This window comes from Pagrus pagrus, assembly GCF_965226575.1.
Source record: "Pagrus pagrus genome assembly, chromosome: 7".
In the NCBI taxonomy this organism is placed as follows: domain Eukaryota; kingdom Metazoa; phylum Chordata; class Actinopteri; order Spariformes; family Sparidae; genus Pagrus; species Pagrus pagrus.
Window position 1 is genome coordinate 1202370 of NC_140191.1, and position 142754 is coordinate 1345123.

At 41.4% G+C, this 142754-nt stretch overlaps 6 protein-coding genes across 13 annotated transcripts; 1 reads left to right on the forward strand and 5 right to left on the reverse strand.

Moving 5' to 3' along the window:
* Positions 1 to 1093: 1093 nt before the first annotated feature.
* aste1a (asteroid homolog 1a) lies at positions 1094 to 9270 on the reverse strand. Its single transcript, XM_084356199.1, has 6 exons — positions 8015 to 9270; positions 4557 to 5389; positions 3979 to 4278; positions 3568 to 3772; positions 3327 to 3462; positions 1094 to 2946 (listed from the first exon to the last, which is right to left on the reverse strand). The coding sequence occupies exons 1-6, from the start codon at positions 8139 to 8141 to the stop codon at positions 2571 to 2573; spliced, it is 1977 nt and encodes a 658-aa protein (XP_084212325.1). The 5' UTR covers positions 8142 to 9270; the 3' UTR covers positions 1094 to 2570.
* aldh5a1 (aldehyde dehydrogenase 5 family, member A1 (succinate-semialdehyde dehydrogenase)) lies at positions 6769 to 18330 on the forward strand. 3 transcript variants are annotated; one of them, XM_084356201.1, is made up of 12 exons: positions 6769 to 7052; positions 10652 to 10801; positions 10879 to 11121; positions 13204 to 13287; positions 13992 to 14162; positions 14487 to 14603; positions 14688 to 14831; positions 15035 to 15178; positions 15262 to 15420; positions 15880 to 16043; positions 16489 to 16547; positions 18061 to 18330. In XM_084356201.1, the coding sequence occupies exons 3-12, from the start codon at positions 10903 to 10905 to the stop codon at positions 18270 to 18272; spliced, it is 1473 nt and encodes a 490-aa protein (XP_084212327.1). In that variant the 5' UTR covers positions 6769 to 7052; positions 10652 to 10801; positions 10879 to 10902; the 3' UTR covers positions 18273 to 18330. The 3 variants fall into 3 exon arrangements, with proteins under 3 accessions (XP_084212327.1, XP_084212326.1, XP_084212328.1); XM_084356200.1 differs by having other exon boundaries at positions 10652 to 11121; XM_084356202.1 differs by lacking the exon at positions 10652 to 10801.
* Positions 18331 to 18688: 358 nt separating this feature from the next.
* On the reverse strand, positions 18689 to 39275 carry kiaa0319 (KIAA0319). 2 transcript variants are annotated; one of them, XM_084356198.1, is made up of 16 exons: positions 39124 to 39275; positions 37926 to 37994; positions 36420 to 37084; positions 35608 to 35758; positions 35277 to 35363; positions 34531 to 34686; positions 33996 to 34143; positions 33753 to 33901; positions 33369 to 33520; positions 28101 to 28239; positions 27825 to 27984; positions 27301 to 27437; positions 26308 to 26430; positions 25896 to 25986; positions 25698 to 25789; positions 18689 to 21733 (listed from the first exon to the last, which is right to left on the reverse strand). In XM_084356198.1, exons 2-16 carry the CDS (start codon positions 37966 to 37968, stop codon positions 21576 to 21578), a joined length of 2451 nt encoding a protein of 816 aa, XP_084212324.1. In that variant the 5' UTR covers positions 37969 to 37994; positions 39124 to 39275; the 3' UTR covers positions 18689 to 21575. The 2 variants fall into 2 exon arrangements, with proteins under 2 accessions (XP_084212324.1, XP_084212323.1); XM_084356197.1 differs by having other exon boundaries at positions 35277 to 35390.
* A 1254-nt stretch (positions 39276 to 40529) lies between these two features.
* Positions 40530 to 83921, reverse strand: dennd4b (DENN/MADD domain containing 4B). 2 transcript variants are annotated; one of them, XM_084356887.1, is made up of 30 exons: positions 83792 to 83921; positions 83227 to 83435; positions 65323 to 65685; positions 62411 to 62666; positions 61736 to 61805; positions 61276 to 61445; positions 60944 to 61185; positions 60587 to 60653; positions 58942 to 59000; positions 58004 to 58148; positions 57733 to 57908; positions 56764 to 56864; positions 56317 to 56532; positions 55833 to 55978; positions 55277 to 55410; positions 55080 to 55194; positions 53212 to 53418; positions 52827 to 52955; positions 52190 to 52334; positions 51594 to 51749; positions 49223 to 49454; positions 48373 to 48655; positions 47482 to 47586; positions 47185 to 47360; positions 46657 to 46813; positions 46326 to 46565; positions 46093 to 46189; positions 45824 to 45989; positions 44759 to 44817; positions 40530 to 44399 (listed from the first exon to the last, which is right to left on the reverse strand). In XM_084356887.1, the coding sequence occupies exons 3-30, from the start codon at positions 65664 to 65666 to the stop codon at positions 44254 to 44256; spliced, it is 4539 nt and encodes a 1512-aa protein (XP_084213013.1). In that variant the 5' UTR covers positions 65667 to 65685; positions 83227 to 83435; positions 83792 to 83921; the 3' UTR covers positions 40530 to 44253. The 2 variants fall into 2 exon arrangements, with proteins under 2 accessions (XP_084213013.1, XP_084213012.1); XM_084356886.1 differs by lacking the exon at positions 83227 to 83435.
* Positions 83922 to 86408: 2487 nt separating this feature from the next.
* LOC311260322 (CREB-regulated transcription coactivator 2) lies at positions 86409 to 130908 on the reverse strand. 4 transcript variants are annotated; one of them, XM_084358017.1, is made up of 16 exons: positions 130706 to 130908; positions 119819 to 119920; positions 117814 to 117930; positions 114899 to 114960; positions 110275 to 110343; positions 109210 to 109316; positions 107652 to 107678; positions 106553 to 106632; positions 105815 to 105864; positions 105072 to 105337; positions 101868 to 102337; positions 101233 to 101610; positions 100908 to 101087; positions 98312 to 98383; positions 95498 to 95702; positions 86409 to 94407 (listed from the first exon to the last, which is right to left on the reverse strand). In XM_084358017.1, exons 1-16 carry the CDS (start codon positions 130877 to 130879, stop codon positions 94217 to 94219), a joined length of 2550 nt encoding a protein of 849 aa, XP_084214143.1. In that variant the 5' UTR covers positions 130880 to 130908; the 3' UTR covers positions 86409 to 94216. The 4 variants fall into 4 exon arrangements, with proteins under 4 accessions (XP_084214143.1, XP_084214142.1, XP_084214141.1 ...); XM_084358016.1 differs by having other exon boundaries at positions 100908 to 101090; XM_084358015.1 differs by having other exon boundaries at positions 100908 to 101093.
* Positions 130909 to 134139: 3231 nt separating this feature from the next.
* LOC311259667 (zinc transporter ZIP1-like) lies at positions 134140 to 142025 on the reverse strand. Its single transcript, XM_084356947.1, has 4 exons — positions 141905 to 142025; positions 140664 to 140956; positions 140104 to 140234; positions 134140 to 137244 (listed from the first exon to the last, which is right to left on the reverse strand). Exons 2-4 carry the CDS (start codon positions 140863 to 140865, stop codon positions 136555 to 136557), a joined length of 1023 nt encoding a protein of 340 aa, XP_084213073.1. The 5' UTR covers positions 140866 to 140956; positions 141905 to 142025; the 3' UTR covers positions 134140 to 136554.
* Positions 142026 to 142754: the final 729 nt, after the last annotated feature.

Genomic DNA, 142754 nt, shown 5'->3' on the forward strand with positions numbered 1-142754 from the left:
TCTGTCCATCTGTCTGTCCATCTGTCTGTCTGTCTCTCTGTCTGTCTGTCCATCTGTCTGTCTGTCTGTCCGTCTGTCCGTCTGTCTGTGTGGATTTGTACATTTTACACTGTAAAAAACAGTAAGTGACAGTTTGTCTCTGGTCTTAACAACATTCATTCGCGCTTGTTGTATAAATTGTGCTTTCAGTGTCTCTGCTGTGTGTCGGTGGTCGTCAGCTGTTCGTCTCCGTCCGACTCCTTAAAACTCTGGTTCAGACGTCTGATTCCCAGAAGTTGAGCTGAACCATCAGTGGATCAACAGGAAGTTAATGAGAAACGTTTTCACAAACTTTCAGTGAAATTTCTCAGCAGAAAAACAAAAACATAAATGTGAAGAAAATGTTCTCAGTTTTGGGAGTAAAGTTAAATTTCTGGACTTTTTATTGGAACAAACAAATTATTTATTAAGAAAATATCGTCAGATTAACGAGTAATGAAGCTCCGCTCTAAACTAAAGCTGTTGAATTAAAACAACTAAATAAAGTTTTATTTTCTTTTAATTGGATCAACAGACAATTGATCAGTTATTTTCCCCGGAGGATCCAGAAATTAAAAGAAGAGAAGAAGAATTCAAAACTAAAACCAGTCCCACGTTAAGAAAGTTTTATTACAGGAAACTTTTTCATACATCTTGAAAATAAAGTGAACTTAATGTCTGTGGGAGAAAAAACCTGAACTGGAATATTAAATAAATAAAGATTTTCCATCAGAGACTTCAGCTCTTTGTCAAATCCTGATTTTAAAGCTTCTGTCTCGACGTCTGAAAACTAAAATCATGTGAGCGAACGAGCTGCTGCACCGTCACACCGACTCTGTCCTCTGTTTATTTATGGTGTGTGTGCGTGTGTGTGTGCGTGTGTGTGGATGATGATAAAATGTATATTAAAATTTTCTAAATCTTTTAAAGAGTTTCACTTTGTTTTCATTCCTACTGGAGTTTATTCACACGTCCTTAAAACAGATTTAAAGAGATTTCCTCGTCTGTGTTCTTTGTTTTTATCTTCCTGAGATCAAATGCATTAAAGAATCAAACTGGTAAATATTTTTTATTAAATATGAGACAATAATAACAGAGGAAATATACACTTAAAGCCATCAGTTAGTGACTAAACGGTTCATCCGTTAATAAATCATCAGACCAGCAGACCACGAACATTAAATCAAACACTTTTACACTGAATTTCGCTGATTTTCATCCAGAGTGAAGCAGAAACAGTTTCTGTTGATTCACAGCTGCTAAACTTTGAATCTTCATGAGATAAAAAAATGGAAAAGAAAACGTGTGTCGCTTCAGTTTCAGCGGCCGACGAAGAAATATTCAGAAAAACTTTCACACATTAAAAGTAGAAAAACAAAAATGTCAGATTATGAAATATTTAACAAAAACTGAATGTGACAGTTTATTATCAATGAATTAAACATTAGGAAGAAGGCGGCTCACTGTGATTATTCATCATAACTTTATATTATTATTATTATTATTTAACTGTTTGGTAGTTTAAACTATAAAGAGTTATTATCTTTTATAAACTCAATCTGTTGCGTGTAAACAGCGTTTCCCGCTTCATGTCCATGTCGGGGACATTTCATGTAAAAACGTCTTCAACTAAAGACACATTATGTAGTAATACGTGTTATCTGTGAGATGTGGCGCCCCCCACTGTTTGAGTGCAACACCACTCTTTGAAAATACAAATCTAACGCCTTTCTTCCGTCATGTCGGCCGGGCCGGGCCGGGACCCGACTCTGCAGGGATTTACATTTCCATCAGAACTGGACTTCCTGCTTGAAGGTCTTAAACTGTCTGAGGAGAAGTTAATACAAGAAGGTGCTGTGAATAAGAACATTTCTACAGATGTGAAATATTTCCATTTTTGTTCGATTATTAATCATTACATGAACTGGTTCCTGTTTGAGGACGATAATAATAAATAAGACTAAGTAAGAATAAAATATCTGAAGTACTTAAATGTAAAAAGAATAAAGAATATTTGCATTAAAACAATATGTGACAACAGTGTACGCAGATATAAACATCTTCTTTAATATCATTGATGCACAGATGGTTCTGACTTCACTTCAGTAAAACAAGCTCCTCGATCCGGTTCTGATGAGGAACCAGCCCCACAGTTGTTACAGAGTCTGCGCTGAAGTTTAACCTTCCTGCATCATCAGCAATCATTTTTATCCACGCAGGTTTTATCAGCACAACAAACTCACACACCCTTCATATAATACAGCCGATAAATAAGATTTGTTTCACAATAAAACAAATTCACAGAGATTTAAAATGTCCTCACTTGTATTCCTCGATTCTTACATTCGTTGTGCAAAACACATTTAAGAATTAAACTGAAAGAAATTTATAAATATGACAGAAATTTAACACGAGTAGTGAAGAAATTCATTGCAAGAGTTTTTTGTTTTTTTTTACAAAGATAAATACAAAGTTGGTAAAAAGTTCTGCTAAAGAGAGATTTATAAAAACATGAAAACCAGCCGAGTGTTGGTTCAGATGTTTAAACATCATCAGACCAACAGGAAGTCGTGGTGGATTCTCTCTCTGGCTCTGTAACGAGTTCTCACCGACAGCAGATCATCCAGATTTTGGTCCTGCAGCGCTCTGACCACGCTGTAGGCTTCGGTCGCGGCCTCCTCGTCGCCTTCGTACCAGGGGAACAGCTGACGCAGGCTGGCGGTCAGGTCGTCCAGATGCTGCCGGGGTGGAGACGTCGGTGTCGTCTGGGTGACCGGCGGTTTTGTTGCCTCCCGACTGAGAGACTGGTGGACGACAGACAGCATGACTCTGTACTGTTTCACACTCGAGGGATTGTACTTCAGGCGCTTCATTTTTCTTGTCCTCATCTGGTGGACAAGATGGTGGACCAACGTCCCCTCATACAACCTGGACAACAACAGAAGGACAAGATCAGGGACGAGGACATCACCTGGATGAGTCAATATTTCATTGTTTTGTGAGGAATGAAGCATAAAGCCCTGAGGAGAAAAGCGATATGAGCACCACCATCTCCAGTCATAAAGATCTTGATCTGGCCAGCAGCTGTATTTTTCTGAAAGCGGCTGAAGGAAAGATTCTCTCATTTTCTTAAAAACACAGCGATAAGGTGATTTATCTGTTTGTGGCCATGCCAGATTAAAAGTCCTGCAGTTTTATCAGCAAAATGTGCTTTTAGTATGAAAAGGACTCATCGTCCAGTAAACTGTTTCCTGTCTGTGTTTTCACATCATATCTGATGTTTCTGGATTAATATTGCTGTCTCTCACCTGGCGATCTGTGGTTCAGGTAAGGGGAAGCCCAGCAGCTGGTTCAGGTGGATGCTGTCCTTCATGCACGCCTGCCATTGGCTGAAAGCGTGAGCCACGCCCACATCTGGCTTATGCTGATTCTGAATCTGCAGATCTGCCACACACACACACACACACACACACACACATCACAGTGATTTATCAGATAAGGTGATGACAGAAAACAACCCAGATATCAGAGTCTGCTGTTTGTGTTTACCTGCTCTGCGTCTCAGGGCGTCTCCATTAGTGACTCCCAGCAGCAGCGCCTTCAGCAGCCTCTCATCCGGAGGAGGCTGAGCTCTCTGCATCCAGTAGCAGGTGACGGCCACCAGGAGGCGCAGCTGAGGCGGCAGGCGGCTCAGAAAGGCCTCCGTCACCCCCAGAGCCTCCAGCAACACCTGCAGACGCTGAGAGGGCTCCGCCTGGGGCCGACACACAGGAGGAGTCAGGGTCAAAGTGGAGTTCAATGTAACTTTATTTAAACCTTAATATGACAGACAGCACAGTGTCGTCATAACAATAAGTATTCAGCTCATAAAAATTAAAAATGAAAGTGTTGTGTTTCACAGCGCCTGTCACCTCTGTCTAAAACAGATTTCATGATGCACTTCCTGTGAGAAAGCTTCACCTTATCCAGGGAGTTGAGCTGCAGCTGCCTGGCGACCCCTCTGAAGGCTGGCTGGACTTGGATGAACTTCAGCTGGAGTCCGTCTCTGTCTCTCTCCTGAACCAGCCTCCCTCTGCCCAGCAGCAGCCCGTACATCACCTGGCGGACCGGCCTGGACGTCAGGTAAGCGCTGTGCATGTTGGCGTGGGCCACGGGGCAGCCGAGGTTCATCCTCTGCAGCTGCAGCACGTCCAGGATGTCTGAAGGCAGCCGGGCCTGCGTAAATGGCAGCCGGATCCAGTCTGGGACGAGACCCGCCGCCTGCAGGAGGACAGAGCAGAACAAGTGAACTTCAGTGCTACACTGAACACGTCTTCACATCTTCACCAGAGGCTCACGTCAGTTCACCGATTCTTCATTTGTTGATTAAATGTCTTTGACTTCACTACAGACCAAAACCCAGTCCTGCTAACTGCCTGTGGCCTTTCTGCAGATGGTTAGTTTGTTTCAACTATGTCCTTGATGAAGATGCACAGATGAACTGAGCCTCAACTCAATAAAATGTTCCCCTAAAACTTTAAAGTAAAGGATTTTATTACCTCCTCCTCTGCTGGGAATGGAGGTGCCGTCCCGTGGATGAAGAACCTCTGCAGGGAGCAGGGAGGGAGCCGGTACTCCTCCATGCCCAGATACAAGCCCTGCAGCAGCTCCGCCTTTCTCTTCTCGCTCAGCGTTCCTATCAGCCCCAGCGCCGCCTCGAAGGCCTCCTGAGGCTGGTGGAAGCTCCTCAGCCAGCAGAGCAGCCCCTCCAGGCGGCTCGTTTTCCCGGCACCTGCTGGGCAGAACTGAGACCAGCGGATGGACGATTCCGTCCTCTGCAGCTTCACGTAGTCGTTCCCGGCCAAGGCGGCGAAGGCGGGCAGGAGCTGCCGCTGGATGTCGAACAGGATGCAGATGTTGGAGGTCTTGTAGTTCTTACAGGGGATGCAGCTCCGCGAGCCGCTCTGCTCCAGCGCCTCCCACCGGAAATGAGAGAGAGGCAGCAGCCCTGCTGAGAGGTCGAAGATGTAGAAGTCGCTGTCGCTGGAGAGCACCGGACAGTTCCACTCATTGGCGAGAGCAGCGATCTCCTGGTCGGCCTCCCCGTAGCACTTAGCCACCGGGACCTCCAGCCGGGCCAGCGTCTGTTTGAACACCATCTTGACCAGCTGCGGCAGGATGTTCTCCTGGCTGCCGCCCGACGCCGCTCGGTGGGCTTTCTGGATCCGATCCTCAGCTCTTTGCGTCACCGTGTCAAGCTTCTTGTCGGTGGGATCTGTTCCTCCATCCAGCACCACGTACGGTTTGATCTCACAGGCTCTGAGGGCTGCGATGAACTTCTCAACCAGCACCTCAAACGCAGCATACTCCCCACCATGATTCTGGTCCAGACCTGACGGTTCAAGCAAAGGAAACAGAACAAACAGTTACTGACAAACAACCATTTTCAGCTTGTTACCCAACCATGAATTCATTACTGAGTAGAGGCGCTGCAGGAGGAGCGGACCTGAACCTGAGTCAGGATTTATTATGTTGGATTTGCTTCACCACCGAATGTGGATGTTTTTTTTAAAGAATTTTGTTCAAATGAGTCGAGGGTCCAAAGAAGATATTACAATAAACAGAATAATAATTATTATAATCGTAACAATTACTTCAGTGAAGCTAGCTTTAAGTTGGAATTTGACAGACATTCGCAAGTGCACCCGTATTACATTTTTATATGTAAATATTAGCATTTTAGCTCAAAAGCTTCCAGGTCATGTGATCAATTGACACAAAATCATGTTGGGATCATGTAACTACACTGGCTGCATGAGATACACCTCTTGTTTTTACATTTTACATCTTTTCATAATTTTTATGAATTTTTATATGTAAATATTAGCATGTTAGCTGAATAGCTTCCAGGTCATGTGATCAATTGACTCAAAATCAGTGTGGGATCATGTAACTACACTGGCTGCATGAGATACACCTCTTGTTTTTACAGTTTACATCTTTTCATAGTTTTTTATTATTTCAAGTATAAATATTAGCATTTTAGCTCTATAGCTTTTCAATAGTTTTAAACACATAGAAAACCTGGACAGTAATTGTGCAGTAAGACGCTCAGTGGTGGGAACGTTTGAATCCTGTGACCGTGATGTCGTCTGTTTGTAGCCTAGCATTAGCTTTTTACTGCTACACATTTAATTAACCTTCAAACGTCACAGAGTGGAGTTCATCTGTGGAGTTTATCTGATGAACAGAACCTGGACGGATCAGAAACTTGTGTTTGACACGCAGATTATTTTCTGTAATAATCCAGAATCCAGTTCAATAATCCCACAGATTTTTTGCAGACACGGAAGGCGCCGCTCAGTTTTGCTTCCGGTCCGGCCTGGTGGCCACTCGCGGTGTTGCAACTAAATAGTCCCCTGCAGCCCAAACATCATTTCCCCACAGGCCGCCATAATAAATGAGATGTCTGTGAAACTCTTCTTACTATGAATGTTTGATCCTTGGAGGTTTTGTATTTGTAAAACTTTAAATAAACTGTGAAAAACTATTTTAAAATCCGTGACGTCATCACAAAGCGTCTACGAGCATATTCAATGGGCCGCATAACCAGGAAGTAAACGCAGGAGCTGGAAAACATTTTTGGCGCATGCGCTGGCAGGTAATTCTCGTCGGTTTGAATGGCCGCCATGTTTCCATCTGGTATGTAGTCCTCCTGTAGAGATCCACGGCTTTTTGTTGAGGGAACCAGAGCGATGCTAATTTCTGGGTTAGCCTACAGCGGTCACACGTCACTTCCCTGTTGCCGAAACGACCACGCCCCCTTTGAAAACAAACGCTGGTGTTGGCGCCGGATATAGAACAGCTCGTAGTGACATGTTTTAGAGCCGCTGTGTTGCATTTGCACGTCAAAGAATAATAAATCCAGAAGCTTATGATTGTATTTACTTCTTCAAAGACCGAAGGACAGTAAGAGAACAGATCTGTGGCTTCAGGTCGTCCCGTGAGACCCGACAGGTCATACGTGTCCGTCTGTATCAAACACCTCGTCACAGGTCAGTTAATGATATGACTGAGTGAATGACATGTGTGCCGATTGTGTCTGTAGATCGTAGTGAATCAAAAAAGAGCCTTTGTAAAGTTGTAACTACAGTTTTTACCGTGAAAAAATAAGGCCCGACCTTAAAACTCCTGCTTTTACAATGGAGTTTGGTTGCGTAGCCTCTCCACTCGACAGACCGCAGTCAGGAGCAGAGGCTGTTTTAATGTTAACAACACACAAACTGAGCTGACCTACTTCCTAATAATGAACAGCGTAACGTAACAAGTGAAGCTAAACCGACCGGTTTTATTAAAACAGACAGCTTCACTACAGCGACGTAAAGACAGGAAAATGACCTGGACCTAATGAAGTACGGACCGAACCTCATCCACTGTTTCTTTATTTTTTATATATATAATGACGCCGAACGCAGATCAACTACAATACAACATGATTGTGTGCCTCTGGCCGTCAGATCTGAGCTCTCAAAAGCTAAAAATTCATACGAGAATCTTATTTTATGCCATAAAATTGGCAGAGACCCAAAATCTGCATTTAGCGCGTCAGACTGTTGACACTTAAAGGGGGCGGGGCATGACACAAGGACAAAGTACCCGGATGGGCTGCTGTCACTAGTGCGTTGATGTGTTGCACTGATCAACACACTGCTGTTTACAGCTGTTTATCACATTTAATATTCAGCTTATTATATCATTCACTTCTGTGTTCAAGGCACTAATGATCAGCTTATTAAATATGATGCTTCCCAACACTTTTATAAAGTAGATCAAATGAAACTACAACAGCTCACAAAAATACCTGATAAGCAAATTAGAGTTTAAATTAAACTACTTAAACAATGAATCTGCAGACTAGCTGTCAGATAAGAGTAATCAAAGTAAAGTAAAAGTTAGTATACCTGACCTTGAGTACCTGTGGTGTACAGCACCACAGTCGGAATACTTTCTGTCCTACCTGAGTCAAAGTACAGCCAGTGGAGCAGGTTGCAGCCGTCGATCACCAGCCAGCTCATCCGGAACCGGACGTCCCGGTAGATCCGCTGGTGGGTCTCTAAGAATGTGGTCAGGCCCTGAACACCCATCCTTGGTCTGATTCTGTCCTGGAAGTCTCATCTCTGCTGCTCTTATACCTGAGTCTGAGACGCTTCCTTAAGTTTCACTTTCCTGACATCATCACTGATCATTCCATCAGATTATAAAACATAACACAGTCAACGTCTGTTGACGTGTATGTGCACAGAGGGGAGGAGGACACAGTCTTTATATAGTCTTTATTGGGATACTTCATAAACAGTTTTACAGTAAAGAACAGAAAGAATACACCCAGGTTTACTTTTGCTTACATAATATTTAATGGATCAAAAGTAAAAGTACTCATGCAAACTGGGCCCATTTTATTATTCAGATATTATTGGACTATTATCAGTGATGCAATAAGATGCAAGAAGCATTTCAGTCGTCAAGTCTGTGTTTATTTTACATCCTTACACACTGTCAGGGACCTCTCTGTGACAGTGCATCATGTTTTATAATGTAATTATATGATATTAAGTATAAACTAATGTTTTTATAAATAAAATATTAACCTGAAAAGTAACTAGTAACTGAAAATGTTAAAGAAGTACAAAATGTGTCCCTCAGAAATGTAGCCGAGTAAAACAGTACTTGAGTAAATGCACTTCCACCACAGCAGGTCGATAACAAGCACAGCACCAGAGCACATTATATAAACCCAGTAACAGGAGATCAGAAGCAGCTGAAGTCGTTTGAGTTTGGAAAGGGAAAATAAAACCTTCAGGAGCCCCAGAGGAGGACGGAGCAACTACAGCTCTGAACACAGCTGACAACATTTGCAACACAGTCAGCTGAGAAACAGAAACCAGCTGCGTGTTTACTGCACGGACCAGCTCTGTTTCACTTCAGGAGAAACATAACTCAACATGACGAACCCATTATACAAATAATCAGTCATAACCTTTCATAATCATGATTACAGCCAAAGTAAACAATGCAAATGTTCAAATGTTTTACAAGCTAACCCTCACAAAGATATCAGCTTGACTGTATTATGTTACAATGTGAGCTATGAGGAACTCGTGCTGAGTAAAGGAAAGGTGTGGTGATGAATTTTACTTTGGCAAAAAAGAAAGTCACACATGCACAATACTAGAGTAAAAGTTTTAAAGTAAATGATATTAAATGTACTTAAGTATCAAAAGTGCTATTTAAAAAGTACATTTTACATAAATTGATATCATGTTACTGTAAATTGGCTCCAATATTCAGCACTTTTCTGATTATTGTTACTGTTTTTATCAATAAAATTAATTAATTTAAATTAAAATGTGATACTTCGGCTCTGATGCAGCATGTGATCTGAAAAGTAACTAGTAACTAAAGTTATCAGATAAATGTAGTGGAGTGGAAGAATACAGTAGCAGAAAATGGAAATACTCAAGTAAAGTACAAGTACTTAACCTCAAAATTGTACTTAAGTACAGTACATGAGGAATAATGAGTGCATCCTATTTCAATCATACAAGCACAGCACCAGAGGACTTTATATAAACCCAGTAACAGGCGGTCAGAAGCAGCTGGACTGGTTTGAGTTTGGAAAGGGAAAATAAAACCTGCAGGAGCCCCAGAGGAGGACGAGCAACTACAGCTCTGAACACAGCTGACAGTTAACGTCCTTCCTCATTCAGCATTTTTATGATTTTTGGGATTACTTTTTTTTTCCGCCAATAAAATAAATTAATTTAAAAATGTTGTACTTTGGCTCTGATACAGCGTGTAATCTATGTAACTAGTAACTATATATAGTAAATAAGACAATATTTTCCTCTAAAGTGTAGTGGAGTGGAAGTGTGAAGTAACAGGAAATGGAAATACTCAAGTAAAGTACAAGTACTCTACTTAAGTACAGTACTTGAGTAGATGTACTGAGTTATATTCCATCACTGCTTTCTTAACTCCAACATGTGATTTTTAATATGCTAATTCAAATCTATGAGATGAAAACATCAATGTTTAACTAACTAAATCAAAATTAAGAAATTACGCAAGTACAATCTTGAGGTACTTGTTTCTACACTTTGGAACCAAATATTGTACTTTGTACTCCATTACATTTATTGATGAGTTTAGTTACTTTACAGATTACATGCTGCATCAGAGCCAAAGTAGCACATTTTTAAATTAATGTATTTTATTGGCAAAACCAGTAATCCCAATATTCAGAAACATGCTGACCGGGTTCATTATCAGTCAACACATACAGTGAATAAATACATGTAAATATATGTAAAATGTACTTTTTACTCGTACTTTTGATACTTAAGTACATTTTATATCAGATGGTGAAAGTATTGTTCATAAGGGTGACTTTCAAAGTGACATTTTAACACGGTATCTTGACTTTTACTCAAGTATAACTGTTGGGTACAACACTGATATTATGTCATCATTTTTAATCTAGTATAATCATAATTTAGACTTCTTATTTCTTTATTTTTGTACACTTGTGATGACTTAATTTGGCTCTTGTCGTGGTGGAAACTGGCTGTTATCTGTTGGACATTGAACGCATCAGTGCTGTGGAGCAGAAGAGGACCCTGAAGGGCTCTCCGGTTGTGTTTGTGCGCGGTCACGTGACTCGCGCGGTCTCCTCAGGACCGGTTGAAACCGACAGAAAGCTGCTGGAGGTCTGACCGTCTGACACACACCGCTCAGCCAGCACACAGTGAGCGTCTCACACACACACTCAGCCCCGGTATGTCCGCTCTCTGTGTGCTGAGGACCCGCTGCTTCCTCCGGCAGGTCTTCCCCGGCCTGCCCGCCGCCATGCAGAGACACTACAGCCTGGATGTCTCCGCTCCGCTGCTGCGGACGCAGGGCTACATAGACGGCCGCTGGGTCTCCGCAGCCTCGGTGTTCCCCGTGCTGGACCCGGCCACAGGGAAGGAGATAACCCGGGTGTCAGACTTTGGCCCGGCTGAGGCCAAGCAGGCTGTGGACGCTGCGTACAAGGCGTTTCATTCCTGGAAGCAGTGCACTGCTAAGGTACGTCTTCCGCTCTTAACCAAACTCCATTTAAAAATGTCAATTTGAGACAAATGTTGCACATTTGCCTTAAAAACACGAGAAAACACTGCAACACTTTGTATTTTCTCAACTGCAAGGATCCAGACTTCAATTCGGCTTGCTCACAATTCACCAGAAAACACAGTATTTTGATAAAATCTCATGTTTTATTTTAGAGTCTCATTGCCTGCTGCCGCCCTCGTTTTGGCAGGAAGATACACGAACCAAAAAGTCCTACCAAAAAATAATGAACGACCTGCAGAGGTTCACATGTCAGAGAGAAGAGAGGCTCTCAATGGTTATGAATGCATATATAAAAACATAAACCTTCGCCAATAAACATGACATTAAATTGCGAAATTTCTGAATGGAGTTCTGCATGAGGACACTGTGGCAGGTGTAATTGTGCAGCTCATAAACGGACTGTGTGATGCGCCGCGAGTGACCTGAGGCTTATTGTGTCAGTGAAGAGGTTTATGGGAGTTTAAACAAACATTGACTGATTATCTGTAATTTATCAAACATTTATTAGTCCACAGCTCCTCATCATAAACCAGGCTGGTTTCTAATAGTTGTAAAACAATGCAAAGTCTAATAACAGCAGCCGGGCAGCAAGAAGTACTCAGATCTTTTAAGTCAGTAAAAGTATTAGCATTAAAAAGTAAAAGTACTCATTATGCAGAGTGGTCCATGTCAGAATATCTTACATGGATTATAAATACTGATGCATAATGTAAAATGTTCATGTTGCAGCTGGTAAAGACTCGGCTGCTTTCAACTGATCACTGGGCAGTTTAGAGTACAAGTTAAGTATAATTACATCCAAATTATGCCACAGTACTTGAGTACATGTACTTAGTTACATTCCAGCATTGAACAGCAGTAAGACCAAACAATGCTGCAGAGTTAACGGCTTGTTTCTGTGTCTGGGAGACGTAAGAACATTAACTTCACATGCAGAGATGAAGTCTGTGCTGGTGTCTGGCCATTTTAACCTTGACCTGATCACAGTGTCACAGGAGAAGGAGGACAAAGTCCAACGTGTGTGTTGTTGCTAACACAACATACCTTCTTATTAAAAACCACAAACTCAATTCAAACATTTTAATGTCCACGTCTTTCATACATCGTGAGATTTATTCAATGTTCAGTCTCATTCGTACCAATAATTCTTTCTCATTTCTCGTATACAGCTACACTATATTATATTTTATCTACTCATTCATACTTTTTGTGAAACTCAATTCAAACATTATGGCACACATTAAAAAAACAAATCTTTGCTTGGCTTTATTGAAAGAACAGGTGAAGAGTGACAGGAAACAGGGAGATAGACAGAAGGAGAGGCGTGCAGCAACGGGCCACAGGTCGGACCAGAACCCGGGCCGGTGCAGCGAGGACACAGCCTCTGCACATGGGACACGCTGCACCAACCGAGCCACCAGAATGTTACTCATTTTTTTATTCAACTTATAAATCATATTCATACAACTAGACCAACTTTTATATTCTTGCAGCTGCTTTTTCATGCAAACGCCAGCAGTGCTGTGTAGCTCCCAGCCATTCATCCAGCGAAGCAGTTCAGCTTCCAGTTTATAGTTTTCCACTTTTCAACTATTCATATTTCCTTCAGCTGCGTCTTTATACAAATTAAAGACAGCAATTCAACGATACTTTTGGAAAACAGGTTTAAAAACCTGTTCAGTCATTGTGGGCTATTGAGTGTAAAACTTCAGCAGAGTCGAATGTGAAAAAGCTGAATGGGTCTGAACACTTGGAGCTGTTTCAAGATGCACTAGAAGAAACGTGAAGCTATTCTTTAATAGCAGCTGCTCATAAAGACCCGAAAGAACAGTGTGTTCAGGTGTTGTTACACTTTGCACTCTGTTTAATATTAATCCAACTCATTCACACTTCACTATCAGTTATCTTTGCCAAGTTTTTTAAAATATTAACTGAAATAAAAACATGATTGTGAAACAACAAGTATCCGCGGAGACGACGGCGGCAGTGAGTCCGAACATTTCCACTCCTGATGCGATCTGATTGGTTGTCCCGCAGGAGAGGAGCCTCCTGTTGAGGAAGTGGTTCGACCTGCTGACGCTGCACAAAGAAGACTTGGCCAAACTGGTCACATTCGAGAGCGTGAGTATCACGGAGATAATTACACATCGCAGCCGTGTAATGTGCTTCAGTATCATCATGTCGAGACAAACAGTCGTAAAGCAACGTGAATATGAGTGGATGGAAAAGAACAAAACATTGATTTGATGCAAACATTTATATTAATTTCTTCCAGGATTTTCCTTGATTTTAATTTTTTCATTGAATACTGAACAGTTTGACCTCCTCAAGCTTCTAATGAGGAGAAAATCTAATGTTTCAGCTGGAGACTAGTTTGATTTATAACAACATCATAATTTATAACTCTTCATATGTTCGTGTGTTTTGTAAAGTAACTAGTAACTAAAGCTGTCCAATAAATGTAGTGAAGTAAAAGGTACAATATTTCCCTCCGAGATGTCGTCGAGCAGAAGTTAAAAAGTGTCATGAATGGAAAATACTGAAGCAACATTATCAAGTAAACCTCTGACACGCTCGTCTCTCTCACTGTAAATAATCCACAGAGAAACTGTCACAACAGATTTCACCGGAACTACTTTCTGATGAAGAAATAGTCCCAGTGTAACATTGAGGTCTGTGGATTATTTACACTTACAGGGACACCGGGCTGAAAACATGTGTAACATTAGTGTGTGTGTGTGTGTGTGTGTGTGTGTGTGTGTGTGTGTGTGTGTGTGTGTGTGTGTGTGTGTGTGTGTGTGTGTGTGTGTGTGTGCGCGTTGCAGGGGAAGCCCATGCGGGAGGCTCTCGGGGAGATCACGTACGCCGCCTCCTTCCTGGAGTGGTTTTCGGAGGAGGCCCGGCGAGTGTACGGCGACATCGTCCCGTCACCCGCCAAAGACCGAAAGATCCTCCTCCTCAAGCAGCCTGTGGGCGTCGCCTCCATCATCACACCGGTGAGCAGCCAATGAGAAAGGTTTTCAGTAGAGCCCGACTGATACTGGCCAATCACAAACACGTATATCAGCATCGGCGTTTATGTCGTCGATATTTTTAGGCATCACGATGCAGAAGAAGATGCCCGGGGTGAGTTAGAAATATTAAATTCACAGTGAAGTTGTTGTTTCAGTGCACTGATGTCATTTTGGATGTAAAGATCCCAAAACTGATCTGAAAAGATGTTATTTCCACCCTCGACGTGCACTCACTCCAGACGGAGTGCACGTTAATGCTCTTAGCTTAGCGCTTGAACAGTTTTGTTGTGTTGTGTTGCTCCACAGTGGAACTTCCCGAGCGCTATGATCACCAGGAAGGTCGGAGCCGCTCTGGCAGCCGGCTGCACCGTGGTGGTCAAACCAGCCGAGGACACGCCGCTGTCGGCGCTCGCTCTGGCTGAGGTCGGTACACTGAACATTTAATGCTCTACGTTAATTAGTTTTCTGTTTCTCCTCTAAATGACATGATTCTGTGTTGTGTTGCAGCTGGCAGAGCAGGCCGGGATCCCTGCGGGGGTGTTTAACGTGGTTCCTTGCTCCAGAGAGAAGACTCCTTCCGTCGGGGAGGTTCTCTGCACCGACCCTCTGGTGGCCAAAATCTCCTTCACTGGCTCCACCGCCACCGGCAAGGTCAGACCGCCAGACTGCTGCCTGCAGTTATTACAGTTACTGTTTGTCACCATGTTGGATAAGTCATAAAATTAAAGTTATTTTAATGACTGAGTGCTGAGAATGAAGTGAGCTACAGGAGACTGTCATTCTCCATTGATTCTGGCGGACACCATGAGTCGGCCAGAATCAGCAAAGTAAAACATTTGAAATCATTGTTTCAGGTGCTGCTGAAAATGGCTGCCGACACAGTGAAGAAGGCGTCCATGGAGCTGGGAGGCCACGCCCCCTTCATCGTGTTCGACAGCGCTGATGTCGACAAGGCGGTGGCCGGAGCCATGGGCTCCAAGTTCAGGAACTCTGGACAAGTATGAAGTGGCCGTGCTGTGTGTCAGCGCGACGTCAGCCGCTGTGGTTTAATGTTAATGTTAATGTCTTCCTCTTCCCGTAGACGTGCGTGTGCTCCAACCGCTTTCTGGTGCAGAGCGGCATCCACGACCGCTTCATGGAGAAGCTGGGCCAAGCGATGGACGCCGAGCTCCGCGTGGGTCACGGCTCGGATCCCGAAACTACCCAGGGGCCACTCATCAACGCCAGAGCTGCAGAGAAGGTAAACGTGAAGCTACAGCGAGGAGATATTATATATTTTTGTGTGTGAGTGTATATATATATATATATATATATATATATATATATATATACATATATATATATATGTGTGTGTGTCTATATATATATATATATGTGTGTGTGTATACAAACGGTCACAGAGGAGGAAAGACAACGAGCTGATACACTGACTGAAGTTTGGCATCAAAAATAAAAGAATCTTTGGCGCAGAAACATCTGTATTAAAAAAAATAAAACACATAAAAAATTATTCGTATAAAATTTTATTAAACTGATTTTATTTTGGAGCCACAGTTCACCGCCACTGTTCTGACTCCACAGAGAGAAACCAGAATTATTCACATCTAAGAAGCTGGAGCTGTATAAAGGGATCTCTGTCACAACTGTTCATCTGAAGACTTTTACTGTTTCAGCAGCTGAGCTTCCCGTCTGTCTGCAGGTGGCCCACCAGGTGTCAGACGCAGTGTCCAGAGGAGCGAAGGTGTTGAAGGGCGGGAAGCGTCTGGACGGGTCCTTCATGGAGCCCACGCTGCTCGCCAACGTCTCCACAGAGATGCTCTGCATGAAGGAGGAGACGTTCGGCCCGCTGCTGCCCGTCATCAGGTCCGTACACCGCGCACGCCGAGCGGTTTGTACTGAGTGAACGAGTGTGTTCACATCTGGAGTTCGTGTGTGTTTTTGATTCACGGTCTGCTGATCACACACATTTAAAGTAACTTCAGAATATAAACTTTACACCAGTTTGAACGTGAATGTGTAAAATATTGAAACTGTTTTCGTTTTAAAAATAATGTCGGTCAAACTGATGTTTCAGAAACATGACATCAGCTTCGTTGGAATAAAACTGGAGACATTTGATTTCTTTGTTTATTAAAAAAGTCATCAGTAATGTTCGTCTTTCTGTGCACGTCCACGCTGACTGTGGAGGAAAAAACTATGTTGAACTGGAAGAACAGGCGGTTCTGCATGAGAAGCTGCTGTCAGCTCGGTGCGTTCAGGTGCTGCAGATGTTGGTTGACCAATCACAAGATTTGTTTCTGATTTGCAGGTTCGACACGGAGGAGGAGGCTCTGGCTATCGCTAACGCATCTAATGTCGGGCTGGCAAGTGAGTTCATCCCTCTGCGTGTTAACAACTGTGTGTTAAATCACAAGTTTGAGTGTTTGTGTGAAGTCTGAGGTGTTTAGATCCATCGAGTGTTCAGAGCTGCTGCTGTTTACTTTGAGTAAGTACTGCAGCCGCCCTTATAAAGACAAACTGATGCATTCAGTATGTTTATAACTGCTTCGTCATGAAGTACAAAGAACGTAGAACTCACCACAAAGACTGACAGCACATTTAATTTTAATCGATTTAAATTTTGGGGGGATTTTGGATACATTTGGATTTTTTTTTTCATGCATGAAACAAAGTGGAAAATAAAAGTTCCAAATTTCTTTTTCAGGAGGAAAAAATATAATATAAATAATAAAAATATGTTTTTTTTTTCCTGTGAAACAGAAAAGAAAATGTTTTCAGAAGGAAGAAAAAAACTTCATGTGTCAAACAGTGGGAAAAGATTTAGGAGATACAGTTTGGTGTGGTGTGAAAAAAATAATTCAGGGGATACGTTTGTTTTTTCATGTGAAAACAAGTAAAGAAAAATAATTCAGGAGAAATGTTTGTTTTCATGTTCCTTACAGTTTTTCTTTTGTAAGGCTCAAACTTTATTTTTCAGTCGGCTCACAAATGAAAAAAGTCCTGAAGTCCTTTTTTTTCCTCCTGGGGGAAAAATGATCCTGAATTTTTTTTCATATGGTTTTTGCACAAAATCAATGTTTTTCACACAGTTTTCACTGATGGAAAAAATTAAGGAATTCAGTTCTCAAGTCAAAAACAGAAAAACACTGATCGCTAGAAGAAAAAAAATCAGGGCTCTGTGTCTCCACACTGATGAAAGTCAGGCTCAGTCATCGTCTCCTCCTGATGATATAAAGTCAGGCTCAGCCATCGTCTCCTCCTGATGATATAAAGTCAGGCTCAGTCATCGTCTCCTCCTGATGATATAAAGTCAGGCTCAGCCATCGTCTCCTCCTGATGATATAAAGTCAGGCTCAGTCATCGTCTCCTCCTGATGATATAAAGTCAGGCTCAGTCATCGTCTCCTCCTGATGATATAAAGTCAGGCTCAGTCATCGTCTCCTCCTGATGATATAAAGTCAGGCTCAGCCATCGTCTCCTCCTGATGATATAAAGTCAGGCTCAGCCATCGTCTCCTCCTGATGATATAAAGTCAGGCTCAGTCATCGTCTCCTCCTGATGATATAAAGTCAGGTGAAGTCTCGTAGTCCACAGAACATTTCTGGAGCTTCACAGTAAATCAGAGTTGCAGCGTTCTGCTGAACAACTGAAGCAGCTGGAGATGATTTAAAACAGAAAAACAACCAAAAAACTGAAAACCCAAAGTGATCTGAAGACTTCATTTACACCTTCGACATGCGGTCGAGTTTGTGCACCCACTCCAGACGTGGTGCACGCTAACACTTAGCTCAGCAGCTACAGTGAAGAGTTCAGCTTCACAGAGGGCTGTTGATCTCTCTGCTGGTCTTAAACTCTGACCTGCTCTCACGTTCGTCCTCAGGTTACTGCTACTCGCAGGATGTGAGTCAGATCTGGCGGGTGGCGGAGGCGTTGGAGGCGGGGATCGTCGGAATCAACGAGGGTCTCCTGTCCACCCCGGAGGCGTCGTTCGGCGGCGTCAAACAGTCCGGTCTGGGCTGCGAAGGCTCCAAGCACGGCATCAAAGAGTATCTGGAGGTCAAGTACGTGTGCTTCGGAGGGCTGAAACCCTGAAACAGGGCGGAGCGACGCTCGTATACATGCAGTAATCATTAAAGTGGTCATAACTGAACAGATCGGAGGTTTTAATTGATTTAATTTAACTGGAACAACACAGAAATCCATTATAGTCGGGGCTGACCAACCTTAAACTAAAGACACAGTTTGGAGTCAGAGGTCTTGTAGGAAAGTAGTTGAGTAACTTTTCACAAAATATGAAATATTTTTTATTGACCCACTGGACGTCCTCAGTAAACTGACAGTCATCTTATTTCTCCTCTGTTGCCTTTTGTCAGACAAAAACTGTTGGTGTTTAGAAAAAGACAAAAATCTTTCAGCAATAAATAATAATTATCTTTTATGTTTGACGACATCAGTTCTGACTTTAATCTTTGTGTTTATTAACATCCGAGTGAAATACTCGCTTCTGATTGGCCAGTTACAGCATCGCCACCAATCAAATTAAAGAGTCGCTGTTGCTGCAATAACATCAAAATATTTTGTATTTTTAAAAACGATATAGTTCCTGATAGAAGACGGACGTGGACGACGGCAGCTTTTTATTTTTAACCAGAAAATGACAATTTTTCAGATTTAACAGCTGTCGCTGTAGGAGTTGATCGGAAACTGATCAGAAAAGCCAATTATTTAATTGATCCGTCTTAAAGGAACAGTTCACCCAGAAATGATAATTCAGTCAGTGCTTGATCAGCGTCTGGTCTGATCAATCCAAGTTTATTAATTACAATAACCCAGATTTCATTCTCCAGCAGCACAAAGAGGCTGGTTTCAAAGTAAGAAGGGAGATTTACTGTGATTAAACATATTAAAAGCACAAAGATAATCTTTTTTTGTAAAATCATGTTTGTATTAAACCTCCTGTAGAACGTGGTCAGTGTGAAAACTGTATTTTTTTATTATTAAAATACTTCTATATGCCGACGTTTGAACCAATAAGGACACGTGTACACGTTTCAAGCATCACAATTTAATTTTTAATAATTTAAGGCAGGTGCCATTTATACAAAACCTAACAGGGAATCTGTCGTCGAGTCTTTACACACATTTCAATAATATCTGTTCGAGCTCAGCGTCGCTAAAACGTGTTCATAAATACATAAATCGATGTTGGCCCGATGCATGCAGCGGAGTCTAAATGTTATCAACAGATTTCTGAATGGAGATAAAAGAATAAACCCTTAAAAGATTCATTAATTATTGTTGTGAAGTCGTTTTTTTATTGTGTAGATTTTAATCCGACAGAAGCTGAAACACACAAAGATTTTTTTTTTTTACCTGAAAGTAAAGTGCCATACAATCTTACAGTGTTGAACAACAGTGTTATTACTTATGATTACAGAGTAACTAAAACACCCCTGAAGATCTTGGTTGGTTTAACTTCTCACCTGTGTGCAGTGACATCACTGAGGGGGCGTGGTTACAGGTGCAGCAGAGTCTTTTCTGACTGGTCATTAGTGCTTCATTCGTCCGTTAGCTTGATTTGACTCATGAGACATGAGCCGGGTTTAAGGTTTTAAAGCTGGTTTAAAATGAGCGGTGGTGATCCTGAATCATTATAACGATGACGTAATTAACAGTACAACGATAAAAATCTTGTACTTAACGTTCCCATGAAGCAGCTCGTGGAGCGCTGCCCGGGGTTTGTCTCCAGGCACCTCATTACTTAGTCAGCGAATAGGGCTGCTAACTTAGCAGCACAGCTAACTTTCTAACAGCAGCTACATTTAGCATCAGTTAGCTGTTACCTTAGCGTCAAAGCTCTGAGTGTCTGTGAGAAAACTACAGAAATCTCCTCGGTGCTGCATCTGGGGTCCATCGTTCTCAAAAGCAGCAGTTAGCGGTTACTTTAGCAACAAGTGAAGCTAACTGTCCAGAGCTGAGGCGTAAAATATGATCCAGTTTCACCACATCAGCGAATAAAGTTGTGTTTTTGTACAGTTACCTGTGAGGCCCCGTCCCCAGAAACATGACAAAGAAAGTGTTTAATGGATGCAGAGTCAGTTTACACGCCTCGAGTGCAGGACGACTCATCAACGTGATACAAAACCACTTTTTGCCATTGTTGGGCCCGAAACTTGAGTACAGACGTGTGATAATGAAACACTTTCACATCAGTTCTGACTTCATGGGGACTTTAAGAGGAAATGGATCCTGTTCAGATATTTTAAACCAGCTTCATAAAACTGAAAAATACTTCGTGCTTTTATCCAGTTAACTCCAAATCAAGCTGACTCTGTTGTGTACGTATGAAGACCACGAGTCGTATCTCCTCCTGCAGCAGCCTGATGAAACAGAAGTTTCTATATTTGAGCCAATACAAATAAACAGTGAAGTAATCTATTACTACCGTCCACTGTTGTTCTGAGAGTTTCTGTTGAGTTTGTACAGCAGATTGTTTCTGATGTAAAGTGAAATTCGTCTTAATTGTAATATAATGTTGTCGTCATAGTTAATGTAAAGAAATATACATTTTGTATTCCTGACTGTAGATGCTAATAAAATTAAAGGGGAAGTTGTAATATTAAATCTTGTGACGAGTTTTTTTTTGTTCACACAAGAAAATAACTTTGGTGTTCAGGATGTTAAAAATATCTTTTGGGTATTGAGGAGTTTTACTGAACCATCACAGAAGATGATGATGAACCTTTTTAAACTATTAAAAAGATAAAGACAGCCGGCTGATCTCTGATCAGATTTACATGTTGTAGCTTCACTGCTAACTGCTGCTAAAACCAGAATGTCGCCTTTTAAAATTTCTATCGTTAAAATAAGCACGATATAACACGTAATCCGACTGCTAACAAGATACAACATGTGAATCGGACAGACTTGGAGTTTTTGTAAGGTGGATTTTTGTTTTCTTTTGTTGGGCCGAGGCTAGCAGTTTCCCTTTGCTTCAAGTCTTTGTGCTAAGCTAAGCTAATCCCATCCTGGATCGTTCTCTGTACTAGACGCACAGTGAGGCTTTGTCCATCTTCTCATCCGGCTGTGGGGACGATGATTTCCCAAAATGTCTGATTCTTTAAATCCTTTCTTAGACGTCTATTCAGTCCTGAATCTGCCATCTCAGGTCCTCCAGGTTGTCCTGATGTCCCAACATTATCCTGTGTAAGGAGTCGCAGATTTTAAATCCTTCGAAGGAGTTGGACCCTGAAATGGGTCACTAGTTCATTTAATGACCTCACATCACAGGATTTCTGGGTAATGAAGTCTTTTTAAAGAAGTTAATCTCTCGCTGCCATAGAGCAAACGTCCCGGATGAGTCCCGTCTTTGTCGGCAGGAGGCGAGGTGTCCAATCATCCGAAGGCGTTTCCGTTTCGGATGGCCTGGGCACTGAGCTGGTTCCTGCTGGAGACGGGTCGGTCCCGACTGAAGATGGTGTCCTGATCGCTGTCCAGCTCGGACTCTGACATCATCAGGCTGGAGTTGTGCTCCGTGCTGCGGTGTTTGATACCTGCAGAGAGGAAAGTGTTGAGTGTGAGCTTCCTTTATATCTGCTGCCATTTCCTGAAAACAGGCGAGTTTCTTTTTCATGTGTGAAACTGATTTTTACCTTATTTTAAATCAAGTGTAAAACCCAATGAAAACAAAAGAATCAGGAGAATTTCTTCAGTCATGTGTGACACTGAGTTTTGACAGGAGACGCTAAATAATGTAACTAACCTGCTAACACACAACAGATGTATCTTGTGTTCAGTGAAGAGAGAAATCATGAATGCTGTTAGTTCTGTTACAACATGAGGTGGTGGAGCGCTTCAGCCTCTGGTGGTCAAAATGAGTATTACAGAAACAAACGCTTAAAATTGAGCTTTACAAAAAATGTGTAGACATTTTTTTCCCCCTCTTGATTTCACACATGACAAAAAACTCTCACGTATGGAAAGGGAAAGAGGAGAGGTTTTTTTTTCGTAATACTCATTTTGACCACCGGAGGCTGAAGTGCGCCACCTCATGTTGTAAATAGACTAAAACTTGGCTCACATGAAAAAACAAACACCTTTTTTGTTTTCCTGTGATAATCTTTTTTCGTTTCTTCCGTGAAATGTGAAAAAAAGGAGAGAAAAAACAATCTTTGTAACATCATTTAGCACTTAGAAAGATGAGCCGTACAGAAACAAATTCTGCTGGGAAAAAAAAAAAAAAGTAAACACTGGGATCCATACTTGGAAAAATGGGAGAAATCACACAGGATTTTTTATTTTTACAAATGGAAAAAAAAAAAGTCTTGTCCTGTTTTTCACAGATTGGAAAAGATAAATAAAGAAACTCAAAGATTATCCGGGCTTAACTTTTTTTGTGTCAAAAAGAAAGGGAAAAAAAGTTGGTCATGTTTGAAACAGTGACAGGAAAACAGCAAAAAAATTAAAATAGTCTTTTTTATATAGATTTTCTTTTCATGCGTGAAACTAATACTGAGTGGGAAAAAAATCTGATAGGAGGAAAAACATCTGGAAGAAAAATTATTCAGATTTCTTTTTCTAGGTGGAAAAAAACATCTAGAAAAAAAAAACATTTTTACTTAAAATTCCGGTTTGTCTTTGTTCTAGCCTGAGTAGCTCAGTGTGTAGAGACGCTGCCTCCAGGATCTGAGGTCACAGGATTGATCCCTGAGTCAAGCCTGTTCAGAAAACTGATCTGGGTTGAATTTTTAAGGCTGAAGTCCAGAAGAAAGAGTGAAAAGCTCTGAGAGACAGAGTTCATCAGACAGCTCAGGCTGATAGAGGACTGCTCTGAACTTCTGAGGTCGACGGATTGATTCTTATGAGACTCAGTGAATTTAAAAGTCTAACACCCAACGTGAGAGTGAAAAGCGCCTAGAGAAGAGCTCCCAGTGTGAAGAGGACCTGGTGGCGCAGTGGGTTTGTTCTCTGCTGGTAGTAACCAGAGGAACTCGCGCAGGTTCGAGTCCAGCGATATGCTGATACGAGTCTCCTCAGTTGTGGGAGATGGTGATTTCTCAGAGATGGAAACAGGGAGGTTTGGGATGTAGAACCAGCTGTTTGAACCACAACATTAAAGAAATGTATTTATATTTCCAGCAGCAGTGAAACATTAACGTGTGAAGACCTGGTCAAATGTCTGAGCTGAAAGTAAAAGTAGCACAACTTCATATTGGAAACTCGGGACAACATCTTCATCTCACTGCTTCCATCTTTTGGAAACACCCGGCACCTGAGGCTCCAGGTACTGGCTGGCAGCAGGATTCAAACCTGCACGAGTTCCTCTGGTTACTACCAGCCGAGAACTAACCCACCGCGCCACCAGGTCCTCTTCACACTGGGAGCTCCTCTCTGGGCGCTTTTCACTCTCACTTTGAGTGTTGGAATTTAAAATTCACTGACTCTCCTAAGAATTGAACTGTCGACCTCAGAAGTTCAGAGCAGCCGTCTATCAGCCTGAGCTGTCTGATCAGCCTGATGACCTCTGTCTCTCAGAGCTTTTCACTCTTTCTTCTGGACATCAGCCTTCAAAATTCAGCCCAGATCAGTTTCCTGAACTGAAGCGACGAGGGATCAAACCCACAACCTCAAATCTTGGAGGCAGCGTCTCTACACAATGAGCTACTCAATCACAGACAGCTACAGGTTGTTTCTTGGAGGTTTTGACTCTGAAAAATCTGGGAAAAAAATGGAGGAAAGAGAGGAGAAATTGTTAAAAAAAATTTAATTTCAGGGGGGATTTTTTCTCTAAAATGTAAGAACCTCTTACATTTTGGTGAAAAAATCCTTCTTTTGAAAAATTTCAGGGTTTTGTCAGGGGATTTTTTTTCTTTTTATTTTGGGAGATGTTTTTATTTCACAACATTTTTTCGAAAAAATTTTCCGTTTTTTTTTCTTCCCTTTTTTCCAAAATTTCAGGTTTTCTTTGGTTATTTTTTTTAACGAAAAGTTTAGTTTTTGTTTGTTTTTGTCAGAAATGTCTGTTCTTTTTTTTGAGAGAGACATTCGGTTTTTTGTTTTTTGTTTTACAAAAAAAGGAGGCATCCCCCCCCCCCCCCCCCCCCCCCCCAAAAAAAAAAAAAAAATTCAGGTGGGGATTTTCTCCTTTTTTTCCCCCAAACTTTCAGGGTTTTTTAACTTTTATTTTGGGAGACATTTATTTTGCTGGTTTTATCCAAAAATGTTGTTTGTTTTTACAAAAATTTCAGCTTTTGTTTTTTGTTTTTTTTCCCCTAATTTTGGGAGACCCCCCAAAAAAATGTCTGATTTTCAGTTTGTTTTTTTCCAAAATTTCTATGGGGACTTTTTTTTTTCCACATGTGACAAAAAAGAAAATCAGGAAATATCAGGAGAAATTGAATTTTTCCAGAATTTCAGGGGGATTTTATTTATTTATTTATTTTATTCTTTTTTCCAAAAATTTCAGTTTTTTGTTTGTTCTAGTCAAAAAAATGTTTTAATTTTATTTTGGGAGACATTTTATTTTGCCCAACTTTTTTTCCAAAAATGTCATGTTTTTTGTTTTTCCCCAAAAAATTTCAGAGGGGATTTATTTTATTTTTTTCAAGCATTTCGGTTTTTAAAAATGTCAGTTTTTCCCAAAAATTTCCGTGGGGACTTTTTTCCCCACATGAATGTGTGAAAACAAGTGAAAAAATGGTGGAAAAGGGAAAAAAATCAGGAAATATCTATTAATAAATAATAAGAATTTTATTTTTTCAGAATTTCAGGAGGATTTTTTGTTCCAAATTTGAGGAGACTTTTTTTTTTCAAAAATTTCAGTTTGTTTTCTTTGTCTTCTTCTTCTTCTTTTTTTTTTTGTCAGGGGGGATTTTTCCCCAAAAAATGTCAGGAGAAAAAAAAGTCATGTTTTCTAAAATTTAAGGGGAAAAAAATAATGTGTCCTGAAATATCAGGAGAAATTTTGAAATTGTATTTGTCCTGATATATATTAGGAGAAACTTTTTTCAGGATTTCAGGGGGATTTTTTTTTTCAAAATCTTAGTAGAATTTAGTAGAATCAAATTTCTTTAAAAATGTCAGGGGGGACTCTTTTCCCCAAAATATAAGGGGGAAAAAAAGGAAGAAATTTTTTTTTTTTTTTTTAAAGATTTTTCAGGAGAAATGTGATTTTCAGACTTTCAAGGGGAATCTTTTATACACGCGTTTTCACAGATGAAAAAGACGAAGGAACTTTGAAAGATTATCATGGCAAAAATATTTTTTTCCACCAGTTCTGAAGTCATAAACACAGGGAAGAAAACAATTTAGATCAGAATTAGAAAATGGATCACCAGAAAAAAAATGTCTTTACTAGCCCCTCAGGGCTTCCGTATATTGACCTTTGAACTTTTGGATATAAAATGTCATCAATAATAAATAATAATTTTTCACTGTTTCAACAACATTCTCCTGCCAAAGCCCAGAAAAAAGTTTTGTCCTCAGTTTCACACATGAACATGATTTAAAGTGACTCACTGAATTTGGGCCTGAGCTCCACCCTCTCCTGTTCATCCATGTTGTCCAGGATGGTGTACTTGGTTTTCCTCCTCACCTTCGTCTGTCTCCTCCTGAACACAGTCAAACGAACAGATTCATATATATGTTCAGGTTCACAGTAACATTGTCGGCGTTGGGATGTTGGGATCGGCGTATCGCCTGGAGACTTGTGTTCACCTCTTGCAGCAGCAGATGACAGTCCAGCTGACGGACAGGATGAAGACCATGAGCATGAAGCTGGTCAGGATGACGTACAGCACCCTCCACTCTGAAACATCAAACCAGCTGCGTTTAATAAAACTATATATGAACAAAAACAATGAGTCGCCTGTTGGGACTGTGTGTTGTTGAAAACTTTTACAGACAGAACAGATTTATTTAGTGAAATATCGAATGACATTACAAAGTTTGTATTTTTAGTAGTGAAGTCCATTTATTGATGACATATTTTGTGTTTTCATCAGACAGTTTTTAGCGTTGAAGTAATTCTGACACTGATTTCAAGATTTCTTCAGAAAACAAATTGAAGTTATCAGTTTTATTATTGTAACTGTGTCCAGTAGGACCAATAATTAGAGCTCCTAATTACCACAGTTGCTCTCTCCGTCGCCAAGGTAACGACGAATCAGGTTCTCCGTCCAGAAGGGGTCGCAGGTGCACTCCTTGCTGATTGGATCACACTGGCCGCGCCCCGAACAGCGGAGCAGGCACACTGAAAGAAGACATGGAAGCAAAATATGATGACGAGAGTTGATTGTTATGAAATGAGAAGAATCAAGTCATTGATTCATTTTAAATGTTTTCTACACACCAAGACCGACTGTTAGCATTCCTGTTAGCTTAGCATACATCTGCTTCTCATGTGTTCACATTCAGAATTAAGATGCCTAATATCTTTAAATAAATGTGGAAATAAACTTTGTTTTTGATTGGTGTTTTGCTCTTCAGTGTCTAAATGACTTCATATATTGTGAGAAAGAAAATAAAACCATTATTTTTTGTGTGTTGTTTTTTCTCACGGGGTTTGAAACATCCATAACTTCTTCTTTTCTATTAAAACCATTTTAGGCCAAAGTGATAAAATTATAACTTGCTGTAAACCATAAATGTCACGTGGGTCTTGAGGCTCTGAGAATGATAAATTAAAGACAGCAGACATCAACACAACCCATTTGATTAACAGTGTGACGATTTTCAATTCATACACATTTTATCACTTTCCTCATTCATTTTTAAGCAATTTCATCACTTCTGTCAGCTATTTTTTTGTTTCTCACCCTTGAGGCAACTTTTCTTCAATGATAATTTAAGGATTAAGGATTTAATAATGTATTTTTGTAATGATCAGACATCAAACAGTTTACTGTGAAATCTCCAGGTGAAATGATGAGGAGACTTAAATAATATTAAAAATGAAACCTACAGTAAACTATTGTTTGTTTGGGTTGTTTCAAGCTATCTGAGCCCCGTGCCACCAGTTCAAGGTTCAACAATGATTAAAACGTATAAAACAGAACCAGACGAACTCACAGCTTCATGAATCTGATGAAAACAAAGCATCTGATTGGCTGTTTGAACTCACAGACGGTGTCGACTCTCAGGACTCTGAACAGCAGGTAGTCGCTCTTCTCTCTGAGCAGCTGGTTTCTCAGCAGACTCACCAGCCTGGAGCCGAAAACCGGCCCCGAGGGGCCTCGCACCGAGAACCGCAACACTGTGCTACACACACACACACACACACACACAAATAACACAAGCAGAGAAAACTAACTAACAATGTTAAAACACAGATTTCCTGTGTTCAAATCAAATTTATCTCACTGTTTTTGTGCTTGAGGAACCATGCGGCTGCTTTAGTTAAAGGGACAATGTAGTTTTGGAGAAAAAATTCAAACTTGGAATTTTAATATTATAATATTAATGAAGTATTTTTTCCATCAGGGAATAAAGAAGCTGTTCCCAGAGAAAGAAAACAAAGAGTTTGTTTATTTAGTTTGTTTAGGCAGAAAAAAAATCAGCTCATTTCTCTGCTCATTAACATTTCATCAATAAAACTACAGACTGCTCCTTTAAAGTGTAGTTTATGATAATAACTACACCTGGTACCTGAGGTGTGAGTGGCCCTGCAGTGCTCGGACCTGGATGTCGCTGTCGAGGACGTGGAGCAGAGCGGCGAGCTGTCGGACCACTGTGTCCCTCTGAGCCACACTGACCTGAGACACCGACACCAACATCTCCAGCTCCACCTCCTCTCCACCACCAGGCTCTACGGAGACACAACAGGGACAAACTTCACTGCTCTCACAACAAGTAACACAGACGGAAAGAAGTCACATTTTGATAAGAAGGATCCCTCGGCGCACAGCATCGTTGCTGTCCTACCTGGTCGGACCTCCACGGTGGCCATGGCGCTGCTAGAGCGGCCCTGAGCGTCGGTCACCCGCAGCTGGAACAGGTAGGTGCCCTCAACCAGGTTGGCCAGGTACAGAGAGGCCTGAGTGTCTGAGCCGTACAGCACGTCCTGCAAACAGGAAGTAATCACATGATCAATGAAAATTTCTAGCTATTATGACAGACATGTTACATTAATATTTTTTAAAAATTACAATTTGTTTTTATTAATCATGAAAAGTTTAATATTTTTCTCAAAAATTTCAGGGGGGGCAGGGGGTTAAATGTATTTTTAATGAATTTTCAATTTTGTTTGTTTTCGTCAAGAATTTCAGGGGAATTGTTGTTTTAATTTTAGGAGACAGTTTTTCTCTCAATTCAGGGAGGATTTATTTATTTATTTTTTTAAATGTAGGGGGGGGGGGGGATGGTTAAAAAATGTCTGTTGTTTTTTTTTCTCCCAATTTTTTTTTTTTTGTTCAGGGTTTTTTACTTTCCAGGGCTTTTTTAAAATGTTTTTAATGAAATTTCAGTTTTTGTTTGCTTTCGTTAAGAATTTCAGGGGAATTGTTGTTTTAATTTTAGGAGACAGTTTTTCCCCAAAAACTTCAGGGAGGATTCTTTTTTCCTCAAAAAAAAGTTGTTTTTTTTTTGTTTGTTTTTTTCAAAAAAAATGTCAGGGGAAAGTTGATACCTTTTTTCCTTAAAAAGAATACATTTTTTCCTCCTAAGAAAAAAATTTTTTCCTCAAAAAAAGTGTGCACTTTTTTTCCTCAATAAAGTTTGTACTTTTTTTAATTTCTGAGAACGTTTGTACATTTTCCTTAAAAAAAAGTTAATTAAAAAAAAACAAAAATAAAAATCAATTTTTTTTTTCAGAAGAATTTCAGGGGAATTGTTGTTTTAATTTTAGGAGACAGTTTTCCCCCAAAAAACTTCAGGGAGGATTTTTTTTTTCCTCAAAAGAAGTTTATTTATTTATTTTTTTTAAAATGTCAGGGGGGTCAAAAAATGTCATTTTTTGTTTGTTTTCATTAGAACATTCAAGTGCATTTTTTTTATTTTGTTTTTTTTATTAGGAGACAGTTTTTCCCCAAAAACATGCAGGGATAAAAAGTCAAGAAAGTCAAGAAAGTTTGCACTTTTTTCCTCCCCCCCAAAAATCACCTTTTTTCCTCTAAAAAATGCACTTTTTCTCTCAAACAAGTGCGTACTTTTTTCTCAAACAAGTATGTACTTTTTTCTCAAACAAGTATGTACTTTTTTCTCAAACAAGTGTGTACTTTTTTGAGAAAAGTGTGTACTTTTTCCTCTCAAAAAAGTTTGCACTTTTTTCCCACCTACTCCTTTCTGACAAAGAACATTTTGATTAGTTATTAGTACATTATTGGTAAATAATAACTATATTTACCATACTTTTTTCCTCAAAGATTCTAGAGAAAGTGTGCACTTTTTTCCTAAAAAAAAATCTATTTTTTCCTCAAGAAGAATCAATTTTTTTCCTCCTAAGAAAAATATTTTTTCCTCAAAATAGTGTGCACTTTTTTCTCAATAAAGTTTTCACCTTTTTTCTCAAGAAAAATATCATTTTTTCCACCTAAAAAAATTTTCACTTTTTTTCTCGAGAAAGTTTGTACTTTTTTTCCCCCCAGAAAGTTTGCACATTTTCCTAAAAAAAAAAAAAAAATTTATTTCCCTCCTAAAAACAAAATCTCTATTTTCCTCAAGAAATTTTGCTCTTTTTTTCTCAAGAAAGTTTGCACTTTTTTCTCAAGAGAAATATCTTTTTTTCCCCCCTAAATTTTTTTTTGGCACATTTTCAAAAAGAAAATTAATAATAAATAAGTAAATATAAACAAAATAATAATAATAAATAAAAAAAATTTCCTCCTAAAAAAAATTATAATATATCAATTTTCTCTCAATTTTCTCTCTCTCTCTCTTGCACTTTTTCTCTCGAGAAAGTTTGCCCTTTTTTTTTTTAAACAAAATAAATAAATAAAAAATGTCCTTCAAAAAAAAAATTCCCCCTCAAAAAAGTCAGCACTTTTTTTTGTCGAGAAAGTTTGCGCATTTTCCTAATAAAAATTTTTCCCCCTCAAAAAAATTAGCACTTCCCCCCGAGAAAGTTTGCACTTTTTTACTAAAAAGAAATCCTTAAAAAAACCCACTTTTTTTTCCAAAAAAGTTTGCACGTTTTTCCCCAAAAACTTTGGGATTTGGTTTTCTCTAAAAAAGGTTGCTTTTAAAAAAAAAAAAAAAATGTCAGGGGGGTCAAAAAATGTCTTTTTTTGGTTTGTTTTCATTAACAAAATTCAGGTGAGTTTTTTAAATTTTAGATGACAGTTTTTGCCCAAAAACATGCAGGGATAAAAAGTCAAGAAAGTTTGCACTTTTTTCTCAAACAAGTGTGTACTTTTTTTCTCAAACAAGTGTGTACTTTTTTGAGAAAAGGTGTGTACTTTTCCTCTCAAAAAAGTTTGCACCTTTTTTCTCAAGAAAAATATCATTTTTTCCACCTAAAAAAAGTTTTCACTTTTTTTCTCGAGAAAGTTTGTACTTTTTTTCCCCCCGAGAAAGTTTGCACATTTTCCTTAAAAAAAATATATATATATTTTATTTCCCTCCTAAAAACAAAATGTTTTTTCCTCAAGAAAGTTTGCACTTTTTTCTCAAACAAGTGTGTACTTTTTTCTCAAACAAGTGTGTACTTTTTTGAGAAAAGGTGTGTACTTTTCCTCTCAAAAAAGTTTGCACCTTTTTTCTCAAGAAAAATATCATTTTTTCCACCTAAAAAAAGTTTTCACTTTTTTTCTCGAGAAAGTTTGTACTTTTTTTCCCAAGAGAAAGTTTGCACATTTTCCTTAAAAAAAAAAAAATATTTTATTTCCCTCCTAAAAACAAAATCTGTTTTTTCCTCAAGAAAGTTTGCACTTTTTTCTCAAACAAGTGTGTACTTTTTTGAGAAAAGGTGTGTACTTTTTCCTCTCAAAAAAAGTAAAGTTTTTTTTCCCACCTACTCCTTTCTGACAGAGAACATTTTGACTAGTTATTAGTAAATTATTGGTAAATAATAACTATATTTACCATACTTTTTTCCTCAAAGATTCTAGAGAAAGTGTGCACTTTTTTCCTAAAAAAAAAATCTATTTTTTCCTCAAAAAAGATTGCATGTTCTTTCTCGAGAAAGTTGGCACTTTTTTTCCTTAAGAAGAATCTATTTTTTCCTCCTAAGAAAAATATTTTTTCCTCAAAATAGTGTGCACTTTTTTTTCTCAATAAAGTTTTCACCTTTTTTCTCAAGAAAAATTTCATTTTTTCCACCTAAAAAAAGTTTTCACTTTTTTCCCCCAAGAAAGTTTGCACATTTTCCTAAAAAAAAATATATTTTATTTCCCTCCTAAAAACAAAATCTCTATTTTCCTCAAGAAATTTTGCTCTTTTTTTCTCAAGAAAGTTTGCACTTTTTTCTCAAGAGAAATATCTTTTTTTCCCCCCTAAATTTTTTTTTTGGCACATTTTCCAAAAATAAATAAATAAATAAATAAATAAATAAATTTAAAAAAAAAATAATAATAAATAAAAAGAAAATTCCTCCTAAAAAAAAAATATAATATATCAATTTTCTCTCTCTCTCTCTTGCACTTTTTCTCTCGAGAAAGTTTGCCTTTTTTTTAAACAAAATAAATAAATAAAAATTTCCTTCTAAAAAAATTTCCCCCCTCAAAAAAGTCAGCACTTTTTTTGGTCGAGAAAGTTTGCGCATTTTCCTAATAAAATTTTTTCCCCCTCAAAAAAGTTAGCACTTTCCCCCCCGAGAAAGTTTGCACTTTTTTACTAAAAAGAAATCCTTAAAAAAAAAACACTTTTTTTTTCAAAAAAAGTTTGCACGTTTTTCCCCAAAAACTTTTGGATTTGGTTTTCTCTAAAAAAGTTGCTTTAAAAAAATAAAAATAAATAAAAATGTCAGGGGGGTCAAAAAATGTCTTTTTTTGGGTTTGTTTTCATTAACAAAATTCAGGTGAGTTTTTTTAATTTTAGAACATGCAGGGATAAAAAGTCAAGAAAGTTTGCACTTTTTTCTCAAACAAGTGTGTACATTTTTTCTCAAACAAGTGTGTACTTTTTTGAGAAAAGGTGTGTACTTTTTCCTCTAAAAAAGTAAAGTTTTTTTTCCCACCTACTCCTTTCTGACAGAGAACATTTTGACTAGTTATTAGTAAATTATTGGTAAATAACTATATTTATCATACTTTTTTCCTCAAAGTTTCTAGAGAAAGTTTGCACTTTTTTCCTAAAAAAAAGAAAAAATATATATATTTTTTCCTCATAAAAGAAATCAATTCTTTCCTCAAAAAAGATTCCATGTTTTTTCTCGAGAAAGTTTGCCCCTTTTTTCCTTAAAAAGAATCAATTTTTTCCTCCTAAGAAAAATATTTTTTTCTCAAAAAAGTAAAACTTTTTTTTTCAAGGAAAAAATATTTTTTTCCCCCCCACCTAAAATTTTTTTACGCTTTTTTTCCTAAGAAAGTTTGCACTATTTTTCTCAAGAGAAATATCATCATCAAAAAAACAACAAAATTTTCCTCCTAAAAAAAAACAAACATCTTTTCCTCCTTAAGAAAATAAATAAATAAAAAAAAAATCTATTTTCTTTCGAGAAAGTTTGCACTTTTTTTTCGAGAAAGTTTGCACTTTTTTACTAAAAAGAAATCCATTTTTTCCTCCTTAAAAAAAACAAACACCTTTTTCCCCCAAAAAAGTTTGCACTTTTTTTTAGAAAGTTTGTCCTAAAAACAAAAAAAATCACCTTTTTCCTCAAAAGAGTTTGCACATTTTTTCGAGAAAGTTTGTACATTTTCCTTAAAAAAAAAATACATTTTTTTCCTCCTAAAAATAATTTGTACTTTTTTTCTCAAACAAGTTTGCACTGCAAAATTTCAAGAGGGTTAAAAAAAAAAAATAATCTGTTTTGGGTTTTTTTCCCCCCTCAAAAAAGTCTGTTTTCTGTCTGGGTTTTTTTTTCTCCAAAATTTCATTTGCTTTTCAGGTTTTTGTTTTTTTTATTATTTCAGGAGAATTAGTATTTTCCAAAATCTTAGGAGAAATGTTTTTTCAGACTTTCAGGGGAATTTTTTTCCCATTCTGTGTTTTCACAGATGAAAAAAATGAAGGTTATTTCATTGCTAGGATTTTCCTCCCTGATCTAACCATAAAATAGTTCAGACCAGACTTCCTGTACCAGTGCTGTGTACTGACCCCAGCAGCAGGACTCTGGCTGTCTCTGACCCACAGGTAGTGGACCTCCGTCTGGTCTCCGTCCGTCATGGAGCCTCGGAGGACCAGAGAGTTGTTGGGTAGAGCGAGAGTGTGGCTGCCGCTGGCGTGAGCGATGGGAGGAAGACTTCTGGCTGCAGGAGGAAGGACGACAGAAAGACATTTGTATTAACACAATCGTGACTAGGTCTCTGAATTATAAATAGTGTGACTGGAGTTTAGATTTGGACTGCAGTTCAGGTTCTTTAAGGTTGTAAATAAACAATATTTCATTATTGATTGATTGGTTTGTCTACAGAAAGTCATAAAATAGTAAAGAGTGTTTTGTGGAGGTGCAGAAGAGCTCATGAAATGACGCCGCCTCACCTTCCTGGACCTGGACAGTCAGTGCAGCGCTGTCAGTCGCCCCCTCCTGGTCACACACAGTCAGTCTGAAGGTATAGCGTCCAACCTGAAGACCTGTCGCCGTGGCTACAGCCTGGTCCACTCCCTCCAGCTTTAACCCCGGAGGACCGCTGGAAAAACAAGTCAGAGAACACACAGGTGAGTCTGAGCTGTGATGAGCCGAGGATATTTAGTTTAAAAATTATCTTCAGGAGCTGTTTGTACCTGATGGCATCCCAGTGATAGCTAACGATGCCGTGGTCATCGGTGCTTCCGCTGCCGTTAAGCGACAAGCTGCTTACAGGGAGAAACAACTTCCTGTCAGGACCCACGACGGCCAGCGGGCCACGGTTTGACCCCCTGACCTCTGATACTGAACGAAGGGAGGGCAGAGACGGAAGAAAAGGACAGTAAAGGTTTAATCCGGTTTAGTTTATTTGAACGTTTTTCACATTTTTTGTCAGATTTGTCTCATAATTCTTTGTTAGTTTATTAAACAGGGACAATCCAGGGAGAAGCAATGCAGCAGAGGAAATGTTCTGTAGCTGAAATCCTCTAGTGTAAGAAAAACTGTATTAACCTAACCTATCCCTATCTAGCACCCCCTGCTGGTCAGAGTGAAACAGTGAACATTCATTTTACCTTTAAAATAATAACAATATTTCTGTTCTGTTTGTGGGTTTAACTGCAGAAAATGTGACATTTATCACATCATATAAACACACATGTCAGTTCTTCGCTGTTGTGTTTCTATATTTACCAGACTCTGCACCGGTCGTAGTGGAGGGCTTGGTGGTTGTTGGAGGGTTGGTGCTGGGAGCTGAGGTGATTGTGGGGTCAGAGGTCACAGCTCTGGCTGGAGGGTGGCTGGACGTTGGTGGAGCTCCGACTGCCGACTGGAACATCTTCAACGTGTCTGTGGAGCATCGAGAGAACACAAGTTATGGGGGGAGTCACAACAATCAACTGGCCTCCCAGTGAAGACGTGTGGACAACAGACTGGGAGTGAACTCAGCCTCTGAGAGAGACGGAGGTCAGTGTGAAGACAGAGGACACAGTACAGAGGTGATTTACAGCAGCTCTGACCAGGACTATGACTCTGAGGACGAGAGGACACGGCAGGCGAGGACAGGAGAGGACGGAGAGAGAGAGACAGAATATTTCCACGTTACTCTGTGAACTGAGGGTTTATTTGGACTGAACCAGAGGTGACTGTGGAGACAAACCAACACTGTTCTGGTGACTGTGACTGTGAAGCTCGTCTGAGTTCAGTCACAGAGACAAACTTCAGGTCAGACAGTGGACGGTTGGATTTTTCTGTTTAAAAGGAAAATATTTCCTTTCTTCACCTTTAGTGAGCTTATTTTGTTGACTTGTTAGACTCAGTAGTGAACTGGCTGCTTTTACATCTCCAGCTGAAACTACAGGCTGTCAGACTGTCACAATTGAATTAAACTGATTTAAAAAGTGCGTCTGTGTGTTTGTGTGTCTGTGTCTGTGCAGTACCAGTTGTAGGTTCAGGAGAAGCTGAAGGTTTAACTGTGGGTAGCGTCGGCTCTGCAGGGTTTCCAGGGGACACCGTCAGGGGTCGATCTGCAGGTGAAGGAAGGAGGTGAGCTTCTGTTTTATCAAACAGAAAATGACACATATAAACAAAGTAAAACAGTATAAATTGTGTTGTCCTTTAAGGTCAGTTTGTTTATTCAGTCATGAAAACAAAGAAAGTTTGATTATTTAGTTTGTTTCAGCCAATGAGCATCTTTCTCTGCTCATTAACATTTCTTCAACAAAACTACAGACTGCTCCTTTAATCATGACATCATACTCTCAGGTCTACCTGGCTGTATCGACGTGCTGATGGGCTGATGAGGCGTGGCAGACGTGGGAAGTAACATCCTTATATGGGTGTGTTGGGTGGAGTCAGGTGTTGGTTTCTGTGGTAGTAACAGTGTCGCTGATGTCGGATCAGCACCGCTCTCTGCTTCAGTCTGTAAAAAGAATAAAAATACATTTTTGCTGTTAGTTCTCTTGTCAGTGCAGCTCCCTGAAGTGAGACAAAGGCCGGATGGATACGCTGTTGTTCGTCAAGAAATAGTTCGTACATAACTCACCCTAAAACCACCACAGCTAGTTTTTACGTCTCTGTGGATTAACAAACAAGAAGTAACTACTTGATCAGCGAGCTTCACAGCTGATGGTTGGTGTATTTCTGAACTCAAAATAGATAGAGCCACGTCAGCCGTTTCCTCCTGCCTCCAGTCTTTATGCTAAGCTAGGCTAACCATGTCCTGTACTGAACACACGGACGTGATACTGATCCATCTGAAGTTAGAGAGCATAAACACCCGGAGTCTCATCAGATTCTGATCCGGAGACGTTCACCGACGGGAGCAGAGCTCAGAGATTACTTGTGAACTTGTGGGATTAAAAAGTGGATTTATCTTCACTCCTGTTGATCAGCCTGACTGCAGCAGTGATCCGGAGGTGACCTCCACTCTCAACAAACAACTCAGCTCACTCACAACATTAGGAAACATAGTTGAGTCATTTTTAGACTTTGTCATGCAGAAATCTGACGTATGATATCTGTGAGGTTTCGCCTCAGTCGCCCTCGCTGTGATCCGTCACACTGTATTATTCATCACTCACTGTTTTCTCTGCAGCAGGAGGATCTGCCGTCGGTCTCCTGGTTTTGTCCTCATCTCCCTGACTGATGTTCCCCCCAGAGGAGCCTCTATTCTGGGCCATGCTGCTTTCCCTCTCTGGACCGACCTCTGCCTCTGATTGGTTGAACCCGTCTCCTCCTTTCAAGGACGGCTGCTCTGTCACTTCCACCTCTGAGCCGGGCCCTCCCCTCTCCTCCTGGCTTCCCTCTGAGTCCACATCCAGCATGCCAGGGTCAGAGAAGTCCTGCCAGGGCCGGTTGAATAGGGCGAGGTCCTTCAGGGCCTCCAGGTCCCCGGGGGCCTCAGAGGACCTTGAGAGGGGCTTCCAGCGACCGCTGTAGGGCTCCCCTCTCACCAGAGACTCCAGTACCAGCGTCTGCGGTGACGCTCTACGCAGGAAGGCGAGGACAGAGTCGGACCCGGGTCGCTCTCGGGGCCGGCAGTTCTCCCTCTGCTGGCAGTTCAGGATGTAGCAGCAGCCCTCGAACAGCCAGGCCAGATCGTAACCCGGCAGGTTGCAGCACGCCGCCACGCACTGCGGCAGAGACGCCACTCCCGGTACCCGCAGGATAACGCTGCTCTCCACCGCCGGAGACACCACCGCCTCGGAGAAGGTCGCCCCCTGCCAGCACTGAGACGCCACTGCAGCTGCAACACAACACAATCCTTCAGTTTATCTTGTTTTTGTGAATATTTTATTCTATTTAAGGTTGTTTTTGTGGAGTTTTTTTTCATTTTATGGAGAAACTAAGAAATATGATTGTTGGATGTCGTAGAGATTAAAAAACAACTGATGTAAAGTTAAGATTTATTATTTTGGGCTGCAAATAATCAAACATAGTGATGTTTTTTTTTTTTCCAGTAGCAGCTGATGATAATGTTGAATGTGATCAGGGAATGAAAAAGTTATGCATGTTTGTTGATATTTTATTTTGCATTGTTATTTCAATTTTTATTTAGTTTATTTTTTTCTGTATTTTAAGTTTAATTATTATTATTATTTAACTTCTATTAAAAGTTTTACTTTTATTGACTTTTTTCTGACGTTTCCTATTTTTTAAAAGTGCAAATAAATAAAAATAAAACTGAAAAGTCAAACTAGACTGGTAAAAAATACACCAAATACTTATGTAGTATGTTCCTACATGTAAACAGCTACATATTCTAAATATTTTATTTTGTTAAAAAAAGGAAGTAAATATTAAAAAATAATGATAAAAAGTATTTAAATAAAGAAATTACATACATATTAAATAATGTTAAATAAATAATAGTAAATGTATATAAAATATATGTAATCACACTTGAAATATTAAAAAAAACATTAACTTTTGTAAGTAGACACGTATAATTCTTTCTTTTTTAATTACTTTACTCTTAAAATGAACTTTAAACTTAATGAATCTGTTTCTGAGGTCACATTTTTATGCTGCTTTGACACAAAACCTTCAATCTTAAAGTCAAAACAACACAGTTTGTAATGTCGTACCTTCAACACTGTGAAGCAGCAGCAGAAACATTTTCTCCCACATGTTTACTCAGTCTGAGGATCTGCAGCCTGAAACAAACAAACAAACAAACAAGCAAACAAACATGATGATCTCATAGAACAGTATATAAACAGTTTAAATGAGCTCAACCTTAAACAACATTAATCCAGAAACATGATAGGAAACAGTTTACTGCGCTGCTGTTACTTTTCCTACTCTGCTGTTAAAACATACTTGTACTTAAATGAGGTTTTGAATGCAAGAATGTTAGTTGTAATGGAGTATTTTCACAGTGTGGTATTAGTATTTTACTTGAGTAAAGGACCTGAACGCTTCCTCCAGCACTCTCTCTACAGCTGAACCTGAACAGTTTCAGCACCATGCGGCCGGACAGCGCCACCGGGAGCCCCGCCCAGCAGCAGAAGAAAACACGCTGCTCGGTGACGGAAAATAAACGCACCTTCATCTCGCAGATAATCTGATTTATCGCAATTACCTCAAATAACAGCGTTTAATTTATGTCGGTAAAAACAACACATGACCTTCGTTACAGCTGGTGTACGTCTGTCCACACGATGCGCAGGTCGCTCTCCTAAATACACCGTCATTCCAAACTCCGTTGAAAAATGTATTATTTTAAAGAAATCCTTTCTTGTGGAAAAATACATACGAGTAATATTATTTTGATAAATACAGGTTCTGTATCTACATTCACCACTTTCAAATTCGGCATCAATTCCTTAAACTAATTAGCCCGTTTTCCAATAAAACTTCAACTTTTTATGCGGATATGTTTATGATAACCGGCTGGAGTACCCTGCCGATAAACATTAGCAGTGTACGGTGGTTTGAAACGTGGGATTTTGTTGAAATCACCTCCAGCCATGACGAAGAGACGTGTAATAATTCAAATCTCTAAAAAGTGTCCACTATTTCACGATGGAAGCTTCTTTAAAACGATTTCTGCGTTGCGCATCTTGTCTTGAACGACACCGTAATATTAGAGGATTTTTGAACGGAGTCTGGTGCAAGTGACACAGGCTAACAGCGGGTGGGAATGTTAAGCTAACCCCGACATATTGTTAATATTTGTCCATCGTGAGGTCAGAAGGCGACATCATGTCCGACACTCCTCATCCTCCGTGTGGCCGCGGTCTGTTTCACACCTGGACACCTGCACGCGCCGCGTTCACCCACCTGGTCGAGGCCCGCCGCCTCCAGTCCGCCCAGCGGCTCCTCACTGGTTCTCCATGCTGAGCCCAGTCAGCCCCACAGGTCACACACTGGTTCGTCACTGGGGTTCATTGGTTCCACGCTGGTTCTGAATCTGTTCCGAGAAAACACGAGCAGTGTCGAGTCAGCGGAAATACACGACATCCGGTCCGAAATCTTCACAATAAAACTTTTTTTCTCATAAATAAATATATATATGAGAAAAAATCTTATTTTTTTTATTTATTTTTTTATTATTATTTTTTTACTTGTTCTCGGTTAGTGGGTGGGTTGTCGGGATGGGGTGGTGTTCTGTTTCTCTGTTCTGTTCACACCTCAAATAGGGAGCGGGAACATATATTTGTACTGTGTTTTTGTTGGTACATGTATCTGTACTTTTTTGTATTTTACATTTTTGCAATACTGGTTTCCAGTTAAAGGAAAGAAAAACAAACAAACAAACAAAAAAACACAGGATAAAACTCAGACCGTGACAGTTTGAGGACTGCAGGATGTCATCAGGGTATTTATTCCTCTTTAGGTGAAGAAAAAATACATTTAGACGAGCTCGTTTTTCTTTTTCATTATTGAAATGAATTATGAATCATTCTGATTTTTTGTTTTGAAAAGTGTGTAAGTCTGAAACAGTTTCTGAAGCTTGAAAATGTCTGAAATGTATTTATATAAGATTAACAATGGAAGTGATTCTGTTTTAAAATTAACACATTGGATGAGATTTCCTGATGCAGCTTGTAAACTCACTGGTGATGCCTTTAAAATTCTGTAGGATTGTAATTAAGATAAATTACATGACATATTGTATGTTTTTTTTTTCAGCTTATTTCACTCATTCAACTGGAAACACATTCAACAGCCTTTGGAGGGAACCGAAAGTGCTAACATGCTAACATGCTAACTGATTTCTGGGTTTTAGGACTACAGACTACACCTCTGTATATAAACTGCATTTGTATCGATGTTTTAAGCACAAAATAAAAATAGAAATAAATGTATAAACATGTGAATGATTCCTGTGTAACATCTCACCTGTCTTTACTTATAACGTGTTTTTACACACCTGAACTCTCATACAATAAAATATACGGTTAATACAACACACTGGAGAATATAACGACTGAAAATATGTCAAGAACTCTTATTTTGTAGGCATACTCGTGTGATTTCCGGTTTAGACTTCACTAACTCTGTGGAGCTTCACAGCTCTGACACTGCAGGATGGTGGTGACGTAAACTTACTGGAAACCTGCTCATTATAATAACTACACATAAACTAATAACTCCTTTAGTACTTTGTGTATAATTAGTATAATTGGCAGATGATAAATAACATTTATTTTCAGTCCAAAGAAATTAAAAAAAGAACAAGATCAGACATTTCGGGCTCATCCCTCATTTATTTTTGTGTTTTCTTAAAAAAACAAACATGTACAACTGAAATCACAGCCATATATAAATTACAACAGCAAACACAATTATCTATTTTAAATACGCTCCTCTGCTCGGCGCCGACTCATCATTCAACCAATAAAACGACCTGCAGTCCGGTGCATTCAAATGTACAGTGTGGTGTTTCCCTCTGTGACGCTGAGGGGAAAGAAAAAGCTTCGTCCGCACTCACACAGTCGTCACTCGTCAGCAGACAAAAACTAAACAGTCACATTAAAAAACAGAAAATCTTTTCAACAGTAAACTTCAGAGTTCGAGTCGATCATTTCACACAATATCAGTTCACAGATTCAGTATTTTGTTGCTCCAGGGCACCGGACGGCAGCACAGGAGGAACTCAACACACTGATTACTGCTGAAAAACATCCGACACCTCCAGTTTTAATAAGCTTGTTGATGAGATGAAATGTGTTCTGATCAGGCATCCACTTCTCCCATTAAACCTGAACTGATCGATCAGTTTTAGGAAGATTTCTCTGATCTATTCTGCACAGAGAAATAAAAGTGAGACGGTAAATGAGTTATTAAAGAAAAAACTTTTGTTATAACTGTTTGAATTATTTTATCTCGTTTTATATTTTGGATTTTATTTGCTTGAATTATTCGTCTTCACTGTAAAGTAAAAAGTACTCTAACTTTATTCTGAAAGGTGCAAGTTTGATTTAGGAAACTGTTTGTATGTCTGGTGGATTTTAAAGCCCTGCTGCTGCCGAGATGCCCTGGAGAGGCAGTTAGTTAGTGGAGCTGCTGCTCAGTGATGCACAGCAGGAGGCTGAACTGGTCAGTGGACATACTGGACGTCTCCCAGTCAGACACACAGACAGGAAGTGAACGTGCATCACATCCGGTCAGACTCAACTCAAACTGAGCGCACGCTCCACAGGACGCTCAAACACGACGGGTCGCTCTCTGCTGAGCGTCTGGTTCAGGACAACGAGCGAGATTTGTTTAGGAAACCAAACATCCAATAATAATACTAATAACAATACTAACCCTATTTTATCAGCCAGTCAGAAGCTTCAGGTGAGTTTATTCCAGGAGCCTGATGCATTAAGTCAACACATTATTGACGTTATTCTGGAGTGAAATTGTTATAAAGTGTTTCCTCCTGATGCTCTGATTCAAGATGAGAGGAAGTGTATCACATCATAACATCTGAAGTATCACAGCCTACTTTAGGTGTTTTACGTACAGATAACCGATAATTACCTACTTAAAATAAGGGCTCGTGCAGCTGAGGGTGAGAAAGGCTCAGATGATTTAATAATCCGCAGCTCTGATGAGATTTGTTGTTCACACGTGCAGCAGTTGGACGTGACGAGTGCAACAACAACGTCTTTTTTCTTCTTCTCTGTATTTATTGGTGGATCACAAACCAACTTTAAAAAGGTGCCAATCACAACCTTCAGTATCGGAGTGTGACGATGCTTCACTTTTATCAGCTTTGGATGAACAGCTGATTATACACAGTTCCTGATATCAGCCAATTATTTATTGTGCAGCGTTAGTTTGTCATACACAACAAAAAGCAAAGTAAAATACAGTTCTGTATTTGAGCGCTGATCACGGTCGACTGTGTTCTTTGAAGCACTATTTCTGCTTTTCACTTCCCTTCAGTTCTCAGAAATCCATATCTGTTAAATTTGAGATTCAAAGATGTTTTTAGTTTGAATAATGTTGGACAGTTTGGTAGCTGAGTGGTCAGAGCGCTGCACAGACACGACCGCTGCACGTCACACTCCTGTCCATCTGTCCTCGTCCAATGACGGCAAAAATATTCTAAAAATAATCTTTAATTAATATTATTTAACAGATTGACTGGATCAGTTGTTTGGCTTTCAACACCTGAACTCCACCAAAGATCTTAACTGTGATGTTTTTGTTCGGATCGACTCCTGCGACTTCCTTTAATCTTAGAAAATAAATCAGTGTATTCATCAAAGCTCTCGGCTTGAACCAGACACTTCAGCTGAAAGCAACATGCGGTTTTAAAGCGTCAGTACACACATTAATGTCCAATAATCCCTCATTAAGTTCCTTCTCATCTTTTCATTTTCTAACTCCCTTTAAATCAAAAACATAAAACTTTTATAAAATGGGCCATAATCTTCGTCCGTTCAGCAGCTGAGAACAACAGAACTGCTGCCTGATGTAAAAACCTGCTGATGAAAGAAGGATTCACATTATTACACAAACTGTCGGTTTAATTAAGTCATAAATAACTTTACACTGTTTATAATACAGATTTTACAATATTAGAAAGATGTTATAATGACCAGCAGTAAATGCAATAACGTGACGTTTTTAAACCTTCTTACATTTTAAATTTGAAAAAGGAAATTTTGAAGAGTTGTTGCATCAATCAGCAGTTTTAACGTCTCCAGCTGCTAAAAGTCTTTTTACAGTCTGATATTGTTGATTTCTTTCCTCCGTCTGTCTGTTAATCAGCTCTGAAGCCCCTCAACGACTCCCGGCCCAAAACAAGCCAAGATAGCGGCGCCCTTCAAATCCAGACATCGAAAACGAAGATGAAACTCAAATCGGTTCCGTTTTGAGATTTTGAGACTTTCGCGAGAGTTCTGGACCAAACAAAACACTGATGAGCTTCTTGTTTGGTTGTTTTTCCTGATCTGAAGGACGACAGCTGCGTCCAAAACGTTAGCTTAAAACATGTCGTAGCTTCTGATTAAACCTGGAAGACGAACAGATGATCTGAAGTTTCAGGGAGTGTAAACGTCTCCGCTTTTGTTTGGTCTTTCCTCGAGATTCTCAAACTTTGAATGAAAGACGGACTTCCTAAAAACCTGCTTCTTTAATTATGTTGGAGGAGATCTTTGCATTGATCTGTGAGGAACACTGTCGGCCTTCGAGACGATTCCCAGCAAACAGAGATGATCAGAAGTTTGAGCTTCTCCCTCGACTACCTGCTTTCTGACCTCACTTTCCTTTCAGAAACTGAACCACGCGTCTCATCGTATTTACACTCAGACAAACACACAGACAGACGGAGACAGGATCAGAAGTTTCCTGGAGTTTTGGGTCGTGTTTGGAGCGTTTCATGGAGGCTCTGCTCTTCCTTTTTAATCCTCATTTGATGTTTTTCCTCGTTAAATCCTAAAGGGCTTCCTTGGTCACACTGGTAAAAAGGTAAATCTGACGTCCTACAGGTCTCTGGGTAAAACGTTCACACTTTGAGAAGATTTCCAGCTAGCGGAGACGACGAGCTCTTCAGGTCGTGTATTTTTAAAAACAGGGAAAAAACAAAAAGTGCACACCGACACAGCTGATCCCTCTGGACATGCACAACCGCCAGTTTTCTTGCCTTCAGAAGACGCAGGACTCCACGTTAGACTGATGCATAGACGTCTCTCAGCATGTTTCTCTACGACTCTTCAGAGCAGCTCAGCTCGACCTTCAGGATCTTTAATGGAGACAAGGAGCTGCTGGATTCACATCGACGAGGCAAACGGAGCTACAGAGGACAGGGAGGAGCGCGTCACTCCGACGTCCACCAGGAGGCAGCAGAGAGGTGAAGAATACAAGCAGGTGAAGGCAGCAGGGATCCTGGGTGAACCGTTTCTCCTCTTCGCCCTCAGAGGGACGAACACTGGACGCAGCAGCCGTCAGGGACGCTTGCTTCCACGATCATCAGCATTCGAGCGGCGGGTGGAAGCTGCGTCTGCAGTCGATGGCTTTGGGGCTGGGAGGCTGAGCTCGCTTCTTCCGGAGCTCCTCACGACCCAGAGTGCTGCTGAGCCGAGAGTACGCCGCCTTGTACTTTTTATCGAACGCAGCTGCAGAGAGAGAAGAGAGGGAAGGGTTATCATCCAGTTTACATCTGTCTCAACACAAACAAGTTGTTCCTGTTTCTGTCCTGCACACGTTTCACATCTGCACTGATTGATTTGTTAAAAAAGGACGTTTTGGTCTCAGAGAAATAACCAACAAAGTGACATAAACTAGAGTGAACCGAGTGAGCAGTGAGCCTGTGCCAGGCGAGAAACAGGTGAGTTTGTGTTTTAACTCTTCACTTCTCGTCCAGATTGAAATGAGACACAGCAGGTTAATCAGTGAGCTTCAGAGCTGCTGGTTAAACAGGTGCGCAAGATTCTGTGTGTTAAAACAACGTGTTGCATCCTGAACTCGTTCTTACCGACGTGATCTTTGCCCATAGCTGCCAGCGTGAGGAAGAGGAACTCTCTGTACAAACTCCTGTCAAACACAAAACACACACAACATTCACTGTGAAGGAAATTAAACAAACAGAGGAAAGTTAATCTAACTTGATTAGTATATTCACTGATGCATACAAGTCCAAAGATGACAAACATCTAGTATCATGAATAGATCGAATAGATTATATTTTACAAAACTCCAGAAATCATTCTCCTGCTCACGTGAAGCAGAAATGGGAATCAGGCCAGGAGGTCTCAGAGGATCAGAGGGAAATCAGGTTGAAACTACGAACGCTGGAGATCCTGCTGACAAACTTTAGATTTCTACAGCAGAGTCCTCAGGGTCAGGATAGATGCTGGAGGTAAATCAATGACAGACCACTTTCATATACTTTGGGACTTGCTCTCTAATCCAGAGAAGTAAGTGAACAGTCCTGGAGTAGAAGTCGATCGCTCCTTCGTCACGTCTGGCCTTGTGCTGGCTGTGCGCTCAGGACAATGAGATGAAACGCTGCACGTGCGTCTCTACGACAACAATATGTTGACAGCCGCCGCTGTTTGATGGACACTGATCCTTTGAGGTTTACTGTCCGTTTGTTTTTTATTTGACATCAGGACATCGCAGCGAGAGCCACGGTGACGTCACCAGCGCCTTTCTGACAAGTCGGGAGATTTTCAACTGGAAGCGTTCGGAGCGGCTCACTCCTCATTGGGAACAACTGAAAAAAGTCTCTTCCAGAGTCATTTTGATTGTGAGCAAGAAATACTTTTTTCCTGAAGTATCTGAAATTCTGTAAAAAATTGACTTTATACTCTCTATACTCACTTTTGTTTGAACCTGAAAACACCAATAAAAAAAAACATTCATTGTGATTTAAAATCACTTATATAAACTTTGAATTATACGTCACACTTCAAATGAATCTAGAAGAAGGCGGACTTATTTATACTCTGGTAACTTTTTACAACCATCATGATCACACATGCTTTCTGCTCTCTGCAGTCTATAAACAGAAACATGTGTATATGATCGGCGCTCTCACCTCTGCGTCCAGGCGGAGCCCGGCTGTTTGGCCAGCGTGTCCAGGAAGAGGGTGACGGCTTTGTGCACCTCGTTCATGCCGACCCACCGCAGCACCTCCTCCAGGAAGGACAGGGTGAATGGGTGGTTGTGTCTCCGCCAGCTGTAGCTTCTCATCGGGACGCCACCTGGTGGAGGAACAGCCACAGAGGATGTGAGTGTGCACGGGTGGACTCTCGTTACAAACAGTTGAGCTTGTTTTTCCAGTTTCTCAGTGTGTCTCTGTCTTACTGTGGATCCTCCAGAGGATGTAGAGGGGGGGCCACTGGTCTGTGTCGGGGGTCAGGGTGTCCCAGAGGAGCCTCACCCTCACTGCAGTGTTCTCCGACTGGGAAACACACAAGACGAGAGACAGAGTTAAGACTTAGTTAAGACTTAACTGAACTTTCTGAATTTATCCAAACTGCCCTCCAAAGTAAGTAAATGTTCAAATGTTTGAAAGTCCCATCAGTCCGTGTGTTTACCTGTGTGAACTGGCTGACCAGCGGCGAGGCTCGGACCAGCTGCAGCAGGTTACTGGGCAGGCCGAGGCGCTGGAAGTACCACACCAGGTTCCAGTAGATGATGGAGTGGTTCTCCAGGAACTGAGGCTGAGCCAGGACCGCCTCGCCCTCGTTCTCCAGCAGACTCTCCAGCTCCTTCCTCAGAACCAGCGGGCTCAGGTAGGCCACCGTCACCTGGGGAGCTCCGCCCACTGAGGAGCCCTGAGGAGGAGGAGGAGGAGGAGGAGGAGTGTCAGCGAGGACGACAGGAAACAACACAAACTATGAATGAACCGTAACAAATGTGTGTTACTGTGGTCGTCCTGCTGTTCTCGGAGTAGCTGCTCGTCTCAGAGCTCGAGTCTTCACTCAGTCCGTTACACTGGTGTCGCTGGGACGCCTCCTGACCACTGGGGGGCCTCACTGCGCTCTCCACCTCGTCCTCCATGTTCCAGTTGCTGCGCTCGCCACTGAGAGAAAAAGACAGAGAGGAAGAGAAAAACACGTCTGTCACCTTTTCTCTGGTTTCACTCAGCTGAAGTCTGATTTAATTTATTATTTTCATGTTAAACTTTAGAAAAAGAAGAAGTAGAAGTAGTCATGGGCTCTCGTTTGGTCTGGTGCGACTTCTAGTGGTGAAATGTTATTACGTCTTATTTCAAAACACAAAGTTTCTAACTCAGTCCGACCCGATCGAATACTGATCCTGACGTCTTTACGATGGCTGCAGCAAATTGAAAGGGGCGCTGCTACTACGGCAACACTTCTCTTCCCCCGCAGAGTTTGTGACGTCACAGCCGGAGGTGTTACAGCAGATCTGGTCTCTGATGTAAGTCTGTACCTGCTGATGGGTCCGAGGTCACAGATCTCAGCGTTCAGGAAGGGCACGAAGGAGGCGAGGCAGAACGGGCAGGACGAGTTCAGGTTGGAGTCGTCCGACGTCCAGCCGGCCATGATCTCCTCATCATAGACCAGCAAGTTACAGCTGCGACACAGAGAGCAGCTGGACATCAACACCTGGACACAGACAGGAGGGAGGGGTTAGAGTCAACACCCGGGGGAGGGGGTGGTAACGTTAAGACTGACCGATGAATCCACGCTCGCTGCTGCAGTTACTTCCTGTTGATGTTCTGTTTACCTCGAGTCCCGTCCCCTCCTGATTGGCGTCCCAGGACCGGCGCAGAGGATAGGCTGGACTGGGCGTGTCCGTCAAGTCGAGGTCGCTACCTACAGACAACGAACTCTGAGGACAGACAACATGGAAACAGATCAGAAGAGAGAAGACGACATGATCCTGATTTACAAACATCAGGAATCACAGAAGAACCACAACTCTCTCAGAAACAGATGCAACCTGCTCGCTCTGTGCAACAAGAAGCTTTTGTTTTTATTTTGTATGTGGACGTTTTTAACTGGGCTGCCGTTATCTCAGGCACTGACATTTGTTTTTCACACATTTCTGAATATTACTATTTTCAAACAATTTAATTTAACCACTTTATTTTGTGACCTTCATCAAGAGCTACTAGCTTAAAGGAGCAGTTCATCCAACAACTAAAACTCAGTCGTCATCTCCTCCCTCCATGCTCCAGGTGAAGTTTCGTAGTCGCACTGAGGATTTCTCTTGTTTGAACACTTCTGGAAACATTGTATTTATTGTATTTAGACCTTCATCCGCTCAGATAACCTGATGGTTACTTGGACCTAACCTGGTCTAAGCACTGAACGTTGTTGTCATTAAACTTAATTGCAGGTGAAGTGGGCGGAGTGTGCGGCAGTTTTGTTTCCTGACTTTGTCGGCCCTCGGTCTCCTCCTACGCACCTGCTGATCTTAAGTTGTGCAAAAGCTGCACTCTGTGACAGCAGAAATGTTACATATTATATCTTTAACTGTTCAGTGGATGCAAGTAGGTGGTTTGGTAAACGCTGCTGTGACGAGACTGAAAAGAGAAGCACTGAAACTTTTATCCTTTTAAATAAAAACCTCTAAGAGCTGAGGTTCTGGTGAATGAGAGTAAAACAGTCAAACCTCTGAGGTGGCGCTGACCAGCCTGTCCTTGGCTTTCAGCAGAGTTTCAGCCACTTGGGCTTTCCGGGACTGCCTCTGCTCAGAAACCCTCCGTCCTATCCCTCCTCCTCCTGGACGCCGGTCGTCCACGCTGGCGGCTCGTCGTACGGACACTCTGTGTCTGGTCGGAGTCAGAAGCTGCTGGAGTTTCCCCGCCAGACCTCCTCGGCTCGGGGAGGAGACGTTGTTGTAGTTCTCGTCTACGACTTTATTTCTGCCGGCCGAGTCCCGCGTTCCTGCAGGTCTGAGGGTCAAAGGTCAGGGGTCAGATCGTACAGTGCCTGTGTAGATCATGTTCAACTATTGAGCAGCAACTAATCGATTAGTTCACTGACTATTAAATGAATCGGCAACTATTTTGATAATCGATTAATCTGAGTAAGTCAAAATTCTCTCATTTCGGGCCGTCATCTGACATCTTTCAGCATTTTCTGACATTTTAAAGAACAACTGATCAATTAATAAAGAAAATAATTGACCGATTAGATAACTATAATAACATCTTTATTCCTGCTTGGAAATTAAAACACGAGTCTTGTGACATTTCTCGAGCAGAAATTTTCTTCCATTTGAAGTTTAAATCACAGTGTATTCAGCCCATCGTCCTTCAGTGGAGCTCATTTTCTTTTTAAAGTGTTTTTAAATATGCTACAGCTTTCAAAGCAAAACCAAAGCAGATTACAAATGATGAAAGATAAAAAAAAGACAACTTAAAACATCTAAGATTGACATCGAAGAATGAAAAGAGATGTAATCCAGGTCCAGTTATTATACAGAGTATTGATGTGATTGTTCTGGGTTCGGTTCTGACCTGCCGTCTCTCTCTGCTGGCTGGCAGCTGCAGTCCGGCTCCGAGTCGGCCGACTCTGCACACTCTTTGTAGAAGGTGGAGAGGCAGACCTGACTCCGGCGAACCAGAACACCACCGGGGGGCGCTGGAGGCGGCGTGGAGGTGTCTCTGCGTCCCATCGGAGGTTTGCGGGAGACAGCGTCACCGTTGGTACCGGCGTTATGAAGGACGGTCTTCTTACAGAGCTTCACCTCTGTGGACGGAAAGAGACACAATACAAACTCACATGAGAGGAAACAAACTGGTGAAGTAACAGGAATATATAAAAGAAATTTACAAGAAACTCACTAAACTGAATGATTTTTAAAGGGAGTCTGGGGACCGACTTAAAACTAGAATTACCACCAGGTTTCTGTTCCTGAGCTGTGGGTTCGAAACATTTGAAAACACTGAGCCTTTATATCATCAGGAGGAGATGATGGCTGAGCCTGACTTTATATCATCAGGAGGAGACGATGGCTGAGCCTGACTTTATATCATCAGGAGGAGACGATGGCTGAGCCTGACTTTATGTCATCAGGAGACGATGGCTGAGCCTGACTTTATATCATCAGGAGGAGACGATGACTGAGCCTGACTTTATATCATCAGGAGGAGACGATGGCTGAGCCTGACTTTATATCATCAGGAGGAGATGATGACTGAGCCTGACTTTATATCATCAGGAGGAGATGATGACTGAGCCTGACTTTATATCATCAGGAGGAGACGATGACTGAGCCTGACTTTATATCATCAGGAGGAGACGATGGCTGAGCCTGACTTTATATCATCAGGAGGAGACGATGACTGAGCCTGACTTTATATCATCAGGAGGAGACGATGGCTGAGCCTGACTTTATATCATCAGGAGGAGACGATGGCTGAGCCTGACTTTATGTCATCAGGAGACGATGGCTGAGCCTGACTTTATATCATCAGGAGGAGACGATGACTGAGCCTGACTTTATATCATCAGGAGGAGACGATGGCTGAGCCTGACTTTATATCATCAGGAGGAGACGATGACTGAGCCTGACTTTATATCATCAGGAGGAGATGATGACTGAGCCTGACTTTATATCATCAGGAGGAGACGATGACTGAGCCTGACTTTATATCATCAGGAGGAGACGATGACTGAGCCTGACTTTATATCATCAGGAGGAGATGATGGCTGAGCCTGACTTTATATCATCAGGAGGAGACGATGACTGAGCCTGACTTTATATCATCAGGAGGAGATGATGGCTGAGCCTGACTTTATATCATCAGGAGGAGACGATGGCTGAGCCTGACTTTATATCATCAGGAGGAGACGATGACTGAGCCTGACTTTATGTCATCAGGAGACGATGGCTGAGCCTGACTTTATATCATCAGGAGGAGACGATGACTGAGCCTGACTTTATATCATCAGGAGGAGACGATGGCTGAGCCTGACTTTATATCATCAGGAGGAGACGATGACTGAGCCTGACTTTATATCATCAGGAGGAGATGATGACTGAGCCTGACTTTATATCATCAGGAGGAGACGATGACTGAGCCTGACTTTATATCATCAGGAGGAGACGATGACTGAGCCTGACTTTATATCATCAGGAGGAGATGATGGCTGAGCCTGACTTTATATCATCAGGAGGAGACGATGACTGAGCCTGACTTTATATCATCAGGAGGAGACGATGGCTGAGCCTGACTTTATATCATCAGGAGGAGACGATGGCTGAGCCTGACTTTATGTCATCAGGAGACGATGGCTGAGCCTGACTTTATATCATCAGGAGGAGACGATGACTGAGCCTGACTTTATATCATCAGGAGGAGACGATGGCTGAGCCTGACTTTATATCATCAGGAGGAGACGATGACTGAGCCTGACTTTATATCATCAGGAGGAGATGATGACTGAGCCTGACTTTATATCATCAGGAGGAGACGATGACTGAGCCTGACTTTATATCATCAGGAGGAGACGATGACTGAGCCTGACTTTATATCATCAGGAGGAGATGATGGCTGAGCCTGACTTTATATCATCAGGAGGAGACGATGACTGAGCCTGACTTTATATCATCAGGAGGAGATGATGGCTGAGCCTGACTTTATATCATCAGGAGGAGACGATGGCTGAGCCTGACTTTATATCATCAGGAGGAGACGATGGCTGAGCCTGACTTTATATCATCAGGAGGAGATGATGACTGGTTTAACACTTTTGGGTGAACTGTTCCTTTAGGTTCTGACGTCCATTGACTGGTCGTGTCAACAAAAGACACTTTGACAGATGGATAGAAAATGCAAGCGTGTCAGATGAAGGTGAGGAAGAGGAGGCAGCTTCGTCTCTTACTGTCAGTTGGCATCTTCATGCTGTTCAGACTGTTGCTCTTCACCAGTGGACCCGTCAGAGATTCGTGACTGGAGCTCTCAGACAGACCGCTCCAACTGGACTGACGAATCAGATTGGAGTGGGGGCGGGGCCTCTGATCAGGGTCCATCATCGCTTCTTATAAAGAAAACAAAACAGAAAAATGTAAAAAAAATTATCTGAGATATCTGAGTTACAGCCTGTTTTCAGCTGTGTGATGATGCATTTTCCAGCTGATCCAAGATGTTTTGTTTAGCTGGAGGACGAGAGTTTCATCCTTCACTCGTCAGTTTGTCACAAACATTAAACACAACACATCTGGAGATCGAGGGTTTTCACTGGACACTGAAAGTAACTAGTAACTAAAGCTGTCAGACAAATGTGGTCCCTCTCAGATGTTGTGGAAAGGAATTATAAAGAAGCATAAGATGGAAAAACTGAAGTACAAGTACCTAGAATGTGTACTTAAGTACAGTACTTGAGTAAATGTACTTGGCTTGAATGATATCCTCTCTACATGTTTGTTATGAACTCCTGACAGACGTCCTGTTAGAAATATTAACTGAATATTTTCTGACCTCCTCGTGACCCCACTGAGCCGCTCTTCTGACGCCGTTTGATTGGCTGTCTGAACTGGGCCACAGCCAATAGGACGTTCCTCAGCTTGGCCCAGCGGAGACGTCCTCCCTGACTGGTGGACGGCCACTTGCTCTCGAGCACGGCCTGAGGACAGAAGACAGAGGACATCGCATTCAACCACATGAATTTATGAAGTCAGTGTTTTTTTATACTTAAACTCTAATCGGGCGCGGAGCCCCGAAAGTGTAAAAGCAATAAAAGATTAAAAGGAAAAAAATACAACTAAACTCATCAATAAATGATCGGTTGAATAATTAATGGATGGAGCGTAAAAGAAAGAAAAGCCTCATATTTTCTCTGCTCGTTAAATTAATGTTTAATTAAAGTCTCGATTATGAACCTCGATTATCTTTATTCCATCTCATGATGTACGTTTAGACTTTGGATCTCTTTTTTGTTCACTGCGAGTTATTAATCTGAAACTAATTAAAAGTCTTTCTGCTTTCACATCCTTGTATTTAGACGACTGATCCGTGTTGCAGGGTGAGAAGAGGGAAGATAACCCATTTACCATTTTTCTGTGTGTGTGTGTGTGTGTGTGTGTGCGTGCGTGCGTGTGTGCGTGCATGTCCGGACCTTGTTGTAGTATCCGTAGGTGATGGTGTTGGGTGTGATCCCGGCCTTCTTCATCTCCAGCAGGACTCGAACAGCGAGGACGGGCTGACCGTACTGACCGCACAGCTGCATCAGGATCCTGTAACACACCTGAAACACACACACACACACACACACACACACACACACACACACACACACACACACACACACACACTTGTGTTGTGTGTCTTGTTTCCTTCCTGTGAACTTTTCTCTAAATTCTGCTTTTAATGACAAAAAAATGACAAACTGCTAAAACTCAGTCCAATAATTCAGCTATTTCTGAGTCATGTCACTTCAAAACTTCATCAAAACTCTGAACCCAGATCACCCAGAACAGCCTTCGACCCGGTCGGTGTCTCACCTCATCCGGCAGCACCACCTTGCGGTTCTCCATGTGTTTGAGGACGTCGTACGCCGTGTGCAGCGCGCGCACCTTGGCGCTCTCCGCCCGAACGAAGGTGGGCAGGTAGATGAACCAGAGGCCGTAACAGTGGCCCAGCAGGCACTTGGACCACATGTCCGGCACCGCTGCGTACTTCTGAGCTCGCTTCTGGGCCAACTTGATCTCCTAGGACATGAAAGACGAAATAAAGGAGCAACACGTAAGATTTGTCCACCTGTTGAATTCATTCTCTCAACAAAATAAATATTACAGTATAAAAACAGATACACATAATCACTGTACAACAACTTCAACGACAGGATTACAAAACATTAAAACATGGCGACAATAACAACCAGAGTTCATGAGATTTAATGTTTGTGTTCATGTGTGATGAGAACATGAATGAGCTGATTTTAGTCATGATTTCATCTTAGACTTAAATCAGTGAAGCTGCAGCACCCCCTGATGCACAGGGATGTTTCCCCCTTTTATTTTACAGGATGTTTTTAGTTAATTGACATTAATTTGTAGAAATCTGTTTGAATTATTTTGACCATGATTCCAGCGGTCACTCTAACTGTACGTACTGAACCTTTAAATAATGTGGTTAAACTGGTCTAATGGACGTCTTTATCGTCAGTTTCACAAATCTGAAAATAACTTCTACAGTCGTCGTCTTTGCCCTGAACACAGCCTGTGACTTCTGAATATTGGATGAGCAGTGAAATATTGATAACGAGCAGTGAGACTGAACCAGGATCCTCCTCGGCTCTTCATTCAGGAGAAAACTGGGTCAGAATGTAAAACCAGAGTCCGATCAGACTCCTGATTCAGACGTTATTCTATTTTATACTATTTTATTCACATATCTATCTTTATTTACTCTACAGCATGTTTATCCTCTATTATTAGAAATAAAACAGTATTGTTTTTGTTGTTAACTGTTGTAAATGATGTGACCTCCTCAATGGTTTTTAAGGATTCATTAGTTCTGGTCATCTCGATGCTCATCACCATCAGCCCGGTCTGCATCTGAGAATCTGAATGTAGTGATCAAGTCCAGGAGCTGTGTCGTGTCAGGTTTGATGCAGCTGATACCCGTCTATCAAAAAAAGTGCCTCATCAGCCCTGACGCTGCACCAACTCTCTGCCCAGCTGTCCACTGTCATCATGTTTCCCCGAGACAAAGAGAGACTGACTTCAGGTCTGTTGATGTCGGTGATAATACAGCTGACGCTGCAGACCGGGCCGGCTCAGGCTTCATATAGCTGATGTTAATCCATCATACAGGCCTGAAATTGCTTCATTCAATTTTTCAAAGTCAAAATTTACTGAGTCAACTGTCAAAAGAGGAGTTATTATCCAAAGCACGAGATCATTCAGTATGACCCACTTTATCACTTTAAAGGATCAGTTCACCTGTTTATGTAGTTGTATTTATCCGTACAGATTGTTCTGGTTGAGGTGCAGAGTTAACGGCCGTAGAGGAAGAATTTTCCTTCTGTGTCAGTGTGAGGAAGGAGGCGTTCATCTGCTCTGCAACGCACACCAACACAATCTAGATGGCTGAATAACACTACAGGTAAGAGGAAGGATGTGTGTTTTCGGGCGCTGTGGCTAAATGTGACATTAAGGGATTCAGGCTCCTCTCTGATGGACCGCGGCCCCCTGGGAACATCTCTGTCTCGTGGCTCCTGCTGCCTCACAGATTGATGGATCTGGATCATCGTACCCTGGGCTCCCACTAACTTATATCTGTAATCTGGTCATTCTGATGTTTTTTTGTTAATTATCTTGTATGGCCCGTCCTCTTCACGGTCACCACATGCAGTTTGTTGTCATACCTGTTTCGTGCGTCGGGGGGCGGGGCTACTGGGGGCGCTGCCCTTAGTCGGGACCCTCAGCTGGTCCTGGGGCCGGTCGAAGAGCTCCGGCCTCAGTGTGGGGAAGGTTTCGTAACTGGACACATGAAAGTAAAACTCTCATCAGCTCAGATGATCTTAAACAGACACTCAGTTTGAGAAGCTCAGTGACTCAGTACCTGTAGAGGGCGGGACACTCGGACCCGTCCGGTTCCTGAGGCTCTTCAGGAGGCATGATGAAGACTGTGTGTTCTCCACTGTGAGTCTCATCCAGGTCGATCAGCCTCACCTCCTCCGGCTTCTCCACGTCCACCTGATGACAAACAATTAACACGCTCATTATACATTTACTCATCGTGTTAAACATCATTCAGATTTTCTTTTTGTCATTTTTTATTTGATTTTCTTTATTATTTCACCACAAAATTCTCGACCTTGGAAACTTTAGTTTGATGAAATTATCTCAATAAGATCAAACTGCTTTTCCAGGAGTTTCAACCACGTCCAACGACTTCACTGGCAGAGAGAGTTTTGCTGATGAAGGCAGTGAGATGCAGCAGAAAGCTCCACAAAATAAAAAAAAGAAAAACTAAATCCAAGCTAGATGTTTTTCGACCACTGATGACGATTCGAACCGAGTCTCATCCAGACACAGTAAAACACATTTTGGCTTTTACTTTGAAAAACCCTGCAGGAAGCTATGAGCGAGCATCAGTGAGATGACGATGTTCTGACCTTTTGGACGCACTCGTCGAAGAACTCGAGGCAGGCGTGCCGGTCGCTGACGAAGGAACACTCCTCGATGAACTGAGTGAACATCTGAGTCCTCGTCAGCTGATTGTAGAACTTCTGCTGCGTTCGGTCGCGAGACTTCAGGAAACCTGCGGGAAGAAGACGAGGAGGAGTTCATCGATCGAAGTCACAGTCAGGGTTTGTAATTCATCTTCCACTGTACTAAACTTAATACATAATGAAATGAAGTGACTGATTGTCCTGTTCCTATAAACAGATCTGTCTCCCACACACTCACTGTATACAGGGTTAGGGTTACAGCTGCTTGAAAATCATTAATTATGACAATAGAAAATTGCAGCAAAATAACAATATCAGACCGTGCAGCATCGTGACACTATTAAACTGATGTGTTAAACGATTATGCTAAATTATTCATGATTATAAACCAGTTGATTTTTGGTCGTCTTGGTGCGTCACAGCTCACCCTGCAGGTTGAACAGGGAGCTGCAGTCGGTGGTGGTGTCTGACGGAGCCTGGGTGATGGGCAGCAGGAAGGTTCGGTATCCTCGCAGCAGGCAGCTCATGAAGCGGAGGAACGCCTCCTGGATCTCCAGCTCCAGCTGCTTCTGACTCCTGTAGATCTGATCGTAGTCCGTCAACAGGAACTCCAACGTCGCCTCCTCCTGACCGGGAGTACAAACTGCAGCGACAAGAAGGACGGTGAGCAAAGTGTCGCCTTGATTTTTAATCATGAGATCTAGAAACAGCCGGTCTTTATTTTTGTGTCTGTGTGAAATGTTTTATGTTTTAAAATAAAAGTAAAAAATAAAATAAGTCATAAAAAGGCTGTTGATGTGTTTTATTTTCGTTCACTGTTGCCTCCGTTACTTATTCTGAATCGTGTGATTGGTCGTTCGGAGAGGTCACTCACTCTGCTCCAGGGTCTTGTGGAGGTTGGTGAGGGTGTTGAACAAAGTCTTGCCGTGCTTTCTGGGTAACGATCGCCATGACAACGGCTTCTTGTCCTCTGACCTGAGAAATCAGAGATCAGTTTTAGGGACTGATGGTTTGTTACAGATGACGATGAACTTGTTTCACTTCACTTCAGGTTTGTCGTTTTTGATTCTGATTCAGCAAAAATATCAAATATAAAAAGGAACAAAACCCTAAAACGACAGGTTCTGTTTATACATGTGGTTCAGCCCAGTAAAACAGATCATCTATGGAGCAGGAAGTCCAGTGCAGTGATGGATAAAGCTCAGTATTGCCACCGATTTCCCAGTTCAAGTTGGTTTAGTTCAGGATATTTCTGTTACAATACCAATACTGCCTCGATGTGAAAGAGATTCTGACAGAACTAATACTGTAAATCGTACGAGAAACCCTCAAAAATAAAGTTTACATTAGTTGAATCAAAAGTATATTATATCCTATATTTTTGGTTTATATTTTAGTATCTTATTATTAAAACTGTTGCAGTGAAAGAACAAGAAAGAAATGAAGGACGTAGGTCGATGCATTTCAACAAAGGAAAATAAGAGAAATAGAAACTCTCCTGTTTTAAACAACCTATGAGGCCTTTCAAGTACAGATTTCTAAGTTTACGAGTGTACTTGAATGCACCATGAAGTCCCTGTGCTGTGTGTGGAGCTCCGACACAGACAGACAGCAGAGAAGAAGTTTGTCTGTGAATGACACCAAAGCGCAGCAGAGACTCTTTAATCACACTGTTTCCACACAGTTACCTGTGAGTGCAGGAAGCTTTCAGAGATTTACTCACTAAATGGAAAATCTACCCAGTTTTGGCGCTTCAGACGCAGACAAGCATCCACAGGAAAAAGCGTCATATATAAAGATCAATATCGGATCATTGAAATGGAGGTCGAGATGATGGACTCACTGAAAGATGGTGTTGGTGTCCAGGTCGACACACACCACGTCGGTGGGGGGGTCGTACAGGTCGAAGTAGCTGGAGTGGACGCCCACGATGAACGGCATCGGAGCCAGCAGCACGTCGGCCATCTGCAGCGGACACAGAGGGATGTAGGGACAGAGCCACCGCAGCGGGAAGCTCATCTGATGGACACACAGACAGAGCGTATCATTAGACAGACCATAATAATACTGTCAGTGTGTGTGTGTGTGTGTGTGTGTGTGTGTTGTAGTCTTACAGAGACGAGGGCCTCGCTGACGGAGGTGAGGACGTCGGGGCGGAGCGAGTGCAGCAGCAGTTTGTGTTCAGTGAGGACGGCGAGCAGCAGCGTGCAGGCGTTCTCCGGACCGAGGTTCTGCAGCAGCTTCAGGAAGCTCGCACCGCTGTCACACACACACACACACACACAGACACACACACACACACACACACACACACACACAGAAACTATTACACTGAGTGAATTAGACCATTGTGGACAATGTTCCTGATCAATGAGCCGGACTGATTATGATTTTCCAAGATATTTTATTTTCTTGATCAGCGTCGTGATAAATGTTTAAAACAACCAAAATGTGATAATTTCCTGAAAACATAATGAAATTTCCACTGAACTTGATTGGAAAAGTGAAAATTTTATGACATTTTCAGGAAATTATCATTATGTCATTATCAGGTAACACAGTGTTTGATCAATTTCACTCACAACTTCACACAAAAACATATCTCTCAAACTTAAAATGAAATAATAAAATAATAATAATAATGACTATAAAAAAAGTCAATTGAGAAAACTGCCAAAACAGATGGAAAAACACAAAATATTCAACATAATAAATATTTACTATAATAAAATGATTATCTTGATGATTATTTCATTATTAATAAACATTAATAGAAATAAATAAAACAAGAGATTTTAATGTGCTTGAGCTCTCTCATCAGCTTTTTCCTCTAGATGAATTTTTTTACCTTACGGATATTTGGACGTCATATTTTGTCTTCCATATGTCAAGAAATCCAAAATCCAAAAAAGCAGCAGACAAACCAAAAAGTCTGTCTCAATTCTGAGCCGACCCGTCTGGATCAGTTCAGTTAACTTGTTCTGAGTGATTCTAAACAACCTGATTATTTAACGATCGCGTTCAAACTGCAGCGCTGCAGCAGCCAACTGACCTGAGTGGGAGCGGAGAGGAGACCGGCTGGCAGAGCAGCAGGTTGTCATACGGAGAGAGCTGCAAGAAACAGCCAGCGTTAGACAAATACACACACACACACAGACACACACAGACACACACAGACGCACACAGACGCACACAGACACACACAGACACACACAGACACACACAGACACACACAGACACACACAGACGCACACAGACACACACAGACACACGGATGATTCTGGCTTCGATGCATGAAGTAATTTATGACTTAATTAACAACACGGAGCTTGTTTTCATTGTTCTGGCCGTCGTTCGTTCAGTCATGGGAACATGTTACTCGCCAACTTTCCTCCTGGAAGATGAACATGAAACAAGCAGGCGAGCAGTCAGACAGGTTTGAAACAGTTTATCTGAACCGCTGATCAGGTACGAAAACAGAAAGTAAACTCAGATGCTTGTTATCTGGAAGACCTACAGGACAGTTTAACTGCTGCTTTGTGAGATCTGTTCACCCGCAGTTGAATTTGAATCTTTCACTGTTTCACTGATGGATCCAGCTGCTGTAAAGCTGAAGCTGGTGAGTAAACAGTTGCTGTAACTGACCTGAACGATGACCAGACGTAAAAATTCAGATTTTATTGGCTCCAACTGACAGTTTCATTCTAAAAGCACTTAGAGGAAATATTCACACAAGAAACCCACAAAATGATCAATAATTGTCGCCCCTGTTGTGACCACATCATCGATGCAGTGGAGTTAAATCACATCTGAACACGATCGATCATCAGGGAATTATTTCTCATTGAAAGAAAGAAGTTTGCTGGCTAATTAGAAAAGATTTATAGAGCGACCGCTTGTGATCGGGCTCAGTTACCCAGTCGAGGCTGTGAGCAGATCACCACCTACATCCTGTCGAAGGAGGAAGTGAAGCATTAAAGTCAGAAGTAATGAATTTCTTTTCTGTCGTAATATATATTTCTTATTTTCTGTGTTAAGCTGCAGGGGAGCTGATAAAAGCTGAGATACATCTGTGATTAGAAACTACAGATCTGCACAGAACATTTCCTGTAAAGGCAGTTAAATAAAAAAAGTTGTTCACCAAAAACTAAGAAACCTTTTGACCTTAAATTCTGATTGACAATATTCAGAAACTGAAAGGCTTCAGTCTTTAAGAAAACATCAGTGTCAGTTAGAGAGGAAGTTTAAAGTTTTCTATTTTCTTATTTCTAAGTAAAAGTGGTGTCACGACTCTCCAAATCCTCAATTCAATCTGATCTTAAGGTCACGGTTCATCATTGTCAGCTCTACCATCGACTGTTTATCACATCTGGATTAGTAAAGATCAACAGATCTTTGGTTTTATGTCCTTTACATTTTCAAACTTTTCTTTAAAAAGATATTTTACATCAACAGCCTGACTTTATTCTGCCGTCTTTTGCAGGCTTGGTTTTAGACAAGTTCAAATAGTAACCTCCTCACTGGAGCTTACACTTAATGTTGTAATGAATCTCAGTCTCAATCATCAGAGTATACAGAGCGGGGCTGAGTGACATCACTCTCTACTACTGTGTGGATTTGGACTTTGTCGTGAGCTGCACCTGTAGGTTTATGTTCTGATGACCTGGTGAAGACGAGACATCACAAACGGTTTTTACCTGAACGAGGATGCGAGGCCGCTGTGGAGAGGGAAACGGGACGTTGTGCATGAAGCTGGAGACGTGTCTGCAGACAGAGAACACCTCGATTAATACCAATAAAATCAAGGATCAATCATATTTGACAATTATTCAGTGTTTGATAACAGAATTTATTATTTATGAGGACGGAATAAATTCTTAATATGATTTTATGACATCTGGAGATGCAGAAAGCCTCCGCTCAAACACGCTGCCACTGTTACAACTTCATGTTTCTTTATGCAATAAATATTCTAGCAGCAGATCTGATTTAGTCTGAAACACTGAAACTGAAGATAAAAATGAAATGAACACGACCCAGAATCGTGCACTGACTTTTCGAGCGGCAGGACGTGGGGTCCGGAGATCGAGTATCTGTAGACGAAGGTGAGGAACTTCTGGAAGACGGTGAAGAAGGGCCAGTGGGAGAGCACGCAGATGCTCTTCTTCACCTGCAGGCTGCGGTTGGTGATCGGCCGCCGGTCGACCACGCTGAGCAGCCCGAGCCTCACGCTCTGCCGCTCCGACAGCAGCTCCCTGGAGAACGACTCGTAGAACTGGATGGCCGCTCCGTAAACCTGCAGGGAGAACGAGGAGTTACGGTGTTGAAACAGGAGGAGACTTCTCCAGCAGCAGAAATGTATGTGTGCATGTTCTTGCTCTCTGACCTTGTCCCCGGAGGCGGAGGTGAGGACGAAGGTGGAGAAGACGGGCAGCTGGTATTTGGTGTTTAGAGGCCAGCTCTCCACAGTGACGCCCATCGGCAGACAGAAGACCGGCACCGACTCCGGCAGAGGAAACGCCTCCTGGTCCTCTGCTGGGTACCGACTGAGCAGACCTGCAGCACAACACAATCAGGCTGATTACACTGTCCTGATTTTTATATGGACAGCAACCAAAAGTTACAGAAACAAAGACGTCCTTCTCAATTTTAAGACACTTAAACATATTATTTAGTTTCATTGGATACAATTTTACAAACCCAAACAGTTTCTCTTCAGGAATATTCCTGTATTTTCTAACTGTTTATAATAACGTTGTACTCTTCATCTCTGTTGACATTTTTCCGTCTCTCTTCGCTGCAGGAGCTCTGATAACATGAAGTGCAGCAGAGTGACAGATACTCACTGGCTTTGTAGACGAGGGCGTTGGCTTTGGCCACAGCTCTCTTGTAGCACACATACAGAGCCGGACCCCACTGGAGACACACACACACACACACACACACACACACACACACACACACACAGTTATAAACTGGTCTAATCTTTTAAAGAAAGTTATTATATTAAAGTATATTTAACTACAACGAACAGTGGTCCTAATATTTTAATTATTCAAAGGAGAAAAGCCTTTATTTGAGACAGGCTACTACTTTTGTTATTTTTCATCTATTTGAAAGCACAACACACAATAATCAACATTTCAGTAAATGTACCACTTTCAGCCAACCTGCTAATTTCCCCTGCAGCCTTTTGATGATATTTGAATTGATATATTAGTATTTCCCTTTTTGTAATTCGAATGTGCTGTTTGAATCCCTTTACTCTGCTGAAAGACTTTTATTGTGAAACATCTGGGAGGAAGTGAGTTGAGTCTGATCTACAGCAGCGTCACAAGCAGCAGAAATGGCCGGTACAGAATTGAGTATAAATGTTGTAAGTGGTTAAAAACGCTCAACCATTAAAGTACAAGTGTTTAAAATGTTCTCACCACTTCCTCTCATGCATTTACTCTTTGAGAATTTATCATTAATTTCAGAACAACAACAAATCCCCGACTGAAACACCCGTTGGTGCTCACCATGCCGGTGTTGAGGTTCTTGTCCACGCGGCTGAAGGTGTGCGGGGCGACCTCTCCTTTGCTGGGCAGCAGCAGGGCGATGTCGGTGACGCCCAGCGTGTGGAGGCCCTGCGAGTCCAGCGCCCGCCGGTACGTCAGGAACACCCGGTGAGCCGTCGGAGCGCCGCCGGCGCTGAGGCTGGCTGAGCGACTGTAGGGCGTGGTCTCGATGACGTACCAGCCCTGCTTCAGCTGCTCCTTCCCCTCATACAGGACCCTGCAGGAAGTTCAACACGTCAGACTCAGTGATGCGTTCACATGTTCAGGCAGTTTGTTGTGACTGTTCATGTTTGGATGCTTGAAGCTGAAAGTCAAAAAACATTTAGTGTTTCTATGAGTTGGATTTTTATTTTGCCCAGTTTTCTTTTGCTTATATGATTTACTTATTTGAGATTATTGTAAACCTGTTCTCTGTTTTATGAGCGTGTGGTTTTACGCTCATAAAATAGAGGAACAGTTGACACAAAAAGGAAAACCCCCACATGGATGGAAAGTCAGGTGAAGTTTTGTTGTCAAGGGGGTGAGTAGATAATGACTGAATTTTCAGTTTTGGGTGAACTTTGTCTTTTAGTGAGCTCACCAAGTCAACGTCCAGACAATCACTATTATAATTCCAGTGTTGAATCTTGAATCTAACTCCTCTTCTGCTCTGATGTAGAGTCGTTTTCTGTCCTAAACTAAACTCACACACTTCACTTTGACTGCGCCCGTCAACAAAAACTAAACAACAAAAGGTAGAAATTAAGTTTGTTACAGAGTGAACCCTCTTCAAACAAATCAATAAAGGATCTCTGAAAAAGAAAATAAACCCAACATGTTTCCTCTGGTACCAGTCAGCTGATCGTCTTCCTGGCAGTGACGCTGCAGGCTAACGCTAAACTAGCCGCGTTGTCTTTGAAACGTTCTTACTTCTTTCAAGCGTGTGTAAGTAGGCGGGGTCGAGACAAAAAACAACAACCTGTGAATCGCTGATCATGCTTTTGATTTCGCTAATCGACTTTGAAAGCTCATTTTGATTGATATTGGATTTAGAAAATGGGAGCCATGACACCCCTAAATATGAGTCACAAATATAAGCAGGCATTTCATTTTCACTGAAATAAATCTGAAACTGATGATCAGAGTTTTGCTGCCGTCTGAACCCAACAAGCGTCTTTCCTTACATCCGCAGAACGCACCGATATGAAACCTTATTTTTTTAAAGATATTATAATACAAAAAAAAGATTATGTTTCCAGTGAAGTTTGTTTTCCAACTGTAAAACATCCCGCCTCCGTCACATATAAGTGTTTGATCACTGCTGTCACGGCCGATATATTGATATCAGAATATTTCACTCCCTAATATCAATATCGCCCCCGAAAATCGAGTATCGATTGGACTCCAGTTCTGACGGATTTTACTTTCATCTGAAACTGCAGCTCCTGTGATCTGAATACATTTGGCCATTTTGCAGTTTCAATAATATTTTGACGAACTGTGCAGCGCTTTCTGCCTCACATCTCCTCCAGTGACTCATCAAATCCGTTCATGGCCCTGAGAGATGAACTGATTCCCCCAGGATCAGACCTCATCTGATGAGCTCGAGGTTTCCAGTCTGAGAAACATTCAGACGTCCTGTCACGCTGCCCTGAGACACTGACTGGTTTCCTACCTGCTCACCGTCAGCTACTCTCTTACAGCGTCAGAGAAAAGATGTAATCTGAGGTGTAAAATAAGAGGATTTGCCTCATTATCCCTCTAACACGAGTGTAATCCAGAGCAATTAAACTGTTGAACATGGAAGAAACAATAGACGAGAGTGTGATGCTGATGAGAGTCCAGCACACGACACAGTCTGCCCACCACTGCATTACATAATCCTGTCTTACATAAGCTTCAGCTTTAATATGCATTACATGAACTAAATGCACAAGACCTGATTTCTGTATGAGAGTGGTGCTTTTATTCATTTTTAATTAGAACAGCAGAATAATATACAGCACAACACGCAGACCATGTGTTTATTACTGATTATATCAACCTGATAATCCTTCAGAGCAGCTACACTCACAGCTGTCGCCACAAAGAGAGACCGAGGAGGGAAAGTGATCACACGGGGATAAAAGAAACCACAGAAAGACGCAGTTCATCCCTCATTTCACTGAGGACAAAGTCATGACATCTGCAGCCAACGACGGGCAGATTATTCTGATGTTTTCACATCACAGATGACGAAGAAAAACAATTATTAAAACGTGAGACTGCAGGTAAAACCCTCCTGTAGGCTGATAAGGGAGTTTAGTGTGGTGCAGAACTGAAAAAGACGAATAGTTCAATCTTTTTATTCAACAGCCAAATCTTTAAATATCTTTTGACAGGTCCAGCCCCAAAACATCACCATGATACATCTGCTTTCAAAATTCAAATAAACTAAATAGTGGTTTATTTCTACGTTGTCGGAACGGCAAAGCATCCTCTGTCATCATCGACATGAGTAAACACAGAATCAGAGCTGATTATTCTGGACAGTTAGTTTATTCACCAAGTTCATAGCTCTGATTGTTGAAATGAAATCTGTGTCGAGGATTAGTCCCGCTGCAGCAGAAAGTCACCATTATTGAGACTGTGTACACAGATTTATTTTTACCCTTCTGACACGAGATCTCTTTTACTACTATTTCAACACAGATTTGTCGATTACAATATCGAATTATCCGGGGAAACGTCGGTGCGTCCTCTGGACACCGAAAGCGAGTTTCCTAGCATGACGCAGGACACGTACCTCTCACCATCACTGCAGCATCTGGTTCTGTAGATAATTTCACCTCCCAAACTGCACAAAAACAATCAGATTGACACAAACAGCTTCTGGAAGCGTTAACAGATCTCACCCCAGGTCCAGGATGGGCGGTTTGTCTCGTCCGCGGCGGTAACACAGGTACAGGTGCGGGTTGTTGATGAGGCCGGCGCTCAGCTCGGCCGAGTGTCCGCCCAGCGTCCTCTCGATGCAGGTGAAGCCCTCCGGCACCTCCTCCCCGAGCCCCCGGGCGATCACCGCCAGGTCCGTCACCGACTCCACTGCTCGGCCCGACGAAGACGATGAAGAGGAGGAGGGCGTCGAGGAGGAGTTGGTGGAGGTCTTCCCATCCTCGTCCAGGGGCCTCCAGGGCCCCGCAGGGTCGAGACCTGCCACTACAAAGTAGTCCACCAGCTGGGGACATTTCTCCTCTGTCATGCCGCCTGTCTGCCCTCCACTGCAGAGAGAGAGGAGAGAGAGTGGGTTCATTATCTAAAGGTCACATGACGGAGAAGTTAAACTTTTCACAGATTTATGCATTCGTGAATTATTTTTCTTCTGTCCAGCGAAAATCTGAAATCGTGACAGCCCTAGTTTTAAGAATATTTTGATCGTTATCGGGAAAAAATCGTGAATCAGAATCATGTTGGACAGGATGATGGTTACATGTCGTCGATGTGGATTCGTCAGTATTGTTGAAAAACTTTCATGGCAAAAAGGTCAGAGAAGTGAAACTGTAGAGTAACACACTGGAGGATCACAGGAGCTGCACTAAAGAGAGATGACACACACAGACACACAGACACACACAGACACACAGACACACACAGACACACCATGACTCAGTACCCTGGAGGTCAGGCAGTGAGGCAAAGCCCAAAATCTCATCAGCCAATCAGAGACTCCGACTCTTTCATAATGTGCAAATCTTTTTCCATCCTGTTTTTTATTAAAATGTATAAATTATTGCTGTAAACCTTTAAAAACCTGCCTGGACGGTTCTGTCTCACTTCATCGTGTCAATAAAGTCAATCTGAATTTGAAAGAGAAATCACAGCGATCGATCACAGACCCGGTCACTGCTGTTTTATTACAAAATCAATATGTGATCAAATTGACCTGCAGAGGACATGCTGCTGTGTGTGTGTGTGTGTGTGTGTGTGTGTGTGTGTTGCAGTGCGTTATAAAAATAGGATGTGCAGCGATGCTGTGAGATGCTGAGAGCTCTTATGTAACTGTAAATGTCCCTCGCCCTCTCTCACCCTGCAGCCTCTCTGCTCTGCCTGTGAACAGAGACTGGAGGAAACAGAGGTGACTGGATGAGTCACGAGAACATGAACCTGTGGCCATCTCTCAAGTTTAACTGGAAAGTCCATCCAATGTTGAGCAGAAATGCCAGAATTCAGAACCACAGTCTCCCGTATGTTACGTATCTATTTAAGGAATGTTAAAAACTTTATACAAAACACCCTTTTTTCCTCCAAATTAAATGAAGAAATGCAAAGTTTGCAACAGAATCATCTGATCTGATGTCGACAGCTGCAGGACGGACTCAGCAGTCACAGTCCTGCAGCCGTCACTTGAATGTAAATGTGTTGTTTTGAGTGTTCGCTGAAACTGCCTGTTTATTTTTCTTTTTACTAAAGAAGCCAAAATATTTAGGGTTAAAACACGACGGTACAACTTTGTCTGAATAAAATCACCGAAATGATGACATTCAAATCACAAAACTATCACAAAGACAACAAGTCTGAGCTGACATCTGCTGTCTCTGTTTTGTTTGGTATATAAACACTTTTGTTTCAGACTACAACACTAAAAATCAGACATGCTGGGAGCGTTGCAACTGTGATGGCTCATTCAGACGTTAGCTGGAGGGCTAACTGCTCTTTATATCACAGCGTAGGACTCCTTAGAGATCCCTGACAGGACAGTGAGGACGTGTACAGGAAGCTTTACATGGACGTCCTCCTTGTATTAAGAAATGCATTTACATCCATCTTTCATCCACTAATCTCTACACTTCCAGTTCAGAGTCTGCCGTCTCAGATTACAGCTGTGTGATGGTAAATCCCTGCAGCTCAAACACGTTCAGCCGGCAGGAAAATAAATTATAACCAGAGAGGTTCTGCTTGATTTACATAAAACTGAGACAGCGACAATGAATATGTGGATGTTTGATGACTCCAGAACCGCTCTGACGACCCAGAGCTAAAATCAAGACGAGGTTTCTGTTGTGTCCTCAGGTTGTTACTGTTCTGACTCATCACAAAAGGTCAAAGGTCAAAGTAAAGAGTCACAAAATGAAGAGATGAAGTTTACACTCATGGATTGAACATTTGATTTCCTTCCCTTTCCTTTATTTCTTCCTGCGAGGCGGCGGCCCTCTCATCGCTGTCAACACGGAGGTGAAAGTGAGAGAGCAACGCTAAAAAGGACAGAGCGGAGGAAGTGGAACGAACGTGGGGGTGAAAGGTCAGCTGGCAAACAGGAAGAAGGCTGGTAGCCTGTTTCCTGTTCATCGATGACTTCCTGGTGACACAACAACACATGTGACAACACCGCGGCTCCCCAAGGTCATAAAATACACCGTTAACTGTTTAACAACTCAAAAAAATCTACTGTACAACTACAATCTGAATCTGTGTGTATCTCAGTCTGAACATCTGAAGCCTCGGACACTCATCTGTGAGAGATCTATACCTCCACATGTACACAAAGGTCCACCGACTCTTACTGACAGATCATGAGTCACTGCATTGAGGAATATTCCTGAAAAAGTAACATACATGCTGTTCACCACGACACCAGACACTGAATAAACAGTTACGGTACAGCAGCTGGGATGTGAAGAAAATGCAGGAAAATGTCGCTGCTAAAATTGCTGATTTTCTGGAGCGATGACGAGCAGCGACTCTGGGAATAAAAGACTGTGGAGTCTCCTGATGAGTGGACACGGGTGAAGATGTTTTGTGAAGGAAACCAGTCGGAAAATGGACAACGGTGAGATTCAAGTTTGTCTTCATATGTTTACATTTGATACATTTCTCTAATAAAATATAATTTGCACATTGCTCCAGTGAAACACTGACATCTTCCAGAGCTCATTTATGATTAGAAATATTAATGGATTAATGCAGAAGTTCTCAACCTTTTCGAGTCCAATGAGAACTCGTGCACACTTTCACAAACACACTAAAATCTCTTTTAAGGGAAATTATATCATCGGTACAGGAAACCTATAAAGAAGCAGAAAACAGAAAATACTCAAGTACATTTGAGTACCTCAAAATAGTACTTAAAGCTGCAACAAGGAACGTTTGTTTTTGTTCATTCTGGCGCCCCCTGTGGACAAAAGCGGTATGAGCACCACCGCCTCCTGTCCCAGAGTTGATCTCCTACCATGTGCAATTGTTTTGGAAGCGAATGGGAGGAAGATGCAACATATTTAAACCTTTTTCCTTTATACTGTTTGCAGGATGCATGGTGATGAGTTAACGTATCTATTTCTGTCAATGTAAAATAAATAACTGTAATATGATGATGGTGAAACCACCACCAGACCACAGAGCAGCTTCTTTCTTCAATTCATCCTCAGCACTTCGCCATAAAAAATAGTTTACATTTTATGAATTGTCCAACCAGGCATTAAAAACAATCCAGTCTTCTCCCTGATAGTCTTGTTTCCATATGTAGGTCAAACATGCTGTTTTTCCAACACATCTGCTGGCAACAATGACGCTATTGAGGAATCACCGCTAATTCAGTTTAACCACGTTTCATTTCAAGCCCCCCGTTATTTGGTGATGTAAAAGCTTTTATTTTGAAGCAGCATCACAGGAAACGTTGTGATTTCAGCAGCAGTAACTAAACATGAACCAGCTGAAAATGAACACGTTGAAAAACACAGCAGATGTTTGAAAGACCAAACAGGACGAGAGAAACTAAAGAGATTCAGCTAGAAGCTACAGACGTATCGACAGCTGAACACACTGACTTTAAAAAACCTATTTCTCTCAGGTTTCCTGCGCTGACATGAGTCGAGTATCGATTGTAGGGGGAGATGGGTGCAGTTGCGGGACGTCACCACAGCCAGCATGGAGGTGCGGCTTGGCTCAAGTTAGTGCAGTGAAACTGGTGATGATGGTGATGATCGGTTTGACTCACCGTGGCCAAAAGTGCCAAGTATCAAACTGAGACTGTTTCATGACCAGTTGAAAAGTCCCTGAAGTGTGTTTAAGTGCAGTATTTGAGTAAATGTTACTTTAAAAAGTTACTTACTACTTGTACAGATATTGAATATTAGTCTTGTTTGTACTGAAATGCTCTTTTCCAACATAGATGAAAACAAAAACAGGTCAAACACCAGGAAAGAAAAGTCAGTTCCTTCATCACCGAAGACTGAAAATAAGAAGGTGAGAGGTCAGTGAGTTCACTGTGGGAAATAAAGTTTCAGCTCTTCTCTCAAACAACAGTGAAGAACCAACAACATCAGTTAATCCCGTCTCTTACAGTCAGTTCACCTCCATCCTCTCCTCTAAATTATCTTAACTTCGTCTATTGATCCTAATAAATGTCACTAACATTCACTTCATGTTCTCAGAGGGAGGCGTCTGCTCAAACACTAAAGTAGCAACAGAAATTTTTAGCTGAAACAGCTGATTTCATCACAATCACTTCCCTTTTTAAAAGCCCATGTGCAACAGTGGAAACCTCACATACGTACACACACACACACACACACACTTCTACATAAATCCTGTAACACCCAAATAAATGCACCAGATTTCCTCACTGACAGAGTTCACTACAGTACATCAGTTTACATTGTGTCAGTACAAACAACTTAAAATTCGTTCAGTCGGTGTCGGAAATATGAGAAAATTTAGTTCTGACTGGAAAAACTTATTTGACGACACCACAAATCAGAAACACTTGCTGACTTTGACATCGAGCGCAGAAACATGGCAGATCAAATTAAATGATTGGTTGAAATATGAGAAATTAACACAAATGTAGAAAAATCTCCTGGATCCGTCCCTTTATCTGGATCCCCGCCAAAAGTTAACGGGGTCTGTTCTGGGCCGAGACCCATCCTCCATCAGATTGTTCTGATCCGGTCATAATCCCCTGAGAAAAATGTATGAAAATGTTGGAAAGACGCCTGATCGCACAATCATAAAGAAAGGGTAGAACAAAATCCTGGATCCAAACCAGAAGTTAATGTGGCCTGTTCTGGACTGAGACCCATCCTGCATCCAAGTTTGGTGGAAATGCATTCAGTAGTTTTTTGTAATCCTGCTGACAAACCGACCGACAGACAGACAGACAGACAGACAGACAGACAGACACAAGTGAAATCATGACCTTCTCGGTGGATGTAATAACAGCTTCCTGAACATTAATGCTCCTCAGCAGAGTTCATTATGGCCCTTTTCCACTGAGTCATCGCGTCACGTTTCAGCCCCTCAGCTCACGATGACATTACGTTTCTGAGTTGGAGCGTCGTCAAAACATGATGTCGACCCTCAGCTCAGCTGCTGTAACGTTAAGAGTCTCTGTGGTTTGGAGGCGAGACACGTCCTGCTCTTCACTCCGGTGTTTGTGGTGTGTTCGAGTGCAGCTTTCAGCAGAAGACACGAGGCGACAGAGCTCTGCTGTGTCAGGGGCCCAAAATACAACATGAGAAAACTAGATTCTGCACATACAATAAAACTAAAGTCATGACTTCACCTCAAACACAACCACGCCGACAAACATTAAAATAAAACACTGGGCACAACTGCACAAGTGTTTAAATAAGGCACGGGCTTTTAAAATGTTTGTTATGGATGGTGAAGTCGGTCTGTTGGTTGTTGAGTTCACCACTTTGGTCCAAAGTTAAATATCTTAACAACTATTCAATAAAATGTTGTCGGATTATTACTGCTTTTGGAAACACAGTTCTGGTAATTGAAATTTCTTTGAAACTACCTCAATAATTACCTCAAAATGTATTGAAAACATCAATATTCTGTAATAGTAATATTCTGCTATTATCCAGCAGCAGTACATAAAAAGGTGCTAACTTCTTTTACCGTTCACAGGAAACTTCCAACGAGTTGTTGCAGCTTCATTTCTTATTTCTGCAGATCAGTAATCTGAAGTACACTCAGTCCAACTTTGGAACAATTTCCTAAACTTCTCTGACTTGATTCTTGATTATGAAGCTGCATTTATTGGTAATCAGCATTTATAGTGATTAACTATAAAAACAAATGTGGGAAATTTGTTCCAAAGTCTGACTGAAAACAAATGGTTAAATTAATATAACGACAACATAATGATAACTCATTTAAAGTCAGGAAGTCAGACGGAAACTAGAAAGAAGCTTTAAATGTTACGACCACTGACCCTGATACTGCAGCAGACCTGTACAATGAAATGTTTTTCCTGTGTTCATTGTTTTCACTGTTCATTGTTCTCATTGTCTTAATTGGTGAGACATTTTCTGTCAATAAAGTTCTATTGTTTTTTTGTTGTTTTTTGTCCTGTTCGGACACTGAGAAATATATAATGTTGGTGTGCATATAATTTACATGCACATCATGTACATTTCCACATTAGCAGCTGCATTAATACCTATTTTCTGACAGGAAATCGAGTGAGATGGCAGGTAGCTGGGGTTTTATTTAAATGACACCTACGGCCGAAGCAGAAGTACTGAAACAGTTCATCTCTTTACTCGGGGTTGGAGTAAAGAGGAAGTGAGAGGCCGGAGGGGAAGTGTCGTTCACATTAACAAATAAAGCTGTTATTAATACTGAAAACAGCTGCTGAAACTGCACCATTCATGCACTATCAGCTGTGTTTCCCTAAAACCTGAACCTTCACTCTCATCACTGTCAGCTTTCTGACAAGCAGAGAGGCCGATTCACAAAAACACAACATGTCTCCTCTGGACTTGGAGGTTTGTATTGAAAAATGATATTATTGATAACAGAGGAGATATGAGTGTTAACACTGGGTGTGACTGTACCGTGCAGTTAAATGTGGAAATGGGGCCACAGACCGTCCAGGTGCAACCTAATTAAAACTAACTGCGTCCACTTCCTGATCAGCTGAACAGAAAACCATCATGTCGTCTGACAGAAACAGTCACACAACAAATATAGTGATCTGACTCGAACATAGCAAAGATTATTTTGATCAATATTGAGATTATGATTATTTAAACCATTAGTCACTGACTTTAGACACATCATACATCTATTGAAGTAAAAAAAATAACTAGACCACATCTAACTACACATTTAACACCTATTTTTATATTTCTCACAGATTCTCACACAGTGTCTGATATTTGAAAAGCAAACCTTCACTTCAACGTTTTAAAAAATGGCCCTTCTGGTGTTTTAGCACCGGTCCTACGTTTGTTTTTTTGAGTGCAGTCCTAACTGAGAAGCTGTCAGAGTCTTTAGGTTTTGACAGTTAGTTTGAAAAGCTGCCACAGGAAGTCAGCGGTGCTGCGAGGGAGAAACAACGAGCCTTCAATTACTCAGTGAGTGAAAAGTGCAGCTGAGAACGAGGCAGCAGAGGAAGAAGGAAGGTGTGAAAATAAAGAGGGTTTTTATGTGAAGGTGACATCTCCAAAACACACCAGTGTGTGTGTGTGTGTGTGTGTGTGTGTGTGTGTGTGTGTGTGTGTGTGTGTGTGTGTGTGTGTGTGTGTGTGTACGGGGTCGTGGATCACAACAACTCTTTGTCAACACATCAGCGTCTCATACAGCAGCGACATCGTCTCTCAACACGTTCAATGAGCACATTATAAATGACATCAGAGTCACATGATCGATCACACTGCAGAGGAGTGGACGTAAAAACAGAAACGCCTGCACAAGACACACAATGATTCAACACAGCAGCTCTGAAATAAATGTTAACTACGAGGAAAGTACGGTACTGGAGGCTGAAGACACAATGTGGACATTAACTGATGATGACACACTGACTTCAAGTATCTAAGGGAAGATAAGTAAAAAGCACAGTATGTGAAGTAAAAAGTAATGCAAGTAAATAGTAAAAGTACAGTTAGTAGAGTAACTTAATTTAAGTAACAACAGTTTGCAAAAAGCAAAGTATGCAAAGTGAAGCAAAAGTATGTAAAATAAGAAAGTAACGCAAGTAAAATAAAATGTAAAGTACAGAGTAAAAAGTACAGTAAGTAAAGTAACTTAATTAAAGTAAGTACAGTATGTAAAGTATAAAAGCAAAGCAAAAGTTTGTAAAGTAAAATGTAAAAGTGTAAAGTTTTAAAAGAGAAGTTAGTAAGTAAAGTAAGTACAGTATGTAAAGTATTAAATTGTGTAACTAAAGTAAAAGTGAAGTTGAGCAAAAGTAAGTAAAGTTAAAAAAGTAAAACAGTTAAGTAAAGTGAGTACAGGGAGTAAAGTAAAGAATAAAATAAGGACAGTAAGTATTAAAGTTAATTAACTGCAAATGTAAAGTATAAAAGTAAAGTAAGTAAAACCAAATGGAAAGTAAGTAAAGTAAAATGTGTGTCAGTGAAACATAAAGGCTCAACAGGACCTTTGTTTCCACACTGTGCATTATGTGAGCCTCCACAACACACACACACACACACACACACACACACACACACACACACACACACACACACAGTGTTATTGTGTTACTGTGTAGAAATGATCAGCGTTAAAGGTTCAGGAGACAAAACTGCTGCTGAAATCATAAAGATCAGCTGGTCACAGCTCCATCGTTTCTAATATCAGAAAGTCAAATCCTTTTTTAATCGTCTCTAGTTTCAAACCGTCCTGATGTCAGACAGAAGCAGCTGTGCCGGGCTTCATGTTTATAAAAATATACTTATAATATAAAACAAGAACAGGACAAGACGCATCAAGAGCAGCGGAGACCGACCACACAAGAGCCTGACCTACAAACCTAAAAAATGTTTCTGTAATGCAAATAATAGTCACAGCTCAGTTCCTGGTTTTAATGCCGAAGCTCTGCTTGTGTTAACGTCAACAGCAGAAACATCAACGTCTCTCAGAAAAATAAAAAAACTTCTGTTCGGCCTTCTGTAGCTACACGTTGAGAGTTGAGAGCAACACAGGATGATCCATAGAGTCATAAATTACTCTGGAAGAACAGTGAACAATGAGCAACATCACTTCTGTAGCTGTTGGTGGAAACGACAGGTGAGGACACGCCGAGCGCCGGCTGACTTCATCACCACCATCACTTCAAAACCTTCGTTTATGTAACAACAAGCTCGGTTTCGCTTTCTCTCGGCGCTCGTGTCGTCCGGTGAAGTGTTACTTTGACTGCAGAAAACAGCGGGAGTGTGAAACTAGTTTCATTATAAGTGAAGACTCTTAATGGGGAATTCCAGCCGTGGATCCAGTCCAACAACAAACACTGACGTATTCATTCAGACTGCATGAAGAACAAGAAGCACGTTCAACCTTCAGCGTTTCACCTCCTGCTGCTTCAGCTCTGACTCGTGGTGGGAGTCTAACCTAAAAGTCACCTCAGTTCTTGTCTTTTATTTCCTTTTTCAATACTGTTTGTTACTGTATGATTTTAATAATAATGGTTATATAGAATTAATCTACAATAACAATATATAATAATATGAGTATTTTAGCATCTTACCTGCTACACGTGCACATACACAATCATAAAACACATCATATTTAACAGATTACCCCTGAAACATTCAGTGAGAACACATTAACATCACTGACATTATTATTATATTTATTATGACAACACTTTCATCTTCGTCTGTTTTGTTAAACGTACAGTCTGTAATTTAGGCCACTAACGGTCTGTCATGCAACACAAACATAGTGTGGTATCATGGGAGTTGTTGTCTTCGTGGTTAAACAGATATAAGATGGTTTGAATTTGTCATGGTACGACAACCATCTTAGAAAATATCAGAGTTTCCCGGCATCATTGAGCGATCACAGTTAGTTCAATAAGAAAGTTAAGTGAGTAAAGTATTTTAATAAAAATGCTAAATCACATTTTGGAGCAAACTGTCGCAAATTCACGTCGCTGCTGGTGTGAATAAATTTGAAGTGACATATTCAAGAATTTCGCACATTCATGTCGTTTATTTGTCACTTCAGCCTTCTTGATTTCTGATAATCAGTATCAGCCCCATCTTCACTGATAAGTTTCAAAGGTTCATTACAGAATATAAATACTGTGTCATGCTGTCTTCAGTCCCGTCTGCAGTCCTGCAGCCTGCCGTGACCTTATTTCCTGCTCGGCTGTCCTGAGCTGAGTTAACTGTACTCAGACGGGTCTGGAGGTCCGGGGGCGTCTCAGAGAAGCTAAAATCGTGTTCAGCTATTTAAAGCCTGCACATTGAAGTCAGACCTCTGAGACGGTGTGTGAAGCTCTGTGCTGATCTCTGAACTCACTGAGCTCCTAACAGCAGCAACACTTGAGCGTCTCTGCAGTAAACAGTAATTATCATCCAGCTGGATTATTAAAGACACAGAGAGGCAGCAGAGCTGAAAGTGGAGGAGCTGAGACGACTGCAGACTCCTGAAGGAGATTTAAATATGTGGAGTCTATATTTAGTCCGTCCACAGAGCGCCGGCTCACTTTATGTGCAGCAGCATCAGGAGACTGAGAGGACACGCAGCCGCTTTCCAAAATTAATTCACATGTGAGGATGATGCCACGCACATGACGACAACAACCACCAGAGGAATAAACAGACAGACGGACAGACAGAGAGACAGACAGAGAGACGGACAGACAGACGGACAGACAGAGAGACAGACAGAGAGACGGACAGACAGACAGACAGATGGAAAGACAGAGAGACGGACAGACAGACGGACAGACAGAGAGACGGACAGACAGACAGACAGACAGAGAGACAGACAGAGAGACGGACAGACAGAGAGACAGACAGACAGACAGAGAGACAGACAGACAGACAGACAGACAGAGAGACGGACAGAGAGACAGACAGACAGAGAGACGGACAGACAGAGAGACAGACAGACAGAGAGACAGACAGAGAGACGGACAGACAGACGGACAGAGAGACAGACAGACAGGAAGCTGAGAAACAGAGCCACTCAGTCGTATTTATAGATTGAACACATGTAAAGAGCCGTTTAACAGACGTTTACATGTTCCACTGCTGTAACTGTCGGTTTATGATTAAACTATTCTGTCTGTCGTCCACACGAGAGGAAATATAACAACATCCATAACTAACAGTATTATCACAACGTCAGGACTCAAAAATTGCTTAGATAATGTTTTTTGTCTTTTGGCTCTTCCTGCACATTTTCCTGTTCAGTTGTTTTCATCTTTCTAATCATTATGTACTGTATGTTTCTATTTACAGATCTCTTGTGTTTTTTTCTTATGTGCAGTGAAATAAATAAGCACATGGAAACGAGATTATTAAAAGCGAAGCCAGTTATTTAAATAACATTTAGAGATTATTATTAAAGACTTATAATTAAGTAGTTGTACTTCATGCTAACATTCTCACAATGACAATGCTAACATGCTGATGTTTAGCAGGTTTTTATTGTTTGCCATATTCACCATCTTATATTAGCATGCTAGCATGCTAACATTTGCTAATTGTCAGTAACCACAGAGTGCAGTCGAGGCTTATGTGATGTCATCATGACCCAGATGATCAGTGAAGTTATTACAGTTCATCCTGAGGGGAACATGAATATCTGAACTACATTTCATCAGAGTTGTTGACACATGTAACTGAAAACCATAAATGTGAACGAGCTGTTCACAGATCTGTGGATGAAGTAGGATCTTATATTTAGTTTTAACTTCTAGTTCAGGCTGAAAAAGAAAATCTAAATATTATAGAAATCAATATATCGATATTACGGCTATATCAGTATCGACGTATTGTTGATTGATATGTGCTGTTTTTGTACATTATAATGCAGAAAAATATGCTTGGTTATTTATAAACTTTAAATTCCCAGTGAAGTTTACTGTTTCAGTGCACTGATGTCACTTAAGACAATAAAGTTTATGGCTAAACTGTTAAATATCCTGTCTTTTTTACTTTTTACTTTACTTTTTTATGTTCTTTACCAAAATCAAATTGTACTCACTCATAGATACCAGCCACCTAAATACACCCGTTTTTGTCATCAAGATCAAAATTGTAGAAAAACGTCCCATCTCACAATGTTAAGGGAAGTGAGAAAGAAGTCCTGGACCCGTGCCTTTATCCAGAACTGCACCAAAAGTTAATAGGGTCTATTCTGGGCTGAGACTCATCCTCCATCTGAGTTTGGTGGAAATCTGTTCTGTAATTTTTGTGTAATCCTGCCGACAAACCAACAAACCAACAAAGCAACACACCAACACACCAACACACCAACACAACACTGATGGTGAGAAACCCTGATCAGAAAAATTACAATAGATCTGTTTCTGTATTTATATCTCTGTTTCTCTGAACTGCACTGCATGTTAACAGGAGATCTAAAGAGTAATAGATTACTTTATATATACTGTAATATAAAGAGATGGAGGACAGAGGACAGACGGGTGTCACACTGTGCTGACTGCTGCAGAGGGAGTTCAATGGACATCCTGAAACTGGATCTCAGCACATAAACCCTGTGTGTGTGTGTGTGTGTGTGTGTGTGTGTGTGTGTGTGTGTGTGTGTGTACGCAGGTCAAGGTGGCTTGTGTATTTTTGCAAGATCAGCAACAAGCTGGAGGGCAGAGATGGAGGAAGTACTCAGATCCTATACCTCAGTAAAAGTACTCAAACCAGGCTGGTAAAATACTAAAAAGTATAATCAGGAAAAGTACTACATTGTACCAATATCTTCACACATACATGATATATTTCTGTACTACGTGATATCTGTTCTGTATGTGAGCGAGTTGGCAGCACAGGAAGAAAATACTGAGCAACACTCTGTCACAGATGGTGGCTGAGGACGGAGGCCGGCTGCTGGCCAACATGACTGAGGGCTACTGAACACACACACACACACACACACACACACACACACACACACACACACACACACTTTCAAGTCATTTTTGCAGATGATCTCATCTAAAGTACAACGAGTTCGTCAACAGAGTCGGTTTAAACTCAACACAACAAACGGACAGTAAACAGGTCAGAGGTCACGTGACCACGACGACAACAACAACAACAACAGGCTCTGCTCCCACAAACTGTCAAACAAATGATTTTCTCAAACAAAAGAGTCTTTCATCAGTCTCACGGCTCCCAAAGATCACAATATGTTTGACCAAATACCTCGATATCGATCAATATATCGGGATGACTATTGGAATTTAGGCAAAATACGAACACAATGAGATTTTTGATCAATGATCATCAATAAAGGTAAAGACAAGAATTAGAACAAGCAGAACAGTAGGCCTGCAGTTAACGATACATTTACCCAATTACTGTGTGTACAATTTTGAGGTACTTGTACTTCAGAGTATTTTCAATTTCCTGCCACTTTATACTTTGACGAGCTGTAATCCGTCTGTAAATCTACAGTGAGCAGCTGTTTTAAGAAATGACTGAACTTTCTTTATAGATTTGTTATTTAGTCTTCAGTAGGAACCAATGGGATTGGAGCTGAGAGCGACAGACAGGAAGTCAGACAGTATTAAGAGACGGACTCACATGTTGCTCTGATCTGTTGATTGACACCTGATATGTCCTGTAAATGAGATTATTTCTTAAAGAGAAATAAAAACAAAAAGACCTCTCACTCCTAACGCTGAGATAAGAGCTGTTTCTTTTCTTTGTGTGCACACCCATCAGCAAATATTCATGACATATAAAACCAGAAATTCATAAAAGGGTGTGTTGATGTCCTCTGGGAGTTATAAACTATGAGGAGCCCCGGTTTGTCCACATGGATAACAGCGTTCGTGAGTCCGTCGAGGATGTTGCCTAATCTCCTGAAAACAAGAGTCAGTGAACGCAGCGCAGGAGGAATGTCGAGGAGCGAGTCTGTTGATTTAACAGTAGATTTTATAGTTTGTGTTTCCTCCCACAGAGCAGAGACAGGCAGGGGAGCTGAACTGGAAATGTGTTTGTCTGTCTCCCAGTGCATGCTGGGACATGCTGCAGCCCCCTGAACAAACTGATCTGCTGATGACAGTGGAAGGATGGATGTGTTGGGTTGCATCACGTTGCTGTTCGTTACCAGTGTGAATCAGTGTCGAACTGAAGGACTGTTTTTAATGGAGATTAATCTGATTTTTATATTTTCAGAAAACGTCTGAAGATTCATAAACTGGGGGGCATCGAACCAGAGCAGCTGAATAAAGACACTCTGTCAAAGTCCTAAAGCAGATCCTTTGATTTAGTGAAAGTACTGATACCACAACACTTAGTAAAACCTTACTCATGTAAAATAATGAAAGTATTATCAACTAAATGTACTTAAAGAATCAAAAGCAAAAATACTAATAATCCTGCAATAAAATGTATGAACTAAACAATCATCACCTAAAGACGCCTGATTTTGTTTTTAATCAAGATCTGTTCATTACTCCCTGAGACCCACCCTGCACTCAAGTCTGGTGGAAATCTGTTCAGTAGTTTTTGTGTAATCCTGCAAACAAAGCAACCAGTCAACCAACCAACAAAGCAACCAGTCAACCAACCAACCAACAAAGCAACCAACCAACCAGCAAAGCAACCAGTCAACCAACAAAGCAACCAGTCAACCAACAAAGCAACCAGTCAACCAATCAACCAACAAAGCAACCAGTCAAACAAAGCAACCAGTCAACCAACCAACCAGTCAACCAACAAAGCAACCAGTCAACCAACCAACCAGTCAACCAACAAAGCAACCAGTCAACCAACCAACAAAGCAACCAGTCAACCAAAGCAACCAACCAACAAAGTAACCAGTCAACCAACAAAGCAACCAGTCAAACAAGTAACCAGTCAACCAACAAAGCAACCAGTCAAACAACCAACCAACCAACACAGCAACCAGTCAACCAACAAAGCAACCAGTCAAACAAAGCAACCAACCAACCAACCAACAAAGCAACCAGTCAACCAACAAAGCAACCAGTAAACCGACCAACCAACAAAGCAACCAGTCAACCAACCAAGCAATCAAGCAACCAGTCAACCAACCAACAAACAAACACAGAAAACAAGCAACCAACCAAGAAACAATCCAACAAACCAACCGAACAACCAACCAACAAACCTACCAAACTAAACAAACAAACCAACCACAAACACATGTGAAAACATGGCCTTCTTGGCGGAGGAAACACTGACTGGCTGCAGTCCGACCTCCAGCCTCCTGTCTGATCCCTCATTTTAAATGTCATTCCAGCTGATTACTGAACACTGAACACAGGTGATCACAGATTCATGATTCAGTTTGACCTCGTCTTCATTCAACAGAGCTATAAATATTGATCACCTGGTCGTATTTCTGAGTCACAATCTAACTGATCAAATCATTTTTGTTCTCCGGCAACAGAAGCAAATAACTGAGTGTGTTTACATGCACACTTTGATCATATTCAAATTATGATGTTTTCATGAAAAATTTCATTATTTATGTCACATGATCGCAACAGTGTCCAGGTTTGTGATGGTCCTGGGTCAGGTGTTTACATGCCACATTATTATACACGTTCTTATGATGTAAAAGGTCTTGAAAGTTAAAACACCCAAAGTCAATATCAATGAGAGCTCCCGCTGAACGCCTCGCCAGTCGTCAGGACGTCACACATTTGCATATTTGATGTCTATGTTCACATTAGAAATGAAGCTAACTGGAAGCTGAAAACACGACAGAGCCGACCAGAGACGCAGTGAGAAGTGATGACTCGTGCGTGTGTGAGCTGACCAATCAGAGCAGAGGGGGGGGCCCTAAAGAGACAGCAGCTAAAACAGAAGACAGAGGTGGAGTACAGCTGCTGCTGCATGACAACTGATGAGCATTAAACACATAAAGCTGATCGAGTAGTAACATAAAGTAAAATCAGGAACCTGAAAATGACGTCTCCTTTAAAACCAAACAGATTCTCAGTGTGACTCTAAACGTATCGTCTCCTCAGGGACCCTGAAGGGTCCTCCAGGATCAGTCTTCACTCTGCAGCGACAAATTCTTTACAAGAGGCGACACGTCCTGACGGCCTTATCTCAGGTATCTGCTGTCTGAAAACACACACGCACACACACACACACACGGTTCAGTGTGTGTTTCACGTCCTGTTCTCACACTGCGTCTCCCAACAAACTCACAGCTGCTTTAACTTTGGGCTGAACTTTCTTCAACTTAAGATTCAAACTGAGTAAACTGGAGCCTGTGAATATATCTTATATTCATATGCTGATAATATATTTAAAAGATTTCTGCAACAGAAAACAGACACTGTGCCTCAAACATCGTTCAGAGAGAACAACACATGTTGTTGTTGTTGATGTTGATGTTGATGATGATGATGTTGATGATAATGATGATGATATCTGATGTGTTGAAGGCTGCGAGTGAAGCGGTCGACTCCTGCTGTTGTTAAAAGGCCTCCGGAGGAAAATAAAACGCCTGTTTCTGCAGTCAGACATCCCATAATTCATAGAGGCAACGCACTGTTGCCAAGTGAACACGAGAGCAGCGGAGGAACGAGTGAAGGAAGAAGAACATACTCGCTATCACCCACTGATTTTCCCATGAGACTCACAATTCTCCCGATTTCTCATAATTTTTCACATTTTCTCCCCTTTCAGTCGTCGTGACTTGCTTCTGGTGCCGTTCAGCTTGTAGTTGGCTGCTCTGTTCTGTTCCTCAGCGAGAGATGGACAGAAAGGAGAAATAATTTCCCTCCCTGGAGAGATTTTCTGTTTCTCATGTAAATTTTTGAAGGAAAGTGACTGTAAAAATCTGCCACGTTGATTTTTCTGTCAGTCACGAGGGATGCATCGTGTCAGAGAGGCTGACAGAGCAGCAGCGTGCTCAGACGCTCAGAGGGTCAGAAACATGACAGAATGAATGAAAAGCGAAAAATATTACTTCAAGACAGATTCACACAAATTATTCTGCATTGTTTTCTGAGAATTTCAATTAAAATTAATTTATATGAAAATGATTTTGCATTTGTTACTTTGCTATTTTCATTCTTGCAGGAAACACAGTCCTTGAATCTAAAAGTTTTCGGCGCTAGAACCCAACAGAACACGCTTTGGTTCTGAAGCTCTCTCTAATTTTGAGTCTCAGGCTTGGCAAAGTATGAAGAAGCATCTTTTTCTGCATTATAACCTCTCAAAAAGTTTTTATACCGGACGTCATACATGCTGATATATCTGTGATCAGCTGATAATATCGACCCCCGTCACTTTTCACGTGAACAACCGGGTGAAACGACACGGACGCCTTCGAGGAGAAAAACAAGCATCACAGAGGAGAAAACGAGATAATCGCAGCTGGAAGATGTTTATGTATACATCATATTTTATAAACTTTTCATACATTGTGTGTGCATTTAAGTCCAAACTCTGTTAGAACCCCACAAAGAAAATGTTTGAAATTTAAATATTTAATTATTTTAACCCTAAAATAAACCTGCTGTCTGCCTCACAGCCTCACATGTGATGGAGGTGTTTGTCAGAAGATCAGCGGTGACTGTCTGCAGGACGGACAGACAGACAGACAGAGACAGACACAGACAGTTACACAGACAGACAGGTCCTCCTGTTCCTCCCCTCCTCTCTCAGCTCTCAGTGAGCTGATGATGAGCTGCACTGCAACAAACAGGCCCGAGCAGCTGCTGGAGCTTTAACACCAGAGCCCCCCTTTAACTCAGCGGGTTCCATTATCGGACAGGGCTCTGCTCGATTTAATTTCATTTATTTGCAGAAATCGTTTCCGACTTTAAATCATCCGGAAATAAAAACCTGATGTGAGTGCAGTCGCAGCGGCTCCGTGTGTTAATGTGCTCCGTGCGTGTTTACCGGGCGGACGATGGTCGCGGCCGCTGCAACGCAAAGGAGCCCCCCGGAGTCACACAGCGCTCTGGTTCCAATATCGGACGCAGCTTGAAACCCGCTGACACTTCGTTTCTTGTCCGATTTTGTGGATGTTGTGATGGACGCGACTCGAACCAGATCCAGTCCAACACCGGGGACAACCTGTCCTCATCCCGCGCCTGCACGGTTCAAAACTGAAACCAACGGAGAAGAAACGTATTTAAAATGAACCAAACACACGAGCGTGTGGCTAGCTAACGTGACCGATACGCACACACGCACGCATTAAAAATACATAAAAACACATCGAGGTTATCGGATTTTAACGCTGCTGTTTTCATTTGGCAGCAAATACACGAAAGAAGCGCCTCGGCTGGAGGCGTGTCCGATAATGGGCGCATCGAAGTTCCCGTTAAACGACTTGCCTTTTAACGTCTGTTAGCTCCCCGTGTTAGCTAGCTAACAGGCGGCTGGTACCGAAGCGTCACAGTGAGCGGGTCCGTCAGTCGGACGGATAAACTCGGTGAATGTGTCGTAATGTCGCTCGTACCTTGTTGTCTCTGCTGGTTTGTCCCACAGATAACTGGCAGGATCATGTTTCGGTCACTCTCTCACATGTGACGTCCATGTTTGCTGTGTGCGGTGCGGAGCCGCAGCGGCCTGTCGAGCCGCGCGCAGGACGACGCGGTGTTTCCGGGCACAGCCTTCAAAATAAAGGTCTGATCGAGCGAGTTCTTAAAGAAAGCGTCAGTGGTGCAGGAAGTACTCAGATACTCAGATACTTCGTCATACTTGAGTAAAAGTAAAGATTAAAATATTACTTTGGTGAGAGTGAAAGTTACCCATACAAAAAGTACTTGAAGTTTCTGATATTAAATGTAAAGTAAATTATACATATATTTATATGTATATATACTGTACACTATGTGTTTACAGTACTGTACACTATGAGTTAACAGTATACAGGGGATCAGCATTTTATTTTTTTTATCTGATTGCGATTAAAATAAATTCATTTAAATTTAAGCTGCAAAGTAACTAGTAACTAAAAGTACAATATTTGCCTCCAAAATGTAGTGGAGTGAAAGTATAAGGTAGCAGAGAATGGACATTTACATGTAAAGTTATTTGAGTAAATGTACTAGTTCCACTCTGTTAATGAAGTAATTCACTAGTTATTTTAGTCGTACTTTTATATTTTCATGTTTTATGTGCAAATATCTTTGTGAAGTAAATAACTAAAGCTGGCAGATGACTGTAGTGGAGTATAATGCTATGATGTAAACAGTTCACGTAATTTAAACTTTGTGTAAATATTCAGAAACATTTGTGAGAACAGGACCTCGGCGTCCTCGCTCGGCTGAAGGAGAATGTCACTGATCAATACGTTTGATTGATTCTGCTGTGTCAGCAGACGTCCAGGACCAATTAGTACTCAGACCTGAAACACTGAGAGGCAGCTGAGACCAGGAGAGTCTCACCTGGTCTCCAGGAAAACACCTGAACCAGGAAAACTCTTTGATTTACTTCAGTAGTTTTTTATCTTTCATGAAGTTTTTATTAAAAATGTCTCAAATTCAACAATGAAATCACACATACACAAATAAAGAAGATAATAATAACGGACTTGGTTTTTAAGAAGCACAACAATATCAACACACTGAACTTGGATCTTTCTTCAGTCATTTTTAAAAATGTGACAGACTTTATGCTTTTATTCTGAAGCCACGGCTCCTCTGTTTCCGGTGTGGTTGTGTGTGTTGACGCAGCTGTCAGAGAGAAACTGAGCAGCTGGATGAATTATTGTGTTTCTGGATGTTTAAACACACAAAGCATCACAACAACAACAACAACAACAATAAAACAAGAGTTCAGTTCAGTCTCCTCTCAGTGTGAATATCTAACATGTTGCTGTATTAAGTCTCATGTTCAGACATTATATTTAACTTGATTATAATTTATACTGACGACTCAAACCAGTCTAGTTTCTCTGCAGTGACACTGAAGTTTCCTGTCATGAAACTGACACAAGCAGTAACACTGACATTTTTCACAATAAAGTACCAAACATCAGAGTTGTAAAAAGTACCCAAAAGTCATACTTAAGTGAAAGTAAAGATATTGTGTATAAAAAATGTTACTTTGGTTAAAGTGAAAGTGACTCATGTGAATAGAACTTGAGTAAAAGTCTTAAAGTATCTGATATTAAATGTACTAAAGTATCAACCGTCACCAGAATAAATGTTGCTAACATACATTTCTTCCATCCACAGATCAGTTGAGACTTTACGTTTCTTTAGACTCAGTTTTCAGTCTTATGTTGTGACAACACTGTTCTTATGGTCTGAGTAAGTTGCGGCACACAAACACAGAAGAGATCATGTTCTGGGTTACACAGCTGTTTTTATTTGTAATTATCATCATTAATAACAGTCTGGAGAGGACGATCCTGCTGAGGGAGTCCTGCATGTTCACCAGTGGTGGAATATAACTAAGTACATTTAAACAATTACTGCACTTACATGCAAATTTGAGGTACTTGTACTTTGAGTATTTCATTTTCAAGCCACTTTCTATATTTACTCCACTACATTTATCTGACAGATTTAGTTACATTACAAATTAAGATATTTAAAAACAAAACATATAAAAGTTTATAAATGTTTTTGTTCTCTATATATTTTAAAAATGTGTTCTTGTTTTTTGAAGTTGTTTAATGCACTTTGCAAACGCCAACTTTGAAATATGACATACAAAAACACTTTATTATTATTTTTTTTTTTTTATTATTATTATTATTATTATTAATTGTCTTGGAGGGGACGATCGGCTGAAGGTCAATATGATATATGAATAAATACGTCTGTAATAAAAATATGATATAATAATAAAATCCATAAATGCCTGAGTGAAGATCATCTAATGACCTCAGCTGTAACAGTTCAACAGTCACAGGAAACATTTTACTACATTAAGTACTTTTACTTTGAATACTTTAAGTACATTTTCCTGATTATACTTTTCTAACATATTTTCAATGCAGTACTTTTACTTGTAATAGAGTATTTTTACAGTGTGGCATTAAAGGGTCTGAATACTTCCTCCAGTTCACTCGTATAAATATGTGACCACAGTAAAAGTACATAAAGACAAACAAAGTGCAGCTGTTCCAGGTTTCATTTGTTTATTTTCTGTAAAATAATGTGAAGGTACAGTCTCTTTAAAAATCTCTCCTGTTAGCTTCAGAAGCACCTCTGGTTTGAAAACATGTTCATATGTACAACAACACACTCAACGTTCCCTGGTTATTGATTTATTTATGACAAGGTTCAAATAAAAATCTGAATAGAACAAAAAAAGTCAATTTATTATTCAAATACAAAGCGAAACGACGCAGAGCGCTCAGTTTATCCTCCGCTGCCTCGACACATGACGACTGACAATAACGTTAATAATACGAGAAATTAATATCATACATCAATAAAAAATATGAAAAAATATGAAATATGGCCTTTAACTGATCCCTAGTCTGCACGCACACACACACACACACACACTACCTCGCTGGTCAACAGCTCCCCCTACTGGCAGAGTCTGGAACTGCATGTTAACTCACAACAGGTTTATTGCATAACAACAATGGCAAGATGCTTCACACACACACACACACACACACACACACACACAGACACACAGACACACACACACACACAGACAGACACACAGACACACAGACACACACACACACACACACAGACACACACACACACACACACACACAGGTGGAGAGGACGACGTCAGTGTAACAAACAGATGGGAGAATTATGGGATGATTTCTTTTTTTCTTTGACCTTTGACCTTCCTGTTCGACCAAGAGCGTCAAAATAAAATGATGACGGTGCTTTACAATGAACATCTCTTTAATCTAAAAGGAAAAAATATCTCTTAAAAATAATTTGATTTCCTGTTAAAATACAATTAGAAAATAAAGATGTTGTCTCTCTCAGACTGATTTGTTCCTTGTTGCTGATTTTTCTTTCTTTAACCTTCATTTGGATTAAAATCTGATTTCCAGACTTTTTCCATCCAAACCTGATTTAATCCGACACGTTTCAGAGTTCAGTCCTGAATCATCATTTCTCTTCTAACAACTCTTATAAAGATGAACCGACATCAAGTGAAGACATCTGTGAGAGGTTAAAGAAGCCTTTTAGTCCGAGGTTTGATTCGTAGAATAGGTTAAAAATGCAGCTCCATGTTCGTATGCGAGTCAACCTGAAGTCTATTCGATCTACAGGAACGTCAAACACTCGGTGCTTCACCACCTGACAGAGCCAAACTCTAAAACCAGCTGAAACAACAAATGGATCAAGTTAACTTTAGCGCAGTAACATTTTCATCCAACATGGCTGCACGAAGCGACTTCCCCCGCCCCCTTTTATCACCTCCTGGTTCCCCAAAAACAACAAACCAAACACGATCGTCCTCAAGTTTTAATCTCTGACTGAAACCTGGTCGGCGGCCTGCGCCGACCGGACTGACCTGAGCTTTCTTCTTCAGGTGAGGAAAACAATGGAGGACTGAAAGTGACAAATAAAAGGAATAAATAAATGGCTCAACACATCATCGACATTGTCGTGCTGTAATTTTCTGACTGTTGTGAGTCAGTCGCTGGATTCTTAATTTTTTCTGTTAATTTTAAGTTGTTGTTTTATTGTTTTATGTCGAGCTTTTCAAGATTAAATAAAAAATATTTAAAATAAGTAAATTTGCCATTTTGCTATTTTTCATTTTAAATTAATTTAGTTATTAATTTAGATATTTATTTATTGATTATTTTTCCTGCATGCAAAACGGATACAGAAATAAATACCAAATTAATGAACATTAAACAGGAAAGTAAATAAGGGATGAGTGATATAAATTAATAAATGGCTACATTTATTTAAATATTATTTTTGATTAATTCAAAAAAAGGATATGATTTGTTTATTGAGCCATTTCGTTATTTACTTTTCGTTTTGGCAGCTTCAGGCCTCCGTATGATCCGACAGCGCAGCACAGAAACAAGGATCCAGAGACACTGAAGCTCAGAGACGACACAGACGTCAGAACAACGACGCCTCCAAGAAACATTCAGACCAAATCTGCCCGACCGACCGACTCTACAGAAGCCCCGAGAGGACACACACACATCGTTATAGCAACGACCTGCCGCGACGACCTGCAGCAGCCTGGACTGACCTGCAGGGGGCAGCAGTGAGCCCTGATGCTACTCAACAGTTTGTTTTCAAACTTCAGGCACATTCATTATTATTTCAGTCTTTAATTACGAGCTCAGAAAACGACCTTTACCGTTTTTATTTGCTGGATTTGAAACTGAAGATCAACTTCTGGATTTCCTCACTGTCTCTCTGAATCCAAACATTTTACAACCTGGAAACTCAAACCCATTTCAAAAACTTTCCAGACCTGCAAAAACCCCAAGAACTGCATTTAAAAAAAAACAAGAACATTTATCGTTTTTTTGCTTTAAAAATGAAATTTAAATAAACGTTAAACGCTGAAAATAGAAAATAGGCGACCTTAATTCATCTTATCGATATTTCAGCTGAGTTTTGTAACTAAACGTCATAATTATAAATTACATCAGGCAACTTTGTCTGAATTATAATATTTAAACTAGGTTTATATGGGACAACATATCTGTAACAGGCTAATAATGGGCGATGTCGTCAGTTGGACTCTAATTTATATTTAATTTCCTGCTCTTTTGTTATTTCTGCTTTTCAAACAATAACACAGCTGTGTCTTTAAAAGTCATTAACAAATCAAAAATCAAAACAAACATCTGTTTTTTTTACACATCTGTATCCTGTCAGTCATCTCGCGACCCTGATCCGGGGTCCCGCCCCTCTCAGTCGACCAATGACATCAGAGGAAAAAACAAACTACTCTGATTTTGTTCTTTGACGATAAATAAAAATGATTCTCTTGGAAAGTTGACTTCAGTTTTGCAGTTTTCGATTGTTAAATATTAAATGTAAAATTAAAGAGATATTTGAACGTGTAACGACCGCGGGAACTGCAGCGACGTCAGTCAGAACATTTATCATTTCAACAAATAATTGGGTTTTTGTTTCTTAATCAATGAAAACAGGAAACAGGCGACCGGATTTCAGCCTTCTACAATTACATTTCTTGTTTTGTCGAATCAACAGAAAATTTTTCGACGCCTCACATGAAAGTTTTTTCTCCTTTTTCTCCCAAATTTGCTTCAATTTCAGACAATAAATACGATAATTTGATATCAGTTTTTAAGGTAAAGACAGACCTCTGACTCAGGCCGTCATTAACCGATCAATTTAATAAATAAAGCTGGGAAACATCAAACTAATCACTGGTTTCATTTCTTGTTTTATCTGAATAATTTTTAAATTACATCTGATAATAATGTTTAAATCGTGTCCAGTAAATCTGGCGACCCTGAACAGGGGTCCCGCCCCCCAGGTTGGGAAACACTGCTGTAATTGGACGGCTGTGTTTGAAGTCCCTCTCAGTCGACCAATGACATCAGAGGACAAACAAACGACTGATTTTCTTCTTGACGATAAATAAAATGATTATCCCGGAAAGTTGACTTTAGTTTTCTATCATTTATGATGTTAAATGTAGAATTAAAGGGGCAGTTACACCACGATTAAAAGCTGAACTCTTCCTTTCAGCCGCTGGTGGAAACAAACAGACTCTGATCTCAGTAACTCACAGAAACAGCTGACAGACACACGGACACGACAGACGACAGTATTTCACACAGACACATGCAGCTGTTGTTCAAAGACTCTCCGACCGACCTCAAACTTCTACGAGCAGTTTGTTTTTCTTCTCTCGTCTTAAATATTCTGTTTGTTTTTCTTTTTAAAGATATTATCTGAGAAATTATGTACATACAGATTCAGACCACTTTGGATTAAAAAATAAAACTTCTTTATAGTCAGAATAATATTAATAATAAGATTTGTTTTAACCTTTGTTACATAAAAATACGTCCCTGCGCTCCGGCCCGCGGCGGTGGGCTCGAAGCACAGGTGCAGCAAGTGCAGGCAGAGAGGGCGGGGCTAAGGGCTGTCAATCACAGTGACTGGGGTTAAAGGGCAATCCCACCCAAAAACTGCATTTGTGTTGATGTTGCATAAAGCTCACAGACAAACGTTATTTTCTTCAGTTCCTGGAGATTTTCATGGTTTAATCTGAAATTACACAAGTGGAAACGTCTCACCACCAAACAGGAAGTGACGCTCGCCTGCAGTGACGAACAGGTGAACTGCAGGACATTGTGACGTCACCGGTGGGTGGGTGTGGTTACTGATCATTATCAATCAATCTGCAGATTGTTTTCTGCATTATTACGAAACGTTTGGTCTATTAACTGTCTGAAAACATTGAAATACGTCCGTCAGTTTCCTAAAAAGTCTCCAAAATGTTCTAACGACAATCATTCAGTTTATATTGATCCAACAATCCTCACAACTGAGACGCTGGAGGCAGAACAACTGTTGAAACCGGTGAAAACACCAGTTTGTAAATGCACTGGTCAATTTTCTTTCAGACGAGTGGAAAGAAAACGTCCAAAATACACATTTAGAGTTTGTTTCAGGTCAGACATTTCTGGACATGAAAGACAATCAGTGCATTTCTAATTAGACAGCCTCATTTTCATATAGAAATATAAAATATCAAAAATATGATACAAAAAATAATTATCTTAATGTGAGAAATCATCCCGTGGGAAAGTTCAATTGAACAGCAAAATATATTATCTATTATCTATATATTTAAATATATTATATTAATATTTTCTGTCGATTTACTGATCCTCATCTGAATCAAGCTTAGATCCTGAGCTGAAACTAAATTAATCTACAACTGTGTTATTAGTTGTGTTTCAAGCAAAAATGCTAAAAATTCTTCAACCTGAGTTTCTCAAACACGGGGATTTTGTGGGTTCAAGACCTTAACTGCAAGTTATCAGCAGTTTTAATCAATTAGTTCTCAACTTATAAATAAATATCAAACTATTTTGATAATTCATTAATCAATTTGAGTCGTCTTTTAAGAAAAAAAGGTCAAAATTCTCCGTTGTCAGCTTGTTAAATGTGAATAGTTTCTGGTTTCTTTCCTCCGCTGTCACAGTAAACTGAATATCTTTGGGAGACTTGTGAGGACGAAACACTGATCGACATGTTTCACCATTTTCTAACACTTCACAGACCAAACGACTAATCAATTAATCAAGAAAATGATCAACATATTAATCTAAAAAATGAAAATAATTGTTAAGTCTGTTCAGGTACAACATCAACATCAACATTGGTGGAACTGCCCTTTAAAAACTTGACCTGAAAGGGCGATAAAGCTCGAGCCTGAGGGGCGACTGTACAAACGCTTCAGAGGGGAGAAGCTGCAGATTCGTGACGTCAGAGTTTCTCCACACGTTCAAACATCCAGTAACACGTCGCTGAGAGAAGCCTCCATGTTGTTTCTGTCTCTCTGAGGTGGAGAGAAACGCTGCGTCCCATCTGCACCGCTCAGTCTCCCCATCACTACACCACACATTCAACTTCATCACTGAAATGCATAATTTGATTTAAAAATGCAGCCGATCCAGACGTGACTACGGGCGAGTGCAGCTCATTCTTCCGTCTGTTGGAGGGAATGTGACGACACTGACGTCCAACAGACGGCAGCGAGCACACGAGGCTGAAACGTGACGCTGCAGACGATCACATGGTGGAAATTTGGGGAAATTCAGGAGCCACAGAGATGAAACTGATTTCCATTTAAAAGAAGATTCACTCTCAGCCGTTTGAATCCAAACATATGCTGGGATGTTTCCCCGGCTACACTGTGTCCGTACGTTGGCAGACAGCAGCGTGTTTCAGGCCGCGGCTCGTTAGAATAAACTCGTCTAGCTGGCAGTGATGTAGAAACTACAAGATGAACTGATTATCTGTGATCAGATAGGACGCTCCTCATTTCTCATGAAGTTTAATGTCGTAAACTAAAAGAAAGTGGGCCCGACCGTGGAGGTTCTGGTTGCAAAGTGTAGATCAGCGAAGAAAAGCTGCTTCAAAACATGATCTGAAAACGGGTCACAATGTTGTGTAACAGAGATGTTGTTTCTTTCTTGTTCATTCAATAAATCTCGACCCCAAACACTTGAAAGTTTTTATGTCCTGAACGGCGGATTAACTGACAAGCTCGACTTTTGAAGAAAGTCGAGCTTGTAACTGAACTACGATACTTTTGTGGCACCGACCAAGTATAGAAAAATGTCTTTGATACTTTGGCCTCGTGTCCACATGGCGTTTTTTTCTGAGTGGCAGCGTCTTTTTTTTTTTTAAATTGTTCCCAATGAGGAGCGAGCGTCTGCAGCAGCAGGCGGCCGCCCAGAGAAAAGGTTTCTGAGCCGACTGTTTTGAGCAGCCGCTCTGAGCGCTTTGAGTTGAAAATCTCAACACTTCGGCTCTGGTGACGTCACCGTGGCTCTGTTTCTGTTTCCTGGTCTCGGCGATAATATTCACCGTATTTTTGTCTCATGTCATCACCCACATCCTCCTCGCTCTGATGTCCCGATGTCAAATAAAAACCAAACAGAGAGGATGAGTGTCCATCAAACAGCCGTGGCTGTCAACATATTGTTGTCACAGAGACGACAATATCTTCTGTCCGCGCACAAACGCTTCATCTCAGCGCTCCTGAGCGCACAGCCAGCGCTTTTCTGACAAAAAAACACTATGTGGACACGGGGCCTATTAACCTCATCAGCATCAGTGAGCCAATAAGCATGCAGCATGCTCTTTGTGCTGGTGATTGGTTGTTTCGAGGCACACAGGGAAAACACAGGTCGTGGCCAGAGACGGGGCTGATTAAATTTATATTTCTGGTGTTATGAAACTGATTTGAGAGCTATGTAGCCGCGTATCGTTCAGTCCGGTTCCGGCCCAAAAAGAAAGCGTCCGATCTGATCACAGGATAATTTAAAGGGTTAAAGCTTTATAACTATAAGATCATGGGGCAACATCATGATTGTTTTCATAAGTCAGAAGACTTGAAGAGAAGCAGCATTTTGGGGGTTTTCAGCACTGTACGCACTCCTGAGAGGGCTTCATCCCAAATCTTTAACCTGCTTCTCTTTAACTTATTTCTGTTGATTTAAACAGACCGGTTCGGTCCGAGGAGAATCTCACAACCTCTCTCAGGCTGTTAATTTGACCTCTGTGACTGTCTGAGCAGGAAAAGCTTCTTTTAGAAAAATATATAGACCTTCTAAGTCATGGCTAAGCTCCTGTCGAAGTGGCTGAAGAAGCAGAGGGAACCAAACGTCAGCAGTATCGGCCGACTGACCGTTTGGGGTAAAACAATCCAAACAGATCACACATCGTCTTTCCTGCGGAGCGATGGCCGACAGAACAGTCAGGGAGGGTCCACACGTATCAGGATGCATAATGCTTTTCTTCCAAGCGTTGCTGGTTTGTACAGACGGTTTCTTACATAAAGCCGACGTCACGTGAGCGCTTTATTCCTGCGTGTTTGCATTTACGCGAGTGCATTTTTCATTAACATGCAGATAAGACTCGTACAAGCTAATGCCTAAAAAGAGAAGCATCTTGGTTTTTCTGGACTTCAAGCATTGCAAGAGCATTTTCAGTTAAGTGCCTTTCGACGGAGAACTCCCCCTCCTTCAGTTACGTTCCGACCTCCGACAGAAATCTCAGGTCCCTCATCGCCAACAAGGAGACTCCTGGAGATCCCCGAGTTACTTCCAAACCTCGCTCTGCAGACCGTCTGGTCGGGGGAGTGGTGAGTGGGCGAGGGAGCGGAGCGGCGCTGGTCCCGGTCCTCTCCACCTCCGCCCGGGTGGCCGTCTCTTCGCCGAGTCCCACCGAGCTCCTGGAGCAGAGGAGGTCCGGGGTCACTTCAGCCGGTCAGATCGGAAGGAGTCCTCCACAGCCGGGTCGGCGAGCATCAGGTCGCCTTCCAGCATGTCCAGAGCCAGCGGGTCCATCCTGAGCGGGTCGTCCAGGGAGAAGGGATCCATCTCGAAGCCGGGGACGTGAGACAGAGCGCTGGCGATCTCTTTAGAGAGACCCGGCGGTGAGTCGCCTGCAGGGAGGGAAGGAGGAGATCATCAGAAACACAGAACAACAGCAGCAGCTTGATCAGGAGGGAAATCTGATGTGAGGCATTTTAATCATCAACCAATCTGCAGTTCAGTTTTTTGATGAACTGATTACATATTTCATACATAAAATATCAGAATATATTTAAAAATAACCATCAAAAGGTCCAAGAGCCCATGATGACATCTTTTACCTCTTTCACACTGGAACAAAAAGACCCAATAAAGGCTCACTCGAGCTTCGACACCTATAAGGATGGAGCCGTCTTTGTGTTCATAAAGTGTATTTGTGGTCATTTTCTGAAAGCTTACAGATGCTGATGAAAGGGAGCAGAACCACCTGAAGTCATGGGGAGGCAGTGCAGATAACAGCTGGATATAAAGATGTCTCACTCCTGAACTACTTCCATCATCAGCTCCAGAAGAAAACGATGCGTGTCTAGCTCAGAATTTTATTGATTTATTGATCAAATCTAAACCTCATTTGGATTTCATGTGCAGCCACAAGCCAACTACATGTGAGTCCAGACGTAAATCTTTAAAAATATGAAGTTTCATGTTTTGTTTCATGTAGTTTGCATCGAACAAACAGGAGGCGTCAGTGCATCTGTTGGGGACTGTTTTCATCAGCGGATTAATCACCATTTGGTGCTCTAGTGACATCAGCTCATTACGCTGTGTGATCTGTATAAATCTGTACTTTTATTTAAAAGTTCAAAAGAGGAACTCTGTTGAATTATTGCGAATGTTATTTTCTAAAGAATTCACAGATCCACTTCTGTTGAACTGCAGAGTCGTCTGGTCTTCACTTCCACAAACATCTCAATTCTCAGAAGATTTAAAGGAACCAATGAAATCATGTCCTCTTTCAGTTCTTATGAGAGACACAGATGATCAGAAGTTTTCGTCCTGTGTTTTTAATGGCTTCATGTTACCTGCTTATATCCTTTTTTAAACACCTTGTTTACATTGACTTATATTGTTGATGTAGAGGCCATGATGATCCTCAAAAGCAGGATTAGAAAGAAGAGCTCAGCTACAGTATCGTCACATTGAACTCCAGCTGATACCCACCGGTGAGGATGATGTTGGGCACGTTGTGTCGTCCGTCCCCGCCGCTGTAGTTCTGGTTCTGGTTGTTGAGGAGCTGCTGGTCCCCGGGGTCCTGCATGTCCAGGGGCCCCTGGGTGTTGCAGGGGAACTGGTTCTTGTCGGTGCTGCTGCAGCTCAGACCGCTGTGGTTCAGAGACAGACAGTCCCCCTGGCTGTCCGCTGTGAACTGAGGCAGAAGAGAACAGACGCAAATTTAAGTTAGGAAATACACACATGGTACAATATTGATGCTTTTAACCAAATATCTTCACTGCAAAAGTTCTTGCAATGCTATACTGGTTACTGTTTAGTGTCTTTGTAAAATGTGACATGTTTAGATCAATAACATGTTTCTTCTTTCATAAATTGAGTGTAAATGGTGAAATCAGTGTAAACAGTGTGTTCAAACAGCTGCTAAATGTTGGCAGGTAAGACTTTAGCACTTTAGACACAGAAGCAGACAGGCTGGTACAGCCATGCTGCCACAAACTGACACTTTTTACAAGGAAACAAACAACTGACTGTTTTCATTTAATGCTGAATTTACAACAAGGAGACAATGATTCAAAAGTTTGTTGAGTTTCTGCTCATGAAACAACTCTTAAAATCACTACATTTGTTAAGGGAGTCTGGTGATAGTGTGTTTACTAGGTCAATGGTTAGATCGGCTGACAGTGGCAGTTAACAGAGTCCAAACATGGAAATCACACAGCGTGAAATCCATTCGGCCTGTTGCTGTTTCTTCTTCTTCTTCTCTGAATGTGGTCTGACTGATATGATCTCAAATGTGTCCTCAGTGTGTTCTGAGGGTGTTCACAGTTGGACTACAAACGACTGTCAGTGTGAAGCATTCTTTGTTTTTCCTATATAAATGTCTGGAAAACTATTGGGTTAGATTTATTTCATCATCAGTGACACAAAATACACACAAGTTGAACTGCACGTGGTGAAAAAACACAAGTGGCTCATTTTGGGATTTGTGCTCAAATTCGGCGATGTCCTCGGGCTTATTTGAGATTCATGGAAAACAAATTCATAAGACAGGGTGAAGAAGACAAAGGCTCTAATATTGAGCTGTGTAGATCTGAATCTGGGATCTGGGATGAAATAGAAATAACTGTCCAAATAACTCAACGAAACCAAAATAAACCCTGACTGAGCCACCTCGAAGTCTACAGGGAGCCATTAGAGCTCCTGTTAAGCCCGGACTCGCTCTCTGAGTCGTCTGATGCCAGAACTTTTGATCGGGCCGACTGAAAAGGTCACGGTCTCCTCGAAGTCCTTCTACATCCGGGTCAGCATGTCCGGTGAAGCATTGTTGTAAGTAAACAGTGAGAAATCTGTGAGTTTTAAAGGTTTTGTAGCTTTGACCGGCATCATCATCAGTTTCAAACAGTCAGGGCTGCTTCTCCTGCCGTGTTCAGACAAAAGTATGAGAGAAGAAACTTCCTCCAGGAGTTTTTGTTCTACAGTCGATCGATTTGATCTGATTGGGGTTTATTGATTTAAATTCTAATTTTACATTTTTCATTTATGATTTCAATTATCAAGATATAATGCAGGGTGAGCGATTCTCCCAGTGGATTTTATCACACTTGACACCACATGGTTATCTTCTTGAAGAATATGAAAATGTAAAAGACAGTTGTCAGCAGGGCTGCAACTAACGATTATTTCACTGTCAGTCATTCTGCTGATTATTTCCTAGATGAATCGATTACTAGTTTTGTCCATAAAATGTTGAAAATGTTTCCTTAAGTCCAAGATGACGATGAGAAGAACGCGCTGATGCACTCGCCTGCAGTCACGTCTTAATCAGTGACGTGTTGCTGAACACATGTGAATGTTTGAATGTGTGGAGAAACTCTGACGTCACAAATCTTCAGCTTTCCCCTTTGAAACATTGTACAGTCGCCACTCAGGCTCGAGCTTTATCGTCCTTTCAGGTCAAGTTTCTAAAAGGGCCGTTCCACCACTGTTGGTGTTGATGTTGTATCTAATCAGACTTAACGTTTATTTTTCATTTTTGATAATATGTTGATTATTATCTCCATTAATCAATTACTTGTTTGGTCTGTAAAGTGTTAGAAAAGGGTGAAAAATGTCTGGTTTTGTCCACAACCCATAGATATTCAGTTTACTGTCACAGAGGAGGAAAGAAACCAGAAATTATTCACATCTAAAAGCTGCAATCAGATAATTCAGACTTTTCTTTCTTAAAAATAATGACTCAAACTGATTATCAATCATCTATGTAGTTGGTGATTAATTTTATAGTTGACTTATAACTAAGATGGCCAATGTCACAGCTCAGCCGAGGAAGATGGACGGTATTAATGTTTACATCCACGTTAACATCCTGCACTCTCACGACCACGAGTCGATGCACGCTTCCTTCTGCGTGGTGACGTGGTTGTTGCTCACAACAATCTGTGGATTATCTTGAGTTACTGGGTCATGATTTCTGGAAAGAGCCATCGCTGTTGAGCTTTTCAAATTCATGTGTTTGGGTGAACTGTCCCTTTAAAAGTAGTTTTCTTTGTGTGTTTATGTGTGAGCAGAAGGTGGAGCGATGACAGGAAACGAGGGCGGAGACACGTGAGGAAAAAACTACTTTTTAAAACTACAAAAGAAGAGAAAGTGATCGTGATATTGTCGGTTCAGTCCTGTTGGCAGTAAACACAACCTGCTGGGTTTGAAATGGTGAGCTGAGACACCGGCGGGTGACATCACACCCCCTTCAGCCAGTGTTATTTACAGTTTATGATGACATGTGTCATGTGAGTGCTCTGTTACCTGCTGGTTGGATTTGCCTGTGAGCTGCAGGCTCAGATACGGGTCGTCCAGCAGAGAATTGAACAAGGCATCCTGGAAAAACATTAAAATAAGTCTTGGTTACTCATCGTGACACTGAAATAGAAACTTCTTTCTCTCCTTTGTTTTTTTTTTTTTTTGGTTTGTCTGCAGGTGAACACGTAACGTATGCGGACTGCTTCACTGACTACGCCTGCAGTGCACATACAGCGCAGGGCTGTGAGTCGCAGGCACAACAACACAGTGAGCTAAAGTTTTTGGGATTGTGTCTTCAGTACCGAGCACAGCGCTGTGAAACTTTAACTTCACCAGGATTGTGTAATATGGTTCAGTGAACATCTACAGACCACAGTAAGGTGAGGTGAAGTTACTATGCAACCACCAGCTGTAAGTTAAATGTCCACAAGATGATCAAGACCCCAAAGTTAAAGCCAGCTAAAGTCTCCTCCCATATACAGCTAGCTCAGGCTGTTTACACCATGATGGCTTTTGCATAAAACAGTAAACTTTTGTTGCGTTTTGGCTTTTCATCCACAGGACAACGGCACTTTTGAGGCCTGGAAATGCAAACTTGTGAAATCCAGCTCCAGAGAAGAAGACGAAGATGAAGAAGGAGGAAAAGGAAAAGAAGCAGAGGAGGAAGAAGAAGATATAGAGAGGAATAAAACTGGAAAGTCTGGTGTAAATGAGGTCATCTAATTAAATATGCGCTCTTTTGCATTAATGTCCAGAACAGAGATCTGACCTAAAATAAAAACCTGAATGTGTATTTTTGACATTTTCTTCCCACTACGGTCTGAAGACGAACAATCAGTCTAATCTCTGTGTTTAAAGTGTGTAATCAGATAATCCCAGAGGACGCTACATTGGACCCAGGATGCCTCCTGGTGTCACCGTCTCTCTGTCACAATGACTTCTACTCAGCAAACATCCAGAAATAGCATCAGGTGCTTTTCCTCCTTTATCTCACCTCAGCATTACATCACACAGGGAACATGACACCTCTGGTCCTGAGAGATGAGGTCAGACACCAGCTAACTCTCATATCTGTGCCTGTTATTCGTTGTAGTTCTTCTGTAATCTTAAATATGAATGAAAACATCTTATTTTGTTGTTATTTTGACGGCAGCTGTGAAATTTAGCCAAAGAGAACGTAGTCATGCGACTAAGTGGTACCTTCAAAGACATGGTGGAGTAAGTACTGGTCTAAACGTGTGACATCCACCACATCATGAACACTTTTGGAAATGATCCTGTTCAGACCTGCTGTCAACATCCATCCTGAGTGGTCCGATCTCAGGTGGACGGCTCTAAGTACATAAAATGATTTCATCCTTCAGCTCTTCTAGACTTTCCAAATTTTACTGGACTGAGGGGGTGTGACGCTCAAAAAAAAAGGAGGAGGAGAAAAAGAAGAACATGGAGAAGAAGGAGGAGAGGAGCAGGAGCAGGAGCAGGATCAGGAGGAGGAGGAGGAGGAGAAGGAGAAGAAGAAGAAGAAGAACATGGAGAAGAAGGAGGAGAGGAGAAGAAGAAGAAGAAGAAGAAGAAGGAGACAAAAAGGAGGAGAAGGAGGAGGAGTAGAAGAAGAAGGAGGAGGAGGAGACAAGAAGGAGGAGAAGAAGGAGGAGAGGAGGAGGAGTAGAAGAAGGAGTAGAAGAAGAATGTGAAGAAGAAAGTGAAGAAGAAGGTGAAGAAGAAGAAGTAGAAAAAGAAGAACAAGACTATGAGCAGGAGAAGAAGAACACAGAAGAAGGAGGAGAGGAATAAGAAGAAGAAGGAGTAGAAGAATGAGTAGTAGAAGAAGAAGAAGACTAGGAGCAGGAGAAGAAGAAGAACATAAGAAGGACAAGAGGAAGAAGAAGAAGAAGAAGACTAGGAGCAGGAGATGAAGAAGAACACAGAGAAGAAGGAGGAGAGGAAGAAGAAGGAGAAGAAGAAGGAGCAGGAGAAGAAGAAGAACACAGAAGAAGGACGAGAGGAGGAAGACAACTATTAGGAGGAGAAGAAGAAGAACTGATGCTATAGCAGTAGCTCCTCACGGGACACTGGTTGTTCAAAACCACAGTGTTTTCAGCCACAGATCCATCCATCATGACAATGTACCTCAAGCAATAGCTACCAGCTAGCTCTGAAATTTAAAGTCAATTTTTATCTATATAGCTCTGAATCACAAACGCCATTTCCTCCGGGGGCCTTACAGTCGTCCTCCTGAGGAAAAGATGGAAGAAACCTCAGAAAGAGCGAGGGATCATTCTCTCCATCCCTCCGTTTGCTGCGGATATTATATATATATATATATCTGCCGAGGATGAATCATCTTGATCTTTCCTACAACGTCTCTATCAGGACCAAACTTACATCACTTAAAAAATCAAAATCTAATAATCTAATAAGTCAAAGAATAAATAAATCATCAGTATGTCGTCTGTCACAGCATGACAGTGTTGGACAGACACCGTCATGCTGTGGCTGTAATACACACTACAGCCTGTAGGGGACAGTAGCAGGACTTGAGAGGTTGCCATTGTTTCAGTGCAGCTGGGATGTTTCTGACAGTGTTTACAGTTGTACTCACGTTGTAGAGGTCGGTGGCCAGGTTGTGGCTGATCTGTTGGAGCTGAGGCAGCTGCTGCTCTGCTTCCTGTTTGACGTGACACTGAGAGGACGTGGAGCTCTGGACGCACTGATCCATCGGCCTCTCGTTCTTTATCAGCTGCTGTGTGTTCGCCGTGTTCACCTGCTGCCCCATCGACCTCTGCTGCTGCACAGAAACACACCATCATCACCGTGTAATCTGAACCGCACAGGTGAGTGTTCGTATTGTATGTTGTCTTTATCTAATCCGTGTAATCTACTAATCTGGACAATCTCATCTCCTCCAATTTGACCCAGCGGCCTACCGTTCCAAAGTGCTGCATGTGCTGGTTGTGTGTGTTGCGGAGGTTCTGCAGGTGGAGCTGCTGCATGGACTGCTGCTGCTGCATGGACTGCGACTGCTGCTGCTGCATGGACTGCTGCTGCTGCTGCTGCTGCTGCTGCATGGACTGCTGCTGCTGCTGCTGCTGCTGCTGCTGCTGAGTGTTCGGCCGCGGCTGCTGGAGGCGGTGCAGCTGTTGGTGGTGGTGCTGGCCCATCTGAGAAGGCTGCTGGCCGGGCTGGGAGCCCTGCAGACCGGGGAGAGGCTGGTGGGAGCCTGGCTGGTGCTGGTGGGACTGGCTGAGTGGATACGGAGGAAGCCTCTGGTCCAGAGGCAGTTTGCTGGTGTCCAGAGGGACGCCCTGTGGGGAGGTCGGGTGAGGTCGGATGTTAGAGCCATTTCTCAGATATATAATAATGTTGTGTTAGCACTAGATAGCAACTAGAAACAAGTTTTAATGTCTTCTGGATGCAGTTAGATGTGGTTTATGACACATGTTCATCACATGTGGGCGAGACATACATGGACATAGACACGGACATGGACATTATAAGTATTAACGTATTTGGTCACGTATCAGATTTCTGTGTGTGGTGTGTGAAGAGGTGCAGCTGTTACCTGTGTGATGGAGGACAGGGTGGGGGAGATGGTGGGGGAGAACTGCTTGGAGTGATGCCTCCGTGACTCCCCTCCCATGGGCAGGATGAGCGGGGAGAGCTGAGCTCGTCTCCGCGGCGACGTGCTGAGCGACGGCTGGCCCTGCCCGCTGAGCAGCGGCGAGTAGGAGGAGGAGCAGGAGCTGGAGCCGCCCACTCCGCTGCTGTAGCTGGGGTTACTGCTGGACACCGACTGGAGGGAGGAGTTACTGAGGGAGGAGTGCAGCGATTGGCTGCTGAGGGAGGACGGCAGGGAGGGGGAGGAGCTGAGGGACGACTGCAGCGAGGGGTTGCTGAGCGACGAGTGCAGGGAGGCGGAGCTCAAGGAGTTGGAGAAGGAGTGGCTGCTGAGCGATGACTGGATGTTGGGGTTGCTTAGTGATGACTGCAGGGAGGGGTTACTGAGCGTGCTCTGTAGAGATGCCAGGAGACCTGAGGAGGCGAAACACAACACTATGAACACAAACGTACTCGAAACATCCACAGAGACCCTTGACAGGAAGGTCTCAAGGGTCAAGAGATCCAGAGCAGGGAAACGACAACAGCTTCACACTAAAATAAAACGTAAAGATGTGAACAAGAATTATTTCTATCAAGTTTCTTAAATCATGCCGTCGTTTCTTGGAGAAGAAACAGTGATGAGTACATTTAATCAAAAGCACATTTACTCAAGAGCTCCAGTACAATTTTGAGGTACTTCTATATTGCTTTGAGTATTTTCATTTTCTGCTACTTTATACTTTCACTCCGCTACTTTTTGGAGGTAAATATTGTACTTTTAACTCCAGTGCATTTATTTAGCAACTTTAGCTCTGGTTAATTTTGCAGATCACATGCTGCATCAGAGCCATAGTCACACATTTTTACATTGATTTGTTCTATCAGCAGTTGAAAAGAAATGCTGAATATTTGATCTGATAATCAGTCAGGTCAATAGTGCCAGAGTATACAATATATACGTACATGTAAATATATTCATAATGTACTTTTATTTGCTCCGCTGATACTTAAGTTCATTTAATGTCAGATTCTTTAGCACTTAAGTACAATCGGTATGGATGACTTTCACTTTTACAAAAGTAATATGTTAACATGATATTGTTATTGTTATTTAAATATGATGCTGCACACCTCAACCACGATTCACGATTCATTTTAATGTAAAAATAAACCTGTGATTTGTTCTCAGCAGCAGCTCAGTGACAAAATCACCTGTTCAACAATAACAGGTTCACTAAAGTCATCCATTAGCCACCTTTAATCATGCTACACGGCAATTACCGTGACTACACTGTAAAATACTGTATCCCTGGAGAAAAGCAAATACAGCCATATCATAAAAAAACACACACAAATAAAGTACATTATCTTCACATGGATCACTGGACTGAGTGAAGCGCTCTACAGGAGTCTTTTCTTTCTGTGTCTTCAGTTTAAAATATCCCGTCTGTTGAGGGAATCAGCTCCTCCCAGGTGATCTCTGCAGGTGTAAACATCAGCTCTGTCCCCAAACACACACTCCCACGTTCACTCACTTCACCTCTTTTTGCAAGCTGCCTTACCTTATGTTACCCCTCTCTCTCCCCCCTCCCTCCCTCCCTCCACTACGTCTTTTTATAAACACTCAGTAGGTCAGCTTCGTCCACAATCTGCATTTCATTGCTACTTTCTGACCTGGTTCAGGACTCGAACCAGGAAATAGACACAGGACCAAACAACTTCATGTTGACCGTGTCTGCCATCTGTGTCACTAGCAACACTTGAACAAACTGAAGATCGACTCCGTATGTTTTAATACAAAAATGTGAGACAATGACTTGATTCTGTTCATTAAAAACACTGAAAACAGGTCCACATCTTCTGCGCTTAGGGATGCATTTATCACCTGTATCTACAGTGATTGATTGTGGTGCCATTTTGACTACGATCCTCCTTATTTCTGTTATTGCTGTCGTGGGCAGGGGAAAACTAAATGACTGAATCAATAAATAACCATGGAAACACTGTGTTTACCTGAACAAAGTGTGTCAGGGTATCACCAAAGTCACGAGGACAGTGTGGGTGCTGCTCACGTCTCACATCTGGGGTGAATTTTGGGTAAGTGTGTTGCTACAGATGATGCAACAGGATCACTAAAAGTCTGACTGAACTTCAATGACAGTCTTGTGTCATACAGCCGAGTGCAATATTCAGCTTGCAGGAGCTGCATCATTTCATCATCATTTTTATATTTTTCTCAGTAAAAATGAAAAGCAAAACTCACCATTCCCATGTTTTTCCACATCGTTCAGCTCTATGTCAAAGTGTAAATTCTACCATACATGAAAAGTTAGAAAGGCACTTCACGTCAACGTGGCCAATAACTGCTCCGGACCAGACTGTAAACTCGTGGACTCATGGTAAGGTTTTAGTTTTGTCATGTTAGACCACCAGTTTACTTCTGACGCTGTGTGGCTGTTGATAAAAGTGTTTGAAGAACCAAAACTGAAATTTTAAACTGAATTCACACATTCCTCAGAACTGTGAAAATGTGACAGCATGTCTGTTTCTGGTCTAACAAACCTGTGAAGACGACACAATGATCCAGACTCAGGTTTGGAGAGGCTGCAGCCCGACATCGAGCTGACAGCAGCTTCCTGTCTGTGGTCGTTACAGTCACCTCGCAAACGGTAAAACACATTTTCCGACTCCCTTTCTCTCTCTGAGGCTCTAAATTTAGAGCGCTGCCCCGTCGTACATCCCCCTTCGTTTCATCTCAGTCGATGTCACCCACAGACTTCCTCTACTAACCTTCACATGAGTCACTCAGCTGAGACTTTGATCCAGAAAGATTTAAGTCAACTGAGCAGGCGGCCGGCTCTGTGTCTTGCCCAAGGACACTTCAGCAGGATCTACATGAACTTCAAGGATAACCCTCATTACAGCTTATTTTTGTAGTTTTGTTTTATCATTTATCAGGTTTTCCCAAGATGAGACCTTTTTGAGAGCATTATTGTTAAAGACCAGATACGAGTAGTAATGAACCAGAACTGTCCTGTAAGACCAGTTACAGAGAACTCCGCCGCAGAAGAAATAAGAATCTGGTTTTCACAAAAACAAAAAATATTAATTAAAGCAGCCTTGGACATCAAAAATGTTCCTTTCATCTGCTGCAGCCTGTACGTACCTTGTGTGTGGTGGAAGCTGCCGTTGCCTCCCTGTGCATTGGCGGCGTTGATTCCCAGCTGAGTGAGGGTGGAGGCCAGGTTCCCCGTGCTGCTGCCCCCGCTCAGAGAGGAGGATCCCGGGTAGCCTGGCTCGTCCTGGTCGAGCGGTGTGGGCAGTGGGGAGGGGAAGTGGAGACTCGAGAGGTCGGGCAGCGAGCCGCCAGTGTTGAGGGCCGATGGGACGCCGTGAGCCGGCGTGGACGGCTGCTCCGGGGACGTAAAGATACTGAGAAAACAGAGGAGGGTCAGATACATTTAGTTTCAGCATCAATATCAGAGTGAGCAGTCAAACAGGATTCATTGCTCTAAACATTAATATCTGACAGCGGCGCTCCAAAAACACTTTTGTCTTCATATTAAACTTCTGTTTCACTTTCTGCGCCTCAAAGTATTCTCTGTACTCGGATTGTCTTTGGTTAACGGCTGAAGGGAACATCTGGTATTTGACGCTGTTTGGTTTTCTGGTGGCTTTCGAGTTAAAGAAGGGGAACACAAAAGCAACAGAAGGAACAGGGGAACCGATTACAGCCTGAAGGGCATTAAAAGTAAAAGAAGACCGTCTTTGACACGACTCTGGAATCAAATTTCAGGCCAGACCACAGAAATGTCCAAAGGTGGTTACAATATGATGCAGTGTGTGTGTGTGTGTGTGTGTGTGTGTGTGTGTGTGAGATGTGTGTGTTTTTAGTGGCATAAGACTCACTTGATACCGGGGACTTCACAGGACTTGGGTCGGGACGACAACAGAGGCAACTGGAGAGAGAGAAAAGAAAATATGAAAAAATCTACATGAGTTTGTTCCAACAAACATCAGTGTGAAGAATACAGCTGAAATGTGGTTTTATAACTGACAAAGGTCCCGTTACTCTTTTTTTAATTTTAGAAGATAGTAAATTTAGAAATGAAGGTAAAAGATAACATTTGATGAACATACACAGGTATTATATTTAGATTTTTTCATTTTTAGGGTAGAAGGTTAAACTAAAGTTTTAACACCTGCTTAAAAAATTCAATGACTTATGGAAAACTGTTCGGCAGAAGCTGTTTAAAAATGCTTTCTGAAACCTGAACCATTCACAACGAGTGGTTTCCCCGGGTCAGGGTCACACAGTGGACCCAGTTTAAGAAAATAAAGAGTATTAAATAGTAGTGAAATATACAAAATATCATGCGTTTAAGGAGTTAAATGTAAAAACCAGTGCATAATACAATAAAAATACAAATGAGCTAAGCACAAGGGTAAACTAAAAATGAACTAAAACCGGAAAAAGCAGCGTTGGCAGTGACGCTGAAAGTAAAATTGGCAGCGAGTAAAAAAGCAGTAATATCGTGTCTCTGATGTGAAAACACAGAATTAAAGAAATAAAATAAAACTTTGCTGAGGAATTATAAAACAGGAAAATACAACAAGAATGAAATATTTGTTTCATGTCTTCTTTACCTTCTTGGTGTCCCAGGGTTTGAGCAGTTTCCCTTCATCCAACACGTTCTCTTCAATCGGGGGAACAGGGTACGGAAACACTGAGGGACAAAACAAGTCAAGTTACTCTGTGTTACATCACATACATATAAGCTCAAATATGTTTCACAACGTTTCAGAGATTGTAAAATAATAATAATATTCAGAAATCATTCTAAATGTTTGAGGGGTCGTGGTAGTGACAGTGGGAACGATGTTCGACATCTACTGAGATCAAACGTCTCTGCAGCGCATGATTCTGCTTCACAAAAACAATTTGACAGCTTCACTTTTACACGCACGCAAATAATGGTACAGTCACGTGTTTTTATACAAATTATAGTTCCCTGTAAATTCTAGAAAAGGTGATGAGTGGGTTCGCTTTGGTTCCCAGTATGTCTTTTTGTGTTGATTTGTGAAAAAAGTGTCAAAATGAGCAAGAGGGGAAATGATCTCATGTTGCAGATCAAAGGTTTGCAAGTTGCAAGTTTGGTGAAATGAGCTCCAGGGACCTTTGTTGTACGCCAAATAAAATGTAGTGCACATATTCATATTGCTTTTAACTTCAGTGTGTGTGTGTGTGTGTGTGTGCGCATGTTTAACTTCAACGTCACACACAACGTAGGTCGTTTTCTGCTTTGAATTTCAGTCAGATGTAGAGATGTAGTCAGATTCTCCTGGAGGAGAGGACGTGTGGACTGTTGCACCTCTGATCACTGATGTATACTTTGTGCACACACTTTATTAATTATTTTATTTTTTATTTATTTACATTTTCTCTACAACATTAAAAATCTTTCTACACATCACAGACTTGAATATCTCAGGCAGAGGTTGCTCACAGGTTTATGAGGGGTGAGACAACCAGAGGGCTGTTATTTCTGAACATAATATCAGAAGCTCAAGATGTTTATTTCAATTTATCCGCAACATGTTCTTTAAAAATTCAGGGTTCAAAAAAGATACCGTCAAAAATGTTCAGGTGATTCTGTTGAGCTTCAGTTCTGACAATGTGACAAAGTGAAACTGCCCTGACACAGATGTTTGTGTGTGTGTGTGAATGTGTTTGTTTATAACTCACTTCTTCTGCCCTCTCCATCACTCTGACCTGCAGGATCACACAGACACAGACAGTCAGAGTCAGAGTCAGAGTCAGAGTCAGAGTCAGAGACAGAGACAGAGACAGAGACAGACAGAGAGTCAGACACAACAGGTTTGTCTGAGTTGGCTTCAGTTTATATTCAGAACATCCTGGTTCTGCTGGCAGCCTGAGGAAAACCTGTTTAGACTGAGATCTTTATCCTGAGGAAACGTTTGAGCCGGTCAGTCCGGCCAGAAAAGTCAGTTTAACAATGAACAGGTCGCCACATCACATCCAAAACCAAGAGAAAAAAACAAAAAAAAAACGGATCACTGAGGGGCCCTCGCCTGACAGAGACCATTTTCACTTCACGTCATTGTGGTTTAACAAGGTCACATATGAGTCAGCTCGAGGCAAATGAGCCGTTCCTTCATCCGATTGGATGAACGAGGCACATGCTGGCTTTTTATTGGTCTTTGCTTCTGATTTTCAAACTACAAAAACATGGCAGCTGTCCTGGAAAAGTTGCGACATTTCTCTTAAACTATTCACCAAATTTGGTTTCTAAATTTAAAGAAATTAGGACTGAGTCTGTTCAAATCGATCTTTATTTAAAAAACAGTCACTCTTCAAGCAGGACCCGTCACCTGTCGCCCTGGTAACCCAGAAAATGGAGGGGAGACTCGTTCTGGCTGTGCCTGTCCATCCTGAACTTTATCAGATGGAAACTCTCGTAACAGAGACAGAAGAGTCGGGAAACGGCTTTAAGTCCTCATTTTCACACTGACGAGACACAAATTTCTCTTTATTCAAAGGCTGATTACTGCTTCCAGCTTTTAAAACTGGAAATGCTGGATGATGCTCATTGGTCCAGCCAGACAACATATTAAGACAAAGTGTCAAGACAAAGTACTCTCAATAATCGCACAACTCCTCAGAGCCATACAGTCAAGAATTAGGGAATCATTTTTAATCCCTTTATTTCCTCTGAGCTGCAGGATGTTACCAAATCTGCCCATTTCAATCGACATAAATTAACCAAGAAAGATTCATTTCATACAATTAAGTTGCTGAAATCCTTTCACATGCTTTTGGGACATCCGGACTTGATTAATTGACTGTGATGCACTTTTATGTGGTCTGTGTATGACGACATACAGTTTTCATTCAGTCCAAAACACAGCATCCAAATTACTGAATGGATCAAAGAAACTAGATCACATTACGTCTTATTATATTACATACTCCATTATACATCCTTTATGCTCTCTTCATGCTGGTTATTTCACTGTTCCTAGAATTAACTAAACATTTTTAGGGTTAAATCTTTGCTCATAAACTCCCCTTCTTTGGAATAAACTCACACTGCAAGTTTGGGCGTTTTTCATATCTCTATAAACTAAAAATGAAGTCGCGCGAAGGTATCAGTGTGGACTAACGAGTCCTTCTAGCTGTTAAAATTACACAACTCAAGATTCATTTCCTGGACTGTTTCTCTTGCTTGTTTGTTTTATTGTGACTCGGTTGTGAGTGTTGTTGTTTATGAGTGCTGCCTCACCGGTGCGTCTGCTGCTCTGGGGGGTGAGGGTGTGTCCTCCTGTGGTGAAGGGGTCTCCTGTGGGAGGGTTCATTACGCTGGTGTGGAGGGCCGAGTCGGAGTTGGTCCTGAGGGGTGAGAGACACACCGTTATGGGAGGTAGGGAGAGAGAAAAGAGCGGTCGAAGAAGCTGAATGTCAGGTGAGTCTTCATTCTCCAACACGGTGTGATATTGGTGTAAAACACAACCTCACAACAGACAATACGTACTGGATTGAGGTCAAGACACTCTGAAGCAATTTATTATTTTCTAATCTAACAATTAGTCTGTAAAAAAAAACAAAAAACTGAAAGACTCTTCGTTTCCTGTCATAAATAATAAAGAAAAGCAGCAAATCTTCACATTTAAGAAGCTGGAACTGGACAATGTTTGACATTTTTGCTTGAAAAAAATTCTAAAACCAAAGAAAATCAGTTGACAAAATAGTTGGCATTTTATTTTCTTTCGATTGAATAATCGATTAATCAATAATTGTTGCAGCTCCAAACTTATATTCACATTTTTAAATACAGCAACAGTACAAAGCATTTCACACACTTCAGACTCCAGAAAAGTACAAACTCCAAAAAAATGTTAAAGTAACAGAAGATCAAGCGACTGAAAACAGCTGTTCCTGGTTGGAGATAACTGGAGATAACCTGAGTTTACTCTCAGTGTTTTCTAGTCGTAACAGATGTCTTTAGTGCTCAGCTCAGGTAATGCAGATAAGACACTGGACCAACAGAGGCTAATGGAGAGAGCTTGTGAATGATGAAAGTAAAAAGGAGAGACATGGAAGGATAAAAACAGAAAAGGAAGGAAGAGAAAAAGTCAGAGGATTTGTGATGGTTCAAAAATCCATAAAGCTTCAAACTCAGAATCAGGTCAGCAAAAAAAAGAAAGTAAAGTTTGACACATTTGCATTTTCACCCACAGTATTTAAAGACGAGCTTCCACTCGAGGTAGGAGCTGGAAGATGTCCAGCTGAAGGAAGAAAGGAAGGAAATAAAGGGAGGAAGAGGAAGAAGAGGATGAGGACGATTCACCTGTTGAGTGCAGTGGTGGGAAGACGAAACAACTGGCTTTTATCCCCGGGGAAGTTTCCGGACCAATTCCTTTTCATGATCGACAAGAACAAAAAGTTATTTTCCTCCACCGAGCAAGAACATCGAAAAAAAGGAGGGGGAAAAAAAATTAGGAAAAAGAAGATCTCGAAAAGCAAACTCAAGCGAAGGAAAGAGGAAGATGGAGGCAGCGAGCGAGGGACAGAGGGAGGCTGGCGTGTCGCCTAACACGGCAGACAAAGTTTCTTTGAGTAAGTGTCTGATGAAAGACGATCAATATCTGCTCCTCTTTGTGTCAGTTTATGATAGTATGCAACATCATGACTGTCCAAAACAAAACTAACAATCTTATTGGTCTCAAGTGTATTATTATAATATGATTCAGTGTTCAACAGGGATCATTACTGGGTCCTCTCCTGTTCTGTGTATATCCTGCCCTTGGGTCACATTTTCAAAAAACAACATAATGTACCATTGCTACGCTGATGACACACAAATATATCTTCCTGTAGCAGCCAATGATTCCTCCAGCTGGTTAAACCAGTCATGTTCGTCAGAAGTCCATCACTGTGAATGCTTACAAGACTGAAATGTTGCTTGTTGGTGCAGACAGATTCAGCTCACTCTTTACAAATGTTTCCATGAACACTTTTCTCAGACCCATCCAGTCTCTTTCATTCAAACCACACATGAAGCATATAACACAAACTGCCTTCTTCTACTTCTGTAAAATAGTCCCAAAACGCCCCAATTTATCAAAATCAGATGCCGATATCCTCGTAGAGTCCTTCATAACCTCTAGAATATTTTACTGTCGTGCACTTTTCTTTGGTCTGCCTAAAACACCAACAAAACATCTCCAATTGATCCAAATCATGGCAGCCAGTCCTCACACAACACTGACACTTTCAAAATCCTCCTCCTAACCAATAAAGCCTCAAATGGACTGGCTCCCTCACATACCTCCAGCCTTACGCTCCATCACGTCCTTTCTCTTCCCTTAATGGTGGATATTTAACTGTTCCCTGATTCAAATAAAACCTCTTTTGGTGGTAGAGCCGTCGCCCACAGAGCTCCAATTCTCTGAAATAACCCACGACTACACATCCTGGAGGCAAGCTCCGTTAACATTTAAAATCCAGACTGAAAACACGTCCATCTTCTGTTCATCATGAGCTTTACTGACTTCACCAGCTGGGAACTCAAATCACTGACTGTTCTCATCATCAGTCCTGTTATGGATTCACTGTATGTTCCTCGTTTTTAAATTACTGCCTCAACCATGTTGTCTCGTTAACACCATCACCTGTGCTTATGAATGTGTGTGTGTTTTTTCATGTCATTTTATGTAGTTTCTTATCATGTTATAATGTGTTTTGCTGTTTTACTTGTAGAGTGTACAGAGACTCTCTAGGTGATGTGCACTTTACAGAAACTGAAGTTGAGGTTGAACCACAAAAAAGAGAGAACTTCATTTACTGAAGCGAATCAGTGATTAACCTATAAATTAATCAATTTTTGTTTATTCTATAAAAAACAGTCAAAAAATTCCACAAAGTCTAATTTGATGTCTTTAAATGTTGCGTTCTGTCTGATCACGGTCCAAAACCCGAAGATATTCAGTCAATTGTGAGATAAAAGATAAAAAATTCTTCACAGTGCAGAAGTCACAGCTGTCGCTGGAGTCTAGTGAGATTTTCACCTTATGATAACCATCTCAGAAAATATCATGGCATCACAGCACACAAATATCATTATTATTCCTATTTTCAGTTAAAATAACCCATAAAGGAATGAAAACAAAATGCTTATATGGCAGAATTCAATAATGCAGATAAGTAAATGTACAAGGTATAATAACCATCAGTTTTCATACCACAGATTGTGCATGTGCACCTTGAAAACAGTAATCTGCTGCAACCCTATTCGAGCGTGCTCGTAGCAGAGATGGAAGAACTGATCTCCACAACACAGAACGAATTGAACCTGATTTAACTGTTATTAAAAGGACAGAAGTCTCACTGTGCTGTAAGCAGTGACGCAGCTGAAAATAACTTCTCCTGCACGGGTCACATTTAGCAAATCAATGTGTAAAAACAGTTTGAGAAGCCTTCATAATCTTAATTAGCTCTACTGTAAATCCCCGTAGTGGGACCTTTGTTGACTCCCAGCACAAAGAGCTTCAGCCTTTTATTTGACAGGCTGTTGTAATAATTCCCTTTGTTTTATGACGATATCTGATCAAATCTTTATTCGTTTTAATTCTTCTTTAATTTGCTGTTAATGCTCAACACATCCTCAATGTTTACCAGATGTATTGGTCAATGTAAGAAAGTGTTGAGAGATGCAACTAATCAAACCATCACAAGCTTTAACTTGCACATTTCCAGAAACCCAATGAAAAACACACTCAGCAGGCATCAGACTGATAGTGAAAGTGAAAATTTTGAAAATGACAAGATTCTTCGTTCTGGTAAAAAATGACTTCCTGTTATTAATTTGATTACTGTAAACATCCAGCAACAACTATTTAAATGATTACATGTTGCCAAGTTTACTTAGTTACTTACTTGCTTGGTGTCTCTGTGATGTTCAGGACAAATTTCAACTCAATCCAGTGAAAAATAAGTGATTGGTGAGGTTCAGAATAAACATACAGAGAATCACTGAAGTGCTGAAATTTAGCTCGGAGGGCCAAACTTCAGAAATTCATAACTTAAAAAGTATTTGGAGAACATCTGTTGGATTTTGCAAGGTCCCATTAATTTAATAGAAGTTTAAACAGGGAGTTGGAATATAAATACAGTATTATAAAATAATATGGAGTAACTCCAGACTTCTATCCTTTAGCTGGCATGAGCACCACAGAAGAACACAGGCTGCTCAGCTGCAGCTACAAGAACTGGACTCAAGTTTTGTTTTGACCAAAACCTCCAACCTGGCAGGACGAGCGGTGACCAGATTTCTGTTGAATAAACACTCTCCTTCTGGCTTTTTGTCTACAAACTCTGCGTCTCCTGAAAGTAGGCAGTTTGAGCCTAAACGAGCCAAAACATGACAAATAATTGAGTTTCTCCTCTCAGGCGGCTGAAGACAAAGCGCAGGTGGGATCAGTCTGGAACAACTACGACTGTTTCACAAGAAAACTTCATGTTTAGAAAGACTCCAATCGCTGGAGGAGTTTGAACCTAAACAGTCTTTTCTTGTCAGACTTCAGGACGGGGCTGGAGGTCATTTGCCAGTCTAATGCGCAGTTGTGTGTGTGAGTGTTTCAGTGTGTGCTGTGATGTGCAGTGGACCTTCTGTGACTGTGGACCGAGGCCAGTCTCTCTCTGAAGGGTAATTGTTGTCTTGTTAGAAGAGAACCAGAAAGAACGCAGGCAGGCGGGCAAAATTAAACGACCGGAAAGCTGCAGAAAACAGAAGAAAAGGCCAAAAAGAATAGAAAAAAAAAGCAGATTCCCAGAAGAAGGAAGGGCTAAGAGAAAGAACTGAGAGCTCTTCAAAACCGACTCAGTTGGAGAGACGCCGGCTAAAATCAACTCTGTTTCCTGTTAGTTGTCTAGAGGTTAGTGTTAGTGCTGCAGAGGGAAATGAACCGAAGCGGCAGCCTCAGTCGGATCCATGTAAACCTTTGTGAAGCTTCAGTGTCACCTCGTGTGATTATAATTTTCAGTCAGAGGCCAGAGAGTGAGAGCAGCCCTGAGGTGGGGGTTCAATGGTTTGCTCAAGGACGCTTCAGCAGGAGGGGGAGGGGGGATGAACTAAAGGCTGCACCTCATCTCTAAAGTCCTTCCTTTTTTCTCTCTCTCTGCAACTTCTAATTTTTGATACTTCTTTCTAAAAAGAGAAAAAAGCCGCCTCCAAAAATGTCATTTCAGTCATTACCTCCTCCCTCCATGCTGATGTAAAGTCAGGGGAAGTCTCGTGGTCCACAGAACATTTCTGGAGCTTCACAGTAAAACAGCGTTGCAGCATTCTGCTAAACAACTGAAGCAGCTGGAGACTTGATTTAAAACAGGAATAAATAAATAAATAAATAAATAAAATGGCTCCAACCAGCTCGTCCCAAGATCCCAAATTGGTTTGAATAGATGGTATTTACACCAATTTTTAAGTTGAAATCTTCACTGTAGCTGCTAAACCTCGTCTGAAGTGGGTGCTCACGCACGACAGCGTGCCGAGGGTAACCCAAACCCCGAACCCACCGAACAAGCTGGTTTTTGTTGCTGTTGTTTTTGACGTCTTACAACAAGTCCCCTGATACTTCAGGTGCATGAGGGTGAGACTGATCTGTAGACATTTAAAATGATTTCTTTAATTGATTTTAGAGGACCTGCAGATACCACTGAAATGATTTTGTCATCGTTTTTTCACACTTCTGTCCTGTACTTATAAATCCCTGTTTTTAGTTTTGTGTCACTTTCACCTCCTGAACCATCTGAGGTGTGACGAAGCTTCAGAAAGATTTCAGAGCAGTGGAAGCAGAGAAGACTCAACAAGATGCTTCAGAAATAACAAACAGCCATCTCCGCTGACAGCCACGTCTCCATGGAGACAGACAGACAGACAGACAGACAGACAGGGAGGAGGGGGGAGACAGTACCTTCTCCAGCTGGGGTCAGGAGGCGGGGACAGATAGGCGGAGTTATATGGCGAGCTGTCCACCTGAGGAGACGACTGGTTAAGGAAACAACATGAACTACAGATGATCTTCTGCACTTTGTTTCTATTACTTTCATTATGATTCAAACTTCCTATTTTTTTATTTTTACACATTTTCACTTTCTTCACTGAATTCTAGTGAAAAATCCGAGAACTTCTCTGTCCGGCCATCAGATGACAAACTTATAAAAAGGAAAAAACTTAAACCACCCTGACCGAGAACAGTTTTCAGCACTGACTGCACAGTTTCACACTCAGCTCCACACATTCACACTTTCTACTCAACAGACTGGGTGTTTGATGCACAAGGATGATTTCAGGCTTTCACTTCCTTTATATGTTGACTTTGCATAGACGCATGCATGAAGACCACTGATGTCTGTGAGTCACACTCGCAGAGCCTCCTGAACCCCTTTTCCACGGCAGGACCTTATAACCTGATATTCAGTGAGGCTTTGAGACAGGGTTCTCACATGCATTTCCACAGCATTTTGGCGATAGAGCTAGGTTTAAAGAATCTTATTTCCAATTCAAGTCTTCTTGGTGTCATTTATGTGCACTTGAAGGCACCTTATAAACTTAAATCTATACTCGGTTGGACATAATGGTTGTTTAAAACAAGATAGTTTCTCTTTTATGTATTTTTTTTACAGTTAGATTTTCTTGAATATTTACAGTGTACAAAAAACAACAGCAAAAAGAAACAACAACATCAGGTCAGTCCAACAAAATCAATACCAGGCACTATGACACCCACCACTTCCAGGTGGGAAACATTTTGTGTCCTAGTCTGTGGACAGGAGATCTCTACACAGCGCTCCACAACTTGTATGTCTGTTTCCATATTAATTAAGGATTACAGTAGGGAGGCAAACGACACTTTGAATAGTGAGGGTGAGGAGGGAAGAGCCACCAACCACCACTTTATTTAAACAGATAATTTTTCCATTTTTTTCTATCGTGCAATGAAAACGAGACCGTTTCTATTTTTTCCTTATTTTAATTTGCTCACAGAAGAGGCCAGATAAGCGTCAAACTAAAACTATGAATGGCCTTCCAGCTAGATTTTACACAGCGGTCCAATTCATGCCAAGACCACAAAAATCTGATAATTAGACAGGACCCATCTCACAATGTCAGCTGACCCACAAAATTCAATTGCGTCAGCACAAACCAGCTGACAGGAAGTAAACCTGGACTAAAAAGCTTCCAGCTCATCAAACAGCTTCACAGCTGCAGCATTGTGATCATTTATCCATCTTTTGACTTGGACTCAGCTCCCTCTGAATGTCTGACGTTCGTTTTGAAGGTTAGTTGTCCTGCTCCACACAGATGCAGCAGTTAAATGTTGGTTTTTGTGGTTGTGTTTGTTGGAGTTGTTCAATCACACACGGCTCCCAACCCCTGAAAAGTACACTGGTATCACCTGGTGTGCAGAGCTCAAATTTTGTTTCAGGCAGTCTTTCCTCAAAATGTGTTGGGAACATGTATTTCTAGGCAGCAGAGAAAGAAGCGCACACTCAAAATGTATCTGTAAGTAAAGTAGAGCCCGACCGACATATCGACTGGCTGATACTGGCCTGTAACAGAAACATCGATGTCTGTGTTTATGTTTGTCAATAAGCACCAATATTAATAATTACATTTTTTTTTTAGAGATCATAGTGCAGATTAAGGAGCTTGAGGTAATCTTTAATTATTACACTCTCCATGAAGTTATTATTTTAGCGCACAGGAATCAGGACAAAACTCCTGCACGCTGTGCATCTCACTTGCAATCAGCAATGAGTTTTAATTACAATGTTTTGGTACAAGGACCTTCATCAGGTTATCGTCTAAAATGTTGATATCAAAGCTAAGTTCTCTACAACTGCAGGTTCACAGGTCTTTGACTAACCGCTAATAATTTGACAGCTTCAGAAAACTGACTGAAAAACAACTTAAAGAAAAAGAAATCAACAGAAACAACAACTTTCAATTTCAGTTCCTTAAATGCATGAAAACCCTTCCACTCAGTGATAAACATCACTGACTGGGCTGCTGCCTCCTCACTATCATTTTAAAACAGGAAATAAGTCGAGTCAAGATCGATGTTCAGCCTGCAGAGGATCTTTTGAATAAAAGCGAGCTGTGTCGCTGCCGTGACCTAAAAGCTGATAACTGACGAGATGACATAAAGCAAACCTCACGTGAGATCACATCATATTTCTGCATGAAGCTTCACAGCAGTGAATTGTTCGACAGTCGGGGAATTCACAGATTGAAGCACAACTTACACTCAAGCTGTTGAGCTGTTAAAGCTCCCAGTTGTTTGAGGTGGAAATCTATTTCCAATCAAAGTGTATTGATCTTAAATAAAGGATCTGTTTAATGCTACTCAATAGTTTTCTTCTTCTCTACAAACTCACGCACAGACTCAAACCAACAGTGAATGCATTGTGTGCATCGCAGCCTGATTTATCTTCTTCCTCTGTGAGCTCCAGTAAAAACACATCAATGAGCCACACTGTTGTTCCTTCACACCATGAACACACACACTATTTTGACTCAATCCCACACACACAAATACTCACTGGAGCACCAAATGTGGATTAATCCGCCGCTGGAAATAGTCCCAGACAAACGCACTAAAACTACAGTGAGCAACTGTTTTAGGAAATAACTGATAACTGATAATATTTGTGAGGTGTCAGAAGGAACCAGTGGGCAACAAACAGGAAGTCAGTCAGTCCTGACAGACGGACTATCATGTTGTTTGTTTGGGTCTTTTTGTGAGATTTCTTGGCAAAAATAAAAACATAACTTAAACTTTAGTCTCATCCTTTAACAGCCTGTAGATTTAAACTTGAAGGATACTTGTCGGTTGCGGTAAGGTCGGACCGGCGAGATGAAACGGCGGTCCCTCTGGACTCGCTCCACCAGACCGTGATGCCTTGTAGACCGGTTGGACTCCAGAGTGGATGGAAAGGAGCCCTAAAAGAGAGAGGAGAGAGGAACAGAGGCCGAAGGTTTATTATGTACATTTATTAAACAAATCCAAAACAGGAAACAGCAACACCAAAAAAGAGAAATTCAATTAACAACTTTCTTATCCTTTCAAGAAATACCTCCTGTTGGTTACATAACAAGCTTTTTACTGTGGCTGACTTTTATTCAAGTTTTCAAAATAATGACATGGTTTGTTTAAGGTGTTTTCACAAACTGGTATAATTGGTAACTATTTGAATTCTTGGGTGTTCAGAGAAGTAATAAAACAGAACTGCTGCTGGTGGAGTTTATGTTTCGTCCTTTACAGCAGCTCTTATTTCAGACGTGAGCTGCAGAGTGGACGTCACACCAGGTTTAATTTTGAGTGTTACGGCCTTCTCATCGACCGGAGAGCTGTTTTTACTGAATGTCCCTTTTTCGGTTGAAATTCGGCAGAAACAGTCCATCGATCAGGACCTCCAATTTCTACTTGTTCTTGTTTTTACAAGGTTGCTTCACAAACTAATGTGAAAACCTGGAAGAAACGTGATTTACATCAAAACTAGAGCTGCAACAATTCACTGATTAGTTGTCAATTGTTAAATGACTCGCCAACTATTAAAATAATCGATTAAGTGGTTTGAGTAACTTCTTTTAAAGTCAAAATTCTCTGATTCCTTAAATGTTTCTGACACATTATAAACCAAACAGCCAAACAATTAATCTAGAAAATAATTAACAGGTTAACCAACAATGAATATAATCATTAGTTGCAGCCCTAGTTGTAGCCTTCAACTTCCCAAATTCCTCCGAATTCCCAGTGAAGCCAAGAACCATAAGCATCACAAGCATCACGCTACCTGCAGCCAAATTAATTTAGTCGTGGTCTGACCGCAGAGACGGGGGTAGGAGGAGGAGGAGGAGGAGGAAGAGGACGGCTACAAATCAAGGGTGAGATTCAGCAGAGGAGCAGAAGGGAAACACGATGATATTGATGAAAAACTTCCATTAACTGAATGAGTTTGACTCGGCAGAGCTGATGGGAAACACTGATGACTCAGAGGTGAGGAGCTGAAGGCTGCAGGTTGTGGTGACACAGCAGAAAGTGTCCTGAAACGCTACAGGAGCTCCACATGTTCAAATCACGCTCACAGCAACTGCTTCTGTCCTCTGAAAGCATCTTTAGAGTGAGTTAGGTTAATCTACATTTTACCAACAGGTTCGTCTCAGCATAAAAATAAAAAAAGGCAGATTTTGGTTCAGTGGTAGGTTTAAAGAAACAAATCAAAAGACGGAGAAATTAAATTTGATAAAATGTTCGTGCCGATTAAAACCACACAAACTCCACTGACTTTTAAGGCCTAATATAAATAAAAACTGAAATAACACATTTTACAATTTCTTAAGGACCTGCAGACGCCCTGATGGTGGAAGCAGTAGCAGTAAAATCAGGGCAGGTGAAGTCTCGTAGTCCACAAAACATTTCTGGAGCTTCACAGTAAAACAGCGTTGCAGCATTATGCTAAACAATTGAAGCAGCTGGGGACTTGTTTTAAAACGGAAAAACATCCAAAAAAAACATATGACAACATAATCCAAGTCTCCAGAAGCCCCGAGTTCATAAAGTGATCTGAGAAGATGTTAGTCACACCCTCGACAGGGGTGTGACTAACGGTACAAGAATGCTGAAACGCTGTTTTTGCTGTCGATCTCCAGAAATGTTTTGTGGACTACCAAACTTCACCTGACTTTCCATCAGCATGGAGGAGGAGATGATGAGTGGATTTACATTATTGGGCGAACTTTAAATCATAATTCCTTTAATTAAAAGAAATGCAGAACAAGAGATGATGGCAGTGACATCAGAAGCGAGAGCACGGTGGTCGTCAGTCACCTGGAAGTCCTGAGGGTTCCTGCCGATCTGGTTGACGTTGGGCAGCGAGCCGCTGTAGTACGGACCCTGACTCCTCGCAAGACGGAGCTTCTGGGCCTGAAGCTGAAAAAGGACAAAGAGAAGAAGAAACACGTTATCAATCAGCACGTGACCAGGATGAACAACAGAATCTGAGGTGTACACGATATTGTTACTGTGTGACGCACGACTACTAATCCCTGACCACCGTAACAGTGTGATTTAAAAGGCTCCTCATCAGAGAGCACAGTTAAGTGGCGTGTCCCCTCAGAGTTGCCGTAGGGCGAGAGTTGTTGTTGTTTGTCATATGTGGGGAGAAGAAATTAAAAGAAGCATATTGCTGCTCAGTGCACTAACATAATGTCTCCATGTCCCGTGGCAGCAGTGTTTCTTTCCCCGTGGGCCGCCGTTTCTCTCAGTCATGCCATTTTTATACACAGTTTTCTTAGCTTAGCTTTCTTGGCTAGTCGGCCAACGTTGTTTTATGCATATGAGGCTGAACGAAGCTAAGGTACGGACATGTGGGGCGGAGAAGAGGGCACTTTTAAACTTGGCACAGGGATGTATGTCGATGGTAACGGGAGGTAGTTTGAGTTAGTTAATGAGTTAATATGCAGCTGCTGCCTTACAACAACACAGAGGGGACACGCTGCCTCAAAGTCCATCACGATGTTTCACTGTAGACATCGTCAAATGCCCATTTGACAGACGTCGCTCGACCCTGCTAGACAGGTTGTCTCCTTTTCACTGTAAAGTCCATTCTCAGTGTTTGTGCAATCGAGGCTTCAAGATCCCGCATCACACTTGTGTTTGCTGAATACTGGACCAGGATTGGCTTTCAAACTAGTTGTGATGTCATAAATCACGCTCATAGGCATGATTTACAATTTAAAAAATTACAACTTGAGCAATGAAAACAACCTTTTAGTGTCAAACTCTGCACAGACATCGTTCCACACAGTGAGGATCAAATATTCAACAGGAGGAACAAGGAGACAAACACAGGTAAGACTGGACTTTAACATCCTGAAGACCTCAAACAAACAAACATCTAAATCCGGAGAACAAGATTTGTAGGTCAGCACATCTCTGCAGCCCTTCAGCACTTTATCTTGATTGAGACACTGCTGGTATCAGTCAGAGCTCGGCCCACCGACTCCAACTGGTGCAGAACGCTGTCTCAGACACACGAACACATTACTTCCTACTGTGTAAGCCGACTCTCACTGGCGGTCCGTTTAATTCCCTATTGATTTTAACATTTTATTGACCACTTTTAAAGTGTTAAATGGCCGAGCTCCAAGTTATATAAAGGATTTATTGGATTCCTACGGGCCCAGGCGTTCTGCATCAGTGGATGCAGCTTTACTGGTTGGATCCCAGCTTGTGACTGAAGGTGACTGAGTCTTGGCTGTTCGAGCTCCAGACTGTGAAACACTCACAGACGATCACAGACTACATCATCGTTTCAATCCCTTCTTAAAACTTTCCTTCACAGAAACATGTCTATGAATATTCAATACTTTGCTGGACTTTATCTTCCAGCTCTTTACACGTTACACTTCTAACTTCATTTCGTTCCTGTGTTCGACCCTTCTGATGTTTTTGTTTTTCATCTCATTTGTTTCACAAATGAAGTTTTTTATTATTTGCTTTTTAACGCGAACACACACTGCTATCAGCCGACAACATAGTCACAGACTTGCCAACATATATTACGACTCTGTGATAAACTGGAACCAGCTGTATCGACGGATCACTCAGGCACCCCAAACACTTCCTGTCTTGGTTTTACTTTACATGAGAGAGGACACCAAAACCTGATGGTCTCTAAACACTGCGTCCACTGGAAGGCGAGTTGTCCTGACCTCACTGTTTGGCCTGCCTCGTCCTTGACAGAAAAAAAATCCCAGCATGCACCTCTGTCACCTCTGGCATAGCTGCATGTAAAATGATTCTTTGGCAATCATTCACTTTTCTCAGTCTCAGCTGTTAGATCAGCAGCTTCAGTTCACAAGTCACCAACATCAGAACAGCTGACAGGGCTCAAGACCGCGACCGCTTCTGAAGACGGTGCGACCGAAGCCGAAGTCGAGCCCCTTCTAGTGGAGCCCACGGGGCCGTATTTTAGAAAAACTTTGTACAGTAGTGAATGGAGAGAGAGAGAACTAACATATAAACAAAGTAAAACAGTATAGGAAGGATCAGTAGATTGGTTAAACTGGAAAAACGATGTGTTGCGCCGCTGGTTGGTTTAGGCGACGTCAGTCGGGAGCAACAGTGCTACGAGTGTAAAAAAGTTAGTCTGGAGTCCTGATGGACGAAATAAAACATGAGAGAAAATGTTGAGGTTTGCAAACCTATAAATATAAGTATATCTTTACAGCACGTGGACACACACACACAGACACACACACATACATACACACACAGACACACACACACACACACACACACAGAGGCCCTGGCCCAGTTTCTTGGAAAGTGAGATGAACTCATTTAATCTCCACTCTCTCCTGTCCTTGTCCTCTTTCTCTTTATGTCCTTGGATCTTTGCAAAACACTTAACACTGTTAAAAGCACTGGCGAGCATTACTAAACCTTTACCCACTCAATAAATTCTGATTAACAGCTTTGTGTCGCAGCCGTTTCAGTGCCAATGTTAATGTAGCACCTATCATAACAGCCTCAGTGAGGCTGAGTCGAAAAATGCTGCAGTGGACTAATTATTGTCCAGAGAGGAGAGTTGTTCTGGTGGATGAGTGATGAGCTTCAGACGGAGACAGGTTGAGGTTTTAATCATTCTCTCGCTGTACAGTTACTCTGCAGAAGTCACAAAGTGCCGACTCAGAGCTTCGATGTGACAGAGGACGGTGACAAATCACAGGAGCCGAGTCATTTACCGAACAGCTCTGTCATCGTCGTCACTAACGGCTGCTCTCGTTCACACTGTAATGAACAACATTTAACAGCTGATGGAGTTTAAAGGAGCCGTGCACCCAAAAATGAAATAAAAATGTATTCGTTATCTACTCGGGTGAAGTTTCGTAGTCCACAAAACATTTCTGGGGCTTCACAACAAAACAGCTGGAGACTTAAAGTGGCTCCATGCAGCTCATCTGATGTAATCCACGTCTCCAGATCAGATCCTAAAAAAACCCCATGATTTACACCCTTTTTACAGCCGAAATCTTGCACCCTGTCTGATGTGGATCCATGAGCTCGTGTACGGTTTAAATAACGTCTATTTAAAATTGGTTTGGGATCTCGGGGCTTCTGAAGACTTGGATTACAACAGACAAGCTGTATGGAGCCACTTTATGTTTATTATCTGGCTGTTTTTCCCCAGATACTTCAGTTGTTTAGCAGAATGCTGCAACGCTGTTTTACTGTGAAGCTCCAGAAATGTTCTGTGGACTACGAGACTTCAGCTGACTTTCCATCAGCATGGAGGGAGAGTTTACATTTACATTTTGGGTGAACTGTTTCTTTAAAGGAGAAAGAACGTACTAGTTTTATTTTCACTACTCACTCATAATCTAATTAAAGATGTTTAACAAAGATCTGTACTTGTTCGAGTGATACTTGAAGAAGCTTTAGACAAACTGACACAGAGGAAAGACGGTTCAATCAACTTCTAAGAATATCTTATCTGAAAAACAGAAAACAAGACTTCTCATGACTCAGACAAACGCTCAGCTCAGGGTCAACATGAACAATAACCACTGTTTGCAGGCTGGACGGCACCTGTAATACAGCAACACAACACTTACAAAGTGACAAACAGCAAATGACGGATTATTCCTGCACAAACGACCAGCAGCAGCCTCTGAATGTCTGGACCAGTTTAGAGATATTAACGATATGAGACTAAAATTAAAAACTGTAAATGCAGATTTACTACTCATCAGTCTTTCACATCACGGTTGTGGTCCATTTCCACATGTACATTTTGTGAGTTTATTTTGTTGACTTATCATCAGACTATCACCTCTGAGTTACAGGGTGGTATCAGGAGACAGGATGGGCGGGGGCTAGCTGGTTAGCATGCTAACTCCAGTAGACATCGCTGCAACACAGAACAGAGACGTGTTTGACAGAACGTTAAACTTTTTGTGACAATGTTGATGAGCCACACTGTTCACAAAACACTATCCTGCACTTCATACACTATCCCTGCTAATACTCGTGCTGCTTATCCACGCTAATATCGATGCAATCGCTAATCCATGCTGGTGATGTTTGTTTGACGTCACGCCCCGATTCTCTGCCTGAGAAAGAACGTTGACCAGTAAAGAAAAAACTGACCAGAGGAGGGCTTTAGATGTTTAAAACTAAAAGTCTGGACATGTCTAATAAAAATAAAGCTTTCACAGACACAAATTAAATCTTGGTTAACCAAACCAGTGAAGCCTCAGAAAGTCCCTGTTTCTCCCGGAGGCTCAAGAAGTTTGTATTCTGCCCCGTAGCTCCAATTATCGCGGCTCTGTGACGAGGAAACAGTCTTTTTATTCACCGATTCTACGAGTTTAAGAATATTCAAGTCATCTGAAAACTTCACTAAGAAAAATGTTTAAAACCACTGAAAGCTTGCACATCAGCGAAAGCTTTTCAGATCTGACATCATATTTTATATGTTTTATCACCCTTTAAAATTTCATAATAAAATATCACAATTTTTGTTATTGCGGTTGTAGTTTACGGAGCTGTTAGGCTGCTGATCAAGTAATTCTAGAGGACGTACGTAAATTTACATTTTATTATATTCATAGATGTTATTACATTACAGACACACTGACGCTGAGTTGTTAACAGTCGTGGAAGGTAACTAAGGACATTTACTCAAGTACTTAACTATTATTTTGTGTGAACTTTATAACACTAACACACCACATATCAGTCGAAATATCAAATTAATACCTTAAGTTACTGGTTACCTCATAGATTCAAATGAACTCATGCATTATTATAGATTACAATAACACTTCATTGATCGCAGTATATAAATGTAAATGAGCTCCACATTTACCAGGTGCAACATTTAAGTGATCAACACATTAATAAATCAATAATCAACCCAACAATATGATATTTATTATACTGAAATGGGCCGTTCTGCATGATGCGTAGTTTCACTGAAGATATTTGGATGCTAATATTTTTGTACTTTTTCTTGGGTAGGATTCTGAATGAAGAACTTTTACATGTAACAGAGTATTTCTACGTTGTGGTGCTGCTGCTTTTACTTCAGTGAAAGATGTGAAGACTTCACTGATCCGAGTTTAGAGGCTGAACTGTGCGTCTCTGATTTGTGTTTCTGCCGAGTAGAAAAATAAAAGTGACGTTTCAGTCGGAGACATGCAGCATATCAATACTGAACAGCTTCGACACGGAGAAGCTGCTGCGACCAACACACACACCCTGATGCTATTAGCTGATTGGACCACCCACACACTCCTGCTGCAGTGTGTGTGTGTGTGTGTGTGTGTGTGTGTGTGTGTGTGTGTGTGTGTGTGTGTGTGTGCGTGTGTGTGTGTGTATAAAGGACAGGGGTAAAAGGAATTCCCAGAAGAGACAGAACCCACAGGGGTGGTATTGTCAGTAAATGGAGGAGGCGGAGGAGGAGGTGTTTGTGTTTGTCTGAAACCCCTTTCACACATGGAATCTGCGACTAATTAATTATCATTCTCATTGTTGATTAACCAAACCATTATTTCTACGATTCATTGATCAATTAGTTGGTCTATTAATCTGCCAAGACACAGTGAAAAGCTGCAGGACAAACAAGCTGAAACGCTGATGCCAGCGGCTGACAGTACAGAGCCGCGTCTAATAAATAAATTGATAATGAGACGTCAGGTTGTATCGATCATGTCGTCACTTTGTGGTAATTAATCAGCGCATTGCAGCATTTTTCTGATTGATTACAAGTGAAACAAGTGGAGGCAGCTCCGTGTGATCAGACAGACAGATGTGCCTTAATCCTTCACGAAGACGTTCAAAATCTTCAGCTTTATATTGAAAAACTTTCAGAAAACTGTTGATTCAACTTGAATACTGAACATTTGAGGATATCGCTGCAGCTCAGCACCTCAAACCTGCAAAATATCAACACAGCATTATATCTTATTTCTTCCTCGCGTGATACGATTATCGAAACACTGGCACCAGATTAGTATTTAAAAATGTGACGCTCTAAGAAGTTTCCCTGCCGCTTTGAGACACTGCCTCATGACTCTGCGTGGTGGCGTTCATCAAGTTAGTGACGGTAAAGTGAACAGAAATTAAAAGTAGGGAGGGCAATTCTAGATAAGACTGTTGATAGTTGAGTCATCAAATACCGACGCTTTGTGGCAGTATTCGGGAATGAGACTCAACAATCAAACAAACCATCTTTCACTTTACCCTCATTCAGCGGGGAAGAGCGAGTCAGAGACCGTTACCTTTAAAGTGGAAAGTCTGGACCCACTTTGGGGACAAAGAAAACTGATAAAGACTGCTGGATATGCAAGAACCGTCCAGTGAAAGTAAAGTAACACAGGAGTAACACGATGAACACGGAGCCACCTGAATCATCCTCATCCTCCTGATCGGGTCATGGAGGCTGGAAAGTTAGAAAAGCACTGAAATGTGTCGTTAATGCTCGTTAGGCACTGAAACTTAATTATTTTAGAGCCCGAGGTAGGGATGTTCAAGATTAATCGAGTAATCGCTGTAAAGAATTCAACTGATTAAAAATGTATTAACCCATCAGAGATTGAAAAAACATCAAACATACTTAAATGACCTGCTTCTCAAATATGTCAAAATTAAATACAAAATACTTTTTAGTTATTTCGAATATAAAAAAAAAGCAAAATTATATTTAATATTAAATTATATTTAAGCAATTTAGTAGCCTCAATATGTTGGATTTTGTTGGGAGAGTTGTTGAATAGCGAGACTTCTGCAATTAAAATGATGTCATTATTTTGTGTATTTAATTTATCATTCAAGTAACGAACAAAGCGCACGTCAGTGGTTCAGACAGTATATACACACCGATAGTTGATTGTTAAGGCAGCTGACGATCAATTAAAGAAACTGCTTCAAATTTGCATCCCCAGCCTGACCAGGAGTTGGTTTTGGGGCCGATGTATCATTAGATTATCACAAAATCACTGTATCGTGACATTATCATGACCGTGGGCAGCTCATGGTGAGTTACTCTGTGATTCCCACCTACTGCACACAACGAATTGTTACACTAATTTCTTCATTAATGTTTCTTCTTACCTTTATTTTATTATGTGCATACAGTTTCTGTGACAGTCTGTTATTCGGCCCAGTACATAACATTATACCACTTTAATTTAATTGATATTAAGATTGCAGCTTGCACAGTTGACCGAGTCGTGGCGGTCTCATTTCACTGCTGTTGAAAAATTAACACGTGACAAATTAATCTCTTGAACTTTGAAAGGATATAAAAAATATCCACTATAACTTCCCACAGCCAAAATTAGTGTATTAATTTCTTTGTGTAGTGTATTAATTTTTATATTGTTTATTTTTTTACTACTATATTGTTTATTGTTATATTGAATTGTCCTTTGGCTGCTGTGACACACAAATTTTGCGGGACCAATAAAGGAATTTCTGATTCTGATGACTTCATCTTGGATTTTGGATCATTTACCAACATTTTTGTGACATTTTATAGATCAGACAACTAATCGTTTAATCATGAGAAGAGTTGTTAGCTGCAGCCTACTGCCAATTGTCAGGGAATAGTGGAAAACACCTCCAGAGATCATATAAAATTTCAATGCAGCCACAAAGCAGTCCTGATTATTGATTTACAGCATCGCCCATAATGATCCAAAACACCGAGATATTAAAATGAGAGAAACCACCTTGAACAGTCGTCCCACAGTCTGTATCCTGTCACATTAATGTCTTACCATATAAATATAAAAAATAAAAATACTCTAAACAAGAATTCAGCCTCATGTCTGCCGTCTCCATGAAACGCTCCCACCTGAGGCCAGGTGTTTGTGTTTGGGAGGCGCACAGCAGTTAATCACAGCGAGCTAAAAGTAAACACAGGCTGTGATTGGCCAGGCAGCTCACCTGTCAACATGCAGTGCCAGACTTCAAGCACCAGAGAAAACAAAGCAACAATAACACACCTGATCACGTCTGGGGATTATTTTGTGATGCATTAAGCAGCCGTGTTCAGAAATTAATGATTTTATGAATAAAGACTCCAACAATGAAGCACCAGCAGCGTCACCACAGCTGTATGGGAACGATGTGAGGATCTCATTTTAACGATGTTAGACTCAGTTGAAGCTGAAATTAAATACCTGTCATTAACTTTTTTGTCCAGATGTTTACTCTTTAAAATGTCAAACATAATAAGCACAGCTGACACTGTAACATACACTAAAAAAACAAAACCAATCAATCCATATCCACTGAATCTCTTGTGAAGGTCTAACATGAAAACATGTTGTTTTTTTACTTGATAAATTAATAAATTTAATCATCAACATCATGTTAAAACAACTAAACTTCACACTGAGGTTCAGAAAGAAAGAAAGTCCAGATCGATAAATATTAGAGAATCTGATCGAGGTTTAGTCCGAGGTGAAATCACTTGAGAAGTTCTGCTGTTCGTCCTTCGACTTCACCTTTTATCAGACATATTATCATGTGCTTAAAGGAGCAGTCTGTAGTTTTGCTGAAGAAATGTTAATGAGCAGAGAAAGATCCTCATTGGCTGATTTTTTCTGCCTAAACAAACTAAATAATCAAACTCTCTTTGTTTTCATGACTGAATAAACTGAATAAACTGACCTTAAAGGGCAACACAATTTATTCTGTTTTACTTTGTTTATACGTGGCGGACCCTGCCACCTCTCTAGCTTCACACAGTGTTCTGGGACCTTATTTTCCTCTGAGAACAGCTGGTTTATTCACTGATGGAAAAGTTAAATATTTATGATTTTGTATTATTACCTCATTAATACTGTAAATATTAAAATTCAGAGTTTGAATTCTTTCTCCAAAACTACATAATGCCTCTTTAAATGCCTAAAATACATTTGAATTAAAGGTGTAATATGTAAGAATTGATCACCTAAATTTATACTCGGAGCAGCATAACAAGAGAAACCACTAACTGCCAGCGATAGATTATCGAACTGATAATGGGAATTTCATAATATTATTTATTGATCGGATTATGATAGACATTAAATAGTCCAATAAAAACAGGGCGCAGTTGTCGCGCTCATGACGTCATACTGCTGCTCCTGTGTAGAGCGGCGAAGTGTTTAGAGCTCATGGCGTCGCCGGCGTGGTTAACGCCACAAATCTTACATCTCATCTGAAAAGTCGTCATCGCGTATGGAGGGAATACGCATCGTTAGCCTATCCAACAGCAGGAGGTTTACTAGAGACGGTCAGTGCATTTTATTTATTTTGAATCTATATGCAGAACACTTGATACGCTTTGTGATATGAAAGCCAAAGTACAGAAAAACATCCTCACTCAAAATAACTGAAGATTTGAAGTCAGATCCTTTGAGCCAGAATAGTGAATATTAAAACATTCATCTTTGCTCACTACATCTTATCCTTTATAACCCTCATAGGTGCATAAACTACAGGTTATGAAATATTTTTAAAATACAAAAAAGTGAACTCATTATCAGTATCAGCCATGAAGCAGGTAATTATCGGTTATCAGTATCGGCTAAAAAAATCCATATTGTGCATCCCTAATTTATAATTAGTTTTTTGAATGCTTTAGACTAAAAATCTTACATTTTGCACCTTTAAGCAAATCAATACATAAATGTGTTAATTAAATGTGCTACAGTAAGTGTAGTTTTGCTGAGAGCCACAGGTGGACCACCGACTCAAACCAACACATCCTGTTTCAGCTAACTTAGCTAATAACTTAGCATCAGTGTCCATGTAAAGTCACTACGAACATCAGCTGAATACTGAATGTTTAACCTGTTTACTGGCTGCCTGATGTGATGTCACAGACTTAAAAAAACCAAAATCTAGTTAACTGATCAAGAGCCCCGATAACCATGTCCAAACTTGCACGTACGCTCTGTCACGTCAAACTCCCTTGAAAAAACGGCAATATAAAGTTAGAGCTCTTGTTCAGGATGTACACCAGATAAATCACCACTTTAAAGTCCGTAAAACAAGTCGTTTAGTTCCATTATTCAAAACGGCATGGCTCAAATTCACAAAAAATACTTTTAAACCATATACTTTTAAATAACGTGTAACGTGTCTGTTAGCTAACCCCGGGAGAGGCGTGATACAGTTAAAGAAAGTCAGCTATGATTGTCACGAAATTAACTGCTATTATGTGTCTCACTTGATGCCGAATTGACCAGAAGACCAACATAATTCACGAAACACCTCAGTTTATGTTGCTCACGTTCAATATATACGTGACAATCAGCAACGCCACACTGAACAGCCAGATTTTTGAATGGAGTTCAGCGGGATGTTCTCACCGCGGAGAGTCGAGCGTATCGGGGCTAGCAGGGTGACAGCGACGTTCACGTAACATAGTAAACAAGCCAAGTTAGCCCTGGTAGCTAATGCTTGCTAACTACGCTAACGACGTATCGGAAATGGGCAACAAGAGGCAACAACGTTTTCTGCCAACTCTACATTTCACATAAAAACCACATATGTTGTTGTGCTCCGTCGTTATTCGCTGTGAGCGCAGCAGTTGGAGACAGAGCGCCATGTACAGGCAGCTTATAACGTTATCTTGGAGCCTGACAAGCCCAGGCAAGGCCTCTCTTCCTCCGGGCAGCTCTCCTCCTCCTGCCTCCGTCTCAGACTTACCCTGGTCGAGGTGATGTCCATCATAACCTCCTGGAAGGCGGCTGTCTCCTCGGCCTGTCGCTGGGTATGCAGCGCTATCTTCTCGCTAAACTTTCGGGGGTTGGAAGCCCCGGACCCGGAGCCCGAGGTGGGTCCGGGTCCGGGTCCACAGCCGCCTGTACCCGTCGCAGACATCTTCACCGAGCGGACGGGACGACTTGACGTAGTGGAACGATTTTCAGCAGAGAGGCGCGGGAAAGTGGAGAGCGCTCACTCTGCAGCTATTTCTGGGGACCGTAAATGTCAGCCAGTGCGTGCTGTCGCTCGATATGAGTTCATATTAAAAGTTCAAACTGAAAACGAAGAGTTATTGTTTTTAAAATACTCCTGATGCTAGAGACGCAACACTCATGTCTTTAACTTTAAATTAGCCAAACAAAACAAGGGAAGGAGAAACTGGACATCCCTTTTTAACATGTCACATGTTCATTTAATGGCTTCAATCATTTTCTAAACAAATTGTGTTCCCAACATTATGTTGTGTTCAAACACATTTTTTAAAAACAGACTTTTTTTTTTTTTAAATTAAGAAATTAAACGTGTAAAGAATAGAAAAATAAAATAAATAAATAATGAACCCTTTAAAGCTTCTACATCACCCACAACGCTTGAGAGAAATAGGTCATATTTTCCAAGCTATTAATAAAGTCTTCTTATTTTAAACGAGCTGTGGTCACCTGGACGTGACGTCAGTCAGTGCACACCTTGTATCACTTCCTGTTAGTTGGTCAAATGAAAAAAGCTAATTTCCTGCTATAAGAATATGATCAATATTAACATAATAATTTAATTTATATGCTTAACATCGATCCAAACCACCAAAATACTGTTCCAGAGATATACACCATGAAGCGGGTGGATGTGTTAGAGATCTGAATACTTTGGTCTCCATGGTAACAGCTTTGTGTGTGTGTGTGTGTGTGTGTGTGTGTGTTGGTGGGGGGGGGGGGTTAAATGAGAACACGGTGCACGGGCGAGGTGTGAACGCCCACTCTCAGAAACAGAGGGTGGATCTGCATATTAATTCAACCCACCGAGTGAGTCATCCTGTCAAACACAGACAAGCTTTGATGTTTAGGCGAAAGCCGCATTGCGCCCCCTGGTGGCCGATCTCAGCTGCTGCAGGCTGAAGAGTTCATTATAGTGTCGTGATTAAAAACGTGTCTGCACTCAACCATGTTCACCTGCACCTGCACCTGCAGAGGAGGGTCAGAGGTCAAAGGTCACGGAGCTGACAGGGAGCTCCACCACAGACATGTTGATTGATCTGACAGGAAACCAAATAATCAGAAGTCCAAGCATGAACTGAAAGTGCTCTTTAAAACACAGGCAGAACCGACAGGTGGCCTGAAAACCTCTTTGATTTAAATATAAACCCCTGTTTGTTTGTTTTTAATGTTTTTCACTGAACAGAGGTTAAAAACAAGAGATGACAGGAAACTCAACTTCCTTACTTTCTTTCTAACATTTTAAAACTAATTATTATAACCAGTGATGGAATGTAACTAAATACATTTACTCAAGAACAATTTTAAGGTACTTGTACTTGACTATTTCCATTTTCTGCTACTTCATACTTCGAGTCAAAAATTGTACTTTGTACTCCACTTTATTTGATAACTTTAGTTACTAGTTACGTTGCAGATTATATCCTGAAAAGCTAAAGTGGAGCATTTATAAATAAATTCATTTCATTTTTATTTTTAAGTAAATTTACTCGATTACTCTGGGCCTAGGATTTTGAGGTACTTGTACTTTAATATTTTCATTTTCTGCTCCTTCATACTTTCACTCCACAACATTTATTTAGTAACTAGTTACTTTGCAAATGAAGACTTTTAAGAACTATAATGAGCATAAAGTGTAACATGTAACACGTCGTTATACAGTAAGTTAAACCACCCAACAGTGTAAGCGAATGTAACTAAGTACATTTACTCAAGTACTGTACTTAGATACCCTGCGAACCAACTTTACTTGAGTATTTCCATTCCATGCTACTTTATACTTTCATTACCTTCAGAGGGAAATATTGTAGCCTACTTTTTACTCTATTACATTTATCAGTTACCTGCAGTTACTTTGCAGACTGAGGTTTAAAAAACATATGATATAAATGCAACACATTGTATATTGTACTTTTTACTCAACTACATTTCTTTGATAACTTGTTTACTTGATTACATGTTGCATCAGAGCCAAAGTGGAGCATTTATAAATAAATACATTTTATTTTTATATTAAAGTACATTTACTGGAGTACTCGTACTCACTTGTACTTTAATATTTAACATTTTCTGCTACTTTCTGCTTCCACTCCACTACATTTACTTGATAACTTTAGTTACTAGTTACTTTACTGGCTGCAACCTAGTTGCTGAATCCCATTTTTTCTCAGAAGCAGAAGTTGTGTCACCATCACTGGAGAAGACAGCAGCTGTTTGGTCTCTGAGACCATCGTCGTCACCACTGAAGTCTCTAGTAACAGCAACATCACCAGACTCCCTTACAAATCGTCTGATTTTAAGAGTTGTTGCATCGTGAGGAGAAACTGAACCAGCTTTGTGAAACGCCTGCAGCGAATTTTAACTCATTGGAGACGTCTTGTAAATTCGGCATTGAGTTCAAAACATTAAGACGTTTCTTTCCTTGTAAAAAGTGTCAGTTTGTCGCGACATCGCTGTAAAAGTGTTAGTTTTTCATGTTTAAAGTGGATTCCTGTGAATTATAATTTATGGTTTTAATTTTGAAATTGTAACTAGTAATAATCATTATAAATAATCATTAGTTTACTGGAGACTGGTTTAAAAGAAAAATGAGTATTTTAACATTTATAGTTATGATAACAAACAATATTAAAATGTGTATCTGGAGCTAAAAACAGAAGAAAGTGTTTTAAGCTCGTAAGACAAAAAAAAAGAAATGATAATACTATAATAAAAATATTAACTGTAAACCAGCAGTGAGCATTTGTTGCTCTTCTCTGGTTGTTGGAGTATTTTCACACTTTTATAATCAGTTTCTACATAACTGAATATTCTGTCACCATGGCGACACTAAGTCTGGAGATTCATGATTATTTCCCCTTTTTATTTTTAAATGACAAAAAATACAAAATGACATTTCCTGTCTGTATCTCAGTCGCACTTCTTGCTACAGTTTCATGAAAATATGAAGCACATTATAGTTTTTCTTGTCAGCGTACAGTCCAGCTTCTCTCAGTCCGGTCATTGTTGAACTTATGAAGAAATTACATCTCATATTATTTCACTTACAGATAAAAACACCAGGTGGCTTTTTTCTGAATAATTTCTGGCCTCAGGATTTATTAAAATCTGAAAAATAAAATCTTAAAACTTTTCATCCCAGCAACAAATAAAGACTCTGAGTCAGCGTTTGATCTGGAAAACTAATCTGTGTTTAATTGGATCTTTCACGTTTCATCACCATATAAAATATAACACAGACTTCACACATTCAGCACGATGATTAAAATACCGCAGAGACTTTAGTGTTAATTACAAAAATACATTTCTACAACACGTCATTCTCACGAGGACACGTCTGCTCTTTCTGCTCCAGTTTAAACAAGTTGAATGAAGTCAAAAATAAATCAAAGCTGGTCTTTAAAAGGCGATACGAGGTTTCCCCCCCACCACGCTGACATTTCAGTGTCGGTTGTGTAGTAAATTCCCTCCGACTGAACAACAACAGCCGGCTCATTGTGTTTGCTCAGCTCAGCGTCTCCCTGCAGAGCCTCGGCCAATAAAAGACTTCTGTTCAAACAGCGGAGGGAGGAAAGTCTGGACGAGCCGAACACAAAGTGCTTTCTGTTTCTGCCAGAGGGAGAAAAAAAAAGACATCACATCTTCTCACGTCAGGACACAATCACACAATCACACAGCTACACAATCACACAGCTACACAATCACACAATCACACAATCACACAGCTACACAATCACACAGCTACACAATCACACAATCACACAATCACACAGCTACACAATCACACAGCTACACAATCACACAATCACACAGCTACACAATCACAAACGACACATTTTTGGTTTCTGTTGCAAATGTTTTTTTGGAATTAACTTAAAAATATGATGTTGTGTTGACGGACAGGTGGTTTGTGCTGTTTGTGGTCTGTAAGTGTTTCTTCCCCCTTAAAGGAGCAGTTCACCCAAAAAATGAAAATCCACCAGATCTGCTCAGGTGAAGTCTCGTAGTCCACAGAACATTTCTGGAGCTTCACAGTGAAACAGCGTCGCAGCGTTCTGCTGAACACCTGAAGCAGCTGGAGATGATCTAAAGCTCGTCTGATGTGATCTCAGTCTGCAGGAGAGAAGAGGTCACAAACTGATCTGAGGAGATGATCTCTGAACCCTTTATTAAGATGAACTCTTCACTGGAGCTGCTGAGATAAAAGCGTCAGCCCACATCCCATCGACCGCACGTCAAGGGTGTTAATAACATCTTCTCAAATCAGTTTGGGATCTCCAGGCTTCCGTAGACCTGGATTAAACCAGATGGAGTGTATGGAGCCATACGTTCGTGAGGTTTCATTTTCTATTTCTCTCTCGTCACAACTCTGGTTGGGTTAAGGCACAAAACACACTTGGTTAGAGTTAAAAAAACATCTGGTTTGGATTAAAATAGCAGTTTTGTTCTCCATGATCACGGATGGAGACGGTCTGACTTCTCTGATAAAAGACTGTTCTGGTTGCCAGAAAACGAGGTGAAATGTCTCCACTGCTCCTTAAAAAACACCAGCTTCATACAACAAACATGGCTGGAAAAATATCCACAGCTGTTCGGCAGCTTTCCTCTCCGACTCCTGACGTTGACTGCTGGATCACAGCAGACGAGCTGCATGGAGACATGTGATGTTTAAATCATCTCCAGCTGCTTCAGGTGTTCAGCAGAACGCTGCAACTCTGTTTCACTGTGAAGCTCCAGAAATGTTCTGTGGACTACGAGACTTCACCTGACTTAATATCATCAGGAGGAGATGATGACTGAGCCTGACTTTATATCATCAGGAGGAGACGATGACTGAGCCTGACTTTATATCATCAGGAGGAGACGATGGCTGAGCCTGACTTTATATCATCAGGAGGAGACGATGGCTGAGCCTGACTTTATATCATCAGGAGGAGACGATGACTGAGCCTGACTTTATATCATCAGGAGGAGACGATGGCTGAGCCTGACTTTATATCATCAGGAGGAGACGATGACTGAGCCTGACTTTATATCATCAGGAGGAGACGATGACTGAGCCTGACTTTATATCATCAGGAGGAGACGATGACTGAGCCTGACTTTATATCATCAGGAGGAGACGATGGCTGAGCCTGACTTTATATCATCAGGAGGAGACGATGGCTGAGCCTGACTTTATATCATCAGGAGGAGACGATGACTGAGCCTGACTTTATATCATCAGGAGGAGACGATGGCTGGATCGAGGTGTCACGATGTATCGATACAGACGATAATCGTGATATTTAAAAATGAAATATTGACGTTGTGGTAATGACACAGAAATAATTCAGCAGCACATTAATAATCTTTGTTTCTTCATTTTGTCACAGTAGGTGGCGTTGAAGCGCCTTAACGCTGGTTAACGCCATCCAACATGAAGAAGAAGAAGAAGAAGATGCAGTAAACAGATAAATATGACAGAGCGACACTCTTGTTACCATGAACTCTTAATGTGTGACCTCTGATCCACGCTGGCTATCAAACATGTGAACTTTTGGTTTCATGACAGACTTTCTCCCCAAATGTCTGTTTCCACGGTTACAGTTTGATGAAGAGCACGGCGGTGACGACAGCGAAGCCGACCAGCAGCATGACCACCTTGGGGATGCGGTTCCTGGTGGAGCGGAGCTCGTGCGGCAGGATCTCCATGAAGGTGATGTAGATGAAGGTTCCTGTGGCCAGCCCCTCCAGCGTGCAGCGGGCCAGCTGGTGCTGAGGGGACGCCTTGGTCTCCGTGAGGCCCATCCCCACGCCGATGCCCAGCGGGGACATGACAGCGAAGAGCAGCAGGCAGCCGACCACCACCGACCGCCGCAGCCGGCCCTGGGACAGCTTGAACGCCAGGCTGAAGGAAATGATGCTCTTGTGCATCATCAGCGCCAGGCAGATCTCCAGCACCTGCTTCCCCTCCTCCAGGAGCCCCACCGCCAAACCCTCAAACACCGAGTGCAGCGACAGCGAGAAGACCAGGATGAAGGCGCGCAGGGCGGACTGCGAGCCAAAGTCCACGTGGAAGTGGCTGCCATTGGACTCCTCTGACTCGCGTCGGCGATGGGAGTGATGCCGACCGTTCCTGTCGTTGGCCTGGACGCTGGAGTCCACCAGCAGAGCCCGGCGCTCCTCCACGTGAGGGGAGGACTGGTCTTTGAAGGCCAGGACGATCTGCTCCAGGACCAGGACCAGGAAGAAGCCCATGGCCATGATGAACTCAGGCAGAGGGAACTGGAGCTGCAGGGAGAGAAGAAGTAGCCATTCAGGCGCAGAAAACAAAATCATTATATTTGCTTCAATTATTTTACACGTGCTTAAAGACAAACAACTCAAGAAGACTGACGGAAGTTGTGCATCGACCCCAAAACGACTGAGATGTTCTTCACTACTGTAACGTGACACACTCTTTTTCAGGCTCTCTGGAAATATGACACACCTCGGTTTTAATTTCTGACTGTGTCAAAGATCGATCTGCTGTCAACATCTCGATGAACACAGGACGACAAAGTGCTGAAAGGTGGAAACCAGCGGATGTGGAGAAGATTGAAATCAGAGATAAAGACGAAGAAAAAATCCCTCACAGAGCGACTCAGAGCCAGAGTGACGCGTCGACTTGGTTCTTCAAATATGAAGATGAGGAGCGACATGCTAAAGGACGCGTTAGCAGGCGGATGGTATCACCTTGTTAGCTAACGAAATGTTTGGTCATTAACGACCCAGAAGTTGCACATGAGCAATGAATCTACAAAGCACAGAACCTCTGTCTGTCTGTCTGTTACTCTCATATCACAACAACCGTTCATGCGATCTGCTTCACACTTGGCAGGTTTGCCGCTGAGGACTAAAGGATGTGCAGTGTCGAATTTGACACCTGAAATATGAATAAATGTTTAATAAGCAGCGAACACTGCTCTGTGCAGGTGAAGCAGACGTAAACAAAATGGAGGTTAGCACTGTGCAACAACCTGCAGTGAGAAACAAAGAAGAAGAAGGTTAACGAGTGTGGATGAGCGGGGGAGACGCGGTCAACACGGGTTTCTGTCCTTCAGACAGAACTGGAGGTGAGATTTTGAGCTTCTGTCAACATCACTATGCTAGCTAACGTTAGCCTCAAGGGCTACAATGTTTAGCGTTGCTTGGCAGCACCGTCAGCTGCTCCAGGACGCCTCTCTCATTGGTTGTTGTGGTCCGGCTCAGAAGGTTCTGATGTAATCATCCAGATATTAAATCATGAATATGAAACAGTTTAGGAAAATATATTTGTGAAACAGTCACAGAGTTTCACTTTTTGTTAAAGTGAGAGAAAGATCATGATTTAGGTTAAATGGTAAAAATCTAAATGTAATCTTTAGGATTTGTGTACACGGGCACAAAATGTTTCCATTTTAAAGTCGAGCTGAGTGTCACGACAAAAACAAATAACTGGTGACAGACGTGATCAGAACGGTGATTCAGCGCATTTGCAACGTTCGTCTCAGGTGAAGTTTTACCACAAGCGTGCAACACAAAACCTCTTCCTGTTGATGGTCAGCGCGGCACGCTGCCAACAGCTCGTCAGGCTGGTGTGGAGACGCACTGACGTAAGAAAAGAGCCCACATTTCTGGTGTGAAAGTGAAACACACCTGCTGCTGAACGTTATGAAAAGCTCTGATATCAACAGATATGCACAAAGATCACGCCAGCATTTTCTAGAAGGAGGGCGAACGAATGAAAGGCGTTAACACGGCTGCACGCAAACAGGAACATTCAATTTTATTTTTTTATTTTGTCTTTTTTCTGAATGAGAGCAAAAGTCTGAATATTTTGGTCACCGGGTCTGAACCAACAACACAGGAAAACGTGCCACAAAACCAAAACTACAGGAAGCTAAAGGAACCGCGTGGCACCACGAACACGTGGATCATCAACACGTCGTCCAACAACCGACCAGGAAACTTCTCATGTTGTTTCCAGTTAAAAGCATTTTAATGTCTCACCGCCAGAAAACAACGAGAGCTGGAAGGCAGCAAACCACACAACAAACTGTGTGTGTGTGTGTGTGAGAGAGAGAGAGGCAGGAAGTGTGGGAAGAGAGAGGAGAGCCAGGGTCACACACACACACACACACACACACACACACACACACACACACACAGTGTTACCACGGTATTTGTGTTGACGTTAATTCAACAGTATGTGTGACGGAGGAGAGCGATTCCTGTTAAACACCCCCTTCACACACACACACACACACACACACACACACACACCAGGTTTCCCAGCAGTGTCTTTGACCTTCAGCTGCCCTCCTCCTCCTCCTCTTCCTCCTCCTCCTCCTCCTCCTCCTTCCAACAATCTGACAGTTTGAAGCTGTTTGAAAACACAAACTTCACATTAAATCGCGTCCCAGCGATGCTCCGTCCTCTGGAGGAGGAGGACGCGTCACATCACAGTGACGACGTTCTGCCTTTCACTTTTCCTCCAGCGCCACCAGCAGATAAGACAGAATCACAGCAGCTCAGAGATAAATCTGAAAAATCCTGTTCCTGCCACAGAAACAGAGTCGCAGCATCCTGCTGAACAACTGAAGCAGCTGGAGACTCGATTTAAAACGGAAAAACAACCAAAGCTCCATTAAAACTTTGCAGAATCAGCTGTCAGCACTTCCTGTTAGCAGTGAGCCTGTGGATGTGCAGACGACTGTCACTGGATCACTGTGACACTGAAGAAATCTCATCACCAGCTATTCTGATACTTGATAAATTGTTTTGAGCCGTTTTTAAGAAGAGAAGAGTTCAGATCTTCTGATTTCAGCCTCTCACGTGAATGTTTTCTGGTTTCTTTGCTGCTCTTTGACAGTAAACTTGACAGTGATCAGCACTTTTCACCATTTTCTGGTCCAAACAACTGGACGTTAATTGAGAAAATGATCTGCACATTAATCAACAATGAAAATAAGTGTAAGTTACAGCTCGTGTAAAGACTGAAGTGTTTATGAATCAGTTCTTTCCGTCGGCTCAGCGTTGTGTCGGTTTACGACAGTCTGACATGTGACTGACGTCCCGCGAGCTCATGATGCGGTGTGTGGTCCAAAGTCTGGACCTGTGGGATCTTACTGTGACTCCTGCGTTGCTGAAGGCCTCGTTGATGCCCTGCAGGTAGTCCGGCAGCAGGCCCAGCAGACAGGTGGCCAAGAAAACTCCTCCAGAAAAACAGCTGATCAAACTCAGCAGCCGGCGCCGCGACTCTGCAAGAACAACGACAGATCAACGAGACTGAGCGCTGCACAAGAGACTGTGGGCCTCGTTACAGGAAAGTGTCCTCATGTCCTCATGTCCTGACGTGACATCAGTGTTAGCTTCTCCAACAGAGTAACACCAGTGAACCCATCTTCATCTTCCAACAGACCCAACAATATTTAGTTATTTTGAATTTATATTTCTTTATTTCATATATCTTTATTTTAGCACAGGGTCTACGCTCTAACTCCTTATCTGTGTTTCCTAATTCATGAAAACTGTAATAGCTGATTTTTATCCTGAGATAAGACGATGACGTGAGCAGAAATGTTCCTGAACTGAAACCAGACTGGACTCCAGACTGAGGATGTTTCCAGGTGAGAGAGGCACAAATACAGTTCATCCGGACCTGGTCCTGACTGCACCTGGGTTCTTACCTGGGTCAGCACAGCAGGACCCCGTTCCTCGGACGATGCAGAGCGGGGCGAGTCCAAACAACAGTGTGATGGACAGCAGGACCACCAGCGCTCCCAGTTTGATCTCCAGGGCGGGAACGTCAGCCGGGTTGACCTGCAGCTCTGCCACGTCCCTCCCAGGAGACATGAGGACGGAGGAGGAGACTCTCCCCCCGAAGAACATCTTGAATGTGGATTATCTTCACCTCCTGATTCAGGTAGCAGAGAAGAGGAGCTCTCAAACACCCGCCATGGACCCTCACAGGAGGCCGAGTCTGTCACACAGATAACACAGTCAGGTTAAACCCAGGCTGACCTCTGGGGTCAGGACGACTCACGATATCCAGTCGATGGTTAACTGGAGGCTGATGAAGAAAAGGTCATTATACACGAAACCTGTTGACAAAAATTATGATTTTTAATTTAATATTAATATAAAATATGACGAGGACTTAAAATCCCAAAATAAAGTTTTTGTCTGATTCAACCAGACAGGAGGACAGTTCAGCATCGACGGGTCACATGACCTGGAAGCTGCTGAAAGAAATGCAGATTTTTTATTAAAAATATTCACAGAAAATAAGAGAAGCACTAAAATACAATGTTAACAGGTGTGTTAGGGTTAGTAATCATCTAGATTATTAATACAATTCGGCATTGGTTCGGACTCGGAGTCACCGGGTCACATGACCTGGAAGCTGCTGATAAAAGTGTAATTATTTTCTATTATTTCTGTAGAATCTATAAAACTATTTCATTTTTTAACCATCATTCTCTAAAAGTAAAACTTCAGTCATCTACTAATGGACCGTCAGTGAGCCCAGCCGGTTCGGAGGTGAGTTAATAAAGCAGCCTGACACCAGCTTCTGTTACAGCTGCTAATAACCTGATAATAATAATAATAATAATAATAATAATAATAATACAAACAGGTCAGAAATCAGCTTTACATCTTTCCTCAGCCTTTAATCGTGTTCTGCTTCTATAGAGAGAAACTGAGCAGAGCTTTAATTGTAACTTCTGACTGGATGAAGTGAACAGAACTCATCAGAACCAGGACCACTGAGCACAGACCAACTGTCAAGCAGCAGATGAGCAGTGACCCGCCTCTGAGGAGCAGCTGGAACAAACAGCTCGTGTGATTCATGTCGAAGTGGAAACTTTGACGGAACTCGAGACGATCTTTGTTTTTATTTCCGCTCGGTAATAAATCTGAGTCGTACCTGAATCCGGGTCCAGCAGCTCTCTCGGAACCTCTCAGCAGAAACAGGCCGAACAGAAGTCGGGTCTGGAGTTTTCTCAGCTCGCTGTGGTTCCGTTAATGTACCATGCTGTCCGGGAAGTGGTGAGTCAGTTCCCATCAGCTGATCCCGCTGCGTGACGGAGCCGCTGCCGGGCAGAGCGCAGCGCCGCACTTCCTGTTTTCAAAATAAAAGCCGGTTAAGAAGAGGCTGAAGGTTGCTCTCACTGCAGCTCAGAGGGTGATTGGTCAGGGGCACACGACCCTGCCCACTCTGAATGGCACGCAGCCCATTCAGAAACCTCCTCTAACGAGAGACTGACTACAAAATAAACACCTGTGTGGAAATTTGATGCCATTTTTTAACACAGATCGTAGAAACATGTTAACTTTGACATACATACAATCTAAACACAGGCCTACAGTGCTGAAAGGTCCAGTGTGTGATATGTAGTGACATCTAGCAGAACACAAGACGAAGCAGGAGAAGAGTGAGTGGCTGCTGTCATTTGTTCTGTAAGAAAAACTCCCATCCAAGATATTTAACCTTGTTAGCAACCTCAAAAAGTAACTAAACTAGTAACTAAAAAGTACAATATTTGCCTCTGAGATGTAATAGAGTAGAAGAAGGCGACTAGTACTTAGTTACATTACACCTTTTGTTGGCAGTATGTGAGGACACTGTTCCCAAACTAGGGGTTATATTTATTTATTTATTTATTTATTTTTCAAAAAACTTGGAAGCTACTGGATCATTTGACTTCTTTAGGCCTCTAAAATACTTCAAATTAAATGATCTAAAGTAACAGTGAGGAGAAGAGTCTCATGTCCAC

Bases quoted from the DNA above. Each gene is read 5' to 3' on its own strand.
- aste1a (XM_084356199.1), bottom strand. From the start codon at position 8,141: ATGGGTGTTCAGGGCCTGACCACATTCTTAGAGACCCACCAGCGGATC. The intron at 5,390-8,014 runs GTAGGACAGAAA...TTGAACCGTCAG, and splicing joins CTGGCTGTACTTTGACTCAG to GTCTGGACCAGAATCATGGT. The intron at 2,947-3,326 runs GTGAGAGACAGC...GTTGTTGTCCAG, and splicing joins CCTGAACCACAGATCGCCAG to GTTGTATGAGGGGACGTTGG.
- aldh5a1 (XM_084356200.1), top strand. From the start codon at position 10,834: ATGTCCGCTCTCTGTGTGCTGAGGACCCGCTGCTTCCTCCGGCAGGTC. The intron at 13,288-13,991 runs GTGAGTATCACG...TGCGCGTTGCAG, and splicing joins AACTGGTCACATTCGAGAGC to GGGAAGCCCATGCGGGAGGC. The intron at 14,604-14,687 runs GTCGGTACACTG...GTTGTGTTGCAG, and splicing joins CGGCGCTCGCTCTGGCTGAG to CTGGCAGAGCAGGCCGGGAT.
- kiaa0319 (XM_084356197.1), bottom strand. From the start codon at position 37,968: ATGTGGGAGAAAATGTTTCTGCTGCTGCTTCACAGTGTTGAAG. The intron at 34,144-34,530 runs GTAAATATAGAA...CCCTTCGTTCAG, and splicing joins TACGACCGGTGCAGAGTCTG to TATCAGAGGTCAGGGGGTCA. The intron at 25,987-26,307 runs GTAATTAGGAGC...TTGATGTTTCAG, and splicing joins CGACGGAGAGAGCAACTGTG to AGTGGAGGGTGCTGTACGTC.
- dennd4b (XM_084356886.1), bottom strand. From the start codon at position 65,666: ATGACAGAGGAGAAATGTCCCCAGCTGGTGGACTACTTTGTAGTGGCA. The intron at 61,806-62,410 runs GTGAGCACCAAC...GTGTGTCTCCAG, and splicing joins AGAACCTCAACACCGGCATG to TGGGGTCCGGCTCTGTATGT. The intron at 58,149-58,941 runs GTCAGTTGGCTG...TGTGTGTGACAG, and splicing joins TCCTCTCCGCTCCCACTCAG to CGGTGCGAGCTTCCTGAAGC.
- LOC311260322 (XM_084358015.1), bottom strand. From the start codon at position 130,879: ATGTCTGCGACGGGTACAGGCGGCTGTGGACCCGGACCCGGACCCACC. The intron at 109,317-110,274 runs GTGAATCGTCCT...CTCACCCCTCAG, and splicing joins CCCACCACTGCACTCAACAG to GACCAACTCCGACTCGGCCC. The intron at 107,679-109,209 runs GTGAGGCAGCAC...GTGATCCTGCAG, and splicing joins CCAGAGCAGCAGACGCACCG to GTCAGAGTGATGGAGAGGGC.
- LOC311259667 (XM_084356947.1), bottom strand. From the start codon at position 140,865: ATGTTCTTCGGGGGGAGAGTCTCCTCCTCCGTCCTCATGTCTCCTGGG. The intron at 140,235-140,663 runs GTAAGAACCCAG...TTGTTCTTGCAG, and splicing joins GTCCTGCTGTGCTGACCCAG to AGTCGCGGCGCCGGCTGCTG. The intron at 137,245-140,103 runs GTAAGATCCCAC...CTCTCCCTGCAG, and splicing joins TCAGCAACGCAGGAGTCACA to CTCCAGTTCCCTCTGCCTGA.